At 35.9% G+C, this 140,585-nt stretch overlaps 13 protein-coding genes and 1 pseudogene across 21 annotated transcripts; 5 read left to right on the plus strand and 9 right to left on the minus strand.

Moving 5' to 3' along the window:
- Positions 1 to 12,686: 12,686 nt before the first annotated feature.
- BZIP53 (basic region/leucine zipper motif 53) lies at positions 12,687 to 14,171 on the plus strand. The gene has a single exon (XM_016350269.3). The coding sequence runs from the start codon at positions 13,422 to 13,424 to the stop codon at positions 13,860 to 13,862; it is 441 nt and encodes a 146-aa protein (XP_016205755.1). The 5' UTR covers positions 12,687 to 13,421; the 3' UTR covers positions 13,863 to 14,171.
- Positions 14,172 to 22,247: 8,076 nt separating this feature from the next.
- Positions 22,248 to 24,077, minus strand: LOC148554582 (uncharacterized). The gene has a single exon (XM_088490385.1). The coding sequence runs from the start codon at positions 24,075 to 24,077 to the stop codon at positions 22,248 to 22,250; it is 1,830 nt and encodes a 609-aa protein (XP_088346511.1).
- Positions 24,078 to 29,075: 4,998 nt separating this feature from the next.
- Positions 29,076 to 30,011, minus strand: LOC107646077 (calvin cycle protein CP12-1, chloroplastic pseudogene; annotated as a pseudogene). The gene has a single exon (XR_015886167.1). The product of XR_015886167.1 is annotated as a calvin cycle protein CP12-1, chloroplastic pseudogene (transcript).
- A 3,933-nt stretch (positions 30,012 to 33,944) lies between these two features.
- On the minus strand, positions 33,945 to 34,967 carry LOC107646076 (uncharacterized). Its single transcript, XM_016350267.3, has one exon. It carries the CDS (start codon positions 34,854 to 34,856, stop codon positions 34,368 to 34,370), a length of 489 nt encoding a protein of 162 aa, XP_016205753.1. The 5' UTR covers positions 34,857 to 34,967; the 3' UTR covers positions 33,945 to 34,367.
- Positions 34,968 to 49,278: 14,311 nt separating this feature from the next.
- LOC107646075 (Prolyl oligopeptidase family protein) lies at positions 49,279 to 55,319 on the plus strand. 3 transcript variants are annotated; one of them, XM_088489490.1, is made up of 11 exons: positions 49,279 to 49,738; positions 50,312 to 51,299; positions 51,919 to 52,047; positions 52,314 to 52,613; positions 52,695 to 53,153; positions 53,298 to 53,363; positions 53,582 to 53,642; positions 53,737 to 53,886; positions 54,089 to 54,226; positions 54,372 to 54,679; positions 54,897 to 55,319. In XM_088489490.1, coding segments are annotated over exons 1-11 (3,030 nt in total). In that variant the 5' UTR covers positions 49,279 to 49,308; the 3' UTR covers positions 54,898 to 55,319. The 3 variants fall into 3 exon arrangements, with proteins under 3 accessions (XP_088345616.1, XP_088345618.1, XP_088345617.1); XM_088489492.1 differs by having other exon boundaries at positions 49,315 to 49,738; positions 54,900 to 55,319; XM_088489491.1 differs by lacking the exon at positions 54,897 to 55,319 and having other exon boundaries at positions 49,315 to 49,738; positions 54,372 to 54,683.
- Positions 55,320 to 56,027: 708 nt separating this feature from the next.
- LOC107648049 (Cytochrome c oxidase subunit Vc family protein) lies at positions 56,028 to 56,810 on the minus strand. Its single transcript, XM_016352073.3, has 2 exons — positions 56,660 to 56,810; positions 56,028 to 56,380 (listed from the first exon to the last, which is right to left on the minus strand). Exons 1-2 carry the CDS (start codon positions 56,808 to 56,810, stop codon positions 56,166 to 56,168), a joined length of 366 nt encoding a protein of 121 aa, XP_016207559.2. The 3' UTR covers positions 56,028 to 56,165.
- A 3,233-nt stretch (positions 56,811 to 60,043) lies between these two features.
- On the plus strand, positions 60,044 to 62,675 carry TBL6 (TRICHOME BIREFRINGENCE-LIKE 6). Its single transcript, XM_016350265.3, has 5 exons — positions 60,044 to 60,924; positions 61,088 to 61,280; positions 61,365 to 61,555; positions 61,875 to 62,033; positions 62,144 to 62,675. Exons 1-5 carry the CDS (start codon positions 60,251 to 60,253, stop codon positions 62,439 to 62,441), a joined length of 1,515 nt encoding a protein of 504 aa, XP_016205751.1. The 5' UTR covers positions 60,044 to 60,250; the 3' UTR covers positions 62,442 to 62,675.
- A 219-nt stretch (positions 62,676 to 62,894) lies between these two features.
- On the minus strand, positions 62,895 to 70,462 carry LOC107646072 (histone-lysine N-methyltransferase EZA1). Of its 6 annotated transcripts, none has more exons than XR_015885897.1 (18): positions 70,253 to 70,462; positions 69,636 to 69,737; positions 69,117 to 69,379; positions 68,623 to 68,784; positions 68,205 to 68,289; positions 67,931 to 68,086; positions 67,783 to 67,830; positions 67,447 to 67,518; positions 66,483 to 67,105; positions 65,966 to 66,104; positions 65,545 to 65,765; positions 65,035 to 65,166; positions 64,272 to 64,359; positions 64,125 to 64,172; positions 63,907 to 64,035; positions 63,656 to 63,733; positions 63,308 to 63,556; positions 62,895 to 63,012 (listed from the first exon to the last, which is right to left on the minus strand). XR_015885897.1 is itself a non-coding variant. In XM_016350262.3 (17 exons), exons 1-17 carry the CDS (start codon positions 70,289 to 70,291, stop codon positions 63,362 to 63,364), a joined length of 2,580 nt encoding a protein of 859 aa, XP_016205748.1. In that variant the 5' UTR covers positions 70,292 to 70,462; the 3' UTR covers positions 62,895 to 63,361. The 6 variants fall into 6 exon arrangements, 4 of the variants coding, with proteins under 4 accessions (XP_016205748.1, XP_088346390.1, XP_016205749.1 ...); XR_001621619.3 differs by having other exon boundaries at positions 67,783 to 67,833; positions 70,253 to 70,427; XM_016350262.3 differs by having other exon boundaries at positions 62,895 to 63,556.
- Positions 70,463 to 85,550: 15,088 nt separating this feature from the next.
- LOC107648048 (DELLA protein RGL1-like) lies at positions 85,551 to 87,528 on the minus strand. Its single transcript, XM_016352072.3, has one exon. The coding sequence runs from the start codon at positions 87,419 to 87,421 to the stop codon at positions 85,676 to 85,678; it is 1,746 nt and encodes a 581-aa protein (XP_016207558.2). The 5' UTR covers positions 87,422 to 87,528; the 3' UTR covers positions 85,551 to 85,675.
- A 6,533-nt stretch (positions 87,529 to 94,061) lies between these two features.
- LOC107648047 (uncharacterized) lies at positions 94,062 to 95,330 on the minus strand. Its single transcript, XM_016352071.3, has one exon. It carries the CDS (start codon positions 95,233 to 95,235, stop codon positions 94,369 to 94,371), a length of 867 nt encoding a protein of 288 aa, XP_016207557.1. The 5' UTR covers positions 95,236 to 95,330; the 3' UTR covers positions 94,062 to 94,368.
- A 3,608-nt stretch (positions 95,331 to 98,938) lies between these two features.
- LOC148554583 (chloroplastic group IIB intron splicing facilitator CRS2-B, chloroplastic-like) lies at positions 98,939 to 100,683 on the plus strand. The gene is made up of 8 exons (XM_088491659.1): positions 98,939 to 99,034; positions 99,132 to 99,216; positions 99,349 to 99,497; positions 99,655 to 99,705; positions 99,795 to 99,868; positions 99,994 to 100,052; positions 100,146 to 100,222; positions 100,573 to 100,683. The coding sequence occupies exons 2-8, from the start codon at positions 99,180 to 99,182 to the stop codon at positions 100,681 to 100,683; spliced, it is 558 nt and encodes a 185-aa protein (XP_088347785.1). The 5' UTR covers positions 98,939 to 99,034; positions 99,132 to 99,179.
- Positions 100,684 to 115,544: 14,861 nt separating this feature from the next.
- Positions 115,545 to 117,508, plus strand: LOC107646071 (uncharacterized). The gene is made up of 3 exons (XM_016350261.3): positions 115,545 to 115,929; positions 116,040 to 116,183; positions 116,691 to 117,508. Exons 1-3 carry the CDS (start codon positions 115,844 to 115,846, stop codon positions 117,295 to 117,297), a joined length of 837 nt encoding a protein of 278 aa, XP_016205747.1. The 5' UTR covers positions 115,545 to 115,843; the 3' UTR covers positions 117,298 to 117,508.
- Positions 117,509 to 122,381: 4,873 nt separating this feature from the next.
- LOC148554584 (uncharacterized) lies at positions 122,382 to 124,168 on the minus strand. The gene is made up of 3 exons (XM_088490386.1): positions 123,984 to 124,168; positions 123,779 to 123,866; positions 122,382 to 123,686 (listed from the first exon to the last, which is right to left on the minus strand). Exons 1-3 carry the CDS (start codon positions 124,166 to 124,168, stop codon positions 122,382 to 122,384), a joined length of 1,578 nt encoding a protein of 525 aa, XP_088346512.1.
- A 4,133-nt stretch (positions 124,169 to 128,301) lies between these two features.
- LOC107646607 (ATP-dependent Clp protease proteolytic subunit 5, chloroplastic-like) lies at positions 128,302 to 129,993 on the minus strand. The gene is made up of 6 exons (XM_016350783.3): positions 129,970 to 129,993; positions 129,780 to 129,872; positions 129,571 to 129,637; positions 129,430 to 129,456; positions 129,120 to 129,253; positions 128,302 to 128,499 (listed from the first exon to the last, which is right to left on the minus strand). Exons 1-6 carry the CDS (start codon positions 129,991 to 129,993, stop codon positions 128,302 to 128,304), a joined length of 543 nt encoding a protein of 180 aa, XP_016206269.1.
- Positions 129,994 to 140,585: the final 10,592 nt, after the last annotated feature.

A 140,585-nucleotide genomic window follows, 5' to 3' on the forward strand; every position in this document is an offset into this window, starting at 1 on the left:
TTTATCATCATCACTACGGTATATATAGGTACAACATTTATTTTTTTAGGACTTAGCTGTTCTGTCTCGTTGATGGTTTTATTATTTTCTTTCTATCATGAACAAAATAAACATCCAAAAACTTACACTAAAATTAACATAAATAATATAAATACATCTAAAATTAGATATTAACAATTTAACATATTCAAATTATATTAATATTATAAATCCCAAATCAATAGAATAGTAAAAAAAATTTCAACACAAACACATTAAAAAAAACCACTAACAAAAAAACTTTTTTTATTTGTTCATTTTTTATTTCAAAAAATAGTATTTTTTGTTTTTTAATGACACGTTAAAATCGTTTCGAACGTGTTTTGAAACACAGTTTCGTTTTGAATGTATTCATAATTTATTTTGTGTGCAATTATACTATTTTAGATGTGTTGTATGTAGATATTTGATATAGTATTTAAAATGTGTTCAAGACACATAAAATAACAAAATAACAAATATAATGATTTCAAAACACATACAAAATTTATCCTTTATTCACAAAAATTTTATACCAAAATATATAAAAACACAAGCATATCTAAAATGAGGTATTGCCACATTCAAATTACATTAATATTACAAATCCTAAATCATGCAGAATAATGTAAAAAAATTATTAACATAAATACATAAAAAAAAAAACCACACATACGTCTAACATTATGCATAAATTAAAAAAATAGAACATTTTGTTAAAAAAAAAAAGGGGATGAAAGACCATGAACTCTAATAATATAGAGAATGTGAAGGAGGTAACAAATTTTAAATTAAATACAGTAGTACAAAAAATTATCAACACAAATACATCTAAATAAATATACAGAGATACATCCAAAATTATACATAGGTTAAAAAAATATAATCTTTTACAATATAAAAGAAAAAAAAAAACGCATTGTTAAGACAGGGAGCCGTGGTGAAAAGACATAGAAGAGGCAAAGAAGAGGAAGAGTGTGTTGCTAAGACACGTTTTTGGCGTTGATGAAGCTGACGGAGGAGCATGATGAAGATGAGGAGTGCGGCGCGAGAGAGAAACGCGGCAACAGAAGAGGAGCACTGCAGTTGTAGGTATATGGATAAACTCAACTCATTAGCTCGTGAAATAACTCGATATATATATATATATATATATAATTTTAATTATTTAAAATTTTATATTTATTTTTTATCTATAATTTTGATGTAGGACATAACTAAAAAATTTATAATTTATTGATAGATAAACAATATATAAAATTGATCTTTTTAAATATTTTTTAAAATATATAAGTTATAATTTATTGATATAGAACTATAGATTATGTTCCTATTATTTGAGTCAGCTCATGAACTTGAGCTAACTCGTGAGCTTTCGATGAGGCGAGTTTAAGTTTAAAAAATATGCTCGATTGTTAATGAGTCGAGCCGTGAGCCAAATTCAAATTTTGTGAACCGAACTTGAGCTTGGTCTAGCTCGACTCAGCTCAGCTCACTTCCAACCCTAGCAGTAGGTCTATGATTTACAGATTGAAAGATTTTTATAGGATAAAACTTGTTTTAGAATATTTAGGGTTTATTTTGGGATGTGTTACTGTTTAGAATATTTAAAATTGATTTGGAGATTTAAAATTAAATTTTTTAATTTTAATTTTACTTAAATTGATTTTTGAATATGTATTTTAAATTAAAAAAAATAAATGTATTTGTTTTATTTTTTTAAATTAATGTAATAAAAGACTGACTAAATAAATAGTTTAAAAAATACTTAGTTAAATTGATGAATAATGTTACATATCTGAGTTTTTTTGTTAATTAAATTGATCTAATATAATAAAAATTAGTTATGACTAACATTATCCTAAATTTTATTATTTAACTTGGTCAAATTTAGTTCATAAAAAAATTTAAATGTATAATATTATTCTTAAAATATTATCATTGAATCTTTAGATTTTTCTATCCCTCTTTTATGTCGTGACCAAAAACACCAGCTCTTGGCTATAGAAGCATAAGAAATTTAAGATTACTGAATTTAAAAATTTTAAATTTAAAAAATAAATAATTTAATACCAAAAATTAATTAAGAGTATTATTATCTATTTAAAATAATTATTTAGTCCTTCTCTTTAAATTTTATTTAAATAATTTTTTAACAATTTTAATGTTATTTAGTTTTTCTTAATAATTAACTCTTCTTAGAGTTAATTTTTTCTTTTCTAAAAATAGTTTATTGAAATTGACTTTTAAGAGATGATCTTTTAAAAGTTATAATATATATTTAATAAATCAATTAAAAATAATTTTCAAACATAAGTAGTAATATTTGTATTTTTTTTAAAGATAAATATTATTTTATTATTATAAAATAATAATATTTCCATAAGGAAGTACAAAAGAAGTTGGGTATTCCCAATTATCACAAAATGTAATTGGAAGACAAATAACTTAAGAAAGAGTAAAGTAAGAATAAAGAGAAATTTAAAATTATTAAGCTTCTCAAAGACACACCTATTCCTCGCTTTCCAAGTGCTCCAACACAGTGCCGCGATGAAGAGGATCTTTTGTCTACCTTCGATTTGAGCCGCTGCCCAAGATAAGGCTCGTTGCCACCAATTGATGAAGGTTTCCTCTTTTTTCTGCCATAAGTCAGGGGTTATTAAGTTTAGACTCCAGATTATTGAAGATAGAGGGCATTGGAACAAGGCATGAGAAATTGATTCATATTTCAGCATGCATCTTGGGCAAGTGGCGGGGGTGGATGCAAACTGGCTATGGATTTGTTGCAAAACCAGAAGCTTTTCATGAAGATTCTTCCATAAAAAAAAAATCTTAATTTTATGAGATGTTCCGTCCGAGTAGTCCAAGCCGACCTTCCTGCAATCCGAGCTTTTGGTAATCACAGGTGAGTGGTGCTGCTATTTATCAAGGCGAGGTATAGGTCGGCTGTCTTTAAAACACCGCGGGTGGAACACCTGCAAAAGAATCTCCGACGCTCAAGTCAGAATAAGTATTTTAAACAAATCGCGGATAAAGTAAAAGAAAAAGAAAGAAGTAGTGATGTTGTGTGTTGTGTTTATGTCGTCCTCTTGAGGTCTTTTTAAAGTGGAGATTCCTCCCGTTAAGAGGTTGGCCTCCGAGATATTCTCGGCCTCTCCTGGAGTGGTTGTTTTCAGGATCTTTTACCTGGTCTTATCCGACGTTTTAGGAATGTAGGTAACGCCGGCTTTACTGCTTTCTGGACCGAGATTAATGGTCTATATCATAGCCCCCAAACTTAGTTTTGGTGGGAAGAAAATAGGCCAAGCTTTTGTAATAACCTCGGCCGTTATAGTGTTATCTGTGTGATGTATTTATCTAGCCCCCAAGGTTGGACTGTTTTCGAGTTTACCCTTGGTTTTGAATAGGGAGTTTATTTTTTTGACATTCCACTTTCGGACGTGGGTCTTGGTTATTGAACCCACTAACATTTAATTGTCTATAAAAAAGCAAAGATCAAATATGTGCAGTGGAGAAATTTATTTTCCAATCTTTCCACTAACATTTTTTCTATTGACATGACTTGACTGCACGTTTCTCAATATTTTTTCACTCGTTGATTTATTTTTCAATGGTAAAGATGCATTATGGTGATTTATTGAAAAAATCAACCATTCCTCATGTCTTAAAAATTGTTGTTGCATAAGAAATGCATTTGTTGATTGTTGAAAATAGAATACATGTGTTTCTTCTTCTGAAAGAAAAAATGAGTAAGAAAGGTTAGTGTATGCTATTCTCCTTTGTTCAGGCATTTTTTTTGTCTTCTCCCGCGCTTTTGCATCTTACTGGTTTTGTTTGAAAAAAATAATGGAGAAACCCCGCATTATGGTTTCGGAAGATGATCCATATGAGTAGGTTGATGCTAGTGTTAAGTTGTTTGTATCTTGTTTTGATGATACCGAGTCTGTGAAAGTACTAGGGTCAGATTTCTGGGTTAGGGAAGGTAGTGGTCTTCGGGTGGAGATTCTGCCATGCAAGGAGGGTGACCGTGTGTGTGAAAGATTATGTGACTGGCCATATTTCTATCTTTATAGCTGTCTTCTGACGAAACTGGGAGTGCGTTTCCCTTTTTCGGAGTTTCAATGCGGTGTATTGTTCTGGCTGAACTGTGCTCCATCGCAGCTGCATCCCAACTCCTGGGGGTTTGTGCGGGCGTTTGAAATTCTAATGGCTGTTTTGCAATAGCCGCCTTCTTTAAGATTGTTCTTCTCCTCGTTGTTTGCGCTTTATAAATCATCCTTTAAAGATTTTAAAAGGATGTTTGTTAAGGTTAGAGCTGCTCCGGATCAGTTTCTGTTCTATGTCAACGAGAATTTAGAGGCGAGGTTCCCTATTTGTTGGTGTGCTAAGCCGAACCAAATTTTAGATGTTGAGGATAGGCTCCCTATGGATGAATTGTTGCTAGAATTTCTAGTTACGGAGATGATAGATAAGGAGCTTCTTTCGGTTGTAGAGTTATTAAAATGAGATTCAGATGAGCAGGCTGTGTTAGATTATTTGGGTAAAGATTTGGATTTTGTGTGTTTGTACTTTATTGGCATAAATCCTTGATTTATCTGATCTAAGTTGCCTCTGTTTACTATTTTTAGGGGAGAAGGTTCCCACTATCACTACGGCTGGTCTGAAATTGTTTTTTAGTCAGAGAAAAAAGGCTGAGAAAGAGAGTTCCACAACAAATATTGACAAGGAAACTACTCACGCTGCAGTTCAGTCTGAGCCAAAGGGGAAAGGAAAAAGAAAGAGGGGTGTGTTTTCAAAGACTGCTGACCTAAGGGATGAGGATGGAGTTCGGTTTGATTTGGTGGAGTCATCCTATGAGTCTCAAAAGGTCCTCCATGGATATTTGGTTGAGGATCATGCAAAATTTCTCTGGAGTAAGTTGTTTCCTTTTATGACCTTGGCCGACCAATGTACTCAATTTTCCGAGGACGTGGAGATGGTTAGTAAGGTCGGCCCTTTGGGAGTTAGCCGATTCTTACAAGTATGTTTGTTTTGAATTTTGTTTCTTTTCAATATTATATGTTTGTTTTCTGAGTATTTGTGGTTTTATAGGTTATTGGAGCTCGTCTTGTGTCTATTGGCCGGACACAAGAGCTTGTTTTTGAGGCTGAGAAGATGAGCTCTATCACTATTGGTGAATTGACTAAAGAGGCTGAGGAGAAGGATAAGAAAATTAAAGAACTTACCTTATCACTTGAATCCAAGAGTTCCGAATTTAAGAGTCGAAAAGAGGCTCTTGACAAAGAGGTGGATGACCTGAAAATTCAGAATGGTCAATTGCTTGCTCGGGTGGGGGAATTGGAGATGGAGGTCTATGAGTCGTTTGCTCAAGGTTTTGATCGAGCCATGTCGCAGTTGAAAGCATTGTTTCCTGAGGTTGATGTTGGAAAATTGGATGCTACGAAGATTGTGATTAATGGGAATCTGGTTGATGATGAGGCTCCTGCTGAAGAAAAAGATGATGGTTCCAGCATTGGGGAAAGAGATGATTGAACTTTGTAACAAATGTTATTTCACTTTTTTGTCTTTTGGAAAAGAATGTATGGAATTTGCTGTCGTTTTTGTTTTGTCGATTTGACTTTGGCTTTGTATGTATTGTTTATCCGAGTATGAAGCTCGGTTATATTTTGTAGGAACTATTGACAGTGTAATGGTTATGACCTGATATTTGCTATGATTCGTTTTTCATAGAAAAATGTATTGTTTATTCATGTAAGAGAAAGAATGTTTACAGGAAGCTTGTAGTTGACATCCGGCCTCATTAAAACCTTCTCTTGAGCAAAAACCCAATGTGGGTGAAAAAACTCATGAGGAGGAAAAAGAGTACCATCACTTGTCGAGCTATATTTTCTAAGAGAAATATTGTTTGAGTGATGAGACGTTCCATGTTCCTGAGATGGGTTCCCTACTGAGTTTTTGCAGTGAGTAAGCCCCCTTTTCGAATGCTCTAGTGACTCTGTAAGGTCCGTCCCATGTGGCTGATAACTTGCCATGTCCAGGTTGTCGCCGAGCTTCTTCTGTCTTTCTTAGTACTAGATTTCCTTCTGTAAATCCTCTGGGGATGACTTTTTTATTGTATCTTCTCTACACCACCTGCTGCAATGCCCTTTGTTTGAGGGATGCCTCTTCTCTAGATTCTTCAATTACATCAAGCTCGGCCTTCCTTCTATTATCGTTGTTGTCGTCATCTCGTAGCTAGACTCTAAGCGTTGGGTTGGATACCTCTACCGGGATCACTGCTTCTATGCCGTATACTAATCGGAAGGGGGTTTCCCCTGTGGAGGAGTGTACTGTAGTGTTGTATGCCCATAGTACTTCTGGGACTAGCTCTGCCCATTCGCCTTTTGCATCGCCCAGTTTTTTCCTCATAGCTTGTAAGAGGACCTGGTTAGCGGCTTCTGCCTGACCATTTGTCTGAGGGTGCTCGACTGAGCTAAAGTGATGTTTGATGTGAAAATTCTGTAAGAATGAAGCAAGCCGAGAATCAGTGAATTGTCTTCCATTATTAGATATGAGTTCACCTGGTATACCATATCTGCAGATTATGTTCTTCCAAAGGAAAGATCGTACCTTATCTGCTGTGATTCGTGCTAATAGTTGTGCCTCTATCCATTTGGAGAAATAATCTATGCAAACTAAAAGAAATTTTACCTGACCTGGTGCCTTTGGGAAAGGTCCTAGGATGTCCATTCCCCATTTGTAAAAAGGCCAACTTACTTCTGAGCTATGTAAGACTTCGGCCGGGCTGTGTATCACCTTTCCATGCTTTTGACAATTGTCACACTTTTGGACCTTGCTTGCGCAATCTCTTTTCATGGTTGGCCAGTAGTACCCAGCCCTGGTCAGCTTTGCTGCAAGTGCTCGGCCACCAATGTGGTTACCGCACACTCCTTCATGAATCTCGTCTATTTCCAGGTCTGGCTCTTCCTTGCTAAGGTATTTGAGGAGTGGTCTGGAGAATCCGCACTTGTATAGCTCGGTTCCCAGCATTGTGTAGAAACTAGCCCGTCTCTTGAAGAGTTTTGGATTAGCTTCGTTTGACGGGAGTATTCCGCTGCTGATGTATGTTATTATCGGAGTCCTCCAGTCTTCGTCCTGCGAAATGCTCAGTATATGTGTTAGGTTTACGCTAGGGTTTTCTAGCATCAGTTGCGTGAGTTTTGGTATATTTTTTTTCTTGTTGTTGCCAATTTGGATAAAATATCGGCTCTACTGTTATTTTCTCTTTGTATGTGAATAATTTCAAATTTTTTGAATTTTGAAATGAGTTCCTTCGCTAAATGCCAATACCTTTCTAATAGAGCATCTTTTACCTGAAATGTTCCTTTTACCTGTTGTACCACCAGAAGGGAGTCACAATGTACCGTGATTCCAAGAGCTTGAAGTCTTAGTGCGAGGGTCATTCCCACAAGAAGAACTTCGTACTCTGTTTGGTTATTACTAGCTTTGAAGCAAAATCGTATAGATTGTTCTACTGTTATGTTCCTTCCATCATCCAATATAATTCTTGCTCCCGTTCCGTCGTTGTTAGTGGCTCCATCCACATGCATAACCCAGTTCTTCGGTTCAGGCTGTTCGCGTGGGTTGGTCCACTCTGAGATGAAGTCAGCTAGGATTTGTGATTTCAGTGCTGGTCTTGGTTGGTACTGAATGTCATATTCTGATAACTCAATAGACCACTTTACTAGTCTTCCTGCTACTTCCGGTCTTGTTAAGATTTGCTAGAGGGGTTGGTCTGTCCGAACTATTATGGTATGACTTTGGAAATAATGTCTGAGCCTTCGAGCAGTGATCACCAAGGCCAGAGCCAATTGTTCCAACTTCGGGTATCTTTTTTCGGCTGGTTGCAAGACTTTGCTGACGAAGTATACTAGCTTTTGTGCTTTTCCTGTTTCAACTACAAGAGCTGAACTTATAGCTTGGTCAGCGACAGATAAATATAAGTATAATGGCTTACCGAACTCTGGTTTCTGTAGTATCTGGGGAGATGTTAACATGGCCTTTAATTCTGTAAAAGATTTTTCGCAATCCTCGGTCCACTCGAATTGTTTACCTTTTGATATTGTTTGAAAGAAATGGTATGACCTATTTCCTATTGTTGGCAAGAACAGAGATAGGGCTGCAATTCTACCAGTTAGTTTTTGAACTTCCTTCACAGTCCTCAGACTGGCCATGTTGAGGATGGCGGTGCATTTTTCAGGATTTGCCTCAATTCCTCTGGATGTTAACATGAAGCCTAAAAATTTTCCTCCTTGTATTCCAAAGGTTCACTTTTCGGGATTGAGTTTCATGTTGTATGCTCAGACTTGGTGGAAGACTTCGGTCAGGTCAGTGCAGTGGGAGTTTCCTGTTGGGGTCTTGACCACCATGTTGTCGACATAGACCTCTATATTTTGTCCAATCTGTTGACTAAAGACTTTGTCCATTAGGCGTTGATATGTTGCACCTGCATTCTTAAGGTCAAAAGGCATTACTCTGTAACAAAAATTGCCAAATTCTATTATGAAGGCTATCTTATGTTGGTCCTCTGGATGCATTAGAATCTGGTTGTACCCAGAATATGCATCCATGAAGCTCAAACATTTGAAGCCTGAAGCGTTGTCCACTAGTTTGTCAATACAAGGTAATGGGTATGCATCTTTAGGGCATGCTTTATTGAGATTAGTGAAGTCGACGCACATGCGCCATTTACCTGTGCTTTTTCTTACCATGACGACGTTTGATAACCATGTTGTGAATCTTACTTCTTTAATGAAGCCTGCTGCTAGTAGCTTTGTTGTCTCCTCAAGGGAAGCTTGTCTCCTTTCTGTTCCGAGGTTGCGCTTTTTTTGTGCTGTGGGTTTGATCGACGGGTCCACAACAAGTTTGTGACAAATGATGCTGGGGTCTATTCTGGGCATGTCTGCCGGGGTCCACACGAAGAGATTGGCTTTGTATTGTAAAAATTTTATTAGCCGAGCTCTTTCGTGCCCTGAAAGTGCCCCACCAATGTATGTGAATTTGTTAGGGTTATCATAAAATGTTATCTTTTCTAGTTCGTCCGTTGGTTGTGGTCTTTCTAGACAGTCTTCTCTGGGGTCCAACTCGTTAAGAAGAGGGAGCTCTTCTGAGTTGTAGACAACTTGCACTGGTGCCGAGGTTACTCTGTGTGCTACTTGTTGTTTTAGGCTAGCGTTATAGCATTGCCGTGCTTCTCTGTGGTCGGCATGTACTGTAGCTATACTGTCTCCCTGCACATGAAACTTAACACACAGATGCAAAGTGGAGACTATTGCTCCAAAAGAATTTAATGCTGGTCTACCTAATATAATATTGTATGGGCTTGTGCAGTTTACTACGACGTACTGTATATCGATTATTTTTTATCGGGGATGTTCCCCCAGCATGGTTTTTAACCACACACTTCCCATTACCGACATCCTTTCTCCTGAGAATCCTATGAGGTCTCCGGAGTAAGGTTGTATAATTTTATCAGAAAAGTTCATTTTCTGGAATGTTGAGTAAAACAAAATATCAGCACTACTACCTGGGTCTAGCAAGACCTTTCTTACCAGCAGGTCTCCGACCTGTACTGAGATAACAATGGGATCGTCGAGGTTTGAGCTTGCTGATGTGCAATCTGAGGATGTAAAAGTAATCTCCCCTCTTGGTGTATATTTCTGGGGCAAGAAGGTCGTCCTTTCGATTGCTAGCATTGCTTGGTAACTCTGCTTCCGGGCCGAGCTTGTAGTACCTCTACTGGCAAAGCCACCCGAGATGTAATTTATGACTCCTCGTGGCTGGCTTGGGTTCGCCCAGTGTCTTTTATCATTTTTCTCCGCCCCTGGACCAGTTGTTCCCGGTACCTTGTTTTCTCCTCTACTCCTTCTTCCATCAATGTATTTGTCTAAGAGTCCTTGCCTTGCCAATCGTTCCAGTAGGTCTTTTGCCGCAACACAGTCGTCTGTCGTGTGGCCGAACTTCTGATGGAAAGCACAATGTTTTGTTTTATCAACGAACTTTTGATCTTGATAATTACCGATGCTGATTGGAGGTTTTATTATCTTTGCATGTAGGATTTCTTTTATAATGTCTTCTATCTTTGTGTTGAATCAGGTATAGTTATCAAACTTGGGGGTAAGCTTGAAAGGCTTTTTCGGTTCTCTGTTGCTTGTTGACCTGAGGGTTTTGTCTTCCTCCCTTTTGGTTTGATGCTTGTCTGTCTTCCGGGCTTCTCGAAGTTCCTCAACCTCCATTTGTCCTGCGGCCTTTTCTCTGAATTCATCCAATGTTTTTGGTTTTGTTACCGCAATTGTTTCTTGGAACTTTCCCGGTTTGAGGCCGCTTTTGAGGGCGTGGAGGTTGACTTCTGGACTCAAATCTGGGATCTCCATGGTCGCCTCAGCAAAGCGCGTCATGTAGTCTTTTAAGCTCTCATGCTGCCCTTGTTTGATGGTGCTTAGATAATCCGATCCGTACACATATATCCTTGATGCGGGGAAGTAATCAATGAAGGATCTCGCCAGCTGTTCAAAAGAGAAAATCGAACCTGTAGACAACTTAGAAAATCAGAGTAATGCAGGACCATCTAAATAAGTAGGGAAAGCTCGGCAAAGTATGGGTTCAGAGGCGCCATTAAAGAACATCATAGATTGAAACTTCCTGATATGAATGCGCAGATCACCGAACCCCTTGTATGGGTCAAGGGTAGTTGGCAGCACGAAGTTTTGTGGCATTTGGAATTTCATGATGTCTTCTGAGAAGGGATTATCTATGATCAGTTTCTCATTTGGGGGTACGAGCTTTTGGGTGTCTGCGTCGTTCTGGTTTGAGCCTTTGGGGTCCCCTTCGTCATGTTTTCCAGCTCGGTTGTTAGACGACAGCTCGGCTATTCTTCAAACCTCCGCCTGGAGCTCGGCTATCTGAGCCAAAAGCTCTGCTTGCGTGGGTTGTTGAATTCCGTTGTCTGCCATCCTTCGAGGTTTGAGTAACCCTGAAAAAAAAGGAGAGCAAAAAGAATTGGGAAGAAAATATAAGGAGTGTTAGTCTTAGTGGGGCTCCCACTTGTTCGGGCCCCACGGTGGGCGCTAAATGTTCCGTCCGAGTAGTCTAAGCCCACCTTCTTGCAATCCGAGCTTTTGGTAATCACAGGTGAGTGGTGCTGCTATTTATCAAGGCGAGGTATAGGTCAGCTGTCTTCAAAACACCGCGGGTAGAACACCTGCAAAAGAATCTCCGACGCTCAAGTCAGAAGAAGTATTTTAAACAAATCGCGGATAAAGTAAAAGAAAAAGAAAGAAGTAGTGATGTTGTGTGTTGTGTTTATGTTGTCCTCTTGAGATCTTTTTAAAGTGGAGATTCCTCCCGTTAAAAGGTTGGCCTCCGAGATATTCTCGGCCTCTCCTGGAGTGGTTGTTTTCAGGATCTTTTACCTGGTCATATCCGACGTTTTAGGAATGTGAGTAACGCCGGCTTTACTGCTTTCTGGACTGAAGTTAATGGTCCATATCATGAGGTAATTTCAATTCCCAAATGCTATGCCATACTCTGTGGTTCTGTATGTTCTGAGGCATCAATAAAGTAGGAGAATGAAAGAACCCATAAGCAAATAATTTTTAAATTTTAAATAAAATCATAATAGACATACAATAAAAGAGTAAATTTGGATACTTATTAACATATAAAATTATATTAAATTTGTTAATTTTGATTAAGTATAAATTAATTTTAATTTTTTTTAGATACTCTTAAAAACATCTCTAATTTTAAAAAATTACAAGTAAAAGCACATTATATTTTTATTTACCAAAAATAAATGAGGTGTTTGTATCTTTTTCAAAAAAATTTACTAAATTAAGTCTTATAATTTAGATATTAAAAAATTTTTTAAAATAGATTTTGTAGTTAATAATCAATTAATATTTTTTTTAAAATTTTTATTCATCTATTTTTTTAACTAATTATTGATAATGACTAAAATATAAGTGAAAATGAATTATTAGACTAAAACATATGACTTTTATATAATAATTCAAAAACATATAACCCGAAATAATTATTTTTGAGGTAAATATTTAATTGTTCTCTTTTATTCTTAAAAAAGTCAACCAAGAAAACTTATGCATGTTAAGTATTAATTCCTATAAGTTTTAACAATTAATCACTATATTACTAAATTGAATTTAATAAATGAATATTTTAAAATATTGATAGTATAAATAGTTTTTATACATATCTGAAAAAATAACTAATTTTTTACCTTTAATGTATATAAATAGTTATGAAAAGAATAAATATAATTAAATAAATGCATAAAACATTTTATTAATTAAAATTACAGTCATAAATAAATTTAAATATGCATTGTATTATCTTTTGTGTTTTTTTTTTTTTTGAAATGATAAACTTATCACCTCGATTTAAAAGGCATAAATAAAATTTAAACAAAAGACTTAAACAGATAAAAAGAAATATCTTTCTGTTATTTAAAATCAAATCAATTTGTTTTGAGATAAATGATAAATCTATTCTAATGCAATCTAATCTAATCTAACTAAATTAGGGAAACAAATCAAATCGGATTCCGGTTTACTAGTTAGTACTAGCAGTACTAAGTATTTAACAAAATTTCCGATCCGTACAATTTGTGTTTTACGCGATCGGGAAGGAAAAAATGTAAAATGGTTGTTGGGTTTATGAGGCGGAACAAAGTTGTCGTTCATAGTGTAAGTGTCATAAGCAACGACGCGGTCGTTTCAAGCCCTCAAAATTAGCATCAGCACACTGAATCCTTCCTTCTCTACCCACCACATCCTTTTCCACTTTTTATTTTCTCTATATAACCTAACCTCAACAACCATTTACACCTTCTTTCCCATATCCCATTCCATACACTAATTTCTCTTCTCCCACTAAAAAAAATCTCTCTTTCTCGCTCTGAACACTCAAACTCTTCAATCTCTCCCGTTCTCTCCTTCAGTCTTCTTTTCCCTCTCAAAAAACCTCCGTCTCCGAGGCTCAGATCTGCTTCAGATCTAGGGTTTCTAGTCTGTTCTCACAAAGATCCAATTCGGGTTTCAATTGAGGGATGATAGCTTAGGGCTTTCGCACAAAACCCCCCCAATGTTCTCCGAAGTTCTTTGATTCACTCTTTCCCCATGCGTCGACTTCGTATGCTACACTCCTTCTCGGTTGTGTTTCTCTACTGGTTCTACGTCTTCTCAGACCTACCTTTCAAATCCCCAATCTCTCCCTAAATCCTAATCGCCCCTAAATCCCTCCTTGCATTTAGATCTGCAAAGTAAAAACCGTATTCCTGTGTGTTTTCTCTTTTACTATTTTGTTGTTGTTTGAAGACTCTGCCGGCGAGTTGCCACGAGGAAATAATGGCTCCGATCCAGCGCGCGTTGAGTTCGGGATCGGAAGGTAGCGGAGATCCACCGATAGTGTTGGACGAAAGGAAGAGGAAGAGGATGCTCTCGAATCGTGAATCTGCACGCCGTTCGAGGATGAGGAAGCAAAAGCAGCTGGAGGACCTCACCGAAGAGGTGACGAAGCTGCAGTCGGCGAATAAGAACCTGGCGGAGGCCATCAAGGCGAAGGAGGAAGCCATGACGGAGACTGAGGCCGCCAACGGCGTCCTTAGGGCTCAGATGACGGAGCTTACCGACCGTCTCCGGTTCCTTAACTCGATCCTTGAGATTGCCGAGGATGTCAGTGGACTTTCCGTCGATATACCTGAGATTCCGGATCCGCTTCTGAAGCCATGGCAGATCCCTCACCCGATTCAACCAATCATGGCTTCCGCAGACATGTTCCTGCATTGATCTGAGGATTCTTCCTTTTGTTACTCTATCTGTAATGTTATGTTCTTTCTGTCGGCATATAGAGTCCCTCTTGGTCTCTGGTGGAAATTTCTAGAATTAGGTCATTGTTGTTGCCAATGTAGTTTAGAGGTCCTTTTTGTTTTCATTGGTACCATTTGTGTCTAAATAATGGAGGGACCTTGTCTTAATTACTATGATTGCATTATTCCAATTGGTGTTCTATTGAGCGTCTTAATGTGTCCAGTGTTAGTGTTTCTGGTTTCATTGTAGCAGGGAACTATATTATGCATTAAGGGAATATTGTGTGCACTGTGCTTATCTCTTTAATATTTGATTCAGTGATTTGTGTGTTGCGAGCCATTGCAATTGTGGGGTTGTAATTTAGCGCATGTGTTGAACTGGTGTGTACATTAGTTGACCAAGCGGTATTAATGAATTTTGTGGAAGCTACTAAATACTAATGTCTAATGCAACTCATGTGGACAAATGTATTTATGTGTCCCACGATTTTCTCATGTTATTTGGCATAAGCGGGGGCTGTATATTTGATGGGTTCCTAGTTGATAGTAACTATATAACAGCCATGATGTTGGTAAGGCTACGTCTAGAATCTAGATGATTGCAGAATAAGTTTATATGCCCAAAACAAAATAGAAGTTATTAACTATCTGGAACCTTAATTATAACTTAATTTTATTTTGGTAGAGACAATAGAAGAAAGAAATTATAACTCAATTTAGGTTGAACTGATATAAGATAGAATTTTGTCGAATTTCTTCTTTCTTCCTTTTTGTTTTTTTTTTTTTTTCTTGGTATAAATTTTGGAGTTATAATAATATAATGGCATAATAATTAGATAATAACAAAACACAGAGTAACAATTCGCCCAAACAATTTAAATTTATTTTATTTAATATTTATTTATTATAGAATATATTAAATAAAATTAATAATAATAAATTTTAATAATTTGTTACTCACATTTTGTTATTACTAAATATTTTCGATATGCATAAGAAATAGAGCCCGCTATGTTGTTACACAAATGAAATGGAATTGGAATATTCATCATTCCCTCGCATATTTCTCCAGGTAACTAGTTTCATTTCATTATTTGAAATGAGTCGTAACTCTTTTGGAGAGAGAGAGAGAAGAATAATGAGTCGTAACTCGTGATCTAATCCCTATCTCAATTTCCTCGTAACAGTTCGAAACGAGATGAAATTAAGATAAGGCAATGGATCGGAGTTATCTACTATATACTAAATAAACACAATGACTGGTCTCCTCCTGGGACCATAGTAAGGTATCTTTTTAATTATTTCCAAATTTCTAATTATTATCTCTAGAATCTTCGTGATAACTTTTATACGGAAAAACAATTAAAAAATCTTCACGATCACTATTGCTTATTGCTTAATACTACGTTCCAAGGTTGTTGCATGATTGTTTAGTACACTAATCCAGAAATGCCGTAGAGGTAACATCTTGCTTATCTGAGGTGTCGTTTTGATAAACCTTTTCGGGGCTCTTTTTTCTTGCTGATGGGATGCACGACCACCCACCTCTGGCGTATTAGTTTCCTATCCAAATGATGATGGTGGAGAAAGACAATAGTCGACAATCTTAAATGATTTGGCTTATTCAACTAATAAATTACTTTACATAATATGTTTTTTGGAGACTCATAATATATGTTTGTCTCAGTTATTATCTGTGTAAATAACTATTGATTATCTGTAGAATTATTATATCGAGATAATTACTTAAAAAATTAAAAAGTAATAGTTAAAAATTATTAAATAATTTGGCGATCAAATAGTCAAAAAAACGACATTAAATCACTTGTTTTAAAAAAAAAATTCAATAAACATTATTAACGATGTTGTTTTTAGGCTTGTTCCTGTGTGGATACTTGAAGGGGAGCTCGGCTTCTAAGAGTCGGCGTCGAGTTGTTATCTTTGGTGCCGATCTTTGAGCCTTGAGAAAGTCCGAGCTTTACGCTTGGAGGAATGTCTAATCGTGCAGAGTGTGAACAAGAAACAAGCGGGGAGTGTACCTGTAAAGGCACTTTGAAGCTTAAGTTAGTATTTAGAATTCAATCCGTCCCTTTAAGATAAAATATCATACCTTTATAGTTGAAGCAAGATAGGTCGGTTACATTTCTGTTGGTCTCCTGAATTGAAGAGGAATGATTAGGTTTTGATGGGTGATAACGTTATATTGGACGTTTTGATACCGAGTTATAACGTGATTTGTCGAGTAATAACGTAACTTGCCAAGTTATGATTGATTATGCCGAGTTATGATGTTGGATTTGTAACGGTCGGATCATAGCCCCCAAGCTTAGCCTGGGAAAGTGTTTTAATGAAGCAGGTTGAGCTTTTAATGAAGCATAAGTCGGCTATTGAGTAGGTGTATAACTTCGGGAGTGGATCCTCTCCAGTGAAGAAAAAATTGGATGGTGTCAATTGTGATCTCTCACCCTTCATTGCTTTCTCTCTTATATTTAATTTTGGTCCCACTTATAAAATTAGTGGTGAGAGATCACACTTCATTTCCTCAAGTGTTAAAAAAACTGGAGAGGATCCATTTCCGTATAACTTCGGGAGATGGGTTAGACTTGGAGCCCCCAGTTCAAGATGCTTTAGTAAAATAAAATAAAAAAGAAAAATAAAAATAAAAGAATATTAAAAGTGACCGTTTTTAATGAGAAGAGAGAGAAGTAATGATGGCATTAAGTGGCTTGTCATTTCCAATACTTCCCTGGACGGTTGATGTGATTTAGTAATGGGTATAGTGGAACTCAAGGGGTTGTGTAACTCTTGGTTAATTGCATTGGAATACCAATATTCATATGTGATATTTGAGATAAAAGTGGTTGTGAAGGTTCCAGAGAAAAGAGAATGAGTAAAAAAGGTATGTGGTAGATTTTTCTCCTTCTAATTTCTGCTGCATTGAGCTGCTGTGTTTGTCGTTCTGTTTCTATTATTTGTTAATGAGGTTTGAGAAAGATAAGAATGAGAAGATGGATTGGTCGTATGATTGGGTGAATGAAGATGTGAGTAGTCGAGTGTCTTTGTTTTGTGACTCTAATGCCATTAAGGAAATAGATTTGAAAAAGGTAGTGAGAGTAGGTTTTGGGTTACGTTTGGAGTTATTACCTTGTTCTGGGGATGATCGTGTTTTCCACAGAGGTGTTTCTTTTGAGTTCTTCTACATGTATAGTTGCGTCTTAGAGGAGTTGAGGGTGAAGCTTCCTTTTTCAGAGTTCCAATGTCAAGTTTTGAACCAGATGAATTGTGTTGCGTCTCGACTTCATCCTAATGGTTGGGCCTTCCTTCAAGATTTTGAAGTGTTGATGGAGTATTTGGAGGAGAAACCTATATTAGAGTTGTTCTTTACGATGTTTCAGGCGAAAAGGGTGTGTAAGGGGGGTTGGGTGAATCTGAATAGCTTGCCGGGTTTTGGTATTTTCAAGCTTTATAAATCTTCGTTTAAGAACTTTAAAGAGATGTACCTCAAAGTTCGGAGTGTTGAGGATGATTTTCCTTTTTATTTAGACGAGGACTTGTGTGAGAGGTTTCCGTTGTGGTGGTGTTTGGAACCTTAGAATATCCTCGGATTCGAAACCATAAGTCTGAGAGTTGAGTGTGTGATTGAGTATCTGGTTGAAGTTGTTGACCGTAAGGATTTGATATCTGTTTTTGAGTTGTTACAATGGGACGATAATAGACAGCCTGTGATGGATTACTTAGGTATCCATTCTGTGTTTTTGCCATTCTGCTCATTTTGATATTCAGTTTTCTTATGAAAAATGTTTCTTGATGTTTTTGGTAGGTGGTAAGTATCCTAGAGTTTCGGCAGCTACGTTGAGAGCTCGAGTTAGGACTAAAAATGTAGACAAAGAGGAATCGAATTCTAAGCCGGAGAAGGTCGCCGCTGCTTGAGGAGAGGTTAATCAACCTCGTCCGAGAAGAAAGAATGTCATTTTGAAAAAGAGGAAAACGGATGTGGTCGATTTGTCCGGGAAATCGGATGATGATGGTGATGATCTTCCCGTTGAGGAAATTCATAAATTTATGGACAACCATAAAAAGCTTCATGTCACTACTGATCAAAGTGATGGCTTATCTGTTTGGAGTAGAGATTTTCCTTTCATGGCTGTAGCCGATGATTTTTGCCAATCATCTACTAATGTTAGCTTGGCCAGTGAGGTCGGAGATGTGGCTATTGGCCAGTATATACAGGTAGAGATTATGTTGTTAATATATGTATTTTGTGAACAGTTTCATGTAATGATCATTTGTGTTTTTTAGGTTATTGGTTTAAGGTTGGCTAGTTTGGGTCGTAGCCAAGAGGTGAAGCATAAGAAGCTGGTTGGTTGCACAGAAGATCTAAGTTCGTTGAAGGAGGAGTTGGAGTCAAAGAAGGCAACGATTTCTCAGTTGGAAGTTAAGTTAGGTGCAAGTGAGAAGGAGTTGAAGTTACTGAAGGAGAACTATGCCAAGGAAGTTGATAATTTGAAGAAGAAGGAAGCTGATTTGACAGGCATGGAGACAAGGATGATTGAGTTAACTGCCCAAATGAAGGCTTTAGAAAAAGGTAGGATACTGATATTTTGTATATAATTGAACAGATTTAGTTTTTCTGATTTGTTCGGCAATTGTCATGTGTGCGACAATTGTTGTTTGATCAATGGTGTCCGAATCGATCGGCGATTGTTTATTTGTCGTTTGATGGAGAATTGTTGTTTGATCGGTAGTTTTCCGATTTGGTCGGCCGTAGTTAATTGATCGATAATTCTTTGTTTGATCGGTAATTGTTGTTCGGGAAACCGTGATAGGTTTGATTGTGAATAGAGTTCGGAATGATAAGAGTATAATTTTGAGAAAATAATGGGATTTAAAAATAAAAGACTGATGTATATTGAAAGACCTTTGATTACAAAGGCGCAGGTAGGCCAGCCTCGTTAAAACCTCTCCAAGCAAAATCCGTTTTTGGGAAAAAATCTTGGCAATAGGAGAAAGAGTACTCGCCTGTCCCTGACTTTTAACTGTAGTATAACTTTAAAGATGATACATTCCAAGTGTTAGGCATAGTATTACCACCTAGGGTTTGTAGATGGTAGGCTCCGTTGCCGATGACTTCTATGATTCGGTAAGGTCCCTCCCAGTTAGCTGCTAATTTGCCATGGCTTGATGGTTTTCTAGCCTGTTCGGTTCTTCTAAGCACAAGGTCATTTACTTGGAAAGACCTTGGGTGAATTCTTTGATTGCATCGCCGAGCTATGTGCTGTTGCATAGCTCGGTGTTTGATTGCTGTTGAAGATCAAACTTCTTCAAGGAGGTCGAGTTCGGATTGCCTAGCTTCGTCTTTTGTAGTATGGTCGGCCACTTGAGCGTGTAGTGAGGCTTGAGAGATCTCCACAGGTATCATTGTGTCAGAGTTGTATACTAATCGGAAAGGTGTTTCCTGTGTGGTTGAGTGGATGGTGGTGTTATATCCCCATATGATCTCTGAGATGAGTTCGGCCCAAAGCCCTTTGGCATTGTCTAGTTTCTTCCTTAAAGCATGGAGGATGACCTTATTCGCAGCCTCTGCTAGCCCATTTGTTTGTGGGTGCTCTACTTATGAGAAATGATGTTTGACCTTTAAATTCTGCAAAAAGGAGATGAACTTTTGATCAACAAACTGGCGGCCATTATCGGTGATAATGTGCCGAGAAATGCCGAATCTACAGATAATATGCTTCCATACAAAGGAAATCATTTGTTGTGAGGTGATCTTTGCTAAGGGTTGTGCTTCTATCCATTTTGAGAAGTAATCAATTGCGACTATTAGAAATTTTACCTGGCCGGTCGCTAAGGGGAAAGGACCGAGGATGTCGAGCCCCCATTGGTTGAACGGCCAACTTACCTCAGAACAGTGTAGGAGTTTGGCGGGCAGGTGTGTGATCGGACTGTGTTTTTGGCAGTTGTCACAACTTTTGACTTTTGTTTTACAATCTTGTTGCAGCGTCGGCTAATAGAAACCAACTTTGAGGATCTTTGTAGATAGGCTTCGGGCTCCGAGGTGTGTACCACAGATTCCTTCATGTACCTCAGCAAGCGCAAGATCGGCTTCTCCTCTCCAAAGACATTTTGGTAAAGGACGAGAGAATCCTCGTTTATATAGGCAATTGTTATAAATCGTAAAGAATGAGGCTTGTTGGCGAAAGTGCCGAAGGTTTTCGACTTCGCCTGGCAAGATCCCTGTCCGAAGATAGTTTACGTATAGTGTTCTCCAATCTGCATCCTGTGTTACACTTAGAACTTCTGTTAATTCTATACTGGGTTTAATTAGGGTTGATCGGTGAAGGGAGGAATTATTTGTTAGTGTGCTTGCGAGTTTAGAGAGGATGTCAGCTCGACTATTGTTCTCTCGAGGTATATGTTCGATGTCACATTTATGAAATTTTGAAAGTAAAGTTTGAACAATTGCAAGGTATTTGGATAATAGAGGGTCTTTTACCTGGTACAACTTGTTTACCTGCTGTACAATGAGCAGAGAATCACAGTATACCTTAAGCTCAGCTATGTTGAGATCGGATGCTAGTCTGAGGCTGGCAATAAGAGCTTCATACTCACTCTGATTGTTGCTCACCTTGAAGGAAAAGTGTAGCGATTTCTCAATAACATTACCATTTCCATCATCGAGTATGATCCCGGCGCCACACTCGTGTAGGTTAGAGGAGCCGTCTACATACAAAGACCAGTCTGGTGAACTTTCAGCGATGTTTGGGACTATAAATTTGGCAATGAAATCAGCCAAGAATTGAGATTTGATAGATGATCGTCCTTGGTATCTGATGTCGAACTCAGAAAGTTCGACCGACCATTTTACTAGTCGGCCAGCAAGCTCTGGTTTCTGAAGGATTTGTCACAGAGGTTGATCTATCCAAACATGGATGACATGACTCTGGAAGTATGGCCGTAGTCTTCTTGCCGATAAGACAAGAGCTAAGACCAGCTTCTCAATGCTCGGATAGCGAAGTTCAGCATTCTGTAGTGTTTTGCTGGTGAAATAGATCAGCAACTGCTGTTTTTGCCTTTCTGCAATAAGAGCGGAGCTTACAGCCCAGTTAGTCACAGATAAATATAAAAATAATGGTTCCCCTTGAAGGGTTTGTAAAATTGATGGTTTTGAAAGTGTATCTTTGATGGTTGTGAATGTTTGTTCACATTCATCGGTCCATTGGAAAGCCTTTTTCTTTCTTAAAGTTTGAAAGAAACATAAAGACTTAGAAGCTAGGCGAGGTAAGCATCTAGAAAGTGTAGCAAGTCTCCCTGTCAACCGTTAGACTTCTTTGATAGTTTGTGGGCTTGTCATGTCCAAAACAGCTCGGCATTTTTCTGGATTCACTTCGATACCTCGACTAGTGAGCATGAAGCTGAGGAATTGGCCACTTTGTACGCCAAAGGCGCAGTTCTCGAGGTTTAGCCGCATGTTGTATTTTCGTATTTGACCGAAGATTTCTGCCAGGTCATCAAGATGGTTGTTGCCGAGCTTCGTTTTGGCGACCATATTGTCAACATAGACCTCAATATTCCTGCCAATCTGTCGGGCGAATACTTTGTCCATTAGGCGTTGATATGTTGCACCTGTATTCTTAAGGCCAAATGGCATGAGTTTATAACAGTAGTTTCCATATTCAGTAATAAAGGCTGTCTTACTTTGATCGAATTGATGCATTTGAATCTAGTTATAGCCAGAGTATGCATCCATGAAGCTAAGTTTTTCATAACCAGATGCATTATCAACTAAACAGTCAATAGATGGTAAGGGATATGAGTCTTTTGGGCATACTTTGTTGAGATCGATGAAATCAACACACATGCGCCATTTACTGTTATGTTTTTTCACCATGACGACATTTGCCAGCCATGTTGTGAATCTGATTTCCTGAATGAAGCCGACATTGATGAGCTTCTTGGTTTCTTCCAGAGAGGCTTGTTTGCAGTCATGGCAGAGGTTTCGCTTTTTCTGTGCTATAGGTCGGATAGAAGGATCTAATGCCAGTTTGTGGGATATGATAGATGGGTCAATTCCTGGCATATCAGCTGGGGTCCAAACAAACAAGTCGGCATTTTATTGTAGGAATGTTCGGTATATGACCTTCTCTTCTGAGCTTAGTGTGGATCCAACATAAGTGAATTTTTTCGAGCTATCTGTGAAATAGATTTTATGCAGGTCTTCGGTCGGGGTTAGTCGTTCTAGGCTTCTTGCCCTGGGATCAAGGTCGGCCAGGACTGGTAGCTCGGCTTGGTTGCTGATACTATTCACGCGGGCTTGCGTACTTTGATTTGGTTTTTTGAAACTGTTGTTGTAGCATTCTCTGGCCTCTCAGGCATCGCTGTGAATGGTTGCAATTGTATTATCCTGTAAAGGGAACTTAACACAGAGATGAATTGTAGAAACAATAGCGCCGAACCTATTTAAAAAAGGTCGGCCAAGTATCAAATTGTAAGGACTAAAACAGTCAACGACAAAGTATTGAATATCTGAAGTTTTTGATAAGGAAACCTCACCAAGTGTGGTTTGAAACCACACAGAGCCCATAACCGGGACCCTCTCTCCTGAGAAACCGACCATGTCTCCAGTGGAAGGTTGGAGGATGTTGTTGCTCAATTTCATCTTCTGAAATGTGGAGTAAAAGAGAACATCGGCACTGCTCCCTGGGTCCAGTAAAACCTTTTTGACTAGGAGATCTTCAAGCTCTAGGGAAATCACGACTGGGTCGTCTAGATTTGTTACATTGCTGTTAAGTTCGGATGTCTGGAATGTTATATGAGGAAAATGTGGAGGTGTCTGCTGTTGATGTTGATCGGCTTCAATGGAAAGCATAGCTCGGTAAGACCGCTTTCTTACCGAGCTTGTGGCCTCTCCACCTGCAAAACCTCCAGAAATATAGTTAATAATACGTCTTGGTTGGTCGGTAGGATTGGTGTTCGGTCGATCTTTATTTCGGCCATGCTGTGTTGCCGAGCTTTGGTCACCAGGGAGAGGTGCGCATCGTTGTTTGTGGCCACCGATGTACTTGTCGAGATGACCTTGCCGAGCTAACCGCTCCAGAAGGTCTTTGGTGATGACACACTCGTCAGTAGTGTGTCCATGCTTTTGATGAAAAGAGCAGTATTTTGATATGTCTGCTCCTTTTAAATTTGGATAGCTGCCGGCTTTTCTTGGTGGCTTGATCAACTTTGAATTCAAGATTTTCTTGATGATGTCGTCATGCTTGGTGTTGAACTGAGTATAAGATTTATATTGGGGAGTTGGTTTGAAGTTTTTCTTCCTATCTCGTGCTTTGTCGTCGTCTCTGTATTGTGGTTTCTCTGTTTTTCGAGCCTGTCGGAGTTCTTCGATGTCAATCTGACTTTTCGCCTTTTCATGGAACTCGGCCATAGTTTTAGGTTTGGCCACGGCAATGGTCTCCTGGAATTTTCCTGTTCGGAGTTCACTTTTTATTGCATGCAGTTCCACCTCGGGGTGGAGATCGGGTATACTCATGGCTATCTTTGTGAAGCGCGTCATGTAGTCTCTGAGGCTTTCATGATGGCCTTGTTTGATTGTGTTCAAGTAATCGGAGTGACGTAGATAAATGGCTGATCCAGCAAAATACTCCTCGAAGGGCTTTGATAGGTCTCGAAAACGAGAAACAGAATCTGCAGGCAAAGAACAAAACCAATCAAGTATAGGACCGTCTAAGTAAGATGGAAAACAACGACATAAAACATTATCAGATGCACCGTTTATTATCATTATGGAGGTGAACTTTTTGATGTATTTCTTCGGGTCACCTAGCCCATCATAGGGGATTAGGGTGGTTGGCAAAGTGAACCTCCTGGGCAACACGAAGTTCATCACCTCGGCCGTGAATGGCCCAGGAGAGTTTTCTAGGTTGTCATCCTCGTCTTCTGGCCGAGCTTCTTCATTGTGCTCAGGTTGCTCTTCTTCGTGCCGAGTAGTTTCGGAGACATGCGTCGGGCCTGACTGATGCTCGGCTTCTTCCGTTCGTTCTTGTCGATCATTGTTATTTTCGATCCGGGTATTATTCAGATTAGTAATCTGATTTACCATTCTTTGGTTCTCTTCGGCCATGCCCTGGTTGGCTTGCCGTAACTCGGTCACCATTTGAAGAAGTTCAGATGGCGTAGGTGGAAGCTGCTCAACCATGGCTCCAGGCGAGAACGTCGAGGCCGGTGATATAAAGAAAGAATTATATTCTCAACCCCACGGTTGGCGCCAATTGTTCCTGTGTGGATACCTGGAGGGGAGCTCGGCTTCTGGGAGTCGGCGTCGAGTTGTTATCTTCGGTGCCGATCTTTGAGCCTTGAGAAAGTATGAGCTTTACGCTTGGGGGAATGTCCAATCGTGCAGAGTGTGAACAAGAAACAAGGGGGGAGTGTACCTGCAAAAGCACTCCGAAGTTTAAGTTAGTATTCAGAATTCAATCCGTCCCTTTAAGATAAAATATCATACCTTTATAGTTGAAGTAAGATAGGTCGGTTACATTTCTATTGGTCTCCTGAATTGAAGAGGAATGATTAGGTTTTGATGGGTGATAATGTTATATTGGACGTTTTGATACCAAGCTATAACGTGATTTGCCGAGTAATAACGTAACTTGCGGAGTTATGATTGATTATGCCGAGTTATGATGTTGGATTTGTAACGGTCGGATCAAGGCTACTTGAGTGCCAAAATAAAACGACGTCATTTTACAGAGTCCAACATAGTATTCGAATGTGCACATCAGCATTCCGTTAATGTTTATGAGTTGAAAATTATCTCAGAGACTAACATGAGTCGTGTTCATAAAATTTAAAGACTAAGTAGAGACAATTAAAATTTTAAAAATTAAATTAAAGCTCGTTTATAAATTTAGAGACCAAACTTAACATTATCTTTATTTAATATAATATGTTTTCATATTTTTATGTAAAAATATTTTCTTGTGGGTAGCTTTTTATATTTTACTTTAGATCTCTTCTAATTAAAAAGCATAGAATTAGACGTTACAAATAGAACTCAACTAAAATTTTTATACAATTAATATTGAAATGAAGCTTAGATAATATATTTAATTATGTTTTGGAACATAACTTAAATATACTATTAGTATAAAACTATTTTATATTATTAATAATATATTATTATATTTATTGGTTTATAATTTTAGGAATAAGTATTATTTTGGTCTTTAAAATTTGGTATCAAAATCAAAATCTTCTTTAACATTTTATTTTTTGTTTTAAAATGGTATCAAACGATACATTTAGTATTAAAATCATCATTTTTAACACAATAATTTTAATTTCAGAGAGAGTCTAACTTCAAAAATCATTGAAGATCCTAATTTAAAATATTTGAACCCTAACTTTAAAAAATTGGGAATATAAATTTTAACTTGTTTGTAATGACAGCAACAATGAAGCTGCATGGTGGTGGTGGTAGTGAATGTAGACGATGGTACTGGCAGTAAATGTGGATGGTGGTGGCACTGCACAGAAAAGTTGTGGTAGTAGGGTGTCACAGAGGTGGCGGCAGGGGACAACATAGACGTAGGCAGGCAGGGGATGCGTGCACTATGAGAAAAACAATGAGTGTTGTTAGAAAAACAAATAAAATTCGATGGTACAATGGTTACTGTCGGATTTTGCGTCGGTATTTATCCAACGGAATAAACCTCACCGTTAACATATTACGGTTCAATTTTTGCGTCCAACAATAATTTCTGTCGGATTTAACGGCCGAATATGGTTACTAAGAAAATGGAATCTATTGAACGTCACCGTCGGATATTTTTCGACGGTAACATTAGCGTCATAGCATACGTATCCGTGCCATCTCACTAGCAGATTAATCCGACAGTAATTCGACAAAAATATTTTTTAATTTTTTTTTTAAAATTGACTGGGCTGTTATCATTGGTATATTCCGACGGTAATTCCGAGAGTAGTCTTTTTTATTTTTTAATAATCTTTTTCCGTCCATCTATAATGTACACTGGTAATTAATAATTAAAACAATGTTTTAAATTTAATGTGAAATATCAAACATACAAATTAAAAATACAGAATTATGGTAATTGAAATATCTGAAACAATATTATTATATTACATTGTTCTCAAAGTTTGGTAAAAAAAAAATACATATAATAGAACTATATTTACATTAACCCTATTCAGATAATCTTCTTTCTCTGGTTCACCATCCTCCTCTTCCGAGATAGTTTCTTGATCATTGAATTCGTCTTCCTCTTTTTCGTCGCTATCGACCCCATCCTCTTCTTGAAGATCGTTGTCTTCCAGTGGCAGTGCGTCGTCATCTATTCCAAGATTAATAATGTCATCATCTATAACAGTCGACTTAAGGATGATCGGCTCGCCGGTATTAACCACCATTTTCGAAGGAGTTGAATCATCAATCTGGTAAGGTTCCTGACCTTCTGTCCTATCATTAGACTCAATGCGGCCTCTTGATTAGTCTTAACCACAATCACCCAACTAGACTTGCATAAAACTGAATAATACAAATAGTATACATGCAGTGCATTTTGAGGTAAAATAAAAGGAGTGTAGTGCCTATGTTTCCTTGTTACATTAACTTCAGTGATATCGTAGTCCTTGTGCTTTTGTGTTCCTTGTCGTGAACTTGGATAGTACCATTCAAATTTAAACACGCACACCTTGTACATAGTGCGACAGAAATACTCTAATTGAAGTATGTTGTGCAACACACCAAGCCAATCAGAATGACCACCGCCTGAATTTTCATGAATCCAATGCAAACTTCAGTATTATCTGTTTTCTTTCCAATCAACCACTGTAAAGAATGAAACCGGTATCTATTAACGTTGATATTGGGTAGCTAATATCCTTATTTATTAGCCCCAACTCAATAGAACTAGTTCTGAATCTGTTGTGTAAATTATATGCACGCTTACGTATTTTTTGAACTAATGTGGAAAATTGTTCAATTGGGTATCAGGATTTGCCTCTTGAAATAACCTACCCAATTTTCTTCTGACGATAAATCACCAAAACGACATGTTTCATTAAACCGTGATATCGACAGAATATAGCGATGGAAATCCGACGGTAACGTTGGCGCCAGTGAGTTATATTTTCGCGCTAATAATTACCATCGGCTTTAGCGACGAAAAATCTCTCCCGACGGTAATTTTTTATGGCAACGAATTCCTTCTTTCCGTTGAAAAATCCAATGATAAATTCGCCGGTACTGATCGACGCTAAATCCGATAGTAATTCTAATGGTATTCAATGTTTTTTTTTGTAGTGGCGGCAGTGATGTTAGAAACACGAGGAGAGTCACCGATGGTATGACAGGAAAGAAGACGAATAGCCAAATTGTGTTGTTTGTGGTGTGACAAAAGAAAAGACGGAGAGACAAACTGCGTGAAGGGAGCTAATTGAAGAGAGAGAGAGAGAGAAAAAACTACAGTGGGATAGTTTTGACCATAGAAGATGGTGACTTTAAAAAAGATGAAAATGGGAGAAGGTAGAAAGAAGGATGACAAAAAAAAGAAAAAAAGAAGAGTAAAAAAGAGAGCGTTTTTTATTTTAATTATTAAACTTTATAAAGGATAAATTTAGAGTTAATTATTTTTTATATGATGGATGAAATTGTGTATTACGTTGGTATGAGTTAAAATGGGTGTATTTCACAAATGTGATGCATAATACAAATCGTTACTTACGATTTGCAAAACAAAAGAAATCGTTATTCACGATTTCATAAATTACACTTTTTTTAAATTAAAAAATTGAAATCGTAACTCACGATTTCCTTTCTTTTTTTGTTTTATTTGAAATCGTAACTCACGATTTCTGTTAACTTTTTTTATTTTTTTGTCTTATTTGAAATCGTTATTCACGATTTCTTTTTATCCCATATCACTGCATTACACCAAAACATCATAATATTAACGAAAAACACCAATAATAACCCAATATAAAAAAAAATTAGCCATAAATTTATCAAAAAGATTACTTTAATACTAAATGTAATGTTTGAGAATTATTTTAAACAAAAAAAGACTAAAAATAATTTTAATTTTGACTCTAATAATCTTAAAGATTAAAACAGTATATATTCTTAATTTTTATATTAAAAAAAGTCAAAACAGCTATATATTGTGCGAAGAGAGTGCTTGAATAGTCAAATTAACTAAAATATTTGAAGTTTATTAGATAATAATCAATTTTAATTAAATATTAAAATTTGATTAATTAATAATATAAGAGAACAGCTAGGGAACTAAAAGCATATCAGCCAAAAATCAGCCAAAATGTGTTTGTGCTCCGTGATTTCAGGAGCGGTTTTCGAACATATTATTCAAAAAGTGATTTTAATTAAACGGTTTTGTTTACTTTTTGGCTTGTCACATTTTGGTTCATATACTTTTCCATAATATAAAATACTTTAATTGGAAATATGCAAATATAAAACTAAAGAGTTTTCTAGTCTAGCAATGGATTAGATGAATGAGCATGTCAGCATCAACTGCAATGCATATCACCAATCAAGTGTACGCTTTTTTTTTCCTGGGAGAAATATAGAATCATAAACCAACCATATACCATATCTAAATGCATGTATGTGATGCCATTTCAAAATAAAGCATGGATTGGATGTCTTACTTTTCAACTTTAATGACAGGCTCTTCAATATTTGCTTGTCATATTTTGATTTTCTTACAGTTCGTGTGTTTTTTTTTTTAATAAATGACATCAATCATATCTTGGACGATATACTCAAATCGAACCCGAAAACCGCATGATATCATTTCTATCTGTGTTCGATTATTCATTTTACAACTAGCGTTTCGTTAATGATAAAAATCCTATCTAACACTATATTGTAATTAAACAAGTTAATCTTTCATATGAACTATAGACTGATAAGTTGAATTATTTACATACAAATAGCGGAAGACTAACACTATTTTTGAATTTTTCTTACTATTTTCGACATAAATATTAAAACGAATCTATATAAATTATTCATACTACATACTATTCATTTAATTTATTTTTATCTTATGTGAAGCAATTATATGGGATATATACTAGAATTTCTTATGTGGTTTAAGTTAAAAAAAAAAAATAGTGAACCCACAAAATATTATGTTTGCAGAGCAACCAAAAATTTCTGATATAATAAGTATATCCGTTTCGTCAATTTGATCACAACATACACCAATTTTTCGATAAATCTATCGTGACGAAACGTTGACTTCTTCAGACGATAATGTTACAAATTAAGTTTTACATACATATAAGAAAACTTAACCAAGTAAATATATTTGTTGGCACATCATTATTGTATCATGCTTCATGAAAGATGCAACAGTTGAACACATTGATAGTCTACTTTCATAGATCCATGAAGAATAACCATCAAACCCTAATATTCAGTTATCATGAGTCTTGCACTCGATGGTCTCCGGGTTGTCCTTACAGAAGTCCTCAAGCGGATCTGAGTCCTTCAGCCTGTCCCTGGCGTGGCTGGCGGCGGCGCTCAGTTCCTCTACCTCATCCCACGCCGCCACGCACTCTCCGCTCGCCGGATCCTCCGAGCACGTCTCCTGCGCGTTCTTTATGCTCTCCGCCACTTTCTCCGATATCTTCTCCGGCGCCGTCCTCACTGGCCGAACACTCGCCAAGCGACCAGATCCGGTCATTCCCGCGGGGAACTTCACGACGTGGCAGTTTCGCGGCGACTCGGACGACGATGCGTTGAAAGCTACAACCCTGGGCGTTGAACGGCTAATAAGACCTGAAATTGTTGCCATGCTATTGCTATCTTTCTCTTCTTCGAGTTTGTTTTCTTCTCGTTTGATGTTCAAGTTCTGTTTGTGTTCGGTGATTTTATGATGATGATGAATCTGAAGGGGATAAGATTGGAGTGGCTTTGGAAATTGGAAGTTATAAGTGACCCTTCTGTGGATTTGCGAACACATATTTCTTATCTGCTTTTGCCCAATCATTATGTGACACTTAGGATTCCGATCTGATATTTTCTTTAGAAAAGAAATTACTTTATCCTTTCTGTTTTTCACCAATGAATATCTATTTATCTGGGATTTTTTTAAATAAATTATTTAAATTTTTATATTTACAGCTATATAAAATTTTCAAATTATTTTTGTTTTTATTATCTATCTTGTGTACAGTGATAACAAATTGATCTAATTCATATAAAGTTATTGAGTAAATGCTCAAAATAGTCCATCAATTTCAAATCGCTATTCAATTTAGTTCTCGATTTTTTAAAATGACCAATTAAAAATTTAAAAAAATGCATCTCCATTAGTCTCTTGCAGAAGTGCCGTCTAAACATTGATGATGTGGCATTTCAACTGTATGCTTATGTGTACCAAATTTGACTTTGATTCAAATTAGTACATGAAATTGCTTAATAATATTAAAATTTGTCCATTTTCAATTATAAAACCCTAATCCCCAAATTATTGTCTTCTCTTCTTCGATCTATCTGCTGTCTTCTTCTCTTCTTCGACCTCTCCACTATCGACCTCTCCACTATCTTCCAGTTCATCTTGTTTTCTCGTCTGCATGAGTGATGATGGGTGGTGGGAGAGAAGTCAAAGTAGTTCAAGTAGGAACAACAAACTCTGTAGGGAGACCTTATTATGCCAGCAAAAGAATGTGCAACAAGGGAGGTAAGAACGCTGTTTTCTGTAATTGCAGACTTCGGATGGTGATGAAGTACTCAACGACAACAGAGAATCCTGATAGACTATTTTATGGTTGTCCAAACTATGAGGTAAGGTTATGGCTTTAAATAAAATGTTAAGATAGTTTCACTTTGAGTTTGGATTCACTTGCGTTTTTTACTTTGCAGTATAGAATCAATTGTAATTTTTTTCTGTTGGGTTGATGGAGGTGAATAACCAGTTTGTGCAACACCCATTTCACAAAACAGTTTGCATGAGTTCAATTGAAAAATGACAAACTTAGAAAGTGATGTTAAGACCTTGAAGATGATGACAATGGTTACTTTCTTAAAAGTGGAAAATATATTTTAGTTTAATGGACGAACCTGCAAGGATACATATAATTTAAATCTGTATCGAACTTAAAATTAATCCAACCACATTAACTTGTAATTAAAATAGTTTTTAGGTAAGTGTACTGATATTGTAGTTCAGGATAAATATGAACTGGAAGATAGCGGAGATGACGAAGAAGAGAAAAAGACAGGAGAGAGATCGAAGAAGAGAAAACAATAATTTGGGGATTAGGGTTTTATAATTGAAAATGGATTAATTTGGATATTATTAAGAAATTTCAGGTACCAATTTGAATCAAATTCAAGTTTGGTACACATCAGCATGCAATTGGAATGCCACATCATCAACGTTTAGACGGCACTTCTACAAGGGACTAACGGAGATGCACTTTTTCGAATTTCAGGGATTTAATTGGTCATTTTAAAAAGTCGAGGACTAAATTAAATAGCGATTTAAAATTCAGGGACTATTTTGGACATTTACTCTAAAGTTATTTATCCCATCTCACCAAGCGAATATTTACATATATAACAAACCAATTAAATCCAATTATAATATTTTGAAGTGAACTAAATTTAAAAATTGATTCCTCCGAGTACTGGGGTGGCCGAGCTTTAGCGATTCCGAGCAGATTGCTGGCGGGAAGGAAGAGCTATACGTCGGCCAGGACTGAACACCGCGGTGGGAATACCTGCAAAAGATACTTCGACGCTTAAGTCAATAATAATCTCTAGTGAGTGTATCAAGTAAATATGAAGATGAGAATAGAACATGATCTTTAGCCGAGGATACTAATTCGGCTTTATAGACGTTGTTTTACCCGTTTGTTGTGGATAAGTCCGAGTTTGTAGGATGGTTATCGTATTCTGTTTTGGTGATCAGATTTGTTGAGCACGTTTCTTTATTTTCAAATAAGTGGGTCCGGTTTTATTTGTTTACGTTCCGAGCTTTTTGGGCGGCCGAGGTATGTGGTGACGTATCAAAAATTAAATCGATATAATACAAATTATAATTGTTTGAATCAAATTAAATTAGATTCAAAAATAAAATCAAATTGATATAAAAGAATTATAAAAAAAATATATCTATTTTACCTTTTTAATTAATTTAAATTATATTATAAATATTTTTTTTATTTAAGTGGCTAACAGTATAAATAAGATATGTAATAAAATATAAAAATATAAATAATTTTAAAATAATAAATAGTTGTAAATATAAAATTTAATTAATTTATTTAAAAAATTCCATTTATCTGTGTTGCTCTATGTAAATTATATATTTCTTTCATTTCACATGTTGACTGCATGAGTTTAAGGTGGCCTGGCTCACCTAAACAAATATGCACGTACGTATGTGTTAGCCCAATTACTATCAAAAGCAACATTCACATTTTTTTTAAATCTCACAAAAATACTATTATTGCCAGTATTAATTTTTTTTTTTTTTATAAAATTGAGTGCCGTTGGAAAAGCATTATCCAGCTGCTAAATGGGTTGCCATGTTTCAGGAAAAAAAAAGAACTGATGGCTGATGTTGCAACGATGCCTATATCCAAAACCATTTATGAATATTGGCAGCAGAAAAGGCTGAAAAGAGCAATGGTTTTGATACGGCATTTTCAGGTATTGTAAAAATTAAATGCTTTTGTGAGTTAATATAAAACAAGAGTGGGGGAAGGGAAGGAAAGGGGAAGAGAGGTTAATAATGCAATTGTATAGTGAGCCATTACTTAGTCAATGCATGTAATGCATTTATGGTGGTGAATAACTATGTCATTGATCTATATTCCTGCATACTTTTTGGGTTTTGAAGTGTGGGTCTGTCTTTGCATCCAGTCAAGTATTTCTAAGTTCGGCATTTTTATAACTGGCCTTGAGATATGGCTGCATGATGTAATATTGCCAATTTTGAAGTGTTCCTGTTTATTTGAAAGATTGTGGATTTAATTTCAAATTAATTGGCTTAAAATTTGGTGGTGATGTGTAATTTACATTTTGTTTGTTCATGATTATCTGTTTTTTCCTGGGCACATGATAGGTGTGATGTGTGTGCTTGGTTATAATTTGGTTGAAAATTTACATCTAAACTTTAATTCTGTTCAACCTCCTCAATGGAAAATATACCAACAACAATTGAGGGAGTGAGAAGTAGCCATGAGCAAGAATAACATCCCTAATTCTAATGGATGCCTGGACATGTTTGCAGCTTTGGAGAAGAAACTTATATTGATTTATCCTTGCTTGGCATTTGTAATGCTTTGAGTAATGTAATAAATAGTACTCAGATAAATGCAGTAGTTTTTTATTCTGGATTTGTCTTAGCATTAACTTACTTGAAACGTAAGTAACATGCAAGTGATTACAGTGGGAAAGAAAAATCAAACAATCATTTTAGTTTGCTCAATTCACTGATTTGATGGAAATGTATTCGGAGCCTAAGGCATCTCGAGCCTTGGTTTCAAAAAAGAAGATATCTCAACTAAACGGAGAAGAAAATAGCAATAGCGTGGAGCTCAAAAATAAATCAGTTCCAGTTGATATTGGGAGCACATGAAATGAAACTCAAAGCACAGGTGAACAAAGCTACTAAATTATAAATTATCTCAACATGATTTATTACTTTCAAACAAATAGCATGTAATTTTGGAATCTTTTGCATGGTTGGTCATTGCATACAAGGAAAATGGTCCTGTCCTCCAGTTTTCTTCCTCCCTACTAAATCAAGCGCTTATAGTCATCAAAACCCCACTACAACAGAATCATCAAGAAACAAATCTTCTCCACCACAACCATTTGAGAAACAGAATATTTTCTATCCTAGGGCACAATAAACTACGCAAAGTAGATATAGATTTAGAAAGCTCCTTCATGAGGATAACAAAAAGAGTGGAATGAAGACAAGTACACTTGGTTATATAAACTTTAGGCAAACACATGGATCATCAAAAAATTTCATACGGTCATACACCTGAATTCAATTGTACTAAACAGAGTCAGAAGATGATGATCCACATCTTCACTTTACATATAGAGATTCTTCACATTCAACTACCACCTACATAAGGAGGAACCACTAGAGCAAAACATGACATGAATCATGTATAACTTGTTCAAAAATTGTAATCAGTTCATCATACTGTTACTTCTAATACAAATTGAATTATTGAACAGAGATAGATCACCGATCAATATCATATCATAGACCTGTGAATCCGAGTAAGAACATATTCATGAAAATTCTAATTTATTGTGAATTCAAAAATGCCTCTTTCTGTGGTCAGCTATACTCTCCATCTCCAATAACTTAAGCCACTAAACTGTAATCAATTCCTTCTTTCCACACTAAAATACAAGCAAAACAATTGCTGAAGTAAAAGTAAAAAAAAATCTCGAATTAGCAAGATCTCACTTTTGATCAGAATCAGAAGAAGCCCTATCTTGCTCCTTGGACTCTTTCTCCATGGCTTCTTTCTTCAATTCCGCGATGGCTTGCTGCTCGGCGGCTTTCTCGGCGCGGAGGATGGGTTCGTAGTAATCGAAATGAGCCTCCATACACTGCTTCAGCGCCGCAGTGATATTGAGGCACTTCTCAACGATGTCCTCTTTGTTCTTCTCCGCTTCCTCAGTGCACTTCTCCCACTCGATGAACGATTCCCTGCAACCGCCACTTTTCATGAACAAGCAGAATCCGCACTCTCCTTCTTCTTCCGCTTCTTCTACTTTCCCTTCCTTTTCTTCATGGTGATCGAGATTTTGCTTTGCTTCGGGTTTGGAAGGGTCCAAGTGAGGCTGATCCAACGGGAGAGTCTCCGGAGCTGGCAGATCCGGAGGGAGGAGCTGCTCAGATTTGGGTTCAGGGTGGTCGGCTAGGATTTGCTTGGCGGCGGCTGACATTGTGGGTGGGCAGAGATTGGTGGGTGCGTTTTGAATGCTCTGCCCAAAACCTCCTAAAACCCTTTCGCCGTAGTTGAATTAAATTTAGGTGTTTAGATCGCCGTGGTTGAATTAAATTTAAGTGTTAATGAATTAGTAAAACGATTGAATCGAATTTGAGTATTTAAAACTTTAAATATTTATTAAATGAATTAAAATTTTATAATAGATAAATTTATTTTTTATTAATATAATATTATATTTAAATATTAAATATATTTATTTATTAAATTATATGAAATAATTAAAAAATATATTTTTAACTAATTTTTTAAGTAACATTTGTTCACTTTTTTTAAAATAAATTATATTAATTTAAAAATATTAAAATTTAAACATTATTAATAATTAAAAAAATAATTTTTTAAGGTTGATTTTAACAATAAAAAAATAAATATAAACTATTAAGAATGAATTTATTGAATGTTCTAATGACATAGCAAGTAAAAAAAAAGTTAGTTATTAACGGTAAATTATAATAACTAATTTATGTTAATAAAATAGAATAAAATTATGTCACTTTTTGCTAGTGTCATGATTGATACAACTTCAGTTAAAATGTTCAAATGTATTGGCAAATGTTTGGTGTCATTAATCTGAATTCAATATATAAAATTTATATGTGTGGATATTTTTTTAGATTTATATAGCAGGTCTTTTAAAAAAAGGTATATATAAGTGAGTTGAAGAAAAAAAAAAAGAAGGAAATTATTAAACTACTCTTCCACCTTAGCCCATAACAATAATAAAGAAGTCTTGTGGTCCATAAATTCAGCCTAATAGAATACATAAATTCAGTTACAATTTTAGTCTTTATCTTATCTTATCTTTATCTTATTTTTATCTTATCTTATCTTTATTTGCTTTTATCTTTCATAAGCCAATACTCTATATATACTTAGTTTTACCTTCATAGTTTACAATCGATAATTCAATCAATCAAAAAATACAAAGTATAATATTCTTCCTTTCTTCTTTTCTTGTTCTTTCACAATTTTATCATGGTATCAGAGCCATCGAGAAAAAATGCGTGAAAAAAATTAAGAAGAAGTAATTAAATTATAAACACATTATATATATTTTAAGTTTTAAGAAAAATCCCAATGGAATAAAATTTTAAATTAGACTTAGGTTAGAATTGATTTTGAGAGAGAATAATAGAATTGAATTTTTTTCAAAAATGGAACAGATTATCAAACCATTGCTTTAACTAATTTAATTATTGTTCAATTGAAATAACTGTTTAATAAAAAAATAACAAATAAACACATTAAAATATAATTATAGTCTAATAAAATTTTAAAATATTATCTAAACTAATAATATTGCATCAACTATAATGTTATAATCTCATTTAAATACAAACTCAAAAGTCAAATAACAAAAAAATAATTAACTAAGATAAAAACAATGATAAAATCAAGATCAAGAATAACAAATTACAACAACAATTTATTAAATTAATAAGTTATCAAAATGTCAAAAATAACTCAACCGCCTAACAGTCACAGGAACAAGTACAACACCACAATACCAATTTATCAAATTAATAAGTTAATAAGATTAAGAACATAATAAAAACAAGTTAATACAATAGCAGAAGAAGGAGAAAACAAATTACCATAAAAAATAACAAATATAAATTAAAACAATATCAAACCAAGAACTGTAACAACAACAAAAGAAAAAGGAAAGAAAAAAAAAATCACGTTAGGCCTTTTTTAAAATCAACAGAGGATGGAGAGACAACTAAATATTATGATATTAAGGGCTATTTGAGTCATTTCACACATGAATATAGATGAAGGAAAAGAATAATGAGTTGAAATTTTTAGATTGTGTGGCAAAAAGTAATGAAAATATAAAAAGTGAAAATGACTATACACGAAAAAAAGACCAATTCTCAATTGAGGAATTATGTGATTGAAAGTTATAAGACAAAAAATAACACATATTGATACTATAACTTATCACTCTTAATTTCTAATATTGGAATGCTTCTTCCCCCTTTCTAGTAATAACATCAAATTCTTTGCTAATTTCGGGTGTGGTTTGAAAGTCTATGGTACTTTTGCTTCTTATCTATTTTTTTCTTTCTATTTTGTTATAAACTTTTTGGCTATACCTATTTCTTTTCTTGTGAGTATTATTTGGATTTATTTACTTTTGTTGTTGATTTTTTTAGTAGTTTAATACTATTTGAAAAAAATGTATAATTATTCTATTACTAGGTGCTACACTGTAACTTTAAAATTTGATGGAAATGGTTGAATAATGACAAAACGATGGCTGAACAGAAGCTGGAAGATGAGGGCTAGAGCATAGTAGAATAGAAGCTAATTAGTGGCAGAAACATGATGAAATGGTGGCGGAAACACAATGAAACAGAGGGCAATGTGAATGGACCAAAAGGCAATGCAAAACAACAATGGAACAGAGGTATTGTTACGATGCTGGAGCAGTTCGAATGGCAGCAGCACAGACGTGATAGCGCGGTGGTTGAACATAATGGAGAACGGCAACAAAATGGAAATTGCAAGTTCTTCTGTGCTATATTTGAAATGTTTCTGATCTTTTAGAGTCGAAAGAGAGAGGCTAAAGAGCTGCAAGAAATTAGAACGTTTTTTGTTCTAATTGGCAAAATGGCATCATATGAAGTATTTTTTTAAAAATTGCCTGGATTTCAGTTCAGTTTGACTGGCCAATTTTCGACTGACTTAATGATTTTGAGGCAGCTTTGGAAGACGATAATTTTTTTTGTTAATTGAGTTGCCGTTGTTATCGATTTTTGGTTCAAACTGATTTTTAGAACCTTCAACCTTGGTCACTTATCTTCTATAGTTCTATTTATTTTTAGGAAAAGTATAGGTAAACAATGAAAATACTAAATAATGTGAACAATGGATATATCGAATGTTCATTTCACTAAGTGTGCGAATGGTTATACTAATATTAAGATTTATGTGGATAATTTGGAGGTATAATGTATTTTTATTTGATTAATAATTGTTCATATTGTTCAAAAAAGTCAATGATTACCTAACATAACCATTATTTTTATTAAAAACAATTTATTTCCCAAGTGTGAAGTTGACTATTCCATTGGCACAGTTGACTTGACTTGGGAGGGCAGAAATTACTAATGTTTCTTAAAAATAAATAGTTGTTTAAAATGGAACTTCTTAATAATATATGTGTCGTAGAGATTTAGTGACGGAACTTAAAACAAAATTTTGGAGGAGGAAAAATTTAACATAAAAATTTAATAATAATATTTATATTAAAATAAAATTTATAAATATAATTATTCTTTAAGTTTGTTACCAGTAAGATAATAAATAAATAATTCTACAGATAAAAAATATAAAATAGTTTATAATGATACTCTTGGAGTCTTTAGTGACTTGAAATCTTCAATAATTAAATAAGAACTAAACTTTTCAGCAATTTATAATATTTATTGAATTTTTTTATCAATTTATATAAATACAATAATATCAATACTTATTGAATATTTTATATTTTTTATCATATAAAAAATTAAATTAAATAAACAATAAAATATTAAATAATATTAAATTAAATAAATAAAACATACCTAATTTTTTATATTGGAACTCAAAGGTAGAGGGAGTGTTGCTTGTTGAATAGAGAGCTGCAAAATACAAATAGAGAAGCTGCTAGCAATATTTTTATAATGATGATTTTTATCTTTTATTTTGTTAGATAATTTTTTTATTTTTATTTTTTTGTTAAATAAATTTTTTTATTTGATTTGATTTTAGTAAAATATGTGAGCCAATTGAATTATTTTTTATTTTCTAAAAAAATATTACTAATTTTTTTATAAAAATTTTTTGAATCATAACCCCATTGTCTTAACTAAGTTCCACCCACATTTATATTGGTATTTATTTACGTAAAGTATGTACTATGGAAGGCATATTTGAGACCGTATAAATGTCAAAATATGGTTACTAATGTAATAACACATAATTAATTTTTTATAAAGATTTTATATTGATATTATAATAAAATTAAATTCATAATATTTAATTATTTTATAAAATTTTAGTTATGAATATTATTATATATCTTAAAACATAACCAACAACTATAACTATTATAAGCTAAGAAACAACAAAATTATAAAATTGGTAATAACGATATAGATTTAGGATTTTATAATAAGGTTTAGGATTTAAATTTTGGGTTTAAAATTTTAAGATTTAGGATTTAGTGTTTATGTAAATTTTTTGAGTTTTTTAATTTTTATATATAGTGTATATGAAATGTAAGTAATAAATCGTGAATAAACAAATAAAAGACTTGTGCTAAAGTTAATATTTACGATGTTTATCTTAATCATATAAATTTTATGGTTTATCAATTAAGATAAAAGATTTATACTAAATTACAAAGATAAATAAATTTTTTTATCATTCATATTTAAAAAATAAAAGGTAACCATTAAAATTAGGGCAAAAAACCATATTGAGCCAGAGCAAGAAACTTGTAACCAAAATGCGCCAAATCCAATTTCGTTTCAGCAATGAGCCAAAGTGTATTTTAATACAATTCGAACCAAGCTGGTTCGAATTGCACTCCTTCATAATTCGAACCAAGATGGTTCGATTTAGTGTTCCACGTTTTTGAATAATTCGAACCAAGATGGTTCGAACTTCTCCCACACATAATTCGAACCAATAAGGTTCGAACTTCTCTCATGCATAATTCGAACCAGGGTGGTTCGAATTATGCTTTGTATTCGAGTCCATGTAATTCGAACCAGGTCGGTTCGAATTACTCCTAATGCACTCCTTCATAATTCGAACCAGGCTGGTTCGAATTATGTGTGATTCGACTATATAAGGAGTTCGAATCACCCTCATTCGAACCATTATCCCTCCCCCCTACCCCACAAAATCTCAGAGAAAACGACCCAGATTCTCTCCGAGAAAGACCTGAACGGACTACTCTGCTGATGGGGGACGATCCGGCACGGTTATATCGGTTGGACGGAGTCGCTCATATAGCCGGGGTCATCAACGACGAGGTTAGTACGGAAATTTTTTTTGATTCAAGCGTTAGTTGTGCCTTAGTGGTTTTGTATCTTGGTTAGACGGTAATTTATGTTAGTGGTTTATGTAGGTGGTTTAGGTGAGGGGATTATGTAGGTGGTTTATGATAGTGGTTTAAGCTAGCGGTATAAGTTAGTGGTTTATGTAAGTGGTTTAGGGTGGTGGTTTAGGGTAGTGGTTTTTGTTAGTGGTTTAAGTCAGTGGTTTTTGGTAGTGGTTTATGTTGGTGGTTTATGTTAGCGGTTTTTGTTAGCGGTTTTCGCAAGCGGTTTTTTTATGTGGTTTATGGTAGTTGTTTAATGCTAGGTGGTTTAAGTAAGCCGGTTTATTGAATTTGTTTCTTGTTAATGGGTCTCGTTAATTGTGGTATATGCTAGCGGTTTAGTTGTGTGGTTTAGGGTTTGTTTTCCAGTTAGTTATCTTTCATGTAATGTTATGCTGTTTAATTTAGAAAAATGGTTAATGTAAACCTGTTTATGGAAACCGTTTTATGTAAACCCGTTTACGTAGACCGGTTTACTGTGAACCGGTTTACTGTAAAACCTGTGTAGTTATATATCTCAGTATGGGGTTCTTTTCATGCGCAGCCCGAGCGATGCATTAGGAGCATGAGGCGGCAGCAGGGCATGCGTCTTGATGACAGATACGTTCCATACTTGCAGATGGCAGGGCTATACCATCTTGCACGGCTGAACGACCGGTGGTTCCGGCTAGACGAGGCGCTCGTCAGTGCATTCGTTGAGAGATGGCGTCCCGAGACGCACACTTTTCATATGTCGTTCGGAGAGTGCACGATCACACTCCAGGACGTGGCATACCAGCTGGGTTTGCCAGTCGATGGCCGTTACGTGAGCGGGTGCCTGTCAGAGTTCCATATATACATCGATGGAGGCCGTCCACCCTGGGTCTGGTTCCAGGAGTTGCTAGGAGTTATACCTCCTCCCAGTCAGGTTCAGAAGTACGCAGTGAACTGCAGCTGGTTTCAGGAGACCTTTGGTGAGTGCCCTGAGGATGCAGATGATGACACTGTTCGCCGATATGTCCGTGCGTACATCATGATGTTGCTAGGCACGCAGTTGTTTGCGGACAAGTCTGGCAACCGGATTCATATTAGATGGCTTCCATATGTAGCGAGGCTGGAGGAGCTGGGTACGTACAGCTGGGGTTCGGCAGCACTGGCCTGGTTGTACCGATGCATGTGCAGAGTGGCAAACAGACATGTTGTGAAGTTAGCGGGCCCGCTCCAGCTACTGCAGTCTTGGATCTTTTGGCGGTTTCCTCAGTTTAGGCCTGCAGGATATGAGACGTTCAGCTGGCCGTTGGCGTCGAGGTACTATACTGGGCCTATTCTTTTTCAATATGACTTAGAGAATTGCGTGTATGTTAATACTCTATTGCATAATGTAAACACAGATATTAGTATATGTAACTCATGTGTATGGTGCAGATGGGCAGGTTACAACCCTTCCGGTAGCGAGAAGGGTCCGAGAGTGCGGTCGTGGAGGCTTAGGATAGACCGGTTACAGTCCAGGGAGGTTAGTCTGCTAATTAATAACTGATGCATTTTAGTTAAATATTTTACACTTGGGTCGTACAGTTGCCCTGATAAGGGTCGGTTTGTTCTGCAGTTTATATGGATGCCGTACAGTAGCCCCGACGTACTTCAGGTGTTGCACCCGGAGGTTTTGGAGCCTCGGCACATGGCGGTGTGGCGCAGTGTGACCGCGCTGATCTACTTTGCTGTCATAGAGTGGCATCAGATAGATCGTGTTCTTCCTCAGTTTGGAGGGGTACAGGCCCCTCCGCGGCCCGCCTTGAACATCGACTTTCTGATGTCCAAGGACGGGAGAGGCGGCGATCGATGGTTCCCCTCTTCCATGCCGAAGTGGCATGCATACTGGGAGGCTCGTCATGACAGTGTGTTGAGGTTCGACGTTGTTGCCGACCCTGGACCGTCTCATCAGTTCCTTCAGTGGTGGAGTCAGTATGGGAAGAGGTTCTTGGCCCCGGACATTGACCTGGGGGATCCGAGATCAGTTCCTATACCAGTTGAGGCCTCACAGCGGGGTCCGGGGCGAGTGCCTGACATGGATGCTCCGGATGACGTGCCTGACAGGCGCAGGGTTGAGAGGAGGATGGGTGTAGGGACACGGAGGAGCCAGCGTCAGTTCAGGTGGCCGGATCATACGGCGAGGAGTGGTACTGACCTTGGGGACGACGATGACGACCAGCCGGGCCACGTTGGAGGAGGCACACACGATGGAGGTACTAGTACACACGATGGCGGTCATGGAGGTGAGTGGTATGGCACAGGGCTCGGTGACGGGGCTGATACTGGTGACGCTGGACCTGGACCGGGCCCGCTTGGAGATTACTTCGTTGGTGTGCCAGCGGATGATCAGGCTGAGCAGGGTGGTACACCTTGGCGCATATCAGGATCACAGTGGGCAGACTTTGTTGGGTCAGACTCGTTTGTTGGGGACTTCGGGAGTCCACGCTTCCTAGATGAGATCACCGCCATCATGCAGGGTGAGGTGACCCCCCGCAGAGCTGGCCAGACCTCAGGGATCCAGGCCCCCTTAGATGTTGATCTGAACGAGCCTCCATCCTCATCCGCTGGTCAGCAGTTTCGTCTTGGAGGTACCCCTACATCCGCCTTCACCGCTGCATCTGAGTCTATCGCAGGATCCTCTGCAGCACCGTTGCGTGTTGCGCCACCAGTACAGCCTGCTCCGCAGGAGGAGGAGGATGAGATAGAGGATGAGGAGCCGCATGTCCGTCGTGGTCAGAGGGCACGGGTAGCACGTCGCTGTGGTACTGGTTCGCATCTGTTTAGATGAGTCACATTTCATGTGTTTTGTTTCCTGTATTTCAGTCATGTATGATAATTAGGTGTAGTTTTCTTGTTATGTAGTGCTGTGTTTATGTATGTTGTTCGTAACTTGTGTTCGGGGACGTTGACTATTTGTATTAAATGAAACATGATAAGGTATAACGATTTCCTTTAGTTATTAAAATGAGAATCAACGAGTCCTGTAGCATAACTTCAAATGAAAGACAACATATTCATTACTACTCACAAATACCAAAGTTCAAAGAATTAATCTCAACAAGTTACATTCGTGCTCAAGCAATGCATATAACAAGACAACTTAAATGTAAATAACACTAACAATAACATCATGGAAACTAATTTCGCCCTGTCTGAGACGATCCTACTACCTGTGGGCATCTACGCCTAGTGTGACCGGGTTGGCGACAAAGGCCACACCGTTTTGGCCTGTTTGGATCTGCCTCATCCATATTCGTCCGTATTCTTGTGGATCTAGGCCTCCCCTCTCTCGCACGCCTTCTGTTTGGGTCCGGAATCACCGTGGGCCCATCGTAGGGTGGCCAGAAGCCCTCCAGGATTGGAGGTGTGAATCCCATCCGATAGACATTGAACACCGAGCTAATCTGATAGACGCTATGAACATAGGAGCTCCAGCTCACACGTGCGTAGGCACAGCATGCAAGTGCGTGCTGACACGGGAAATGAAGAGCCTGAAAGTACCCGCAGTCACATGTCCGGGAGGCAAGCGATACTCGGTAAGTACCCAATGAGAAAGTACCAGTCGGAGTGGTCTCCGCTACGGTGAACTCGGAGTTATCACGGTCATACAACGTCACCGTGAAGCACCTGGCCGTCTTCAAGTTGGCCTCAATACACTTCACCAAATGCTGACTGAACTGCTGTCCGGTGCCCATCTGGGCCTCAGCCTCTCGCCCCTTGCGAACAAAGAGTTCGGCCAGCCTACCATATGTTGCCTTCACCAGGGATGCTACAGGAAGATTTCTTACACCCTTGAGGATTGAGTTTACACACTCGGAGATATTCGTCGTCATGTGACCGAATCTCCTCCCCTCATCGCGATGCTGCGTCCACAAGGAGTAATCAATACGGTTCGCCCACTCACACATCGCCGGGTCTTCAGACCTCAGTATATCAAACCAGTAATCAAACTCAACCTTAGTCTTCGCGTACGCTGCATTCACGAGAAGCCTCCTAGCGTCTTTGCCCTTGAAGGTAAGGGCGAAATTGGCCGCTACGTGTCGTATGCAGAATGCACGGTACGCAGAAGGTGGTAACCAACCTCCGTCCGGGGCCTCAAGCGCAGACTTGATGCCGTTGTGCCTATCCGATATAACCAGCAGACCGGGAAGCGGGGTCACGTGCTGCCGAAGGTGCGAGAGAAAGAATGTCCACGACTCCGCATTCTCACCCTCTACTAGTGCGAATGCGACAGGTAGAATGTTGGAGTTCCCGTCCTGTGCAATCGCAATTAGCAACGTTCCCCCATACTTACCATATAGATGTGTGCCGTCAATGCTGACTAGCGGCTTGCAATGCCGGAATGCCTCGATGCATGGAGGGAAAGTCCAGAAAAGTCTGTGGAAATAAGCTTGAGACTCGTCCACCTGTCCTCCAACTAGAACCGGGCTCGTTCTGAGGACCGCAACAGAACCAGGCATCGTCAGCTGGACACCCAACACCCACCTAGGTATCTCGCTGTATGACTCATCCCAGTCACCGTAGATGAGGCCAACGGCCTTCTGCTTCGCCATCCAAACCCTCCTGTAAGTCGGCCTAAAACCAAAATGCGCTGCCGTGGCGTTCAGGAGCACCTTTATGCTAACCGATGCGTCAGCCCTAACCATTGGCATAATGAACGCCGAAATCACAGAATGATCCAAACTTCTGTGATCACTTGATATGGATGTGGCCAGGCAAGTGTGAGGGCCATTGTACCGTTTGACCTCCCAAATGCCCTTGCGCTTCCGGAGACTGAGCCGAATCAACCATGTGCACCCATTCCCGAACTCCGAACACTTGCCCACATACCGGCGGTGATCGGACTCCACCACCTTGTACTGTACCCCTCGCCGGATGCTGTAAGTCTTCACACTTAACAGGGCCTCATCTTTATCCTGGAATTGCTGACCAACCTGGAACTCTGTGAGACCAGCATTTCCTTCCGCATCTCTAGCTCCGAATCCAACAGGGTGACCTAGCGCACCCTCATGCGTCATGGCGTCCAGGTCCAGAGAAGAAAAATATGGTGGATACTGCTGTGTGCCAGAGCTAGAACCACCGCCAGCCAATGCAGGCGCAGCCGCTTGAACCTCGTCCCCGCTATCATCCTCAATCGTTTCGGGCTCAACATCGTCCTCATCAGGATCACCCAATTCTCCGTCTCCGACGCCAACCGGTGGAACGCCCTGTAAAGCGTTTGCCAGAACATCAAAGGATCCTACCTCGTCGCGGACGCCGTCATTCAAATCAACAGCAAATGACGGAGAGGCGACAAGTTGGGCCGCTGGCTCGTAAACTGGTACGGAGGAAGAGGCCACAGCAGCCATCGAACTGGAGCCAGCTGCCGTGGCTACATTGGCGGTATTCCGGTTTGAACCCCCTGAGCTGGATACCACATCAACCAGCTTTGCCAGCAACTCTGGTGTGCGGACCTCCGGAAACTGCCTCCGACAAAGAAACATGACTTGGAGGTCCTCATCACTACCAATCGTCAGACAATCATACTTCACCGTATCGTGCAGGATCGTGACTGGAATGCGATAGAAAAACTTCTTAATCCGCTTCGCACCTTCCAGGCCAAGTTTCATCAGCACAGCTCTAACCAGGTCATCATAGCTTGTCGTTCGATTCACCACAATATAGAGAGGATTCTTATCTGTGAACTTCACTCCGGACCGAGTTTTCCTCTTGATGGATCCTTTGTGGTGTACCAAAACAGCAAAACTCTCCTCCTCACTAGCCATCTTACGTCCTCTAATGAGAGCAATTCACGTTTACAGCGTTTATATAGAGCTCTGATTCCTACTGATTCGAACTAACCTGGTTCGAACCATCATACATGTAATTCGAACCAAGCCGGTTCGAATTACTACAATCAACCTCTCTTTGGTTCGAACCAACCTGGTTCGAACCAAGAAAGCATGTAATTCGAACCAATTACTACAACCAAGCTCTCTCCCCATAATTCGAACCAACCAGGTTCGAATTACATGCTTTCTTGGTTCGAACCAATCTGGTTCGAATTATTCAAACTTTTCCAGTAGTAGTTCGAACCAAGTTGGTTCGAATTACTAGTCAATACAGTTCGAACCATGGTGGTTCGATTTATATAAAAATGCCTCTTGGCTTATTGCTGAAACAAATTTCTGTTTGGCGTATTTTGGTTAAACTTTTCTGCATGTGGCTTAATATGGTTTTTTGCCCTTAAAATTACTAAATTAATACACAAATCAATTACTTTAGTTTGTTTATATTTTATATTTGAGTTTAGAGTTTAGAATTTAAAATTTAAGGTTCACGATTTTGGACTTAGAATTTAAAATTTTGGAGTTAAGATTTAGATTTAGTTTTTGATATTTAGAATTTATGATTTAGTGATGTGTTGTCTTAACGTCTAGAATTTAAAAGTTAATTTTGATAATTTATGATTTAGAATTCACGATTTAAGATTTTTATATTAGAATTTAGAATTTAGGATTTAGTGTTTATGATTTTTGGTTTACGACTTAGAAATTATTGATTTAATGCAATATTTAAAATAATAAAATTTAGAATTTACGATTTTGAGTTTAGGATTTAAAGTTTTATAAATAAGATTTATGATTTAGAATTTATTGTTTAGGATTTTAGAATTTATGATTTAATATTTGTGGATTTGTGTTTAGATTTTAGAATTTATTATCTAGAATCCTGAATTTAAAGTCTAAGTATAAAAGTTGATTTTATTTTATATCTATTAGAGTATATAATTTAATATACTATAAATTTTAAGAATATTTATTATTACACAATTATATAATCTAAATTTTAATTTTTTTAGTTAAAAAATTATAGATAATTTTTGTTAATTTAAAACTTATATTATTATTATTATTATTTTATTGTTTTATCATGTTAAAGAAGATAAGGTTATAATTGTGGTTACTTATATAAGGACCACATAAAAAAAGGGGCCAAAGTGGTTAGCATTTATATTATTTTTCTCATTTATAGTCAATCTTGGGAATTCACAAGGTGCAATGTTAAGTATTTTTTATTTTGTATTTTTTTATTAATATTTGGTATAATGATATAAATAAATGTTTGTTCGACTATTATAATTTATATCGTTTAAAGTAATATTTTAGCATACTGACTGTAAAGAATATTTTTTATTAATAATATATACGTTATTTCTCACATTTGAATTCTTTTTATATTTTATAATTATCAATACATTGTGACTAGAGTTACAATTAATATAAAATATTCAAAATTCGGCCCTCTTACATTAGTAGCCTTAATATAAAGTCACCGAAAAGGAAAAGTAGCCTTAATATAAACGTCCAAACTTTGGCCCGAATAGAATATTGTGTTGTCATAATGTCATAGATGAGGCAATGATCCAATGCCTCTTTGCATATTGATATTTTTTATTAATTTAGAAGAAAAATTATTCTAATGACATCAACTAAAATGATGTGTAGTGAATGGATTATAGTTCAAATGGTATAATATTTTTATATTCATCTATAAATTTTGGATTTAAATTTTACTCCTAATTTTGGAAAAAAAAAATTAAAATTATGTTTAAACATATACTAATTAAAGAGTATTTATTCATTTTGGTTCTTAAAAAATTTCGGATCAGACATTTTAGTCTCCAACTAAAATTAATTATTTAATTGATTTTTAACAATTAATTCCGTCAGTCACTTAAGTTCTTGGATTCATCAATTCTAACTGAAGACAAAATGGTCCCTGATAACTTTAATAGGAGACAAAATAATCCCTTACAACTCTAATAGGGGACAAAATAATCTCTGACTTATTTGTTCGAAAAAAAACACTGTTCTTCTCTAATTTTCATTATATCCAACATAATCCTAACATTTATACTCTCATTTTTCACCTTCAGACTTGCTGTCTAGATTCATAAAATCTGTTGAAGACAACAAGTACTTGAGAGATATAGTCATTAGTTTACTGAGTATGAATTGGTTGTGAATAGGTTGAGAATTTTTCTTGTTATGAACATTGAAGTTACATAGTGTGCATTGTGTAGCTTGAAGTTACAATGTTATACTGTTAGTGTTATGTGAGATATAATGAAAATTGGGAAAGAACAGTGACGTTTCTGAACAGAGGAGGTCAGGGACTATTTTGTCTTCTATTAGAGTTGTTAGAAATTATTTTGTCCTTGTTAAAGTTTATGAAACAAAGGACCTAAGGTAGCGTTTGTTTTGAGGTACTGAGACAGAGACTGAGAGACTGAGACTTAGTATCGTGTTTGTTAGTTCAGGTACTAAAATTTCTGTCTCTGTCTCTAAAATTTCAGTATTTCAGTACCTCCAAAAAGTAGGGACATAGGGGACTGAAATTTTTAGAGATGGAGACTGAAACTTTAATAATATTTTATACCTAAAATACTTTCATTTCAATTAATTAATTTCAATTTTACCGTTTATGCAAATTAAATTAGAATTTCATTTTTGTTTCAATTCTTATCTCCCATTTTGCACCAAACAGAATACTGAGATTTATTTCAATCCCTGTCTCTTAGTCTCTGTCTCTCAGTCTCAGTCTTTCCGTCTCTGTCTCTCCACCAAATACTACCTAAGTGACTGACAAAGTTAATTGTTAGAGACAATTAATTTTAGTTGGAAACTAAAGTATCGGTTTAAAATTCTTTGAGGAACAAAATGAATAAATACTCCAAATTAAAAAGGACTTGATTTATCAAAATAAAATTATGAAAAAGTTTAGGAAACCAGCAATTTTTTCAAATTTTGTCCAACTAACAATTAATTTTAGTTAGAAACTAAAGTAGCGGTTTAAAATTCTTTGAGGAACAAAATGAATAAATACTCCAAATTAAAAAGGACTTGATTTATCAAAATAAAATTATGGAAAAGTCTAGGGACCATCAACTTTTTCAAATTCTGGCCAGCATGTAACCAGCAAAAAAAAGTGAGCTATTGGATGAAATTTCACACCAATCTCATATCATTAAAATCATTATTGATGGCTATTTGATGGTTACAAATCACAAAAGTTGCAGTCTCTAACACTCCTCTAAAATTATTATAATTTTAATATAAAAGATTAAAATAAGTATTTAACATATTAATATAATATTTGTATCCTCTCAAAATGATTAGTAAGATGAAAAGTATGGAACCAATTTGCAAAGAATACACGACAAAATAGGGTAAGAGTGAGTTCATTTTTTCAAAAAAATATTATGCAAATAATTAGTTTTGATAATTACACGGAAAAAATGTTTATTCTTTTATATTTCACCTGGCAAGTGCCAGTTACGCCGAAGCTAGCTAGTAAGCTACTAAGCACAGTGGAGGAGAGAGAGAGAGAGAGAGAAAATATCAAGGAATTTTTATTCCGTTTATCGGTTTATCGAATCATATTATCGGTCAATGAGATGTTGCGACTTCACAAAGTGTACCATCGTTTATCTCTCCTCCATTTCTCGCCATTATCGCTCCCTTCTTCTCTTCCTTCCTCTCTCTCCCCTCCACTCCCCCGCCTCTCCCTCCGCCACACTCACAGATTCTCTCTCCCTTCCATGGCCACTTCCCGCCTCCGCAATTTAGCGCCTATCACTGCTCTTCCTGCTGAAGACAGTGCCGCTGCTGCCTCTAACGGCACCGTTTCTTCCTCTGCTGCAATCACTACTTTCGCTGATTACGAAGGTTAGCCAGCTTTAAGATTTCTCTATTCTACTCTTTTTGTTACTCCAACTCAGCTCAAACTATATTATTGCGAATCTCAGTTGCTGATTGTTCTTGTTTGTTTGTTTTCCTTTCGTGAATTGATGATTGCGATCTTTTTAATTTCGTGAAGTATTAGTTCGCTTTGATTATCTTTCTGATTTTGTCATTGTTATAAATTCGTTTTCTCTGTAACTGAGATTCCTAATATTATCTTAGCTTTAATGCGCTCCAGTGTGGTGCAATATGAGTGAACGCGTGTAGTTTTGTTAAAATCTTAAACAGCTACTTAAATTGTTGAAATATTTGGCAGCTAGTCAAAGTTTTAGTTTGATCCGATTATGTGGAGTTTTTCTTTGTCAATGCTTACGATTTGAACTATTGAAAGATTGAGCACCAGAACTGAACTACTGAAGAGATTAACTTCATTTTCAGTTATACGATAATTTGTACATCTATTCTTCAGGCTTGGGTTGGAATAGAATATAGTTGACAAATCCATATCCTCATACATGTTTACAGCTGCTGACAGTTGCTGTGATTAATTTATGTTAGATGACTCAAGCTTAGGAGCGGGGTATCGTGTTCCTCCACCTGAGATCAAGGACATTGTCGATGCACCACCAGTTCCTGCATTGTCATTTTCTCCACTTAGAGATAAAATTCTTTTTCTGAAGCGAAGAGCCTTACCTCCACTCTCAGAATTAGCAAGACCAGAGGAGAAGTTGGCTGGTGTACGTATTGATGGAAAAAGTAATTGTAGGAGTCGTATGTCATTTTACACTGGTATAGGGATCCATCGGATTCTTCCTGATGATACACTAGGCCCAGAGACTGAAGTTCATGGTTTACCTGAGGGTGCAAAGATAAATTTTGTTAATTGGTCTCCAGATGGCCGTCATTTATCTTTTAGCATTCGTGTGAATCAAGAGGACGGTGATAGCAGTAAATTTAGAGTATGGATTGCAGATGTGGAAACAGGGATGGCTAGGCCTTTGTTTCAGTCACCTGATATACACTTGAATGCAGTATTTGAAAATTATGTTTGGGTAGATAACTTTTCATTGTTAGTTTGCACTATTCCACTATCTCGTGGGGCTTTGCCAAAAAAACCTTTGGTTCCCGGTGGCCCCAAAATTCAATCTAATGAGGAGAAAAACATTATTCAAGTAAGAACATTCCAGGATTTGCTGAAGGATGAATATGATGAAGATTTGTTTGACTACTATGCCACATCACAGCTTGTTTTAGCTTCTTTGGATGGTGCAACAAAGGAAATTGGTCCCCCCGCTGTTTATACTTCTATGGATCCTTCCCCGGATCACAAGTATGTTTTGATTAGTTCGATTCACAGACCATACTCTTTTACTGTGCCTTGTGGAAGATTTCCAAAGAAGGTAGAGTTATGGAGAGCTGATGGGAAGTTAGTGCGGGAGCTTTGTGACTTGCCCCTTGCAGAGGACATTCCTATTGCAATCAATAGTGTGCGAAGAGGGAAGCGTTCCATTAATTGGAGATCTGACAAACCATCTTCACTTTACTGGTATAGATCATTTACTGATGTGGGGTGTGCACTAGGGACATTATAAATTACGATAAGTAAATTAAGCATACAAAACAAACACAGACAGGCATATGCGCTCACACACTCCCTTATTGATTAGAAATTACACTATAATTGTTCTGCTGTTTTATCTCAATAATTTCAAGTTTCTAAAAACTTACTTCTGACGAGTTCTTAAATTCTTTCATTACTGTTGAGAGATAGAACATAAGCACACACATCCAAAGCCTTCCCTCCCAAAAAGATGGAACTACAATCTATTGTCATCTATATTTGAAAGCCTGTGATCATGGAAGATTTTGTTCAGTCATTTGAAACATAGGTGAATAGTTTTATGCCCCCCTTTTTACTGAAGAATTCATGTTGATGATCAATGTATGATTAAATATGGTTGTTTTGTGACTTGTATAATTATTATTGTTGTTGTTGTTGTTGTTGTTGTTGTTATATGGATAATCTTTTTCTTTTCTTAATTAAAATTGTTCTTTATTTAATATAAGAAATTGAATGTTTGTCCTGCATTTGCAGCTTTTGTATCCCAAATTTTTTGGGTAAAAATGTCATTATCTGTTAAAATTACTCTCATTTGATGTTCTAGGGTAGAAACTCAAGATGGAGGCGATGCAAAGGTGGAAGTTTCTCCTCGTGATATAATTTATACAGAGCCTGCTGAACCATTAGACGGTGAACAACCAGCTATTCTACACAAGCTTGATCTCCGTTATGGGTATGGATTCAAGTTATTGTTATACATCAGTCTTATCTCTCTATATTAATTTTAATGCTATGATCATCTATAGTAATTTTAAGAATATTTTTTTACCATTTCTGTTGAACTCTTTTTTTGTCCCCCGATTGTTGATTTTTCTTTTCTTTTCTTTTTTCTGAATTGGACAATATCAATTTCATGCTACTAATATCTTCTAAACTATCATAAAGTCAACTTAAAGTCTTGGTTGATCATTGGTGTTCCCAATTTTTCCATATCTACAGAGGGATTTCTTGGTGTGATGATTCATTGACTTTGGTATACGAGTCTTGGTATAAAACACGGAGAATAAGAACATGGGTAATATCTCCTGGAGCTGAGGATGTGGCTCCACGAATTCTCTTTGATCGATCATCAGAAGACGTCTACTCTGATCCTGGATCTCCCATGCTGCGGAGAACTCAGGCTGGGACATATGTTATTGCCAGGATAAAGAAGGAAAATGATGAAGGTAGATATATTATACTGAATGGAAGTGGTGCTACACCAGAAGGGAACATTCCATTCCTTGATCTATTTGACATGTAAGTGTCTTGAACTATTTGCCTCCTATAGCTGTCACACATTCTCATTGATGCTAAGGTGGCTTGAACAAAATGTTACAGAAATAGCGGTAAAAAGGAACGGATCTGGGAGAGTGATAAGGAGAGGTACTATGAAACTGTCGTTGCTTTGATGTCTGATCAAGAAGAAGGGGATCTACATTTAGATCTGCTGAAAATTCTGATTTCAAAAGAGTCAAAAACCGAAAACACCCAGTATCACTTTGTCAGATGGCCAGATAAAAAATTAGTTCAGATTACAAGCTTCCCTCATCCATATCCTCAGCTTGAATCATTGCAGAAAGAGATGATCAGGTATCAAAGAAAAGATGGGGTTCAACTCACTGCTACCTTATACCTGCCACCGGGTTACAATCCATCAACAGATGGCCCTTTGCCGTGTCTGTTTTGGTCTTACCCTGGAGAATTTAAGAGCAAAGAAGCTGCTGGGCAGGTTCGTGGTTCTCCAAATGAATTTCCTGGGATAGGTCCAACATCAGCCCTTCTTTGGTTGGCTAGAGGGTACGAGTTTCTTTTACCGAGTCTTTCTTGTGTTTTACCATTTCTGGTTTAGCACCTCTTTCTCAGTTGCTTCGATCTCCATTCAAAAATATATTCTACATGTCAACTAAGCTGAACTGTCCTTTGGTGGGTGAAATGATGCAGATTTGCAATTCTATCAGGACCTACTATTCCTATTATTGGTGAGGGCGATGAGGAGGCAAATGATAGGTAAATAGATAATGATATTGTTGTAGTTGTGGGATCATTACCATATGTTTACTGCTACTCAATTGTTCTTATGCACCCCGAGTGATCTTCTCTTCATTATCATTTATCTTCAAATCAAATATCTGAATAGCTTTGGGTTCTGTTGTGGGTTTCTTCTTTAACTTGCCTCATAAAGCCTTAGATCCTACCTGATTATATGCTAAATTTTTATCAACCAGGTATGTGGAACAATTAGTTGCAAGTGCAGAAGCTGCTGTAGAGGAAGTTATTCGGCGTGGGGTAAGCTTTATTTTTACTGGGTATGGTGCATTAAGTTACCAATCCAATTGAAATACGATTAATTATCAATTATTTTTTGTCTTGTCGCATCTAGGTTGCTCATCCAAAGAAAATAGCTGTTGGTGGACATTCCTACGGAGCATTCATGACTGCCAACCTCCTGGCACATGCACCTCATCTTTTCTGTTGTGGAATTGCTCGTTCTGGTGCTTACAACAGAACACTTACTCCCTTTGGATTTCAGGTTCTGCCTAAAATACCTTGGGCTTTACTTCCAATGGCTACTATTTACCATAAAAACTTTGTTCTTTTTGTTGCACAGTTCCTTTTAATTTTCTTTTATAGCCTTCTCGTAATACCACGTTGTAGTGTTGTACATGTTATCTTATTTATGAGACTCTTTTTGAAGGTGAAGGCTTTACTCCTTATATTCCAATTTGTTGTAGAATGAAGATAGAACTCTTTGGGAGGCCACGAATACTTATGTAGAGATGAGTCCTTTCATGTCAGCTAATAAAATTAAGAAGCCGATCTTGCTTATACATGGGGAAGAGGATAATAATTCTGGAACATTAACCATGCAGGTAAGAGAGATTTGCAACTCATATATTCTCACAAATTGCCATTAGTTAATTGGCTTTTGTAGTACCTTGGAAGAGACAATCCCCTTGGAACCATACTTTACCCAATTATTTACCTGATGCTTCTGTCCTTTCTCCTGCACTGCAGTCAGACAGATTCTTCACCGCTCTGAAGGGTCATGGGGCTCTTTGTCGACTGGTGATTCTGCCTTATGAGAGCCATGGCTATACCGCCAGAGAGAGCATAATGCATGTTCTATGGGAAACAGACAGATGGCTGTACAAATACTGTGTATCAAGCAGTTCTGATGCAGACTCAGATTCAGTTAAAGAGAAAGAAAGTATAGAAACTACAGATGCTGAAAAGAAAGTTGTTGCTACCAGTGGAGGTGGCGGTAAAGAGGAGTCTGATATTGAATATGATGAAGTTCATTCTCTGCCAAGGTCATCCTTGTGGTAACCTCTTCACCCTTCATATTTTAATCCAAACAAAGCACTTTTTACTGGATTTAGTTACTTCTTTATAATGGTACTTTTGCAAACAGAACAGTCTAGTCCTGGCTTGGCAACGAAAGAATTTAAGACAATAACATTTGTTGTTTAAACTTGTGAAATTGAAATTATGAGAAATCTCACATTCAATCTTAAAGATGTTGTGCTTTTAATGATGCAGAAGAATTCTCAGAAGTTTGGCACGCCAAGGATCAAAATAGAAGCATCCAAAAGATGCACGTGGAATATAGAACAGCAACATGCCTGGGGGCTGGGGCTGGAGTGGAGGATACGATGAAATTGACAAGGATCATCATCATTCAAGTGTGGGAAAGTATACCCACCATGTCATGTCCTTAACAACCTTCCACAGTATTTCTGGTCGATGGCACTTGCCAATTCATATCTAGATGGATTCACCGGGATGTCTCATATATTGCTTGTTTTCAGAATGATAATTAGCTGCTTTGCCAATTAATTTTGCATTTGGCAAGGCAATTTGAATGTAAGAGGAATAAGCATTGTACGAAGTACAAACCAAACCATTTAATTGATCCAATGCAGCTGAACCCTTCTTACTGCCTTGGTTTTGGAGTTGTGATTCTTTTCATTGCATCTACCACTGTTCATTTTTCACGGCACATCTACGAGGTTTATGATGATTGCCAATCATGTCAAATTTTGAAAAATTTAACCCAATAATCCATTCTCACAACTGGATATTGAACCGAGGCCTTTTGGGGTTTAGTGCTTGAATTAGCTTAATCATGCACCAACTCGTTTTATTGTTTATAATGGTGGAAAATGAAAGTTGATGCCTTGCTTTCCAACATAATATGTTGTTTTGGCAGAACATAAATTTCATAAACTCTATCGAATGTCGCTGCTACTACAAGTATGCTAAAAGATGACCATTGATGATAACTTAAAACTGTTAAATAATTTAACATAAAAATAAAAAGTATTAACATTTTAATTATCATCTCCACATAAAAATAACGATGACATTTCAACATAGCTACGTGTTTAGAATGGCGAATTTAGATTAAAGTCCTTCGCTTTCTATTCTTGGTAAGTGCTCAGTTTAAGAGAAACACATCGGCTATTTTTATGTAGCTTTTATGAATCCTCGACAAATTCATTCATGATTTAATTCTAGAAAGAATTTATTTTGTCAGGTGAAAGAACACCCGTAAAAACCAGTAACATTAAACTTCAGAATGAAAAGCAATATCAAAACATTTAGCCTGATGCAGACAAATATATCTAAAGAAAAACTTGATGAAAACTCTAAAAAAAAAAAACAATAATATGAATCAAAATTCCAGTGCAAGAACTTATTTCTTTGAGTCTGATAGACAAATTCAGCTCATCTTAATTCCAAGAGCCAATTGAAAATAGTGAAAGGGGAAAAAAAGGAGACCCCAATGGGCACAAAACAAGAACAGTCTCACTCTTCTTGCGCAATAACACTAATCTCACCTTTCTCAAGCAAATCATAAAAGGCCCTAACTTTTCTCTGTTCATTCCAGTGATGCATCTTCCAAACACTGCCAGCAGCAAGTCCCAGCACTGTCGCAATGCAAATCTCCTTCACAACACTCGGTCCTTTCAATGTAGCATGAGCGATTCTAGGGCCAGCCATTTCCTTTAACCTTCTCAAATCTACAAACAGTTATCAATCACTGCCTTTGTAATCACTTCGAATATAAAATTAGCATATCCAGTAACAATACTAACACGATCAATCTCAAATTGAAGGGGATTACAAAAATAAAAATAGCTATTAATTTTATTTTGCAAAAAGAATAAAAAGAATTATCGTAAATGGAAGAAATCAACAGAATGAAATATCACAACAGTCAGTTGGAATTTGGAAACTAGTTTCGATAGTTGTAAATAGAAATCGAAGATCTGTTATCGTAGTGAGATGAGAAGATTTACCCGAGGCAGAGAGAAAGAGGCGAAAGTTCCTTCCCACACGAATTCGTTGTTGTTGTTCTTCGGTTAGAGAATAGAGAGTGAATAACGGGGAAGCATTGTATATATTTTGGGCTCTGGTTTCATTTCCCAAAGGCCCAACTAACACATTCATCTGGGCTAAAATACTGGCCCAAGTTATATGAATTAGCTAAAGCTCAGACCAAACATCAGAAAAAAAAAAAAATAACACGTGTAAAATATAGTGCAGATTTTAATTTAGGAGAATATTATGAGTCAATACTCAATACTTTTAGGGTGTATTTAGAAAAGAGAATGAGATTTAGAGACAAAGATTAAGAGATGTATTTGGAGTAAATAGCCAAATTGTCCCCGAAAGATAGCCCATTCTTTAAATGAGTCCCCGTAAGAAAAAGATAATAAAATTTGTCCCCGAAAAATTTAAAATTGGTAATGTTAGTCCTTCCGTCGGTTGGATGATGACGTGGAGGGCTAATGCCACGTGTCACAATATGATTGGTTGACATGTCAGATCGGTAACACGTGGCATAACACGTGTCAGGTCAGTGACACGTGGCATGCCACGTGGCACTTGACATGTAAAAAAGTTATTTATAATCAAAATAGTCCTTGAAAGTTCATACGTAAGTCATTTTCATCCCTAAAATTTTAAAAATTAATCAAATTAGTCCTTATATAATTTTTTTATTTTTTCTTTTATAATATTAAATTTAAAATATTTTTTGATACTACTAATTTTAATAGAAATGTAATTGACAATCAAAAAATTAGTAATTGTATCTTTTCTTCTTAAAAATTTGTTCAATAAAATTATATCTCTCCTTTAATTCTTGTCAAAATCTCTCTATTCTTTTCTATTATAAAACCTTTTTCTTACATTATTACATTTTGTTGGAATATATATATATATATATATAACCTAAACAAAGTTATATGCTCAAAATCAAAATTTATGTATGTTAATCTAAATGAAAGTAATAACGTAATGAAAAAAAAGATGTATAAATTTTTATTAAATTTGTTTAGGTTAACATATATAAATTTTTATTTTGAGCATATAACTTTATTTAGGGTAACAAATACATACATTTTAATTTCTTAATTAATATATATATTCCAGCAAAATGTAATAATGTAAGAAAAAGGTTTTAGAATAGAAAAGAATAAGAGAGATTTTGACAAGAATTAGAGGAGAGAGATAATTTTATTGAACAAATTTTTAAGAAGAAAAGATACAATTACTAATTTTTTATTGTCAATTACATTTCTATTAAAATTAGTAGTATCAAAAAATATTTTAAATTTAATATTATCAAGAAAAAATAAAAAAATTATATAAGGACTAATTTGATTAATTTTTAAAATTTTAGGGATGAAAATGACTTACGTCTGAACTTTCAAGGACTATTTTGATTATAAATAACTTTTTACATGTCAAGTGCCACGTGGCATGCCACGTGTCACTGACCTGACACGTGGCATGCCACGTGTCACCGATCTGACATGTCAACCAATCATATTGTGACACGTGGCATTAGCCCTCCACGTCATCATATGCCACGTGGCACTTAACGTGACACGTCATCATCCAACTGACGGAAGGACTAACGTTACCAATTTTAAATTTTTCGGGGACAAATTTTATTATCTTTTTCTTACGGAGACTCGTTTGAAGAATGGGCTATCTTTCGGGGACCAATTTGACTATTTACTCGATGTATTTGGTATAAAGTATATATTCTTGAATTATATTTTAATATTATGTTTAATTTAAAATAAATATAGAGATTGAAATAAATAAATTATTTTAATATTTTTATTAATTAAAAATAAAGATATTTTTAAAAATAAATATTATTAAAATTTTAATTTCTTCCTTTAAAAATTTTAATTTGTTGTGTTATTACTTTTTTAAAATATTAAAAAAATTAAAATTTTATATTTAATAATTAAAATTTTAGTTCTAATCTCTAATTATTAAATACAATAATAATCTCAATTTCTTAGTCTCATTATCAATCTCCAAAAAAACTAAAATTATTATTTTTATTTTTAACTACTAAATATAATACTAAGTTTTAGACTATATAAATATAATTCCACTTAAAAAATGTCATGAAAATACTAAATAGTAAAAGAAAGCGCAATGAATAATTTAAATATAATTAAATACTCCTAACTGGCAATAAGCAGCTGACGTATTCGTTGACCTTATTCATCATGCATATGACTCAACAGTTGTACATTGTGATTAAAGACATTTGCGTCTTGTCTGGTGTTTTATGTTTATTAAATTGAAAAGTGTAGACTCTGGAAAACAACAATTTTATTAAATTTTGGTTAGTATGTAATCAATTATTATTAGATGAAATTTTACATTATTAAAAATATTATTAATGATTATTTGATGACTACAAATTACAAAAGTTATTGATCTCTGATATTCTTCTTATTAAATTGCATTTTGTTAATAAACTTATAAAGATTTTAGTTTTAATGTAATTTTTAATAAAAACGAAAAACATTATATGTACAAAAGACGTATGTTTAGAAAGAAAGTAAGAAAAAATAATGATAGAAACATTAAGCATGAAAAGATATAATATCATTAAGCAATAAAAATAATATTTCAACTATATATCATTATATTGTATCAATAATTCAATATCGATATTTAGATTGAAGTTATGGAAAAACAAACCCGTGAAGCATGAAAAAAGATAATCGTTTCTATTGGATGGCCGCAAAATAATGGTAACGTGTGCAAGTCGGTCACTTGGAACTCTTTGTTCTCATCTTACTTTAGGATTATACACATATATAACAATGAAAACCTAATTATTTTTTTTGTTATTCTGTTTATTGATATATTTATAGAATTTAATTTTAATATACTATAAATATAATAAAATTTTATATGAAGATATAATTATATAATATTATATTAATAAAAATAATTTTTTATATTAATTATACAAATAATTATTTAAATTAATAAATATAATTAAATAATTATATAAAATATTTTATATAATACATTAAAATTAATTTATTTATAAATAATTCAGATAATAAAAATAAATAAACAAACAAACAAAGTAAGATCCTAATTATATATAACCTAAATATTCATGAGAGTTAAGAAATAATAAAAATGGATCAAGTTCTTTTAACATGGGTAAATTAGTAAAATAAAAAAATAAAATTTAATCATCTTTAAATTAAAATAATAAATTTATACGTAATAAAAATTACAAATTTAATAATAATTATTATGTTATTTTATTACTTTATGGTTTTTCTCATTTTAGAATTTTTTTTCCAAAGGTGAAAATGTATCCCCCAACCCAAATTTTCATTATACCCAGAATATCTTCAATCTTTTGCTGCCTGTTATCACAGGCCAAAGTCTATCTATATTCTATCCACATTTTTTTTCCCGCATAACAACCTGTCGCTATTATTGGAATATATTTTCTTTAAAGTTCAGCTAAATAAAAAATGGTGCATGGACACATGACACTGCCAAATTCTATTAACTGCTTCCTCTGACTTATTTTCCACCGAAGCCACATGATTTCATCAATGGAGAGGCAGAGAAGCTTTTCCTTCAAACCCACAAGGCTTCTGGTCTTCTCATTCATAATCTTCTCCTCCATCTTCTTCATCTCAACCTTCACCATTTGGCTCACCAACTCCACCCCATCACTTCACCAACCCACTATCCATCTTCACTTCAATACCGTTTCTTCTTCTTCTGCTGATGCGGCTGTAGGTGACACTGTTAATGTGGGTCTTCGATCTTTCCCTGTTCAGTTCTTGGCTGGCTCCACCAAAAATTTCACTGGCGAGAGTGTGAAGTTTCCAACTTTTGGGACCCAGAGCAATAGCCTTTTTGGATCCAAATCTGAAGGTGTAGGCCATCATGTTAGTGCTCAAACTGTTAATTTCACTGCAATGCAAGAACATGAAGCTTCAAGTGGAAGGAAGGTAAGCAATGAACAGGAGAAGGTAGCTGCTGGTTCCACTGGGAGAGTTAAAGTTCCGATTTTTGAGAAGATTGAGCAGAAGAAAGCAAAGGGGTGTGATTTGACAAAAGGGTATTGGGCTTTTGATGAAAGTTATCCTCTTTATAGAAAAGATTCGTGCCCTTTTATAGATGAAGGTTTTGATTGTGAGGGGAATGGAAGATTGGATAGAAACTATTCGAAGTGGAGATGGCAACCCAAAGACTGTGATATTCCAAGGTACGGTCAAATTCAATCTTTAATTCTCTATTGTTTTTCGTTTCTAGCAACTTTAGTTACATTGGGATTAAGCTTAAGAATTTCACTTGATTTTTTTTTTTTTTTTTTTTTTGCTGAGGAAATGGTTAATTTCAATAAGCTACTGTGTTATTTTCTTGCAAAGGTTCAATGCAACAAGAATGCTTGAGTTGATTAGAGGGAAGCGACTAGTTTTCGTGGGTGATTCGATTAATAGGAATCAATGGGAATCAATGTTGTGCATGCTATTGAGTGCTATCAAGGATCCAAAGAGAGTGTATGAAACTCATGGAAGGAAAATTACCAAAGAGAAGGGAAACTATAGTTTCAGGTTTCTGGTAATTCTGCATACCTTACTTTGTTTTTGTTGCTGCATAATGGATTGCCTGGAGTATAAGATATTTGCACTTTCAACTTTGCAGGATTATCAATGCACGGTTGAATACTATGCGAGTCATTTCTTAGTTCATGAAAGCAAGGCAAGGATAGGGCAGAAACGGAGACCGACGTTGCGACTTGACACCATTGATCATGGTTCATCTAGATGGAGAGGAGCTGATATTTTGGTTTTCAACACCGCACATTGGTGGTCACATTACAAAACAAAGGCTGGGTAGTTAGCTCCACCCTTTATCTTTGTGTATGAATTGTTGGTCTTGATATCATAGCCATTCATAGGTTAAAATTTTGTCAAAAAAAGTATAGAACCTGACATGATTACTTGTAGTTGAAATAAAATGTCTAAACTCCAGAACATGGATAATATATATAGCCTAAAGTTGAATCTTGCTGAGAAAGAATGATGTTCTCTATTGTTCTTACAACGTGCCGGTTTTGGAAAAATGAGTGATCATTCATACAATCATACTTCATAGCTGAATTATCTATTCTTTTTATGAAATACATTTGTAATTTTTGTGGTCATATGACAGGATCAACTACTACCAGGAAGGAACTCTAGTACATCCACGGCTAGACGTTTCGACGGCGTTTAGGAAAGCTTTAAAAACATGGGGCTCATGGGTGGACAGGCACATAAATCAAAGGAAAACCAAAGTATTCTTCAGGAGTTCAGCACCATCTCATTTCAGGTATGCTTATTATGATAACTGACAAATCCATTGTGCAAGAACAGTTTCAGTATCCGAAATACTCGGAGCCAGGGCTACTTATTAATCCGAATTCGATATGTGCAACACAGGGGAGGGAATTGGAATTCTGGAGGACACTGCACAGAAGCAACACAACCTCTTAATGAAACCTTAGGTGGCACAGATCCTGAGAAGAATTTAATAACAGAGGAGATGATAAAGCAGATGAAAACTCCAGTGACAATTTTGAACATAACTGGTTTGTCAGAGTACAGAATAGATGGTCACCCATCAATCTATGGAAGAAAAACTCAAACTCGCAGCATACAAGATTGTAGCCATTGGTGCCTTCCAGGGGTACCAGACACATGGAATGAGCTCTTATATTTTCATTTACAAACAAGATGACATGAGATGCATTAGACTTGAGACTGCCAAGTTCCTTTGCATTGCAGCTGTACATAGCTTGTCAAATATTCCAATCTGCTACTTTTTGGTTTATAGGATAAATCAAACCAAATTGTATTCTTTTCTTGATTTTTCTTCCCCCTCAGGAGGCATGCTATGACCAACTGTTGTAGGCCTTCCACAATCCAACTGTAGTTCACTTAATTCTTTGCATTAACAAAGAGAAATTTCTAATGTTGTTGTGCCATCAATTTCTTATTATTTATTTATTTTGAGTAATGAATAATGGTGTTTTTGAGTTCAAAGGTTTTTTAAGGTAACATTTCCAATATTTCTGTAACAATTGAGTTAAAAGTCTAGATATTATTTTTATTCTATTTTGGTATAAAAAGCTTTATCTCGTCATTTCTACATGCCAAAAGAAAAGAATAGAAAAAATATATATAATGCAAATGATTGTAAATTCACATTTTATTTACCAACCGATGGAAATATGGAATGTAGGTAGGGTTTTCCCAAGTAATCAACGGTAGCAGCAAGTACAATGGGAATTAAGTTAACACCCCCGTTCCTAAAAATAAAAAACAAAAAAAACTGCTTTGATCAATGGAAATATTGACTAACCACGAAAATTGGCAAAATAAGATAAAGTGCATAGAAAAGTTTCATATACCTACAACAATTTTATACCAAACTTTACTCTGCTAGGCTGAAATCTAGAAAACTGATAAGCCTAAAAAAATTATTAAATTAAACTTCAATTGCTGATCACTTATCCTTTTTTGGTCAGTATCTTTGATCTTATTCATATTTGAATCTGTGATTCTTTGTTTGGTTTCCTTATGGAAGATGCCCTTGGTATTTACCATAGACTCGTAGGATGCTGCGATTGTTTATGATACATGCTTGACCTTGCTACATCAATGAGATTGGTTTTTCTTTGCCCTGCCTTGATTAGCAGCAGATTCATCTCTCTTAGAAGCCTCACCTTTAGGAACCGCCCATGGTGGCCTGTGTTCTGGTTCATAGCAATAATCATAGAAGAGCTCCTCACCAGCGTTAATGTTTTTGTTGGCAAATATCCCAACTCGATGATCACCAGCAACCAGCATTACCTATACAACGCATACACAATACAAAATATAATAATGATCTGAAGACTGAAACCAAAGGGCAAGTTTAAATCTCCATAAAAGTTGAGTTTCTCGACCTACCTTTGCAACGCAGTTGGGGCTTTCCCAGTGGTTTGCGAATTTCAACTTATCACCCTTGCGACAAGCATCAAGTACCAACTGAAGAAACAGGTGGTGTGAGATCTTAAAATATTACTTTGAAGGTATAGATACATTCTTCCACTGAGATGTGGAGATGAATGATGAAAGCTAACATAAGGATAGTAAAACGAGAAATTATCTGAACACCACCATGGTTTACAAGAAAATGGTGATTGATATGAGAAACATGCCTGATCATTTAAGTTAAAAAGGAAAGATGAGTTTTCACGATCATATATTTTCCCACGCTTATCTGCTTCTTTATGAGAAATCAGTTCGCCCGTGTATTCTCCTAGGTAATCATTTTTGTTAACTGAGTTCTGAAATGCATTATAAATTCGTGAGGAGAAAACAAAATATCACATTCCTTTGAAAAAAAAACAAAGCAAACAAGTACTGGCATGCCAACCTTTATGAAGGCTCCCCATCCTACAAGAGATGACTTTGCCAAAAGAATCTGACAGAGATGCAAATAAGGAAAACAATGAGACATGTGTGTTAAGGTTCTATTTATGATAGAAACATAAAAATCTTATCAAGCAAACAAATTACTGACCCTCTGTCGTTGCCTTAAAAGCATCCTCATATTTCCACAATGACCATCCCCTCGTCGAGGTGGCTCCCCTAGTGAACCACCGCCGCAACTGTACAAAGAAATGTGTTATATTTCAAGGCATTTTAAAAGACACAGCCCAGTTCCACTGGTACATATTCTTTCTTAAATGGGTTGACTTATAGCTTCAAGAGAGATTTAGTAATGCCATTGGGCATACTTTACACTTATTTCAGATGAATCGAAGCCACTTATAACTTACATGTTTAAGCCCTTTGGTCGTTTGTTTTTAATGTGGTATAATATAGAAATACCCATTGGTCATCCTCAATAATCAAACATTGGGAGTGCCTTTTTTATCTGAAGCACAACTACTAAATACTAATAATTGGAAAACATTACTCCAATGCTGAATTTGTGATGCTTTTGCCTCACTATCATAAACAAAATAATATTTCCTGAAACCAGGATACTTGCGTGCATCGCATGGAAAAAATTATTAAAATGTTGCAATTTGACTCTTCAAAGTAGGCATGAACTAGATCAGAAGCAAAAAGAAAAATTTATGATATATGATAGATGTACTGCATTGTGGATGGCAAAAATAATTTTTATGACTTTCTCTGTAGTCTCTATGAGGAAGTATAAATCTGAGAATTGTCAAGCAAAATGATAAAAAAGGAAAAGAAAAGTTAATAAAAGAAAAGAAAACTAGGCAACATTAAATCAAGTTTAGGGGGTAAGAATAGTTGTAATTTGACATTACCTAACCCAGCAGTTTCGACACACATCTGGATCACATTCTCGTCCAGCTGCAAAACATGGGCATTGTCGACTTCTGCACTGACTCTTAGCACAATGGCATCCTCTATATCTATTTTTGCAGATATCTGAACACCTGAGGTGAAAAAATAATTTTATCATGTTTAGAACATAATTTGTAACAAATATTTGGTGCATAATTTAAGTCAAAACTGCATTTTGAAACCTTCTCTGGCATATAAAAGTTTCTTTCCATAGAAAGCTTTTTATTGATAGTACGTATACAGTATACTCTTGTCAAGACAGCACAATGTCTTGCTTATTTTGAGTTCAAAGATATACATAAACATATTTGATAATATACCCAGACCACCATCATTAACCTTGAAACTTTGGGGCTTTGGGCTATGGATCAAGGCCAACAACCAAATTCAAACGAAGCGATACAAGAAATGAGTAATATGGAATATCCTGCATTTATTGCCTTCTTAGTAGAGAATGTGCACAAACATACCCACAATATTTTTCACAGCAAGTTTCATTAGTCTGACAAGGACAATCCTTTCCGCACATTGTCTGACATTCACATGGGGTATACTGCTTGATAGATTGGTTTTTCCCAGAAGCAATTCTTTTCCAAGCAAATGGGATGCCAGCAGACTTAGAAGAATATTTAGATTTCCTTGTTTTGCCCCTTTTCCGCAGCGTCCGTGACCTTGATGACATCTTTTGGTCCTACGTCATAACCCAGGTTCCAAAGCAATTCACTATCATCTAAGTAATGCTAATTAAATTCATCACAACAAAAAATTGCAAAATTGGATTCTAGTGTAGAAGCTGAATCCTTAAATGGACAAAATAGTTCAGTAAGACAAGAAAGAACACAAGAGACAGAAGACAACAGAGTGGTATGAATGAATGGCTGTGATTCTCACCGTGCGATTTGCAGTGATTTTTCCATTTTCGTCCGTGATTGAACTTGGTCCATTACTGGAGGTGTGGGGAAATGACATGTAAGTAGCTACTTCCTTGCAAGTCTTCAAGCCAGAAAGCAAGTTCCGTGCTATAAGGCAGCTGCAGAGAGTGAATTGTACACGAGCACACACTTAAATAATGGTTTCCAACAAAATATCAAAATTATTATATTCAGGTATATTTAAAAGTTGCTTTATTACTCGAACAAACAGGAGACAATAACCACTTAGTGCATTAAAACTTCAAAAGTAACTATCAACTATAATAGCATAAAACATATTTCAATAAAAACAATTACTGCACAAGTAACGAAAATATTTTACTAATTTATAAGTACAAATATCATATTTGGAACATTACAGAAAAGAAATATAGTTCAGTACTGTGAAGGAAAGAAAAGCATTCAATACACTTTGAATGATGCTTAAACCAACAGGTCCATGGTTTATGTGATGAAAAAAGCAGAATGCTCCATACCTGTTTCTTCCAAACATTTCTACTCCCTTGAAATATAATTCTTTCTCTAGAGTTTTCCAATCTGAGAAACTTAGCTTCTCATCAACTTGCCCTTCCATTGAACTGTACAAATTCTTAAATTCAATCTCATTTTTGGTATCTTTTTGCCTATCCACAACATCTTTGTCAGGTTTTACATTACCACTGCTACCAGAAGTATGTTCAGCAGAAACTTCTGATGATGCATGAGTAACTCTCTGTTTTTCTTCATTGCATGCATCCAAATTTAGGTCACTGCTTCCAGTAACTATATCATCTGAGATTTTCTTCATCTTTTTACTAGAGTTCTGAGTCTGAGAATCGTCAGGAGGCAATATGGAATCGCGTAATGCTGAGTCTGACTTATTTTTGACCTTCCGTTTCCCCATAATTTCTGGGACAGGAACATCAGATTTGAGATCTCCACAACAACCAATATCTTCTGTGAGACGTCTTTCTTCCTGTGAGATAGCTTTAGTACTTTGATTACTTGGCCCCTCTCCACTGGAAGGTGCCAATATCTCATCTGATTCTTCTGTTGCAGTTATCTTACCCTGCAAGGACCCAGGAGTCAAGTATTCTGACAACATCTTGACATCCTTTAACTGAAAGAAAGTAAAATGAGATTAGGTGCAACTCTGTAACCATACACATATATAGAATAGTTCATCCAAAGTGAAGTGGAAAGCATGTATTATTAAGTAACTTCGGTCAATGAAATAAACAACCACTTAACACACATATTCAGCCAATTTTCTTCACAGCATACTAACCCCTCCTACAATGAATATGTCCAGAACATAATGCCAACAGGGTGAAAAATAATCTCACGAGAACCATTTTCATAGAATTTGATGTTGTAAGCAAGCAAAAGGTCTACTTTCTTCCCACCCTGCTTCGAAATAATAATAATAACCGAATTCTCAGACAAGGAGAAGTGTAATACCAGAAGATAACATTGGTCACTGCATGGTTTCCGGTCACCTTCAGGTTCAGACCAAACTGGCTGCTTTTCACTCTGTGAAGTAGAGCATCAATCTAATTTAGTTTTGGAGCCAACCATTTACAACATATCCTGTTTGATATCTGTTTTCATTTTAATTGATGTATTTCACTGATTTCCATCATTTTTCTTTACCATGTTCTATTTTCAAGATATCATGAAATAAAAATAAACAAAATTTTGGTTTCTTCAACTAATTCCTTGACAAAACATGAAATGAAAACTAAAAGTATACCAAACACTCCTGAAGTTGAAGAAAACATAAGTACTGTTCCTTACAGGATATATTAAAGGCTGAGAACATCCATGCAGGGGACAGTCAAACAGCTGCTGGAAGAAATCAGAAAGCAGAGGCACTATTTTAATATCATATCGGATGCCACATGATTAACAAATAATGTTAGAAGGATAATGTTTTAGTATGTACTATGCAACGGCGACAGAAAAGGTTATCAAAAGAATCTAAAGCAGCACTCAGGCTTTTCTCCAAACATATGCCAATGTGAGGTTTGTATTCTCCAGAATCTTCATGGTGCTGATTCTGCCTCCCCATACTTTTTGCCTTGAGATCTTTGTACCTATCCTGATACATAAATATGTCTTCTCAAGATACATCTCAGTTCTGCAACTTATGTTTGCAATACCAAATTATGATTAACAAGCATAGCACACAATAATGTCAACAAAATATTTTAGATTACCTGAATTTCCAAACTGGTACCCTGAACAAACTGACTAACAATATTCAATACCTCATCAGTTAGCCCAAGTTCCTCAAATGCCATCCTAAATAAATTCAAGAGTCAAAGACTGTAATTGTAGAGACTAGAGAATGGAAACATGGACACTAAAATAAAATAGAAAATAATGCACTATGAGCAAAGATTTGAATTTGAACATCGTGTGATCACAATAAGTCTTATTTCCTGAACAGCAGCAAGAAAAAACCATAGAGAAACAAAGTATCTATCTTACTCAGAAATTAAATATGTTAAAAATGAGGACCAGTATATCTAATGACAAAATACTGCTGTCAGGATCCATTGGTCTTGGCATTTTGTCTTTGTTCAAATAAATAGAACTTCTACATGCAAGTAAAGCATCTCCATTTTAACTTACCATAAAAGCCGGTCTTCACCTTCAGAAAATTCATGCTTAACTCCCTCATTTTCTGTTAATTCTTCATCACTGTCACTGCATATCAGTGCTTCACCTCCATGTTTCTCATAATAGATGCGTCTTCTACCAATAATTGACTGATCTTCACTCATTTTCTCATTTCTGTGTTATGTGATATTTAGAAGAGAATACAAAAAACATAATGCAGTATGCATATGGATTGCTCAAATACGATTTAAGATGAAATTCTCTATTTATTCAGCCATGATGTAACAATAAAATTACAACCTGTGATTTAGGGGGTCACAAGTTTAAGCAGTGGAAACAATGTCTTCACTTGCAGACATGTATGTCTACCCTCCTTAAACTAGATCACCATTTAAAGAGAATACAATTCCAGAAACATGTATTTTCACTTTGGTATATTTTGGATACTGGGAAGTGGGAACATATGAAGAGGAGTTTAATATTTGGTGCCTAAAATTCAAATGTACCTGGCCAAATGCATCCAAGTTGTATATGTTGGTATTTTTTCAATGGATGGAAGCCTGATACTTGGTGCTGGTATTCCATGAGGATTGTTCTCTCCTAAAAGTTGAAATAAAGAAAGGTACTTAGACTGAGGTTGGTTAATTCTTGAAGAAAGCATTTCACTGGCCCTGTTTTCCTTGGTCTGTGATGAGTCCCAACTTGAGATAACTGACAAGATAGCTGAAATCTGATGTTGTAGATTCTCACCATTCTTCTGTAATTTTTCCTGCAAAAAACATGAGCGATATTAGCTGCAAGCTACCTAGCAAGCTGTTAAAACAAGAGAATTCCATATAACAGTTGAGGGAAACAAAATCAAATAAGAAACCACAAAGCTGGGGTCCGAAATTCCAATTAAATAAAGCCTTTGGTCGCTCAACAATGAACGAACAAAGAAATTACTTGACTGTAACTTGTAAAACACAACATCTCAAAGCTGGTGGACCCTTTCCATGAATCAAGTCATTCAATTAAAAGCTTACTTTGACAGATATAATTCTCTCCTCCTGGATTTGCTTCCTCATCTGATCTATCTTGCTCGCCAAGGTTCCACTAGTATCTTCCATTGGCTCTCCATGCTGATTCTGTAACATTATATAATACAACTAAATAAAGAAATAAACCAATTACACAGAACACCATACATTAACATTCAGAATAAACAAAAAATAGTACAAAATCATCAACCTCTGTGAATAACAACTCTGGCTACGGAAATTGAAAAACAAAAGAAAAGAAAAATGCATATAACGAATGGGAAGTTCAATTCCAACGCGATCCCACAGAGGATTCACGTGCCATTTTCCAGAGAAACGAATGATTGGAAACAAAATAATGAGCTTAAATTGGAGATTAAAGCCCTACAACTACAAGTGAGCTCAATTATGGTTCTATTTGGTACATAGAGGAACACGTTAAACTACAGCGCATCAGAATACAACAAGATACAAAATGTAGCAGTGTTACTATTACGTAGATGAATTCTAAAATAACGTTAACACACGAAATACAGTGCGAAAAAAAGAAGAAGAAAAAGATATGTTAGAAAAGGAGAATCAGCAGCAGCTAAAGGAAAAAGAACATAAAAATGAAATGATACCTGAGGTTTGGAGGCGGAGTCGGTGGCTTTGGTAACCATTGATTCCCTGCGCTGCGCAGCGCAGAGAAGAGGTTGACGGACGAGAAGGGAGGAAGAGAGATGGAGAGTGAGTACATACAGAAACAGAACAGAACACAGTGATCTTTATTTTATTTGATATTTCACATTTATTCATAGAAACAAAATCTAACGAGAATACAGCGTTTGTTGACGTGCTAACTTTAATTTCCGAGATTTTATTCCTATGAGGAATTATTTATGTGGCCCAACTGGCCATTGTGAATACTATATTAGTCAACTTTACAAATTAGTCATTAAATAAATTATTTGTAAAGAATATATTATAGAAAAAAAATATAATAAAAGCTTGAAAAATAATAAGATTAATTTTGATGTACTGATAATATAATTTTTTTAAATAATTATTTACATAATTAATATAAAAAATAATTATTTTTATTAATATAATATTACGTAATTAGATATATATAAAAAATTATTTTAATACATCAAAATTAAATTCAAATAATATATATTTTTTTACATTTATAAAGATCACGTGGTGATAATCGTTTTTTACTTATATTTTTCAAGGTATATTGCGATTGAGTATGATCCTATCAAATACGGATATTTTGTTGAGTTACCGTATTTGTATGTCGGACATATTTTAGACATGACATTTATCGATACTCGTCCGACACGCATGTGTGCTATATTCAACCGTGTTTTAATAAAAAATAAAAAAATCTTTTTTGAACACACTTGGACACACCTAAATACCATCACGTGTCGGTGTATCCAGCCTTATTCTTAACATATATTATTAAAATGAGTTTAGAAATAATATATTATTATTTATTAAAATAAAAAATATTTTAAATACTTTTATATAATTAAAAGAAGACATTAACAGTTAAAAAATTATTTTATATTTTAATACAAATAAAATATTTAAAATTCATTGTAACTTATCTAAAAAATACTTTATGTTCTATATATATATCGTGTCTCCGTGTCTTATCAGATTTTAAAATTTGTATATCTGCATATCCCGTATCGTATTATGTCCCGTATCCAACTCCGTGTCTTATCAGATTTTAAAATTTGTATATCTGCATATCCCGTATCGTATTATGTCCCGTATCCATGTCAGTATCCATACATCCATAGTAGCTAGAATCTCGATTTAACTCTTAAAATCTTCCGATATTACGATTTTAAATGAGTTTATCGATTTTACGAAATTTGTACTAAGTCTGACGATTTTACAATTTAAATCTTGTTAAGATTTTACGTTTTACGTTTTTTATTTATTTTTTCGATTTCACGTAAAATCTCGATTTTCTCTAGATATGACTACAAAGATTTATTTGTTATCAATAATGCTAGGGAACTAAGATAGTTTCAGCAAAAAACCAGCCAAATACCTTTGAGTGAATCTAAAACCTCTACGTGAATGGTGCTTATGCTAGGTATTAGGATGTTTCTTTTCTTTGTATATTGGATGGTTTTGAATCTATTTTCTGATTTATCATGTTTTAGGCATTTAGAGAGGGGAGGAGGGTGAAGAGACGGAAGCTAATTGAATCAATTTCTGTGATTCACGTTGCAATGATACTCAACGTCTTTCTTCCTAATTTAAATGTAATGAAACATTTAATAACCAATATTTTTAATCATAAATAAATAAAATTAATTACTATATTTATAATTAATTAAGTTGTTTTATTTTTGGCTGATCCAGAGTTGGTTCCATATACTTTTTCATTTGTTATATACACAAAATTTGACGTGATGTGATGTAGTAATAGCGTATCTGATCTAATAATTATAATTGAAAAAGTATAGGTAAATAATGAAAATATTAAATAATGTGAACAATGGATATATCGGATGTTCAATTTACTAAGTGTGCAGATAGTTATCCTAGTATTAAGATTTAGGTAAATAATTTGGGGTGTAATATATTTTTATTTTATTAGGCCAATTTTAAAACCCATTGTTAATATTATTCACAAAAATCATTGTCTATCTAACAAAGTCCATTATAATTTTCAAGATTCCATTCTTTTCCTATTATGTATATGTTGCTATTTCACATTAGAGTAAGATTTTATTTGTTATTAATATTATCAACAAAATTTTAAGAGTGCAATATGGCAAGACTTGAGCCAATTAGCTATAACTCAAATGGGATAATTTTTTTATATTCATCTAAAAATTATAAATTTAAATCTTCCTATCTTTGATAAAAAAAAAATATGACAAAACTTGAAAACAAAAAAGGTCATCCCGTATATAAATGAAAAAGAAAAGGTTTTGACAGCCAATATTATTATACATATACTCAAATAAAAGATAATAGATTTGAGTCTTTCTATTTTCGGTAAAAAAAATTACTATATATCTAATATTGTAATTAATATTTAATATAAAAAAGATCTAAAATTTTTTAAAATAAAAAGTATTTAAAATTTAAATAAAAAAATATCTAAAATTTAAATTTAACATAAAATTATTTTAAATAAGATCTATATTAAAATTATTTAATAATTTGTTATAGTATTAATTATAATTTACTAATATTAAATTTTTAAGATTATTCATAGTTTAATTTATTCTTTAAACATATAAAAAAATTTTACTTTATAATGTAGACATGATTTGCTCTCAGATTCAGAAGAAATTTTTAATGGCCTACCGATCAGAAAGAACGTAACCTGAGTCGGTTTGTCCGTATTTTATACCCCTTTTGCATATATTTTTTACACTCTATATCTAAATTTAGATAATGTATTTTATAGTGTCTAATTTTTTAGCTATTTGGTATAAAAATAAAAGATATTTATTTAAATGAAGATGTTAAAAACATCTTTTTATAAAGATTTTGTGTTAAAAGTGTGTTTTATTTATTTAGTCACACTTTAAAAAAAAATACTTTTACAACATATCAAAATCAAATCTTACAATTTATCATCTAATGATAAAAAAAAATATCTTTATATAAAGACAATTATAAAATCTTTATAATAGTATCTACCAAAAATAAAATATGAGATCCATCTTTATCTCTCTTATCTTTTAGACAAATTAGACACTAATGTCTTAAGAATCATAGAATTTTTTCAATTCAGATATAAATATAATATTGCTTCTTCATTATTCCTTCTATTTCTTTGTTAAAGGTAAATAAAGAGAAGAAATGAAACTAGATAAAGTGAGACATGTGATTAGAAGTTAGTTATACCGAGATATCAAATTTGTTAGAAAGATAATTAGTCGTTAGAAAACTCAATCTAAACTATGACTATAAATACAAAAGTAAAGTTTTTCTATAAAGCAGTTTTTAGAATCAATATACTCTCTCTCTCCCTCCCTCCCTCCCAGAGTTTCTAACATTTTCTCGTTCTTTTTGTTAGTCTTTTATTTTTTTAATTTATCTTCAAATACCATAATGACTATCTCTATATTTTTTTTTTCTACAGTTTTTTCTATCCCGATAAGTTAAGGACTAAAATTCTATTTGAGGTTTATTGGCTAATAAATTGTAGTATACACAAAACAAATTTCAAATTTTCAATACTTATTTAAATAGATTAGTGAGATATAACCACTGTTAGGTACCAGACAAATGACACAGCAAAATATAGAGATGAGAAATTAGAAATTTGTATAAAATATGGAAACAATTGAATAACTTTCTTTGAGAATTACAACTTCTCTCTATCACAAGGAGACTACAAAACACTCTCTCTTGACAAAAGGAGAATACACTTCTCTCTCTATATATAGAAGAAAACTACTCAAAGAAATATTATGTTATTCTCTTTGGATGACTTGATTGAAATGAATTAAAGAAAAGCTCAATTTATAGGTGAGTCTCTTCAATATGAACCATCCGTCAATTAGAGGTATATAATTTTTCTCTTTTTCAACCATTAAAATTCTAAGGTTATAAACTAAGATTGTTTATTACCTCTCATTTTATTTAGTTATTATTTATTTATATATTTTCTAAAATTAGCTTTACTAATTTTACAATCTCCCACTTAAAGCTAATTTTTTATAAATTTTCAAAATTTATGTTGCTCATGTATTCCTTAGGCCGTATGAGGATCTACACCATTCAAACTTTTCTGTGTTGATTGGTTTTGTCATGGCATCTGCTAGGTTATCTTTAGTGTGAATCTTCTGCATATCAACACTTCCTTCTTCTACTACTTCCCGAACAAAGTGATATTGTACTCCAATGTGTTTTGTTCTTGAATGAAAGGCAGGATTTCTTGCAATGTGCAAGGCACTCTGACTATCACAATACACAGAAATCTTCTGTTGTTTGTGCCCGAGTTCTTCTATCAACCTTTGGATCCAAATAGCTTCCTTGCATGCTTGTGTAGCTGCCATATATTCAGCTTCTGTAGTAGATAAAGCTACAACAGTCTGTAATTTAGATAGCCAGCTCACAGCTCCTCCTGCAAGTGTAAACACATAGCCTGTAGTAGATTTTCGTTTATCAAGATCACCTGCAAAGTCTGAGTCGACATATCCATTGACAATGAATTCTGATCCTCCAAAACATAATGCAACATTTGAGGTTCCTTTGATGTATCTCAAGATCCTCTTAACAACATTCCAATGCTCTTTACCCGGATCTGCCATAAATCGACTTACCACCGCAACTGCTTGAGCAATATCTGGCCTTGTACAGATCATGGCATACATAAGGCTTCCCACCGCTGATGCATACGGTACTCGAGACATTTCCATCCTCTCTGCTTCACTACTAGGGCACATACTTGAGGATAATTTAAAATTAATAGGAAGTGGGGTTGAAATTGGCTTGCATTCTTGCATGTTGAAGCGTTGCAAGATCTTCTTCAAATAATTCTTTTGCGATAGCCAAATCTTCCTATCCTTTTTGTCTCGGTGAATTTGCATCCCTAAAATCTTGTTTGCTGGTCCCAAGTCTTTCATATCAAACTCCCTAGCCAACTGTGCCTTCAATTCTTGGATTTGATCTTTGTTGGGACCTACCACCAACATGTCATCCACATACAACAGCAGAATGATGAAATCATTATCACCAGACCTCTTGTAATAAGTACAATGATCTGAACTAAGTCTGTTGTATCCAAGGCTAATAATGAAAGAATCAAATCTCTTGTACCAACACCTTGGCGCCTGCTTTAGACCGTACAGAGATTTAGTTAACCTGCAAACCAAGTTTTCTTTTCCTTGTTCTTCAAAACCTTCTGGTTGGAGCATATATATCTCTTCTTCAAGTTCTCCATGAAGAAAAGCAGTCTTTACATCTAATTGCTCTAGATGTAAATCAAATGCAGCACACATAGCCAAAACTACTCTAATAGTAGTTAGTCTCACCACCGGAGAAAATATTTCATTGAAGTCAATACCTTCTTTCTGAGCATATCCCTTGACAACCAATCTTGCACGATATCGTTCCACCTGATCATTACTATCTCGTTTGATCTTGTAAACCCATTTGTTACCAATGGCTTTTCGACCTGCTGGAAGTTCAACAAGTTTCCAGGTATGGTTTCTATGTAATGCCTCAATTTCTTCTTGCATTGCTGTCATCCACATAGAAGCGTCTGGAATGCGCATAGCCTCCATAAAAGTTGTTGGCTCTCCATCTTCTGTCAAAAGACAATATGCATCATGGTTTGTTAAAACATAATTTGAGTGCCATGATGGGGTTCTTCTTTATCGAGTGGATCGACGAACTTTTATGTCATTGGCCTCTGCTTCTTGTTCTTCGTGTTGTGGTTCTACTTCAGAAAGATCATCTTCTCTGCATTTTTTATCTATTTGAACAGTGGTTATCTCTTTAACAGTGCTGTCATTTTCTTGTTCCTTTTGCAATTCATCTTCTGCAAATATTACATCTCTACTGACAACTACCTTGCGAGCAGTGGGATCCCACAGGCGATACCCCTTAACACCGTCAGCATAACCCAAGAATATACATTTTCTAGACTTTGGGTCTAGCTTTGTTCTTTCTTGGAAATTGTACATCAAGTACACAGGACAACCAAATATATGTAAAGAAGAATAATTAGGTGGCTTACCTTGCCACATCTCCATTGGTGTCTTTAATCCAATTGCAGTTGATGGTGACCGATTTATCACATAACAGGCGGTTTTAACAGCTTCTGCCCAAAAAGACTTGGCTAAACCTGCAGTTTGCAACATAGCTCGTGCTCTTTCTAGGAGAGTCCTATTCATTCGCTCTGCTACACCATTTTGCTGAGGCGTATATGCAACTGTGAATTGTCGTTGAATACCTGCTTGCTTGCAAATTGTTAGGAAATCACCATCGACATATTCTCCTCCATTATCTGTCCTTAAACACTTGATCTTCTTTCCAGATTCAAGTTCTAACTTTGCTTTGAACTCTTTGAACATCGCAAACACGTCTGACTTCTTCTTGATCGGGTACACCCATAGCCTCCTAGAGTAATCATCAATAAATGATACAAGATATTTTGCTCCTCCTAGGGACATCTCTGGCGATTCCCACACATCAGAATGAATCAACTCCAATATGTGCTTGCTCCGAGCAGTTGATCTACCAAACGTCAATCTATGTTGTTTGCTTGTAACGCAGTGCTTACAAAACGGTAAGTTTACCGATTTGAGCCCGGGAATGAGATTACGATCTACAAGAATCTTCAAGCCTCGTTCTGACATGTGGCCCAGTTTTCAATGCCATATCATCATCATTTCTTCTTGGCTTGATGAAGCAACTGATGCCTCTGCCTCTTGCAAAGTATCTCCCACAAGCATGTATAGATTTGCTGCAATCTTTTCTGCTTTTATTACCACAAGAGCTCTTTTAACAACTTTCAAGATCCCACCTTCAATATGGGTCTTACAACCAAGTTCATCCAATTGCCCAATCGACAACAAATTCTTCTTCAAGCCTTTCACGTGTCTTACCCCTTGAAGTGAATGAATAGAACCATCAAACATTTTTATTTTGACAGTACCCATTCCAACAATTTCTAAGGCATGATCGTTTCCCATAAACACAGATCCTTCCAAGACAGGTTCATATGTACAAAACCAATCACGATGAGGAGTCATGTGCCATGTTGCTCCTGAATCAACAATCCAAACATCAGTGAGCTGTTTACTGCCTTTAGAACCAATTGTTGCTTCGCCATACAGGATTTCTCCATCATCAGAGGTACTTGCAACACATCCTTGAGAACTTGATCCTTCTGGAACCTTCTCTATACTCTTTTTATTCCAAAAATCTTTCTTGAAGTGCCCTCTTTTACCACAATTGTAGCATTTGACCTGCTTCTTACTTTGTGACTTTGGTCTACTTTGGCTCCCACTGAAATCACGCTCCATTGATCTCCCTCTTGTCATCAACAAAGCCTCTGCTTGTTTTGAGCTTTCTAATCTATCTTTCTTATTCTTGCGCCTAGATTCTTCTTCAAGAACCGCAGCAGCCATGTCATAAAAAAAAAGATAATCAGTCAAAACATTATTAGTTAAGTTAATGATAAGCTGATCATATGAATCTGGTAGATTTTGAAGTAAGAGCTCTGCACGTTCATTTTCCGCTATGGTATACTCCAACGATGAGAGTTGGGAAAATAGCGTATTTAGATTGTTGATGTGATCCGTTGCCGATGTGGACTCACTCATTCGAAGAGTATAAAGTCTTCTCTTCAAGAATATCTTGTTGTGTAGTGACTTGACTTCATATAATTTGGTGAGAGCATCCCAAATTTCCTTTGCTATCTTTTTCTCTGCTACACTTGATAAAACTGAATCAGCTAGTGCCAAGTGTAAGTTTGCAACAGCATTGTTGTCCATCTCCTTCCATTTTTCATCTGTAATTCCAGTGGGTCTACCTTCAATTGCTGTCACGCAATTGTCTTTTCTCATAATGGCTTTTATCTTCAATTTTCATATAGAAAAATTACTCCCACTGAATTTCAGAATTTCATACTTTGCTGCCATTTTTTTTTAGACGGTAACTCGCAGCGGAAAAAAATATATTAATCAGCAACCTTTGGCTCTGATACCACTGTTAGGTACCAGACAAATGACACAGCAAAATATAGAGATGAAAAATTAGAAATTTGTATAAAATATGGAAACAATTGAATAACTTTCTTTGAGAATTACAACTTCTCTCTATCACAAGGAGACTACAAAACACTCTCTCTTGACAAAAGGAGAATACACTTCTCTCTATATATATAGAAAAAACTACTCAAAGAAATATTATGTTATTCTCTTTGGATGACTTGATTGAAATGAATTAAAGAAAAGCTCAATTTATAGGTGAGTCTCTTCAATATGAACCATCCGTCAATTAGAGGTATATAATTTTTCTCTTTTTCAACCATTAAAATTCTAAAATTATAAACTAAGATTGTTTATTACCTCTCATTTTATTTAGTTATTATTTATTTATATATTTTCTAAAATTAGCTTTACTAATTTTACAACCACTCTATATTTATTTGGTCTTTTCCACCATATCTATATTTCACTTGTTGAAATCAAATATAAAGAAAGTAAATCTCACCTAAATCAACTTATATTTCAAAAATTTAAACAATTTTTTTTTTTGTAAATATCGAAGAATTTCTTTTTTTAGCATATTAAATTACTCACTTATTTACGATCAAAATAACATCATACCCAATGGTAATAATTAGGTATATTTTTAGTGAGAGAATTTTTGTATTTACACTGATAAGTGATAACTAAGTATAAACAATTACCTAAACAATACCTAATTATTACTTTATTAGCGGTGAAGGGAAAAAAGGAAAATATTAAATTATTAATGATAGGAGTAAAGGATTTTTTATTTGAATAAACTAAATAAATATTTTTTTTATTGAAATAAATAATTATAAAAATTATTACGAAAATACATTTTTTAGTATAAGTTCTTACATATCTTGTTTACACTGTAAACGAGATAAGACTGGTGCGCATGACACGTGTATATCTCATTTACATACAAGCTTATCTCGTTTACATTATAAACGAGATAAGGCTGGAGAACGCCTATATATAGATATCGTTTACAGCGAGGTTCTAGGCCCCATTTCGAACCTTTTCATCACTTTCTCGTCTCTTCTATTCCTTTCTGATCATATCATCGAGTTAGATGAAGATGGTAAATGCGTGATCGGGACATCAACAAGCTGAACACGACATGACACTACGTCGGGGACAGCCGACTTTACGATTAGTTTTATTATCTTGACGTTTATATAATCCCATATATGCATAGCCATGGTTAGGTTACTTCCCAAGAACTAGAATATAATTTGTATCATTAAGAACATGTCACTAATAGTAACTAATAATTCTAAGAATGTGGTTATGATTTATTGGTAATTAAGTTGTTAACTACATGATTATTAATTTAAAGTTTAAATGTTGGAGTAGATATTTTCTAACCGTTAGGGTTAGTTTATTGGTCACACATTTTTTAATTTTTTAATTTAGTTATTAAGTATCCAAGTTTGATAATTAGATTATTAAGTTAAAGTTTGATAATTAGATTATTAATTATTTTATTGAATGTTTTAGTTTCACATAACGTATTGAGAACATGTGTATTAGTTAAATAAGTACATATTAACGGAAAATATCGTGTCGACATAAATTAAGTTAGTACATACGTGTAAAATTTTGTTAAGCAAATGTACAGAATAGTTAAGCCAATTTGATATGTTGATGGACCTATACAAATTTTTTATAAGCAATAATTGTAAAATATTTTGTTTTTGTCAGAGACCTCGTTTACTTATATCCCACCCTTCCGATCTCTCTTCTCCCCATGCCACCAAGGTTGCTCACTATCAAACTCTTCAACTCGGACAATGAACTAATGCGCCGAGTGCGCAATAGCAATGAATTCTCACACTCAAATATCACCTTATTGTCGCTGTTTTTCATACGACAATTGAGGTATACACAGACAACCACATATCTGCTACTACTGGACATTTTTGCCTACTTTTTGAAAAAAAAAAATTGAGGAGAAGAAGATATGGAATGTATGTGGAGAATGCCAAATGTTTCACATCCTTTTATAGTAGTTAAAAATTTGTCTTAATGTATCTCGTTTATACTGTAAACGCATTAATTTAACACGTATCTCGTTTACAGTATAAACGAGATAAGCTTGCACGTATTTCGTTTACATTGTAAACGAGATATATACGTGTCACGCGTACTAGTCTTATCTCGTTTATAGTGTAAATGAGATACGTGTAAGCTTATCTTGTTTACACTGTAAACGAAATAAGACTAAAAGATGTAAGTAATAATTTTTATAATTATTTATTTTAGTAAATAAAATATTTATTTAAATAAAAACCCTAGGAGTAAGTAGTGTGAGGTGTCATAAGGTTCTTTGAGTCTATTTAGTTTGAGATTAGTTAAGCTAGTAGTTAATAGTTACTAAACTCATCTACTATAAATACAAGTATAATAATAATTCTGTAACTGTTGAATCATAATCATAACTAATCAAACTCTTTTCTTTACCCTTCTCTCTCACTCTCTGTTCTTCTCATTTACTCTCTTACTCAAGACCTGATACCTTTCATGGTATCAGAGCTCTTCAGCTATGGCTTCCGAAGTTAATTCACAACCAAATGATTATATTGGAGCGCAAGCACATTCACAGTCGGCGATTCATGATTTCACAGCACCAATAGCGTTGAAGTTCGGTGCGCTCAATTTTCTGTCATGGAAGGATCAGATCAAGGATACGATCGAAGATTATGAGCTATTGGATAATCTCACTGGAAAAAAAAAGGATTCAAGAAAAATTTGTGTTCGAACAAGATCGAGTGACATGCACAGTGTCAGTGAGCTACAAGAAGTGGAAGAAGCAAAACACGCAAATTAAAGCTTGGTTGTTAGCATTGACGAGAAAGCATTTTACAATGAGGATGGTAGGATGCGAGTTTGTACATCAAATTTGGTTAAGATTGAACACGTTCTTTGTCGCATAGGTTAGGGCAAAAATTATGCAACTCAAGAACAAATTAGGAACTATAAAGAAAACTAGCTCAATTAATGATTACCTCTTAGAAATAAAAAAGATAGTAGATGCGTGATCTCTGTTGGAGATGATATATCCGAAATTGATCATGTCATGGCAATCTTGAATGGTTTGCCAGAAGAGTTTAGTGCCTTGATTACTTCTGTGGTGTCTAGAGTAGAACCTGTTTCAGTTGAAAAACTTGAAGCATTGTTACTGTCACTTGAATGTTTGTTGGCGTGATTTAAGAAGCTGGATTTGTTCATTCAGGTAAATGTTGCACACTCTAAAAATCACGGGAAAAGGAAACACCATAAATTCTCTAATAAATCCAATTTTGGAGGAGAAGAAAGATTTGGTTTTCGAGGTAGAGGTAGCAGATCTGGTGGATTTAGAAGAGGCGGAAGATTTTTAGGAACAAGAATTTTTTGTCAACTGTGCAACAAACCTGGGCATACTGCAGTACAGTGCCAGTTAGGTATGATGAAGGATCAGATTCAAGGGGCTTTGAGTCCAGAAACTATGATAATCGGAACTATGATGCAAGAAGCTTTGCCAATTCACCAAATCAGAGGTCAGGACCACCAAGGAAAAATCTAGCAATGAACAATCAGATTGCAACACATTCAACAATAGCTGACCCAAGCTGGTACCCTGACTCGGGAGCAACCCATCACATGACTCCAAACCCATACAATTTGATGCAAATGAGAGTTTATGATGGACCTGATCAGGTCATTATTGGAGATGGTGCAGGTTAAAAATAACTCACGTTGGAAACTCATTATTTAAATCTAATTTGAGCTTAAAATTGTTTAAACTTGTCAATTTATTGCATGTCCCTAATATCACTAAGAATTTAATCAGTATCAATAAGTTTGCTAGAGACCATAATGTGTTCTTTGAACTGCATGATTATTTTTGTTGTGTCAAATCTCATGGGACTAAGGAGGTGCTACTCCTTAGATCTGTGGAAAATGGATTCTACAAGTTCCATAATTTTAGCTTAGCATCACTTGCACTGAAGGCACTGTTAGTCACGAATTCCTCTCACAGTTCCTTTAGACTTTGGTACAATAGGCTTGGTCATCCGTCCTCTTCTGTTTTAACCAAAATAATGCAACTTAGCATGTAAAATTTTCAATTTCCAAGTCTATTTGTAATGCTTGTTACATTGGCAAGTTCCAAAATTTACCTTTTCTAGATTCTACCACGGTGTATACTTGCTCTCTCGAATTAGTGTATTTAAATATTTGGGGGCCCTCAACTCTCCCATTTCTGGAATAAATGGTGCTAGATACTATGTTCACTTTTTTTATGCTTATTCTAGATTCACTTGACTTTACTTAATCTCATCTAGATCACAGTTCAAATCAATTTTTAAAAATTTTCAAAACATGGTTGAATTGCAATTGAATTCCAAGATTAGTATGTTTCAAAGTGATAATGCTAAGGAGTATGTTAGTCTCTCTCAAAACTTGCAGGAACAAGGCATTGTACACTGTTTTGTGTGTCCTCATGTCCATCAACAAAATAGTGCTTCAGAGCAGAAGTACCAACATATTATAGAGATGGGACTGACACTAATGACGAATATTAGTGTACCTTTGAAATATTAGGGACAAGCCTTTCTCACAATTGCTCAGTTGATCAACATTTTACCTACTCCGGTTCTAAGCAACAATCACCGATGGAGAAATTGTTGAAAAAGAAACCAAATTATCAGAATTTAAAAGTTTTTGGGTGCTTTTGTTTTTCACACCTGAGGACCTATAATCAACATTTTTCAGTTTGAATTATCAATATAATCTTTCTTAGCTATGGTATATAACACAAGGGATTTAGATGATTGCTGCCCTCTGGTAAGATTATTACACTAGACATTATGTCTTTGATAGGGAAACTTTCCCATTCCAAAATGCCACTTCAACCAATCCATCGCCAATTCCTCCTCTACACATTCACCAAGACCTCCCTTTTTCTCCACCTCTTGCTCCTAACCCACATTCTGTCCCAACCGATTAATCCTCTTTCCAGCTGTTCCCAGTACCTGATCGCTCTCCTCTACAGCCCAGAACCATCTCCCACATCTCATCCATTGACCGTAACACTCATACCATGACCACCCAGTCCAAAGTATGGATTTTTAAACCCAAATTGTTCAATGCATCACTTGACCAAAAATTATTAAGCAAGCATTAGCTATTCCTCATTGGAAGCAAGTTATGGATGAGAAATATCCTGCACTAATGAGAAATAATACTTGGAGTTTGGTCCAACTACCACCCAATAAGCATGCAATTGGAAGCAAGTGGGTCTTTTGAGCAAAGTACAATGCCGATTGCTCACTTCAAAAGTATAAGGCCGCCTTGTGGCTCAAGGTTTTCACCAACAATCTGGCTGTGATTTTAAAGAAACATTCAGTCCCGTTATTAAATCGACAGCAATCAGAATGGTTCTCTCTATTGCAATCTCGAATGGTTGGCAAATTCGCCAATTGGATGTAAATAATGTCTTTTTCAATGATGATCTCGAAATGGAGGTCTATATGGTTCAGTCGAAAAGGTGGGAGACTGGGAACATTTCCATTGTTTGTAAACTCAGCAAATCGCTCTATGGGTTCAAGCAAGCCCCAAGAGCTTGGTATCTCAAGTTGCCTAGCGCTTTTCATTCCATTGGATTTCAAGCTATGAAATTTGATGTGTCTATCTTTACCAGATTTGATGGCTGTGAAAGCACGTTTTCTCTTATATATGTCGACGATATAATCATGATCAACAGCTCCTCTACTCTAATTGACAACTTCATCAAGCGATTGCACTCCGAATTTGCTCTTAAAGACATGGGACCTTTACTACTTCCTTGGTATTCAGGTTACCTCTAATAACTCAGGTGGCATTTAGCTCAATCAAGCTAAATATCTCCAACAAGTACTAAAAAAGGCCAAGATGAGTGATTGTAAAGGCTATGCTACGCCTATAGCTTCTGACACTAAATTGTCCCGCAGGGATAACTCTCCCTTTTCTGACCCGAGTCTCTATCGAATAGTTGTTGGTAGTCTTCAATACATCATTGTGACTCGACTCGAGATAGCCTATGTGGTGAATCAAGTATGCCAGTTCATGTAGCAACCTCTTGATTCACATAGGGAGGTGATCAAGCGGGTTTTGAGATACCTAAGTGTGACTGCATCCTATGGTTTACACATATCTCCATTGCAGGATACTAGAGTGATTGGTTATACTAACAGCAACTGGGAAAGTGATCCAGATGACCGTATGTCTACAAACAGCTACTGTGTGTTCTATGGGGCTAATTTAGTGGCGTGGTCCTCTAAGAAACAACATGTTGTATCTCGGTCTAGAACTGAGGCAGAGTATCGGGAGATTACTACACTAATTCCTGAAACAACATGGCTCAAGAATATCTTGAATGAGCTACGAACACCTCTTCAAAGTCTTCCTCTTCTCTACTGTGACAATCTTGGAGCCGTTCAGCTTGCTGCCAACCCAATTTTTCATTCAAAATCCAAGCATTTTGCTATGAATTTGAGTTTTGTTCGAGATCATGTAGTCAAAGGGGGCATCATCAGCAAACACGTTCCAAAAAAGTGTTCAAATGGCAGACATCTTTACAAAGATCGTGTCCTCCAAATTGTTCAATAATTTTCGTAGCAAATTCAGGATTACTGATTGTTAGATCCGAAGTTTGAGGAGGTGATAGGAGTAAGTAGTGCTGAGATGTTATAAGGTCCTTTGAGATTGTTAAGCAGTTAGAGATTAGTTAAGCTAATAGTTAGTAGTTACTAAACTCATTTACTATAAATATAAGTGTAATAACAACTCTATAACTCTTGAATCACAATCATAACTAATTAAACTCTTCTTTCTATTCTTCTCTCTCACATCTGTTCTTCTCATTCATTCTCTTATTCAGGATCTGATACCTTTTAATTAAAAAAAATTAGTTTAGTTCCTCACATATAAAAGACTTGAATCAACAAAAATGCTTATAATTAGTATGAGATATGAAACTTTAAGATCAAAATTCAAGAGGGACAAATTGGGACCAGCATGCCATAGAAGTAAAGAAGTCCACACAATACAAAAATTGAACAAAGCATGGACGTGAATTTGAAGGAACATGCACATTACTAGTGCATTGAGTGTTGTTTAATTGCTCAACTAGATGATTATTGATATAAAGGTGATACAGGACCGATATGTAATTTATACGTGAAAAAAAAGTTAATATCTGTAATCAAAATTAAATTTCGATAGAAACTCACCACAATTATATGAATATTTTCATCAAAGACAAGCACGTGTTAGTTTTTATTGTAAGTTTTCCAATTATTTTGATCATACAAACTTCCAAGCTGAGAGTGAATGCATTGGAGTTCCCTTCCATGAAACAGTTAGACTCTTACCATTTTTGTCGACGCTGCAGAACTTACCAAAAGTAAACTCCTTAGCAACCAAGTTAGCTTGGTAAAGCGACGATTCACTGAACCCTGTTTCCACCATTTTATACCTCGCGAAGAACCTTCTCCAAACATCTAACTTCACATTCCTAACTGTCCTTTCTTTGCCTTCAGCAGCAACAATGTTTCTTATCCCCGCTGCACACACTGCTTCCACCGCCATTCTGCACTCGCTATCTTCTTTCAGGCACGTTTCAAGACAATCCATGAATGCTGAAAAGTAGAACAACGCATCGATGAATCGGTTCACAAAAGAAGGCGAGTTATGATTTGAGTCTATCTCCAGCACTATCATAACTGAGGGTTTTATATTCCTTATAACCAGCATCAAATTTTCCAAGCAATTAGGCCTTGAAACCAGAGTCCTAAGAAAATACGCAGAGTACACAGCAACGCCTTCATCGTCGTCGACGTCGAAATCATCCAACTTGATTTCTGCCAAATCTGCCACGATAATCGCCTTATATGAAAACGGCAAGTTCAGTGACTCAGCAAAACTCGTTAACCTTTGTCCTGTACCTTCTATTTTGTTCTTCTCTGCGCAAGTTCCAATGGCGGTTACCTTAAAAGACTCCACACAACACTCTTTCCGCTCCGCCAGCGCTTGCATCAGAGCCGTACACTGCACTCCGCTTCTGATTTGAAGATCTATCAGGTGTATCTTGGTCTCGAAAGCAAGATTTTCCACCATAGCTTGTACACCAGGGAATTGCATTACTTGATTGAAAGGCAGATTCTGATGGCACTTAAGAGATTCATTGACACTCATCTTTAGAATCATTTCAGTTTCTTCGTTCTTATTCTGATTCTGATTCTGACTATCATGGTATGATGACATTACAACTTCCATTACCCTTCCAGTTTCTTTGTTGATCCTTTCGCGAAGCGCTTCGGCGAAATGAAAGATAACTCTCTGAGCAGCGTTTGCGATGACATCTGAATTCCATTGACAATGGAGGAGTAAGCGGCTGGCACGTTCGAATTGGCGGCACCCTACTCTCTCTGCAGCTGCAAGAAGAAACTGAGCAAGCTCCACATCTCTGTTCTCTTCTTCCGACAAGTTTCCAAGATCCAATCCATAAGGGTGCATGGGGATGCAGAAATCATCGTTCCAGTGTGCAGAGTAATGCACATACCTTGCCCCTGCAACTCTCATGATTTCTTCAGTTGACAATCTTTGATTCTCCGAACAAGCACTATTCTCGATGTTGTCGCTGCTGAAGTTGTCGCTTATGTTTTCCCCGGTTAGCTTCTTGAACTTGCTTCCATAGTTTCTCAAGAGCTCCAATGATGCTATTGTCAAAGACGATGGTGCCTGATGAATATTTTTGAGTCCTATTGTTTCTTGAAACTCTTGTGAAATTGGTTGGAGACTATCATAATCAGGGTCAAAATTGATGACATCTTGTAGGATCATGTCACCAACTTTGATATCTTCATCATCATGATCATGCTTGTGTTGCTGATGTTTGAACAGATTATCTCCTCTATCTAATTCCATTAATGCTGAGAAACCTTGCTTCTCTTGTAACACAAACTTCTCTTCATGGATATTAACAGAATCATAACCGCCTTGGAATCCACTGAAATTGAATGGTGTGGAGGAAAGAGGCTCAATCCCCATGTCACGTCGCAAACGAATACGAAAAGAAGAGAGAGCTGAGCAATTTACACTCAGGACAATGTTCTTAGGTAGATAAACATCGAGGAGAGTGTTACTATTATGTTTGCTCTATCATGATCCAAAGTAGAAAAAACTAATATTTAATGGGATAATGCTAGATAACCAATAATTTTTTGAATAACATCAACAACTACTAATCAAATTAAAATACACTATATCTCTAAATTACCTACTTAAATTTTAATATTAGAACAACTATTGGCACACCTAATAAAATAAACATATGATATATTTATTGTTCATTTTATTTAGTATTTTCAGTAATTGGGGACTGCGGGATGGGATAGAGTGGGTTTGGCACTTCCGATGGAGGAGGGAATTACGCTAATGGAAAACAGATACATTAGACCAGATGCTTCAAGTATTGCAGTCCGTTAAATTGATAGCGGAAGTGCAAGATAGAGTGGTGTGGAAATTTGGCAAGGAAGGCGTTTATTCTACTAACTCATTTGTGCCTGAGGTACAGATTCACAAAGGACATTTGGAAAGGCCTAGTTTCGCCTCGAGTGGAGTTGTTCACTTGGTTTGTATTGGTAGGCCAAATAAATACAAAGGATCGGCTTAATAGGCTGGGAATGTTACAACAAAATGATACTTTGTGCGTGTTGTGTAACAATGAAGTAGAAAATATTCAACACTTATTTGTTACTTGTGAGTACTCTTGGCAGGTGTGGTGTGCTTGAATTTCAGAGTTTTGACAAACGTGGACTGTACCTGGTACCTTGAAGGAACACTTTGACAGGTGGAGGTCCATGCCGTTGAGAAAAGAGCTGCACAAGTGTTGGCTACTTGGCTTCTACTCAACTATATAGAATATTTAATTACGACGAAATGATATCATTTTTCAGAAAAAGACAACAAAAATTATAAATTGTGTGACTCAAATTTTTTCATGTGCAAAAGAAAAGTATTATAAATAACTCATGTTGTTGATGACTATATCAAAAATGATATAAAAATTACTTTATTTTACTCTTATTTATTTACTCCACTTGAATGTTGAACTTCCTATTCAAAAAAAAAAAATTAAGCGAAGCTCATAAATAATGAGCATGCTAACACAAAGTTACCATCGAAAAATCCAAGAGAGAAATGATGTTTACATATTTTATGTTTTTTATCAATCACTTTTAGAATTTAATTTTATGTATTTTTAGTGTGAAAAAGTTTTGTCCAAACAACCAGTCGTATGTATAAGTAAAAAAAATGGAAAAATTATACATAAAAACAAATATACCATTTCTCAAATATATAAAATTATAAATATTGCAAATCACTATGGGGAACATGCATGTAAGGCATGACGCAACTTTGAAGGTGATGTTGTCGATGTTTCCATACATTGCAGTCCGAAGCCAGCAATTTTTTAAAGAAACCAATCATTTATTAATTAAAGAATGATCTCACCAAAAGATAAAAAATATGTTGTCTGCTCCTATACATTTTAAAAACCTACACAAATGCAGAGAAAGAAAAATCAATATGTGTCGATCCTTTTTTTTTCCTTTTTTTTTTCACTACAATGTGTACAAGTTGAATATGGATATGAATGTTTTTCAAAAGATATAGATAATTTATTGACAAAAATAAAACATAATTTTTTATTTATAAAAATTAAAAGAGTAATAACACCTACTCATTAATAAATGATGGTAGCAAATTAATATACCAATAATAGCAGAAAAATGTAACAAAAAATAAATGATGGTAGCAAATTAATATACCAATAATAGCAGAAAAATGTAACAAAAAAATTAGAATAGAAATAATAACATAATAAAATTTTTAACGTAAAAAATCCTTTCAATGTAAAAAGTAAATATTACGAGTCATCAGATGATTAAAATAAAATATCAGAGAGTCATAAATTATTGTACAAAATGTGCATATATCAAGCAAAACAACTCAAGCATTAAAATTTAGAAAACAACAACTAAGATAAAAATACTACAAAACACAATTGTTATTGCGTGACTAATATCTCTAACTACAGATCTCGCATTGAAGATATGGACGGTGAAAATGAAGAATTAGATGTCTGAAACACACTGTCCAAATTTGAGTTCGTTCAAATGATTGATGAATCTGCTGCAGTGGCTAATTTACAACGACAATTTTGTGTATGTACGAAAATGGCTCTCTCTTCTCTTTTCAAGTATTTTTCTATTCTATCTTAAATAAGACCCTCTCTCGATCAACTCTAACTCAACTTCAACCACTTTACTCTCAACAAAGAGCAACCATAGACTTGGATACTATAATATTTGGGTCCTTTTTCCACTTAGGAAAAGATCCCAAAATCCAATAAATCTCCCCCTCAAGATTATGTGGAGGTAATTACCAATCTGGCAATTAAACAACAAGTTTCAAACTTCCACCTTGGTAATTGCCTTGGTCATCATATTAGAACTATACTCATTAGTGTGAACTTTTTCAAGTTCCACCAACTCAATATCTAAAACATCATGTATCCAGTGATACCTCACATCAATATGTTTGGATTGAGAATGAAAAGTTTTTTTTTTTTTCTAGATGTATAGCACTTTGACTATTACAAAACAATACATATCTCTCTTTGTCCAAAATTAAAAGTGGTTACAAAGCCTTCATTATCAAGTCTTTTAATTGAAACCAAATTTAAGCAAATATATAGAACATGTTTAACATCTTTGAGTTGCAACTTCATTCCAATATTAGTCTCAAAACAAACATCTCCTATATCAATCACCATAACCAAACAATCATTACCATTCTTAAGCACTTCAAAATTGTCTGAAGTATAAGAAGTGAAGAATTTTTTTTTTAATAAATATGTATTAAAGCACCATCATTAATTGCCCAGTTAAACTCATCATCATAAATAAGATTGATCTTATACTCATAATCAACAATATCAACAATAAGAAGATCATTTGAAATAGAAAATATATGATCATTACCATCAACATCCTTCTTTTTTTGCTTACCTTTGTTCTCTTTTTTTCAAAGAAAGAAATATTTTTGGACATGACCCATTTTATGACAGTAATGACACTCAATATTTCTATATATTGACTTCGATTTACTCCTGCTTTTACCTCTACCTTTTTTACATCTGCTGTGATTTTTCTTCGCGTTTTCAGTGAGTAGCATTTCAAAGTGTGATGAAAAAATTCTGCGTCTTCTTTCTCATCTCTTCATTTAAAATGACACATTTAACAAGTTGTATGGTCACTTTACTATTCAGAGCAGAATTAATAAGAGATATATGAAATATTTTTCAAGAATTCGATAGAGTATTTAGCAACCACAATTTATGAACATCATCTTTAAACTTGATTCTCATGCTTAACAACTAATCAAAAATCCCTTAAAATTTATTTAAGTAATCTAATACTAGCAATTCGTCCTTCTATCTCAAATTCATCAACATACAATAAGTATAATTTATTATTGCCGGACTTGAAAGCATACAAGAATTCAATTTGATTCCACAAAATCCTAACATGAATTTCATTAGCAATTTAATTATAAACATTATCATCCATCCATTGCCTAATAAAATCACACACTTGTTGATATTCAAATTTCAAACTCCCATTCTTCGTATGTTTTAGACTCTTGTTTATGTGTAATAAATATAGGTAAATGTAGATTTTTGATAAACAATAAATATTTTATTCTGTCCTTCCATAGATGATAATTAGTGTCATTCAAATTTATCATCCTATCTAGTAGAATTATTTTTCTTTATCTTTCAACTAAGTTATAACGAAATGTCTAAAACTGAGTTCTGATGCCAAATGATAGGAATAAAACACACAATTTTTTTCTTGTAAGAATTAGAGAAGCAATAATATCTACTCATAAATAAATGGCAGTAGCAAATTAACACACCAATAGCAGTAAAAAATGCACAGAAAAATCAAAAATAAAAAAAAAAAACATACCAAAATTTTTAACGTGAAAAATCTCCTTAATGTGAGAAGTAAAAATCACGAGTTACCATGAACAAGAAAATAACTTCATTATGATCAAATACAGTATAAGAGAATCACAAATTATTGCACAAAATATGCATAGAATAAGCCAAATAACCAAAGCATTAAACCTTACAGAATAAGAGCCAAGAAGATAAAAATACCGTAAAATAGGGTTGCTGTTGCGTAATTAATATCTCCAACTACAAACTCGATATTAAAAATCAGAAGGTGAAAATGAAAAACTAGGAGTCTAAAACACATTGTCCGAATTTAAACTTGATCTAACAGTTAACAAATTTGCGATGATTAATTTACAGAAACAATTTTGTATATGTGCAAAAAAAGCTTTTTCTCTTCTCTTTTCTAGTGTTTTTTATATTCTCTTTTAAAAAAAACTTTTCTCAATCAATCTTAACTCAACTTCTCATTTCACTCTTAAAAAAAAACAACCATAAACTTGAATATTAATATCTGGAGTGGAGTTAGAATAATTCTTAGAAAAGAGTCAACATAAAAATATAATTTTAAAAAAAAAATTAAAAAGGACTAATATAAAAATTAATGACTTTTATATATTAAAATTTTTAATTTGAGGGCCATTGCCCCCCTCAGCTAACACTTACCTTCGTCCCTAATTAATATTTAAGCATTTTTCCTATACATAAAAGGAGTCTAAAACTTTTTATTTTCTATATACTAGTTTTATAATTTATATTCTTATCATCATAAAATGAAATAAAGTGACACTTTTACTTAAGTGAATTACTATACTTTATCCTATAATAATGTGATGATCAATTTTAACGATTACACGACAAAGCATTTTTAATTGATCGTGGTCTGCTATAAATTTGTCTTTATTGTAAAAATGGTCAAGATCCAAACAATGCATAATACCTACACCGGGAGGATTTGTATACATGAGAAAAAAAAAAGTTAGTATTTTAAATTCAATTCAAGAGAACGATGGAGGGATAAATTAAGGATGAGCGTTTGACCGACGACTGCATCCAATGAAACAGGGAAGCAACCAAAATGTCCAAATCAATTAGATTTTATCTACATTTTTTCTTTTTTTTAAACATATTTTTATCAGTATATCAGCAAATAAATTATGGGAATATTCTATGATTGATGGTATTATTATGAAAATTTAGGTACTCATGAGAATTTTCGGTTTATTTTAATTATGTTTAGGATATTGTATTGTTACTCATTTTTATTATTTAAAATTAAATTTAAAAGTTTAAAAAGCTTATGTTTTTTAAACAAACTCTTTTTTTCTCTAGTATTATTGATGTATCACAATATGAATAAAGTGGAACAAAAACGCTTATTTATTCTTAAAACACCTAAAACATTCTCGCATTATTAATATTGAAATATTGAAACAAGATTAGACACCGAAAAAATATTCAAACAAGATTTTGCCCTGCTGTGCTGTCTTAGGAAACTATACACCTGTGCGTAAAAAAGATTGATTACATTTTAAATATAAAAAATATTATTTATACACTAAAATCAATCACTAAAAACAGTCATCATATATTTGTATATAAATATAAGTATAATTTAACTTATTTTAAATATATATTTTATATTTTTATATGTATTCTATACTAATTATTGATTTTAATATACATTTAGTATAATTATTAAATATTTATACTAATATAAATTGAGTTTTTTAAACAACTTCTAATTATAGACATTACAACATCGTAAATTTATCCAAATTATACACTTACACATAAAACTTAAGAGTTTCCATCTATTATTCGGCCTTCGCCAAGTTTCAAATATGGATGCAGCATATTATGAGATGAGCCATCATAATTTGTCATTTCAACTAAAATCTTAGCCACATTATACTAATAAAATATTAGTTATTTTTATTTTGGACGATCATTAGAGTATTAGGCTTTTTGTTGTTGGTATAATTCATTAGAGTATTAGTTAATTGCTACCTATTGCCAACAAGACTTTGTGTGTGTATTTTTATTTTTATTTTTTTGTACAGTTGAATGAATCATTTGTTTACAGTTGTGAATTGCCGTATGGCAGTGGTTTTAGCCTTTTAGGCCAACAGAACCAGATTGCGGTGGACTAAGCTGCAGCTGGGCTAACGTTAATTTCAATCACTTCTTCCAATAATGGGCTATGAACTATTCCCCATTCTCAATACAAGCCCATAGGTATCTAATTCACTAGAATAGGGGGTGGAGAAGTCCACAAAAAAAAAAAAAAAAAACACGAGATGGAGTTATGAAGGAACCAAATCATCTCAATTTTTTATTATTATTTAATATTTTAATTTCTTCCACGTATTTTTTAAGTTTAACTTAAAAAAATATAGTGAAAGAATATACTTAATAACATTATTTTTTTTATACCAAAAATAGGAAAATTTGAATCCGCGAATTCTTAGGTAAATATAAAGAGACTATATTATTTGAGTTATAATTCATTAGCTATTTAATAACATTACTTGAAAAAAAGAAATTAAGATCTATTATTAGGTAAATGAATGGACTTAATGTATGAAAAAAATTTTTACTCAAGATTTTTGTGTGTCAGATCCTAATTAAAGAATCTATTGCAATCCTTGGAAAGAAATATCACTTCAAAATATTTACTATTAATAATTTCGTCCAAGACTTAGTATTTTGAAAATCTGATCATTGAGTTGCATATGTCAAAGATGCAACCATCATAATCCTTTATACTATACAAAGTGGTGTTGTTAATATACAAATATCCAATACAAATCTGTTATAACTCAGCAAAAAGGTATAACAATATTTTTTTTTTGTTTTTAATTTATTTTGGGTGCCCATAAGAATATTACTTTCATGTCCCTAATACAACAAATTTGGGTATGAAAAGAAAAAAGAAAAAATAGAGAATATTGCTTAAGTTTTACTTTTACACCTTGGCGTCATTGTCCTCACTAGTTTCCACCATGGAAATCCTTGTTGTTCTTCTTCTAGAGAGGGAAATCATGAAGATCCACATAAGAGCCTTGAGAATCTTAATGATCCCAATTATGACAGTGACATAATACAAACACCATCCAACAAAATCACCCATTCCCACATCCATAAACTGTTCCTTCTTTACCTCACCCATCACCACCAATGTCTCTACATCCTCCCTCATCTTCCACCACCACAAGCTTCCTAGGCTCGCCGCCATCACCACCCTCTCAACCAATCTCTCCTTTCTTGCTTCCACCCCGAACACCGTGTCATCCACCACCGGCCTCACCACCATCTTGGACCAAACATGTGTTGTCTCGTGCAGCCCCAAGAGGAACACCACCCTGCTCAAGAGGCTCCTCTTAACGCCGGGACCCGAGTCGCCGTCATCGTCGTAAAAACCAGCTTGAATGCTTCCTTCAATGCCTAACCCAACACAAACTTGGAACGCGCAAAGAAGAATCCACGCAGTGTAGAGACGAGGCTTAAAAGAAGAAGAAGAAGAAGAATATGTGAAAAGGGTGATGTTACCACCGGTGAAGCCATAGATCAAGGATGCAACAGTGAGAATGGAGACAAGAATGCAGAGAAGAGAAGGACCAATACGAAGTGCAAGGGAGAGAAGATAAGGTGGTGAATAATGGTGGTAATAGAAAGTGAGGGTTTGAAGGTAGTATTGAAGAGTAGAGAGCCTTGATAGAAGGAGGAAGGAGAGGGGTAAAAGGAGTGTGAGAAGTGTGAGGGTGATGAGGTAGAACACTTCCCTTGCAGCTGAAGCTAATGATGAAGAATTCATCAATGGATCTTCTTTCATCTTTGTGGCTAATGAAGGTTTGAGATCACAACATAAAATTGAAGCACATACATAGAGATAATAGAGGTATAGGAACTTAACAACTTCCAAGTGGTTGCCACGTCCATCCTTCATTTGCTTCACAATTTTATATTGCTTATCACATTAGAAAATTATTCAAAATTATTTTATTTAATTTAATATTATCTAATTATTTTAAACTGGTATTATTCAATTGAGTTGCATCAACTTCAATATTCTTCCTTTAATCATTTGCGCGTATTGGTTTGGTACAGAGCCTGGAAATGGAATTGGTGCTAACTTGGAATTTGGATTGAAGTGGTGCTGCCATATATGGTTGGCTGAAAATGCAAATTTAATTTGACGGGTAATTAGGTTAAGCCATTTGGACTTTTGAGATTTCAGATTTGGAGGACGCCGATACGTGGTTCCCCACCAAGCTAAGGTTCACTTCAATTTTATAATGTTATGTATATCTTTGACTAACACTCTCTACTACCACTAGGTGCCTATTATATTATTTTAGCAAGGTTTTTATTATTTGTTTTTCTTAAGGCAAATTAAACGATCTCTTTTGCTTGCATTCTTTCACTTTAGAATAACACTTTGTTTGCACATCAGTAGATAAATAAGCATTTTCGAAGTTAGCACACACTCAATTTTAGTAATTAATTGAGAATAGCTTATAGGAGTGGGAATAGAAAGAAAATTCCAGTAACGTAACGTTACATGGATGGCATACCATACAACTGATACTGATGACTGACTCAACTCACTCAAGTGTTAAGTCTTAACTACCGAGTACCGAGGATTATTTTAGAAGAAGGGTGGGTAGTAAACAGTAACTAATAACTATAGAAAGTAGAAACAAATTTGGAAAGTTTTCATTGTGGTGGATTATTTCTTTTCTCTTCCTGCTTTTTTTAAAAAAAAAAATCATATGGATTGCCAATATTTATCAGAGCCCAGCCTAGGATGTTTTTGGTCATGAGCCCAGCCTGCAATTAGATTGACCGTAGACATGGTTTTTTATGTTTTCAAGATGATAGTAGGTTGGCCCAAATTAATACTTTTTCAGTTTTTCTTTTGGTATCTTCAACAATTTTCATTGTCTAACTAATTTGGGTTGGTCAAGTAGTTAACTCACTCATCCGCTTAAGTAAGTGTTGGAGGTTCGAATCCCGCTTTGTGCCCATTGACCAGCGACAGACCCTCAAATGAAGCTCAGATCCGCGACGGATTAGTCCTTAACCTGTTGGGTTGGAGAAATACCGTAGGAAACAAAAAAAAAGAAACAATCTTCATTGTCTAACAAAAAAGAAAAATCAAATAAATAAACCTATGCCTATTTTTTTGGAAATTAATTAAAAAAAATGTTACTTGTCCTTTAAATTTTTAACTTTAAATCAATTTTTTTATTTAAATAATATTATTTAATTAATTTCAATATCTATTTTTATAAGAGGTTACTTGTTTTTTTATAAGAAATTGGAATTATCTATGGTTGGGAAAGTTGAAGAAGGTGCTACAATATCTTTCTTAGAAGATGTCTATTATGTGGTGAGGATGAGAGCTCTACAATAGAAGGTTTAGTTTTCGTTGTACCCCTTATTTTTTAATAATTAAAAATATGCCCAAGAGATTAAGTATAAGTATGCTGCGCTGAATAGTATTAGCGTGTAGAGTGGAGATATTGGGCTTTGGTTAAAAAGATAGATTGGGCCGGTAATTTCTTTGTAGCGTCGGTTTCCATGAAATGAAGTGAGTGAGAAAAAAATGTTAACCCTACTGGAGCTTTAGTTTAGGTTTGTAGGATTGGGCCCAATTGGGTGGAGTTTGATTGGTTTTTTATCGGAAAAAAAAAAAAGAGTTTGATTAGTTTATAGTGTTGGGATGCATGTTTGAAGGTTAAGAAATATTAGGAAGTAAAGTAAATGAATTCATTTAAGGATCAATCCACAGACAAAAAAAATAAAAAATAAGAATCAATATGTGTGTATGCACTACAAGAAAAAAGGTCTATGGCCACGCTTTTTTCTTGCCACGCTTTAAAAGCGTGGCCAAAAATGGTCAATGGCTACGTTTTTATGAGGGGTGGCGATTGATTAGAGATTTGGCCACGTTTTTTTTTCTACGCTTAAAAAGCGTGGCGAAAAGGGTCTATGGCCACGCTTTGATGAAGGTGGCAATTAATTCGAGATTTGGCCACGTTTTTTTTTTTGCCACGCTTAAAAAACGTAGCCATAGATTGAAACAGCCACGCTTTTAAAATGTGACAACAGGATTTTGTTATAGTGACGTTTTAAAAGCGTGGCCGTTTCCTAGAACTCTTTTGGCACGCTTCAAAAGCGTGGCCAAAAGGTCCTCTCAAAAACAAAACGCAGCGTTCCTTTATGATTCTAAACGCTGCGTTCTTCTCCTTCATTCTTCGAAATTAAAAACCCCTCTCTCTTCAAAGAACCCTTTTCACTTCGATGAACCCTAAAAGCTTACAAGAACCCCAGCCGTCCGCGAAGAACCCCAGCCCCTCACCCCAGCCCTTCAAAGAACCCCAGCGCTTGCAATGCCTCCGTCGTCACTCTCTCTTCCGGAACTCCCATCATCGGTGCTCCTTCGGCGGTGACTCTCGTTCGTGGTGACTCTCTCGGCGCTCACCGTCCGTAGCAAGCCCTCCGTTGATGGCCAAAAGAAACCCTTCCGCGGAGCGTTGGTCACATCGTCGACGTCCTCGTCAACTCAGATTCCCTTCGCCACCGTGAGGTCTCTTCCTCTCCTCCATTTTTCTTTTTAGGAATTTTCTGGGCCTTGAAAATTTCATCGTCAATTGCTATTTGCTCCAGCTACAACCATAAGCTAATTTTTTTTCTTTCCTTGTTATTTTGTTAGATTGTTGAAACTTGAGGGACAGAGTTTTACCCTCTTCGTATTTATTTTTTTTTAAAAGAGAAAATATATTTATCAATTTCTTCTCCATTTACTCTCCGACGGAATACATTGTTGTTCTTACTTCTTTATGTTTCTGTCATAATCAACTTGAGTTAAACGCTATTTGTGTGTTTTTATTTGTGAGATGATTGTATTCGTAATTTACTTTTAGTTTTTGTACACTATATTTGCTTAAATGATTTATCATTGCTCTTATTTTATTTATTTATTTATTTTTAACTCTTTCCTTAATCAGATTCTGGAAAGTTCATAACATGGGGTTCAACAGATGACTTAGGCCAAAGCTATGTTACATCTGGGAAGCACGGGGTAATGCATAACCATGACACTGTTCTCATGAAGTCTTTGTTGCTTCTTTGTTAGTCAACTAACATTTTCTAGTTTTTCTGCAAAAGGAAACTCCAGAGCCTTTCCCTCTTCTGCCTGAAGTGTCTATTGTAAAAGCAGCTGCTGGATGGGCACATTGTGTTTCTGTAACAGGTAACTTTGATCTCCTTGTTTTGTTGGGACTGAAATAGAATGAATAAAGGAACATTGAATGTGTAGTATTATGTCTTTGGAGTGGAGTAAAACGGGGGCTAAATTTACACATGATTATTTTCAACTGTGAACTATGCAGCTGTTATTTTCTACTTTTTGAAATTAAAGCTTTAATTTATATTTATATATAAATGCTTCTAATTTGTTTGATCAAGTTGTACTTAGTGAGATAATAACCAATTGAGCCATCAAGCGATGCTTCAATCACTGAACAACTTATATATAAAGTGGAGCTACTAAAGTGGAGTATACTCCTTGGCTTGTCGTAGGCTTGGGTAACCTTGGAAGTAAATACCATGGAACTAGGCACAATGTAATTGGTTATTCACCAAAAGTTTTTAAAAGTTCTTAAAAGAACAATAATCTTCTCTTGATGTGGTATGAATATTTTTTTCCCTACTATCTGTTAGGTGGGATTTGAAGTAATCAATAGCATTTCTAAAGCACAAGGGATTCGGATGAACACAATACAGTCTATGGCATTGATTGGAATAGGTAAAAAATTACCCAGGAATGATTTTATTCTTATTAATATTTTCTCCCTCTTTTCCTCCTCCAAGTTTATTGGCTTCATTTATCTTGGTAACTTTAGCATTGAGTTGTCTTTTCTTCTGTGATCTTATACAGGTTCTATAGGAGATGTACCAATTTTGCTAGCAAAGGCTCAAACATACATGAACTTTAGTGGCGAATCAGTTAGTTTCATTTCATCACATAAATTGCTAGATTTTATACGATATACACATGTACACTTGGTGAAATTGGTAACGAATCAAGTAAACCATCTATCTGATTTACTACTTTTTTTTGTATATGTTGATATTACATTTTTGTGTCTCACATTCATACAAATGACTTATGGATTGTTACTGTTAGCCCCCCTCTCTCTCTCATTTATTTCCCTAATTTTTCTTGCTTGTAATATTCCTAAAGGCTGGGCCTCTTGCTACATATTATCAAGTATCCCTGCGTCATATTCTACTAGTATGTTTTTCTAACCTTACTTCTAGTTGAAAGTAGTCAGCGATGACAATGTACAAGTTCCTTAAAAGTTAGTGGGAATTTTTATGTAGGTTTATGATGAAATGAGCCTTCCAAATGGTGTTTTAAGGCTTCAACCTAAAGGCGGACATGGTTACCACAATGGGTAATTCTTGTTGAATTTTTTTGTTACATGGTTTATAAATTTGGGATATCGTATAATATTTTTGTGTTTATGTCCTGTTGTAATGGAACATAAATTCCTATATAATTGGTGTTAGATTGTTGCAGGTTGAAAAATGTAATGGGCTATTTGGATGGTTCCCGTGAGTTTCCTTGGCTTTCCATAGGTTAGTTCCTTTCCACTTATCTCCTATCACTTGATGACTTGATATGGTGTCTAGTTTATTCATTAGTAGTATGTTTAATATTTCTGTTTATAGGAATCGGAAATCCTCCTGGAAATATGGATGTGAAAGCTTTTCTTCTGCAGAAGTTCAGTTTAGTGGAGCGAAAACAGGTTATACTTCCTGGCTTTCAACCTAGCATCACTTGGTTTAGTTCTTTTATTGTTGCATTACAAGTTTCTGCTTATATTTGTAAATACTTTGCGCTTTCACTCATGTTATGATAGTTAATATATTCTACAAGTTTGAGAACAGTTTAGAACTTATTTTGCTTATTGAACTTAATAGTAGTTAATAGACTATTGATGGATCCTAACAAATTTGGACAGATCTAACCTACAAAACGCAGTTCGAAGAGTAAAATCCTCGAATTTGTGTGATTATTTTATTACTTGTCGTAAATTATGTTCCTTTTTATTCCTTCCTTGATTGAATTTTGATGGAAATATATATTTTTTGACAGATTGATACTTCATTGGAGCAAGGAGTTGAAGCAGTGAGGACCCTGGTGTTAAATGGGTTTAATAACCATGTGTATAGATTCAACTTAGGGCAAAAATACAAGTACCATTAGGTTTAATTTTCATAAATTGTAGAGATGAACAAATATATATAAATGCTTCTAATTTTTTTGTTACTGAAAAAACCTGGAAAGTTTTGTATTGAGTATTAATGTATAAAATAATTATGGCAAAAATTATATATGTTGTTTTAATTTGTCTAATAATAAAAATTGCATACTATATTTATAGGTTTGGTAATAAAAAAGGATTGAAAATTTATATTGTGCAATAATGAAGGTAAAGTCAAATTTTTTTTTTTTAAATTTGACAAGGCTATCGCCACGCTTTTAAAGCGTGGCCGTATATCTCGCTATCGCCACGCTTTTAAAGCGTGGCCGTATCTCTCGCTATCGCCACGCTTTTAAAGCGTGGCCGTATATCTCGCTATCGCCACGCTTTTAAAGCGTGGCCGTATCTATCACATACGGCCACATTTTTAAGCGTGACAATCTGCAAAAGCGTGGCAAAAATTAAAGCGTGGCGATAGGTCACGAAAAGCGTGGCGATAGAGCAACCGCCACCCTTTCATAGGTCACCCTTTCAAAAGCGTGGCGATAGCTCAAAAAGCGTAGCGAAAAGCTATCGCCACGCTTTTTTCAGCTTTTCGCCACGCTTTAAAAGCGTGGCAATAGAGCTGTTTTCTTGTAGTGATGGTATGAATATTATAGATGTTTATATTTTTGAGGACTACTCAGGTTAAATTTTTGTTTTCTAATTGAAATTTTTTATGTTATGCAAAATTTGGAAGTCTAAATTTTACCAAATCACTCAAACTTAAATGTTAATTATAGTTTCATTTTTTTAAATCAATAACTTAATTATTTACTAACTCCCATAATGTGAACTTCATTGGATTTAATTGTTAGTCATTTTGTAAACAATAAAATTATAATTTGTCATTTATGTGTTTATATTGATTTGTATAATATTATATTTTTATCTATGTATTTGTAAGTTTAATGTTATTTATTTAAGTTAATTACGCATATAATGAAATATCCGAAGTTTTATTTATACAAAGTTACATGATACGTATAGAAAATAATAATGATAAAATACCCATAGACTGGAGTTTTAAACTCCAAACTAATTACCGTATAGTATTTTGTACGCTTGTAGTGCTGTTAATAAATAATAAGTAATAATAATTCTATACATGTATAAGTAGGTTTATATGTTAACTAAGTTCCTTTAGTGGCATGTAATAATTTAGTAAGATGTTGACCTTCCTACAATAAAATAGGTGATAACCTTTTTAATTTGTATAGCGTCTATTAATTTTGTTTTCTTTTTAATAATAATAATGATTTTCCATCATGCATAATTATATTAAAATCAGGTACCAAGTTATGATTCATTCTTAGATTTAACAAAATATATTTTTAGTAAATTATGTATCATGAAAAATATTTTATAAAAAATATTTTTGCACTAATATTTTTAGTATATATATAAAAGTGTGGTCGGGTTAAAGAATAAAAAATTTAACTAACAAAATAAAAAATATTTAAGAATAATAGAAAATAAAATATGATCTTATTTTATACCTTTTAATTATTAATGAAAAAATTGGATGATATTAAATATAATAAGTATTTAATTATAAATATTATGTATATAAAATTATAAATATTAAATTTAAAACACGTTTTTAATAAAGTAGTTAGTTAATAAATTTTGAATATAATAATCTAATTATTCATCAGATAATATAAAATAAAAGGCAAGTTATCTAAATAGAACAATTGAAACCCATGTTTACCAGGTTACAATTCTGTAAACACAGCATATGTGATGAGCGGATATTTTATACGTTTTTTGACATCATTTTCATATAGTTTTTAGTGTGTTTTATTTAGTTTTTATTAAGTTTTTTTAGGGTTTAGTGTTAAATTCATATTTTTGGATTCTACAACTAGTTTTTGTGTTTCAGGTATTTTCTAGCTGAAATTGAGGAGTTGGAGCAGAAGTCTGATTTAGAGACAGAGAAAGCACTGCAAATGCTGTCGATATTTGACCTTCCTGCATTCGGAAGAGCTTTTCTGGAGTTACTGAAATCCAAATATAGCGCTCTCAATGGCTATGGAAAGCTGACTTCCAGAGCTTTCCAGCAATATATGATAGTCTATACCTTGCTTCGGATTAGAAGGTCCAAAACTGGCATCCAAAACCAGCTTCCTGCCCCCTTCCAGGCGTCCAGCGCCCAAAGAGCAGAGCCCAGCATCCAAAGGCCCTATGAGGATCCCCTAGCCAGCGTTTCACACCGTAGGAGCCTCATAGCACGTGGATCTCACTAAAGCTCAGTCCAAGTACTCACCAAGTGGGCCCCGGAAGTGGAGTTTAACACTAGATAGACTGTTTTACCCTTACTAGTCATTTGTTTAGTGTTTAAGAGATTTTAATTATGTATTTCAGGGTCCTTCTAACCTTTTATACATTATTCAGATTTATCATTGTATTTTACTTTCAGTATGAGTTTCTAAACCTCCTAGGTTGAGGGGAGGAGCCCTCTTGAGTCCTATGAATTGATAAAAGTACTACTATTTCTTCTTCGATCCGTGTTTGATCTATCTCTAAGATGTATATCCCGATCTTCATCGTGGTGAATAGGATGATCTAACCAATTAGCTTTGTTAATCACATTAAGACGAACGTGCCTGACAAACACCCGCGTCTACTTGGGTTCGTGTGAATACTCGAAAGGAATGGGGGATTGCATACGAACGCACCAATATGCGTATGGAACATTGTAGTAGATTATTTATACGTGAAGATTATCTATATTTCTATAACAATTATACTTGAAGATTATCTTTATTAGCTGTTTATTTTAAGTTATAATTCAGGAAGTTTTAATGCTATTTTAGTGGATTTGGCTTTTAATTATTGTAATTTTTTTTGTTTTAGATTTTTTCATTTACAAACAAAATCTTTTAGGTCTAGATTTCACTGTTTTTATTTTAGTTTCAAATCAAATTAGGATTAGATATAAAAGGGAAAAGATGCAGCCCTTCGGGTTCTCTTCACTCTTACACACTTCATTCGACATTTTACACTTTTTAGAGCCTTAGTCTTCTGTCTGAGTCATGAGCTTACGTTCTTCATACCAGAGAATTTGAGTAATATATTGGTTTCAATTTCAAGAATTTGCTTATGTTCTTCATACCAGAGATTTGAATATATTCAAAGATAACCGTTTTTCTAGTTGCGTTCTTGTTAAACCCTAGAAAAGTAACTCATGTGGACAAAGGTTTGAGCCTAAGACAGTTTTTTGGTGGCCTTCCTGTTGTTCAATGTGGATCTAAACCCATTTCGTGACAGAGCTAGGGTTGATACTGGGCCGATGGTTGATGTTGCAATTGCGATGGCTGGTATTAATGATATGGTACTAGAATCCAGACAGGGTGGAGCTCTGGATAGTGGGAAAGATGTGTTTCAGGATGAGGATGATGTGGATCCCTCCATGATTGCTGATGATAACGATAACGAGGATACGAAGAGTACTTCAACTGGGGGTAGAAGAGCAGCTAGTCCAGGAACTCCGCAGTAACACCCCCCGGCACTTTTTAGCTATGGACTTGTATGCCATGAGACAGCAGGGGAAACCTCCCGTGCCTGTCGAGTTTGGGCCTGGAGACACACATAATATAGAAGGACTATAGCAGTTCTAAGTTGGTCAGCAACTTTAGGATAAAGAGGAGGCTGTCTTAAGCGTGAATCTATCATTTCATAATTCAGACTTTAAAATAAATTAAATTATTTTATAATATAGGCCAATCTTCTACTGCCTACGTAATCGAAATTATCCTTACACGTAATTTTATATCTTGTCATTGAGTTATACTTGTGATTTACCATTTTCTTTAAGTAAGCTGCCTTAGTATAGAATTATGTTTACATTTTAACGTTGCAATTTAAAATAATTTTAATATAATTTTTTAATGTTTCAAACATTGTGTGCATCATAATTAATTTAAATGAATAAAAAATATTTATACAGTGATGATCCTGCTCAACGGTAATAGGCACCATGGGGCTAGAGCCAGTGTGGACTTCGCTTCGAGCATCACACCCGATTTCAGTGGTGGCAGTGTCACTGTGTGCTCCGAAACAATGCTTTTTTCGCGGGTCGGAGTTACTCCAGCGGTGGCTGTTGGTAAGTCGGATCCACCACCGTCCCCGGGTCGGAGAAAGCTTTCCATGCAAGCCTCAACTAAAGCCATCCCCCCGCCGCATGTCCTCCGCCAGGCTTCCCACTTGATCGGCATCCTTCATGTGGGTCTGTAATCATGGAAGACAAATACAATTTTAATGCATTGGAAAAAATAAACCTCACTGCATAGTTAGTCCAATAGAGACCGAAGACGAATTTTATGAATGTGAATTCAATTTGCACTTACATCCAGCACTTTCAACAGGTTTTGGCTCAACTTCTTCATCGTGCCATTCACCTGGAGAAGGGCAGCAGTGATACATGCAGCCTGACCGCCAGAAGAAATTGGTTGTAAGTCTATGATCAAGGTCTAACATAATTTTAAGCGACAAAAAAGAAAGCAAATTCTCGTACCTCTCCCCCCTTCGAATCTTTGGAGTCATGATCCATATAATCGGTTGCATGTTCGGACACTCCCTTTGGCTTATCCGCGTCGTTAACCTTGCCTCAATCATGCTCACCGTCATTTCTCCCACCCGGAGCCACAATGTTGCCTCCTTGTTAGTCCATATCGTCCACCACCTCTGTTTCCATCTCTGTAGTAGCAGACACCACAAACTTTAACCCTTCGTCCACAGAGATTAATTTGTAAAACAATATAGGGCAAAAAATTTGTTGAGATAGCAAGAGTCGACTCTACTTCCTTTTAACGTTGGGGCAGGTGATCCTCCCACCCATCGCTTAATGTAGTAGGGCAATGGTCTGCACTCATAGCTCCACCCAGACTTCATCATAAGCTGTCAAAATCAAATCTCGTTATTAGCAGGCATGGGTGAGAGTAGCTTCCCCTCTTCATCGGTGCCTTTCTCATAAGGAATATTTTGGAGTTCATAGTCTTGACAAAATTAGAAAATGCTAATTCACAATAAAGATTTCCCACACAATACAACATTTTTTTACCTATTTAAACTTCTAAGAGAATATTCTCTTGGCCTATTGAGCTGTGTTACCTAAATGTATGACAATATAAATATTAGTTAATATTAATTTTTTATAATTTTTTGTATAAATTATAATTTAAATAATCAATATAAATAATTGATATATTTAATTAATAAAAATCATTAATTAAATATTATTATAATTACTTATAATAATTAATTATTATAATTTTTAATAATCTGATATTTATTAAATAAGTGGTTAACATAATTTTTTATAAATTAATTATTTAATCATTTGCCATGTGTGAAATTACATATATTAAACGTATATGTAACGTAATATAGAAATTTAATAATTTGTAACATAGCAAAAAGTTGTTGGTTGCTGATTCATATGCCTTTTACAGGGATCCTCATCCTTGGTTAGTAAAGGGATTCTCTCCACTATTCACCCAAGTGGCTTTTGGATTTCAGGTGTCAAAATAAAATCTCCGTTTATTTTTATTGGAATTGCATCTATTTACTACCAATGGAGCAGCTCTTACCCTAGTTAAACCAGGGTCATCCTTGAGCAGTTGAATAAGTCACTATTCAGTGTCACAACACCCTTTGCTTCCACTATTTTTCAGGTGAAATGAATACTGATGCAGCCATCACTCATTCAAGTACAACTTATATGCTTCCATGAGTTCCTTCCGGCGCAATGGATGCTTTGTAGAACCTTATCTTCGTGGATACTCCGGAGCACTACCAAAATTAAACTGCCAATTACCTACAAATTCAAATTACAAGCATTATTTGTGAAAATTTCGATTAGATTTTTTTGGTGTAAAACTTTCTATGCAACGCATATTAGTTAACCCAACGTTGTCTTTCCGGAGTAAAACATGGCATCAACATCAACTACATTTAAGTTACAATTTAAGGCGGCAAAAACAAAACCATCATGATTTCAAATTTTCGACTACTCCATCTAACTAATTTATTCAAAACGGGAATTCTTATCCGAATTTGGTTAAAATTACAATGGAGGATGCTCGGTTGATTTGGGCACACAAAGATTTTATAAACAAGAATTCGTTGGTTGCATCGGTATTATTCAAAATAATCAAGAATGAATCATTGAACCAAATAGGTTACGAAGGTTAAGGAGATCCAATTCATTCATGCTTAACAATACATATTTTCATTAATAATACAACAACGCAATGACACACACAACATGCAGCCAGATGATGTGAAAGACATAACCGAAAATCGGACACAGCTACATTTTACAGACCAACAAAATAAGAACTCACACATAGCATGGCCATGTGCAATGCTTTCACTAGTCAAATACATATGAGTCACCGAACATAGCATACACCAGAATCAACCGACTTTCAGGGAAAATTGTTACTTGCTGCGAGTCTTCGTCCTGAACAAATTTGACATATGATCCATTGCCTCTGTTAACTGCATTAAAAGCTCCTTGTTTTCCACCTCTAGATGAGACACACACCCCTCTAGCTTGGTGACTGCATGTTGAAGTCGCGCAATGGCACTTGCTGCGCCAATACAACACCACAATAAACGATCGGTTACTCAAAAATAAACCCAATTTCTTTATTCACAGTCTAAAGTAGAAAAATTCCAATCGTATCGTAAAAAAGACATACCATCTGAACCCCGGGGGTTGTATTCACTTTCATTGGGGAAAGTCGGCTGTTTCTCCAGCGACACCTGATGCGAGGATGAGTTAAAACAAAGATGCGGTCCACCACTTTTCGTGTCTGCTGTGAAGTATACGATATGATGAAGATTGGGGTCGCTTGCACTGGCCAAACCAGAGGCAGCACCAACAGGAACCCCCTCCGCTAATGGTAAAAGCTGAAGACCTTGGCCGTTGTTTGAAACACCCACACACTGTCCGTGCATTTAATCAACCCATGCTCTCCAACCCGCTTCAAATCTCCGATACCGGCAGTGCAGATTCCTCGGATAGCCGCTCACCTGTTGCTCTGCCGCCTCCCAGGTATTGTATATCCCGGGTGTCCGTCCCCTAAATATAACGTAACACTCACCCTCTACACGAAGAGACATGTGGCTTTTTGAAACCTTCCTCCACTTAGTGTATGAAATACTTTCAGATTTAAGAAACGAATCCAAGTGACGACGACTGGAGTTTTAGTAGATGAAATGTCTTGCCTCACTCACTCACTGTGTACACCCTCACCGTCCATTTCATTATTGAAAATCCACGCGTCAGCATCCCAAGAACTCATAACTGAAACTTTATTTAATGGTTGGTACATGTGCAGGTAATAATAAATAGTTTAGAGAACAAAGGGTCAATAGAAAAATAAAAAAGATGAACTCACGGGAGACGGTTACATTTAAAAGTTTCATTATAATTTAGAAATGATATTTCACATTTAATAAATGAAAGCTTTCGACCCCTTTTGTACTAAACAAGTTAAACGTTTAATTACAAATGTGAAATCATTATACATGCTTCTATATATCATTTTGATTATAAATATAAATATAAAATCACTATATTTTTATATAATTATGTTGTAAACTTAATTATGATTATGGGGCACAAATATGTAGTACTTATTTATATTATTTTCATTATATTTACATACACCATTTTTTTATTGAATAAAAATTAATCGTTAATATAAAAGAAAAATTTTGTAGGCATTTTAATAAATATATAATATTCTATTATCTAAAATAAACTGCTTTTAATATATAATACTGTAAATAATAACATAATCTTTTATTTTTAGATAAATAACATAACATATTTAAATTTCAAAAATATAAATATTTTTTATTCATTTAAATTAATTATGATGCACACAATGTTTGAAACATGAAAAAATTATATTAAAATTATTTTAAATTACATCGTTAAAATGTAAACATAATTTTATACTAAGGCAGCTTACTTAAAGAAAATGGCAAATCACAAGTATAACTCAATGACAAGATATAAAATTACGTGTAAGGATAATTTCGATTATATAGGCAGTAGAAGATTGGCCTATATTATAAAATAATTTAATTTATTTTAAAGTCTGAATTATGAAATGATAGATTTACGCTTAACACAGCCTCCTCTTTATCCTGAAGTTGCTGACCAACTTAGAACTGCTATAGTCCTTCTATATTATGTGTGTCTCCAGGCCCAAACTCGACAGGCACGGGAGGTTTCCCCTGCTGTCTCATGGCATACAAGTCCATAGCTGAAAAGTGCTGGGGGGTATTACTGCGGAGTTCCTGGACTAGCTGCTCTTCTACCCCCAGTTGAAGTACTCTTCGTATCCTCGTTATCGTTATCATCAGAAATCATGGAGGGATCCACATCATCCTCATCCTCATCCTAAAACACATCTTTCCCACCATCCGGAGCTCCACCCTGTCCGGATTCTAGTACCATATCATCAATACCAGCCATCGCAATTGCAACATCAACCATCGGCCCAGTGTCAACCCTAGCTCTGTCACGAGATGGGTTTAGATCCACATTGAACAACGGGAAGGCCACCAAAAAACTGTCTTAGGCTCAAACCTTTGTCCACGTGAGTTACTTTTCTAGGGTTTAACAAGAACGCAACTAGAAAAACGGTTATCTTTGAATATATTCGAATCTCTGGTATGAAGAACATAAGCAAATTCTTGAAATTGAAACCAATACATTACTCAAATTCTCTGGTATGAAGAACGTAAGCTCATGACTCAGACAGAAGACTAAGGCTCTAAAAAGTGTAAAATGTCGAATGAAGTGTGTAAGAGTGAAGAGAACCCGAAGGGCTGCATCTTTTCCCTTTTATATTTAATCCTAATTTGATTTGAAACTAAAATAAAAACAGTGAAATCTAGACCTAAAAGATTTTGTTTGTAAATGAAAAAATCTAAAACAAAAAAAATTACAATAATTAAAAGCCAAATCCACTAAAATAGCATTAAAACTTCCTGAATTATAACTTAAAATAAACAGCTAATAAAGATAATCTTCAAGTATAATTGTTACAGAAGTATAGATAATCTTCACGTATACATAATCTGCTACAATGTTCCATACGCATATTGGTGCATGCGTACGCAATCCCCCACGCTTTCCGTACAGCAGCATTACCAGCAAGTGCACTGGGTCGTCTAAGTATTACGTGAGCGAGTCAGGGTCGATCCCACCATAATTGTGGCTTGAAGCAAGTTATTGTTGTCTTGCTGGTCTTACTCAGGCGGAATCAGAAGGCTGTTGGATTAAGCATATAGAGTTGGATGAAGTATCATGAAACTATGAAAGGAATACTGAATTGTAACAAAGTTAAAGCAATAATAGGAATAGAGTTGAGACTCAGAGTTACTTTGCCTTTCTGAACTAACTCCAGTACTACTGTCTTCTTTACTTGTAATTGATCTTTTTCTATGGCAGGCTGTATGTGATCAAAGTCATTGCCCGTGGTTATTGATTTCCTCTGCTACATGTTGTATGCCATTGGCCGTGGTCATCCAATCTGACGAAGGGCGAAGCGCTTAGCAAGTCATTTTCCTGGCGATCCTACTCAAAACGCCACAGACAAGGTCGAATCTTCCGGATCAGAGAACGCTGCTTCTTTGGATTCTAGCCTATACCACGGAGACCCTAATTTGCACAGAAATTGGCTGAACTGGTGTCTCGAGAAGTGCCAAACGAAGTCGTGGATTAACCGTCTGATAGATGTATAAACATAGCTGTTGGCTTGTGCTTTTCCTTTCGAGTATTCATACGAACCCAAGTAGACGCGGGTGTTTGTCAGGCACGTTCGTCTTAATGTGATTAACAGAGCTAATTGGTTAGATCATCCTATTCACCACGATGAAGATCGGGATATACATCTTAGAGATAGATCAAACACGGATCGAAGAAGAAATAATAGTACTTTTATCAATTCATAGGACTCAGGAGGGCTCCTCCCCTCAACCTAGGAGGTTTAGAAACTCATACTGAAAGTAAAATACAATGATAAATCTGAATAATGTGTAAAAGGTTAGAAGGACCATGAAATACATAATTAAAATCCCTTAAACACTAAACAAATGACTAGTAAGTGTAAAATAGTCTATCTAATGTTAAACTCTACTTCCAGGGCCCACTTGGTAAGTGTTTAGACTGAGTTTTAGTGAGATCCACGTGCTATGAGGCTCCTACGGCGTGAAACGCTGGCTAGGGGATCCTCATGGGGCCTTTGGATGCTGGGCTCTGCTCTTTGGGCGCTGGACGTCTGGAAGGGGGCAGGAAGCTGGTTTTGGATGCCAGTTTTGGGCCTTCTAATCCGAAGCAAGGTATATACTATCATATATTGCTGGAAAGCTCTGGAAGTCAACTTTCCATAGCCGTTGAGAGCGCTATATTTGAATTTCAGTAACCCCCAGAAAAGCTCTTCCGAATGCAGGCAGGTCAGATATGGACAACATCTGCAGTGCTTTCTCTGTCTTTAAATCAGACTTCTGTTCCAACTCCTCAATTTCAGCTAGAAAATACCTGAAACACAAAAACTAATAGTAGAATCCAAAAATATAAATTTAACACTAAATCCTAAAAAAACTTAATAAAAACTAAATAAAACACACTAAAAACTATATGAAAATAATGTCAAAAAACGTATAAAATATCCGCTCATCACATATGCTATGTTTACAGAATTGTAACCTGGTAAACATGAGTTCCAATTATTCTATTTAGGTAACTTGCCTTTTATTTTATATTATCTGACGAATAATTAGATTATTATATTCAAAATTTATTAACTAACTACTTTATTAAAAACGTGCTTTAAATTTAATATTTATAATTTTATATACATAATATTTATAATTAAATACTTATTATATTTAATATCATCCAATTATTTCATTAATAATAAAAAGGTATAAAATCAGATCATATTTTATTTTCTATTATTCTTAAATATTTTTTATTTTGTTAGTTAAATTTTTTATTCTTTAACCCGACTACACTTTTTTATATATATTTTTTACAAAATATTTAATGCAAAAATATTTTTTACAAAATATTTTTCATGATACATAATTTACTAAAAATATATTTTGTTAAATTTAAGAATGAATCATAACTTGCTACCTGATTTTAATATAATTATGTATGATAGAAAATCATTATTATTATTAAAAAGAGAATAAAATTAATAGACACTATACAAATTAAAAAGATTATCACCTATTTCATTGTAGGAAGGTAAACATCTTACTGAATTATTACATGCCACTAAAGAAACTTAGTTAACATATAAACCTACTTATATATGCATAGAATTATTATTACTTATTGTTTATTAACAGCACTACAAGCGTACAAAATACTACACGGTAATTAGTTTGGAGTTCAAAACTCCAGTCTATGAGTTTATCATTATTATTTTCTATACGTATCATGTAACTTTGTATAAATAAAACTTCGGACATTTCATTATGTGCGTAACTAACTTAAATAAATAACATTAAACTTATAAATATATAGATAAAAATATAATATTATACTAATAAATATAAACACATAAATGACAAATTATAATTTTAATATTTACAAAATGACTAACAATTAAACCCAATGAAGTTCACATTATGGGAGCTAGTAAATAATTAAGTTTTTTATTTAAAAAAAATGAAACTATAATTAACATTTAAGTTTGAGTGATTTGGTGAAATTTAGACTTCCAAATTTTGCATAACATAAAAAATTTTAATTAAAAAAATAAAAATTTAACCTCAGTAGTTCTAAAAAATATAAACATCTACAATATTCATACCATACGCACATATTGATTCTTATTTTTTATTTTTTTTTTTGTCCGTGAATTGATCCTTAAATGAATTCAGTTACTTTACTTTCCAATATTTCTTAACCTTCAAACATGCATCCCAATACTATAAACTAATCAAACTCTTGTTTTCTTTTTTTTTTTCCGATGAAAAACCAATCAAACTCTACCCAACTGGGCCCAATCCTACAAACCTAAACTAAAGCTCCAGTAGGGTTAATCTTTTTTCTCACTCACTTTATTTAATGGAAACTGACGCTACAAAGAAATTACCGACCCAATCTATCTTTTTAACCAAAGTCCAATATCTCCACTCTACACACTAATACCATCCAGCTTAGTATATTTATACTTAGGCTTGGTTTGGTAAAGCTTTTGAAAGAGGTGTTTGTGCTTTTTAAAAGCTCAAGCTCTTCATTTTTTGTTTGGTAAATAAAAAAGATCATGTGCTTGTGCTTGCAGTTTTAAAAAGATTGGGGTACTTTTGAAAGCACCTAAGATAGAGCTTTTTAAAGTTGGCTTGTACTTTTCAAAATTTAAAAGTCTAATATAACCTCATATGTTAACTAATTTTTAAATTTAATGCTTGTATTTATGTCTATTATAGTATTTTTAAATTTTAAAAGCTATTTTACCAAATGCAATTGTTGTTGTTTGTGATTATTAAAAGCAATTTTTAATTTGATTTACCAAACATAAATGCTACGATTTTTAAAAAGCCATCTTTTATAAGTTAGCTTTTATAAGTTACTTTTGAAAAGTAAAAACTTTACCAAATTAAGCCTTAATCTCTTGGACATATTTTTAATTATTAAAAAAATAAGAGGTACAACGAAAATTAGACCTTCTATTATATAATTCTCATCCTCACCACATAATAAACATCTTCTAAGAAAGATCTTATAGCACCTTCTTCAACTTTTCCCACCATAGCTAATTCCTTTCTCTAAAGATAAGTATACTGAGTTTTTGATTCGGTAGACACCTATGTATGAGTCTAATCGTTGATAATCTTAGAAACTAAAAAAAAAAAAAAATTACCATATCCCAAAAATAAGATTTGACTTTTTGAGACTCAAGAGTCCAATAATTTAGAACCTTCTTCCAACGCCTTTATCTACCATTTGGCTCTTTGTTTTTTTTTTCGGTAAAGACCAGTTTGGCTCTTTGTTGTTGAATGAAGATGGTGATAGCATTAATGAACAATGCCTATACTTTATAGCTTCAATTATATACATTGCCCCAAAGGGTTATAACTTCGTCCACTATTCTCCTGTTCAAAATCTGGCACACACATTATCCAATCGAGCTCTGGAATTCATGTCACGTGACTCAATAATCTATCTAGGGTTACAAAATAAGTGACAGCCTTTTTATAAAAATGTCAGCAAGCTCCGATCCGTTTTTGTGGACAGGGAGTAACATCCATGTCTCGACACAGTCATAACTGAAGAATAATCATTTCACATAAAACAAATACTAACAAGTAAAAATAAGGCTAGATCCTTGGGATGATTGTGATCTATTTTATTTTATGTTAAATATAATTTATATTTTTTTAAATGGTGTCCACCAAATAAAAATTGGCCAACTTGCTGTGATGACATAGTCCCCTCCACCAAATCCGGTAGTAACCCAATTGCTAAGCAATATGGAAAAATTAAGTAATATATTTTTGAGAGCAATGCTAATGCCGCTTTTTAATTTAGAAAAGTATAGGTAGACAGTAAAAATATTAAATAATTTGAACAATGAATATATTGGATGTTTAATTTTTTAGATGTGCGGATGGTTATTCTAATATTAAGATTTAGATGAATAATTTAGAGTGTAGTGTGTTTTACTTGAATTGGGTCAATTTTAATATCCGTTGTTCATATTGTTCAAGAAAATAATTGGTTATCTAGCATAACCCTTTTAATTTTGATATTGGATTTATAGTAGTATTTTTTAATAATATATAAAATTTGGTGTGCATTTTTTTTCTAAGAAGATTACAAATCTGACCCTCCAATTTGTGAATATTAACTTTTTAAAAAATTTTAAAATACAAAATCGACCATCTGATTTGTCAACTTACACAAATCTGACCCTCTAATTTGTGAATGGTAATTTTTAAAAATTTTTAAAACACAAATCAAACCCTCGTATTTGTTATTATCTCCCTACTAAATTAAAATACACCACTTCTCCATAATTGAGAATAATATAATAATAATTTTCATATAAAAAATTAGCCTGTTAATACTACTTGATCAATAAATATTATTATTTTTAGTTAATACGTGATAAAAAATAATTTGTACCTATATTTATAAAAATTTTACATATAAATAATATATAATTTGCATCTATTTTTATAAGAATTTGCACATATAAATCAATACAATTTGCACTTATATTTTTCAAAATTTACACACGTGAATTAATAATTTTTTTGTTAAAAACAATTTAGTATTTGTACTAATTAAATAATAACAAAAAATATTAAAAATTACTGAATTTTTTAAAATTTCTCTATCTTTTATTATCAAATAAGTTTAATTAAAAAATTAATTTTTTAATCAATATCAATTATTTTTTTAATGATTTTTATTTTAAATTTTAAATTTTAATCTTAAGCAAAATATTCTAAAATATAAAAATAAAACATATTTTTAAAATAAAAAATGAACTAATATTAACTAAATAAAAATTAATTTTTTATACTTATTCTATGTTAAATGAATTAAATATCTGATAGATAATTTTCCCACCATTATTCATGGATGGCGTTGTGCATTGGAAGTTGCCAATGTATCTTTCCTCACAAATTGGATTTTCATTGAGGCGGCTAACTTTGGTTTTCACATGGGACATGCAGCCACGTGGCATTGAGGGACTCGTAGAGCCACTACTTAAAATATCTGTTTTATTTAATGAGGTTAATGTATATCATATCATATAATCATAATAATAATGTATTATAAGTAAGGTGGGGTTGATGAGAGCTGGTGGTAGTGATATATGTGCGTAGTTGATCATATGGCTTTATATTAAATGAATGAAAAGATAGATAGAAAGCAACTTGGGGGGTTTTGCCATTATCTATTCATAACTATTCACTGTCCTTATTCCTACTCCAATTTCTCTCTCTAATCAGTAAGATCCACTTTGCTTAAAACTGAATCTCAAAAACTACTACATACTCTCAACCTTATTAGCTATAGCAGCCACTGATTGTTGCAACAAGAGGCATAATATTATACCTTCTACTATGGACGCCAATGTATCCACTAAACTTGAATCAGAAGAAACTTCTGAGGAGCTCAAATCATCAGAAACTCAGGCATCCAAGAAAAGGTGGACATAATATGCAGTTCTGATGTTTGATTTTGGCTATGTAATTTAAACATAAAGTTTATTTTGTTCAACTTTTGGTTTTCATGTTGATGTATGTGCATGTGTGGCAGGAAAATGGTTGAGAAAACTGTTGTGAGGGTGAGGATAGGAGAGGGAAACAATATCAGCAGACTGAAGAATGAAGGGCTACCTTCAGATTTTTGGTCTTGGAGGAAATATGGACAAAAGCCAATCAAAGGGTCTCCATATCCAAGGTTAATTCACCTTCTTTGTTTAATTTCTATACTAGATCATCATCATCATGTAATAATGTTCTTATGATCTATATGTATCCTTAATTAGTCCCATATATATGTATATTCTGTCCTTCTTAATTCCAAACCCCTATAGAAATTATAACCCAAAGAAGCAAAGCAATCAATATCTTTTCTTTATTTGGGTTTCCAAAGCAATTAATTTAGTTCCTTACTATTGTTAGTAGCATTCATTATGGTTAGATTTGATGGAGTAAATAGTAAATACAGAGAAACTAAGCCTATTTAGTACTTATTGGTAACACAAAATATGGAGACAGTTTATTTCAAGATAGACTTTGTTTAAACTTGTGTCACTTAGTGTCTCAGGACAGTTTCAAAACATAATCTTAATGTGTCGTTAGTGTGTAAAAGGAATTTCAATTTCAATTTCAACCCATGATTTTGGTCACCTAGCTATGCCTTGAAGATCTCACAAAATCTAATCTTGGTATGATAACTGTGCAGGGGTTATTACAGATGCAGCACGTCAAAGGGTTGTTCAGCGAAGAAGCAAGTAGAGAGATGCAGAACAGATGCTTCAATGCTCATCATCACATACACCTCTACACATAATCACCCTTCTCCTGATGCAATAATCTCCACCCAGAATTTATCACAAAAACCAAAAGAACAAGAAGCTGGAGAAACCACAGAAGAAGAACTATCAAAGGTGGAAGAACAAGAACAAGAACATGAACATGAGCATGAACAGGTTGAAGAAGAACACAGCACGGATCATGAGAAGCCAAGTACTACTACTGTGTCTATGGCCACGGCTGATGAGAAGAGTTTCCATTACTTGCAGTCTCCAATAAGCAGCCATGAAGATATTGTTGTTGTAGACCAAGAAGATCCATTCAAGCTAAGCAGTGAGAAAAGCCATGAAAGAATAGATCTTTTGTTAGAAGAGGAAGAGCCACTATGCTATGCACAGATCAAGAACTTGACAACGAAAAAATCAGATGAACTTGATTTCTTCGATGAGCTTGAGGAGTTGCCCATGTCTTCACCTTTCTTGCACTTCACGAGGAGCATTTTATCCGATGAAAGGATTCCCGTTTTTCCTTCTTGATTCACGTGTGTGCCTTTTTTTTTTTTATTTGGATAATTGCCACCACCTAGAAGAATGTATCTATCTATAGTAGTATTATTGTTCAGATATGTTATTTATCTCCTGATATATCCATTTGGGTTAGATTTTCAATTTCTTTTTCTTAACTTTTGAAGCATGGACTTAGTCGTTTTTAATTTAATCTATCATCAGCTATTACAGTTTTTATAAAGTTATCTTTAAATAATCATTTATTTCATGTAATATAGTTTCTGATTTTAAAAATCATCATTATTGGTTAAATTTGATCATTTTTATTTTAAAAGGTGCACACATGGAATTGGGGTTGGAGTTGGAAGACATGAGGGAGAGGATCGAGGAATGGGGGGGCCAATGGCATTGGATGTTACTTTTGGTTTTTATTGAAAGATAAATGATAAATGGCACGAGGTTCGCGAGGTAGTGCTCTTCTTTTTTTGTCTTTGCATAGCACTCAGCACTAAGCAAGGACCAAGTGATCCCTTTTTCTTGGGTGCCCAAAATGATGGAGGAGTTAGTGTTGATTTGCTTTCCTTTGCCACTTTTCTTCCTATCATTATTCTCTTCACTCCCTTCTTTTTGTCCAACACCAGACACTTATTTTATTTTTGGATTTTATCAGTATCAAAAATGAACACCCGCTTCGCTTATTTCTATTTACCTTTTTATTTTATTTTTTTGTTAAAGTTAGGAGTGAGATTGAAATTCTGAATCTTAGGTGAGGATGGAAAAATTATGCTATTTGAATTATAGCTTGTTGATTATTTATCTTTTTTTTTTAATTTTAGATTTGAACAATAATATCAAATAGAATTTATTTAATTAACTTGTATTCTACAAACATTTTTAAGAGTATAATAATAAATATTTTTAATAAAACATTTTTTATGATGTCCTTTAAAAATATGTATTGTTTTGCAATATAATTGCCACTCCTTGGCACTACTCAACGGTTATTTATGAATATTTTGAAGACTAAGCCAATGTTACTTATGGTTTAAGAAACCAAATTACCATTGTTTTATCTTTAATAGTGTTTGATTAGAAAAGTAAAATTAGAAAGATTAGAGTAAAGTATCATTTTTATCCCCAACGTTTGGGGTAAGTTTTAAAGTTTTTCTAACGTTTAAATCGTTCTATTTAAGTTTCTAACGTTTTAAAATTGACTCAATGTTGTCCTGCCGTTAGAAATCCGTTAACAGACTTAATGGTGAGACAAAATTAAGACGGTTTTGAAACGTTAGAGACTTAAATAAGACGATTTAAACGTTAGAAAAACTTTAAGGCTTACCTCAAACGTTGAGAAAAAAATGATACATAGAAATAAATTTTAATTTTATCATTCAATAATATCAATTTTTTATGGTACATATTTATTCAATTATTTTTTAATCACATCTAAGTAAATTACACTTAATCACATTACTTTTATTCTAAATAAATTTATTTTTTTATAATTTTACTCTTAAAAATTTTTACTCATCATGAAATATTTGTAAAATGATCAATACATAAACTTGCGAAAAAGAAAAAAAATGATACATATACAATAAAGTATAAATTGTACATTTTGTCCCTAATGCATCAAAACTCTTTAATGTTTAATTTAGTTAAACTTTATTTTTAATTTTATTATTCAATAATATCAAATTTTTACGGTAGATAATTATTCAATCATTTTTTTAATTTTATTCTGGGCAAAAAACTAGAATAAACCAAGGGAAGTTGCAAATTACCTAAATGAGCCAAAGTGAAATTCGTTTTTGCAATGAGCCAAACCCTATATTTATATAATTCGAACCAGTGTGGTTCGAACTCTATTCATGAGTAATTCGAACCAGGGTGGTTCGAATTACTAAGAGAGAAATTCATTCAAGTAAATCGAACCAGGGTGGTTCGAATTACTTGGGAGGAAAACGTAGCACATAATTCGAACCAAGCTGGTTCGAATTATATGGGGAGATGCTGCATCAAGTAATTCGAACCAGGCTGGTTCGAATTACACAAACTGAATTCGAACCAGTTCGGTTCGATTTAGTGGTAGACAGTGCAGTATATATATGGTTCTAAACGTGAGTTGCTCTCATAGAGGGTGTAATATGGCTAGTGAGGAGAGTTTTGTGGTTTTGGTTCACCATAGAGGATCCATTAAGAGGAAAACTCGCTCCGGTGTGAAGTTCACAGATAAGGATCCTCTCTGTATTGTCGTGAAACCAACGACGAGCTATGATGATCTTGTTAGATCTGTGCTGATGAAACTTGGTCTGGAAGGTGCGAAGCGAGTGAAGAAGTTTTTCTATCGCATTCCAATCACTGTCTTGCAGGATACGGTGAAGTATGATTGCTTCACGATTGGTAGTGATGAGGACCTGCAAGTCATGTTTCTATGTCGGAGGCAGTTTCCCGAGGTGAGAACACCAGAGTTGTTGGCAAAGTTGGTTGATGTGGTATCCAGCTCAGGGGGTTCGAACCGGAATGCCACCACTGAAGCAGCGGCAGCCGGTTCGAGTTCCAGGCCTGCCATTGCTTCTTCGTCCGTCCCTGTGTACGAGCCAGCGGTCGAACCAGTCGCCTCCCCGTCTTTTGCTGTTGATCTGAATGATGGAGTAGGCGACGTGGTAGGATCAGTTGATATTCTGCCGAACACTTTACAGGGAGTTCCACCGGTTGGCGTCGGAGACGGAGTGTTGGGTGATGTAGAGGAGGACGACGTCGAGCCGGATATGATTGAGGATGACAGCGGCGACGAGGTTGGAGCGACTGAGCCTGCATTGGTAGTCGGTGGTTCTAGTTCTGGCACACAGCAGTATCCACCACATTTTTCCTCTTTGGACCTAGATGCCATGAGGAAAGAGGGTGTTTCAGGGCACTCTGTTGGATTCGGAGCTAGAGATGCTGAAGGGACTGCTGGTTTGACAGAGTTCCAGGTTGGTCAGCAATTTCAGGATAAAGACGAGGCCCTGTTAAGTGTGAAGACTTACAGCATCCGGCGAGGGGTACAGTACAAGGTTGTGGAGTCTGATCATCGCCGTTATGTGGGCAAGTGTTCTGAGTTTGGGAATGGGTGCACATGGTTGATTCGACTGAGTCTGCGGAAGCGCAAGGGCATTTAGGAGGTCAAGCGGTACAATGGACCTCACACTTGTCTTGCGACCTCCATCTCGAGTGACCACAGGAGCTTGGATTATCATGTGATTTCCGCGTTCGTTATGCCAATGGTTAGGGCTGATGCATCCGTCAGCATCAAGGTGCTCCTAAATGCCACGGCAGCACACTTCGGGTTTAGGCCGACTTACAGGAGGGTCTGGATGGCGAAGCAGAAGGCAATTGCCCTCGTATACGGTGACTGGGATGAGTCATACAACGAGCTCCCCAGGTGGGTTTTGGGAGTCCAGTTGACGATGCCTGGTACTGTTGCAATCCTACGGACGAGTCCCATTCGAGTTAGTGGACAAGTAGACGAGTCTCAAGCTTTTTTCCACAGACTTTTCTGGACGTTTCCACCGCTCATCCAGGCATTTCACCATTACAAGCCCTTATTTAGCATTGATGGGACCCATCTGTATGGGAAGTACGGGGGTACTTTGCTCATCGCGATTGCACAGGACGGGAACTCCAACATTCTACCCGTTGCATTCGCACTAGTAGAAGGTGAGAATGCAGAGTCTTGGTCATTCTTTCTCTCCCACCTTAGACAGCACGTGATACCGCAGCCCGGTCTTCTGGTTATATCGGACAGGCATAACGGCATAAAGGCTGCGCTTGAGGCTCCGGACGGAGGTTGGTTACCTCCATCTGCATACCGTGCATTCTGCATTCGACACGTAGCGGCTAATTTTGCCCTTACCTTCAAGGGCAAGGATGCACGTAGGCTTCTAGTGAATGCCGCATATGCCAAGACCGAGGTTGAGTTTGATTACTGGTTTGATATTCTTCGGTCTGAAGACCCGGCGATGTGTGAGTGGGCGAACCGGATTGATTATTCCTTATGGACTCAGCATCGTGACGAGGGACGGAGATTCGGTCACATGACGACGAATATCTCGGAGTGTGTGAACTCAATCCTAAAGGGTGTCAGAAGCCTCCCTGTATGCTCTTTGGTGAAGGCAACATATGGAAGGCTTGCGAAACTCTTTGTTCGCAAGGGTAGAGAGGCTGAGGCCCAGATGGGAACCGGACAGCAATTCAGTCAGTACTTGGTGAAGTGTATAGAGGCCAACTTGAAGAATTCGCGGTGCTTCACAGTGACTTTGTATGACCGGGATAACTCCGAGTTCACCGTAGCCGAGACCACTCCGACGGGCTCTTTCTCATTGGGTACCTACAGAGTATCGCTTGCGTCCCGGACCTGTGACTGCGGGTACTTCCAGGCACTTCATTTCCCGTGCCAGCACGCACTTGCATGCTGCGCCTACTCACGGGTTACCTGGTCCTCTTATGTTCACAGCGTGTATCAGATTAGTTCAGTGTTCCGTGTGTACCAGATGGGATTCACACCGCCGATACCGGAGGGATTCTGGCCACCTTACGACGGGCCAACCGTGATCCCGGACCCTGCCAAGAGGCGTGCGAGAGAGGGTCGTCCGAGATCCACTAGGATACGGACGAATATGGACGAGGCAGATCCGAATCGGCCAAAGAGGTGTGGCCTTTGTCGCCAACCCGAACACACCCGCAGGAGTTGCCCACAGCTTGGAGGACCGTCTCACACGGGGGGCCAGTAGTAGCGATCTTGTTATTGTTAGTGTTTATTGATTTTATTTTTCCTGTTACTTGTTATGTAAGATGACTTATGTAATCTGTTTATCTTTTTACCTTCTAGTAATGAAAAAGTTGCATCTGCATTTGAATATAGTTAGAAATCCCATGACTGCAAAAGTTGATAACTAAAGTGTTATATGATTCAATGATAATACATAGTCACTAATCCACTAGGTAAATACCAGATTTTTAAGTACAATAAGATGAGGAAACAACAAGGAAAAATAGCTCTAAAGTAACAACAGTAATCCACATCGGTTTGGTACATGAGTGAACCCTAACGTCCAAAATACATGAAATGTAAATCATCTAAACAAGTGGGAGCCTGTCCCACAACGACGGGAAACCCGTGGCCTCTGACCTCTGCGGATAAACGGCTCCTCATCCTCTATCTCATCTGCGTCCTCATGCGGGGCAGGCTGTGCGGGTGGCGTAAAATGGACAGGTGCGGCAGACGGCCCGGCGACAGACTGTGATGCAGCGGTGTAAGCGGAATGTGGGATACCTCCCAAACTAAACTGGTCACCAACAGGTGTCGTAGCAGGCTCGTTCAGATCAACATCTAAGGGTGCCTGCGTGCCAGGGGTCTGAGGACGCCTCCTGCCCGGCTCGTCCTCCTGCATGATAGCCGAAATCTCCGCTAGAAACCGTGGACTGCCGAAGTCCGCATCAAGCGTATCTGCCCCAAGGAAGTCCTGCCACTGTGATCCGGGAATAACCCATGGAGTACCGTCCTGCTGAGGCTGGTCGTCGGTGGGTACTCCAACAAAGTAATGTCCAAAAGGACCGGACCCAAGTCCAGCGTCACTAGGCTCAGCCCCGTCACCCATCCCTGAGCCATACCACTCACCTCCGTGCACCCCATCCTGGGTACTACCACCAGCAACTGAAGCCGCCCCTGCACCATCCCCGCCCTCGGGCCCATGCTGATCATCGTCATCGTCCTCAGGGTCAGGTGCAGCGGCATGAACCGCAGCACGCCCTCTACCTCTGCCAGGATGATGTCGTCGTCGACCCCTAGCGGGGCCGGCCTTGTCGCCAGCCTCCATAGCACGCTCAAGCCACCCCCAGTCACGCTGGCTACAACGTGTGCCCACGCGAGCTCTCCTATCAATCCGCCTCCTGTCCGGCACGTCGTCAGGCCGATCCATCTCAGGTACTCGCCCAGCTCCCCGCTGTGAGGCCTCAACAGGAATAGCAACGGCTCTCGGATCGCCCAACTGCGGATCCGGAGACAAAAACCTCTTCCCGTGCTGACTCCACCAATCCAAGAACTGATGCGACGGACCAGGGTCAGCAACAACATCGAATCTCAGCACGCTCTCCGTACGGTCGTCCCAATATTGATGCCACTTCTGCAAATGGGACGGGAACCATCGATCGCCGCCTCTGCCGTCCTTCGACATCAGAAAGTCAATGTTCAGGGCGGCCTGTGGACGGGGCTGCACCCCTCCAAACTGCGGAAGAACCCTGTCTACCTGATGCCACTCTATGACGGCAAAGTAGATAAGCGATGTAACAGACCGCCACAGCACCATATGCCGAGGCTCCAAAACCTCGGGATGCACGACCTGAAGTACGTCGGGGCTACTGTACGGCATCCAGATAAACTGCACCCAGAACGATACAATGTCAGGGCAACTCGTGATCCCAACTCGTAAATCGTGGTTAAATAAAAAAACTTATTAAGTAACATACTGACCTCTCTATCCTGCAACCGGTCTATCCAGAGCCTCCACGTCTGAACTCTAGGACCCTTCTCGCTACTGGAAGGGATGTAACCTGACCACCTGCAACATGCACATGTGTTACCGCTACTTATATGTGTGCTTAGGGTATCCAATACATTATGAATGAACACGCGGTTATGTGTAGTAAATTGAAATAGACAAAGATTAGTAAAGTACCTCGAGGCCAATGGCCAGCTGAACGTCTCAAATCCTGCAGGCCTAAACCGAGGAAATCGCCAGAAAATCCATGACTGAAGTAGCTGAAGTGGGCCCGCTAGCTTGATAATATTTCTGTTCGCCACACGGCACATGCACCGGTACAACCATGCCAGTGCTGCAGAACCCCAGCTGTAGGTCCCCATCTCCTCCAGCCTAGCTACAAACGGAAGCCATCTAATGTTAACGCGGTTGCCCGACTTGTCCGCAAAAAGCTGCGTGCCCAACAACATCATGATGTATGCACGGGCATAACGACGCACAGTATCCTCATCAGCTCCCTCCGGGCACTCACCAAACGTCTCCTGAAACCAGCTGCAGTTGACCGCGTACTTCTGAACCTGGCTAGGAGGAGGTACCACTCCAAGCAACTCCTCGAACCAAACCCAGGCTGGACGGCCACCATCGATGTATACATGGAACTCTAATAGGCAGCCGCTGACGTAACGCCCGTCCACTGGCAAACCCAGCTGGTATGCCACGTCCTGCAGTGTGATCGTGCACTCTCCGAACGGCATATGAAACGTGTGCGTCTCCGGACGCCATCGCTCAACAAATGCACTGACAAGGGCCTCGTCCAACCGGAACCATCTATCGTTCAGCCTTGCAAGATGGTAAAGACCAGCCATCTGCAGGTACGAAATGTATCTGTCATCCAGGACCATGCCCTGCTACCGCCGCATGCTCCTGATGCATCGCTGAGGCTGTGGAAGAAATGAACCGCATTATTAGAACCAGCTTAATTACCGGTGACAAACATAATCAACACGATAATCCCTAAACCAAAAAATCTTACTATGTATAAAAGATCTAACATTATAAAACCACAACTAAACCGCTTACATAAACCACTAACATAAACCACTAACGTAAACCGTTAACGTAAACCGCTTACATAAACCACATACATAAACCACTAAGATAAACCACTAACATAAACCACTAAGATAAACCACTAAGATAAACCACCAACATAAACCACTAACAAAAACCACTAACATAAACCATTAACAGAAATCACTAACATAAACCGCTAAAATAAACCACCAACTAAACCAACATCTAACCCGCATGCCAAACCACTAACTCACATGTACCGGTAAAACAAAGTTATTTCCGTACTAACCTCTTCGTTGATGACCCCAGCTATATGGGCGACTCCGTCCAAGCGATATAACCGTGCCGGATCGTCCCCCATGAGCAGAGTATTCCGTTCAGGTCTTTCTCGGAGAGAATCTGGGTCGTTTTCTCTGAGATTTGGTGGGGCAGGGGAAGGTGAGAATGGTTCGAATGAGGCTGATTCGAACTCCTTATATAGCCCAATCACTAGTAATTCGAACCAGGGTGGTTCGAATTACTAACAACCTAGCTTAAGCGTAATTCGAACTAGGGTGGTTCGAATTACATGATGACCTCATTTACCCATAATTCGAACTGGAGTGGTTCGAATTACTTGCATTCCTAGTTCGAACCAGGCTGGTTCGATTTACTTTCAATTTTTTCTTTGAAATTCGAACTGCTCTAGTTCGATTTATTTGAAGATGAAGTTCGAACTAGCCTGGTTCGAATTACATAAAAATATGATCTGGCTCATTGCTGTATCGATTTTCATTTTGGCTCATATAGGTAAATTTGGATTGATGTTGGCTTATTATAGTATTTTGCCCTTTTATTCTTAATCAAAATATTTTTTCTAAGTGAATTTATTTTTTATTAAGAGCAAAATTTAAAAATAAATTAAGTAATTATTTATTGTAAAAAAATTGAAATTATTTTTTCTTTCCCACAAGTTTATGTATTAGTCATTCTACAAACATTTCATAATGAGTAAAAATCTTTAAGAGTAAAATTATAAAAAAATAAATTTATTTAGAATGAAAGTAATGTGATTAAGTATAATTTACTTAGATGTGATTAAAAAATAATTGAATAACTATGTACTGTAAAAAATTGATATTATTGAAGGATAAAATTAAAATTTATTTCTATGTATCATTTTTGTCCTCAACGTTTTCGTTCTATTTAAGTCCCTAACATTTTAAAATCGTCTTAATTTTGTCTCACCGTCAATTCTGTTAACGGATCCTAACCGCAGAACAATATTGAGCCAATTTTAAAACGTTAGAGACTTAAATAAGACGATTTAAACGTTATGAACAATTTTATGACTTACCCCAAACGTTAGAAACAAAAATAATATTTTACTTTTTTCATGCTATAAAAAGTTATAAGTAATGTATAATTATATATTAATTATTAAAAACATTTATATAAATTTTTTCATCTCATATTCGTTCCTTAACCAAACACACCCTAAAACAATTAATTACAAATTGTAATTTGTAACAATTATCTCGATTTTGCTTGATTGTATTTTTGCCTACCCCATAGGAAATAGTTTCAGGACTGATCACTTGTTGCACCCTGAATGTAATAAGATAATATATACTCTCTTGTTTAGAGGTGAGGTTAGGTAGCTCAGGTGACAATTAGGATTTTTTTATTTAAATTAAATAATAATAAAATTTATAAAAATACATCAAATATAGGATAATCATTTAAATACATAACTTACTATATTTTGAGTACTAAGAGCAAAATTTAAATACGGATGTAATACTGAAATTTTGGACTATAAATTTAACGTATTTTGAGTGTACGTTTTACGCAGGAAAAGAGATACTGAATATCTAACGTATCTTAGGTGCACCCAAAATATATTTTATGTAAAGAAACGTTTAAAAATTTATCCGAGTTTCAGTATCCAAGATATAGTCAAATCTAGAAAGGGAATCATAGGATTTGAGATATAGTCAGAAACAAATTAACGCCATAGTATTCGAGATAGGTGTATTATGGTCTAGTTTTTTTGTATCCTATATATCTTTAAAAAAAATTCTATATATATTCTCCCACCCTCAACCATTAGTACTCACAATTCATTCTTTTTTCTATTCTCTCTTTATCCTTTAACTTTGTTTGCATAGATAATAATAAGTTCTTTTTTGTTGTAATTTATCCCAATGAGATAGTAAAAACCAATGATAAATGAATGATTTTTTAGTCTAATTCAACTGTGATGATGTTAAGTACTTACCGTGTTGATATCCTGCATGCCATAAAGACTATCATACTGAACAATATAGGAGAATATATTTCAAGAAGATTGAACGAGTTGCATATAGATTTTTATCAGCGCTTTCAAGCGGTGGATTTATTAAGTTATTCTGGCTTGAAAGTGATTAGCATGTGAAGGTAATATTTGACATACATCCAAAACCAATGTCACAACATGTCATGGAGTAGTATGTTATGGTTCGTGACGTGATTGGTGGTGGTGGAGGATCGCCCTCTTCTCAAGTTCTCAAGTAGTCAAACTAGATGCAAGACCGATCCATATTGTCAAAGAGCCATTTGTACTTCAGGAACTCAAACTGAAGGTGTTACAAAGTTACTAGATTTTCCTTGCAACCAATATATATAGGCCTATGACTATATCTCGAGTGCTGTGACCCCCTTTCCATTTTTGATCATATCTCGAGTACTGAAACCTGGATCAACTTTTGAATCTATCTCGAGTGCTCAGTACCCATTTTTCCACATAAAACATATTCCAAATGCACTTAAAATACGTCAAATTTTTGTTCGTCACAAGTCATAATCCAAGATCTCAGTACCCGAAATATAGTATGCTGTATATTTAAATAATTATTCTATATTTTATATATTTTGGTAAATTTTATAATTATTTAATTTAAATAAAAAAATCCTGACAATTATTCTCACGTTTTATTATTATATTCTGTAACGTTTATAAGTTATAACGTTAATATACGAACATGCACAAAATATGGCATCACCAAGTAAAATTCTGTTTTTTACTTTTATTAAATGAATGAATCCGAATCCATTAGAAACATAAAAATACAAATCAAGATTTTCTTTTTCCCCCGGTAAGAACTACAACGCCGTTACTATGTCCGAAAAACACCTCTTCAGAAAGGCCATTTCATGGTTTCTCTAAGAATAATACAACAATAAGCTGAAAATAAAAGATATAAGAAAGATTGCCCTGTTATCTCCAGAGTGAAGATAAGAGCTTCAAGGGTAAAGGCACATCCTATGATCAATTTTTACCTGAACTTTTTGGCACGTAATTACATGAATACCAACATGGATAGCATAATTAAATTGGACTCAGCAGCCAAGAAGATTGTTCTTAGCTAACAAGTACGCTTTGATGGTTTTACCTTGAAGTGAAAAATCTCAACTCCGCAGTTCAAACCGCAACTTCTAACGGCTGGAGAGCTTTGAGAGGATTCATTATGACACCATCTATCAGTCCATATTCTTTGGCCTCTTTTGCGCTCATGAAAAAATCGCGGTCTGTGTCCTGGTTAATCTTTTCCAAACTTTGTCCAGTGTGGTAAGAAAGATACCCATTCAGGTTAGCCTTGTGATGCAGCATTTCATTTGCCTGAGGATCATGACTGATGATTAATTTTCTGTCAAGAATTGTACGAAAAAAAAAAGCGGCTTAAATAGGTTTTTGGTCTGTATAACTTTTCTTTGGCCAAAAAAATTTTTAAAGTCTCTATTTTAGTCTACATTAGTTTGCTCCGTAAAGAGGTGACGTGAAACATCTTGCCATATCAGCATTTCAACTTGCCATGTCAACATTTAATGGAGCAAATTAACGGCAGAGACTAAAATATAAACATTTTAAATTTTGCTGGACCAAAACCAAAGAACGGGTATTCTAGAGACCAAAAACTTATTTAAGCCAAAATATTCTGATATTTGAAAATACACCATTTCTAGTTGCAGACTGAATTAAACTTTTAATTTCCGAAAAGGATTTTCCCTGTATGTCAAAAACCAATTCTATCCATTTGCTATTTAAAGTTTTAAACAAAATGTACTATAATCTTTGAAATTTCAAGACCAACAATGATAAATTTGAGTTGTACCAAATGGCAAAACACTTACCCAGCTTTACTATGCAGTTAGCTTTACAATAATAGAAGTATACAAACTTTAGACCTAAGCAAGAGGTCTATACAGTAGAAATAAAAAGGAAGAAAATGGGGTCTATACCTGAATATCTATGTCAGTTTGCCCTCCCTGAGCTCCACCAAGAGGTTGGTGAATCATTATTCTTGAATTAGGCAAGCTATATCTCTTTCCTTTAGTAATGAGGAATAGATGAAATGTTAGAAAGCCAAATTTTTCTCATATAGAGAAAACAAAAAATAAAATCATGGAACAATTGTAAGTTTAGAGAATCATTATAGATGAATAAATATAGATGGCTGATAATATTTAATCCAACAGCAAAAGCATTAGACATTATCTAGCAGAATTTAAGATAAAAGTATTGAGTGGAAGTAAACTATGCTGATCTAACCCGAAGAAGAATCAGACATTACCATGCCTAACAGTTAAAATAAAAACAAACCCATCATTTTTCCAAATAATAATTTATACAACTTTTTAAGTCTACAAATAGATTGTAATATATATAACACAAGGCATGTTTGCATAAAACAGTGACAAGTTATTGCATTACCTGCTGTAACTGATCCTCCTGGAGAGTTTACATACATGACAATATCCTGTTCAACATATAACATAATATTAGTTGATACAGTGCTTGCACTAGAAAGAGAAAGTTGATTTTAACACACTAGAAACTTGTAAAGATTAAAGACAGGTTCAAGGTAATAATCATATTGAAACGAAGAAAAGGATAAAAACCTTCTGAGGATCAACAGCATCAAGGTAAAGAAGCTGCGCAACTATGGTGTTTGCCATGTCATCATCAACTGCTCCGCCGCAACGTATTATTCTCTATTTACCAAATCATATTGTCAGCGTTATAATAGTTGAAAGACTGATTTACAAAAATTCAGCTTAACATTACCACCATAAGGAAAAACAAATATACCTTATGGACCAAACACCCTAGCATGAACTACTGCTACTCTAAACTTCCAATGTAACACGTTAAATATTTACATGGAGGGTTAAGTGATCTATGTAGGTATGAAATCACCTTTGTCTATAATGATGAACCTTAAATTCCTGAATAAGAAATTTGGCTCTGCTCCAGACATTGCTGGTAGAGAGAGAATGGAAAAGGATTAGTTGTCGACCGAGAACAATGCTTTTATGTGCGAGAAAAACTACGAAGTGCGCAACAGACAAAGACATGTTCAACCTCATATAAAATTGAGTTTTTATTCACACTTTTCGCTTAAATAATAAATCGCAGCACCTCCCCATCTATTCAAGTTGTCAATACATCTAAGCTATTGATGCTGATTAACGAGACTAACATCTAGTTGAAGGAACTAACTACTCGTGACTTGGAAAAAATGTTGTTGTGACCAAGATGAGGTGGATGCCGATGATGAAATGCAAATGGTTTGGCATGAAAGTTTCTTATGCTAACTAAAATCAGCCTTTTAATTTTTAATAATATTTTAAGATGGAGAAGAAGTGAAGAATCAACGGTGATCGAGTTTTAGTTTGTATTGTTTAGTTTTGTTATAAGAACACGAAGGAAGGCACTAAAATCTCAACTATGAAGGCAGAGGTGTGTTGTCTCAAACTCATTAGCATCGCATGACATCATAAAAATCAATAGCTCGGAGAGATAGGAGTTTCTCAAAGATGAAGAGATATGGAATGGTGTGAAGAAGAAGAAAGGTCTAGTCGAACTGAAAAAGCAAAAATGATTTGTGGGTTAAATAAAACAGTATCATAAATATCACAGTTAGATTAAACACTGGAGGGTGTCAATTTTTATTGGCACTGGAGAGGATCCGTTCCCTGCTATTGGTTATTGTAATTCGGGTTGTTTTGGATGTAGCTGTGAACTTAATTTCATTACTTAGTGTTACAACCAAAAGATGTCAGAATTGTAATGGTGCTATTTATTATGACCATTGCTGAACCTGTATTTGTTGTTTCATATAAACGAAAGATTAGTTTATTGTTGTCTACTAATTCCATTGTTGAACCTGCTGAATGTAATATATTTTGCATTGGTAACATAACATTAGAAACATGGGAAAGTATGAGGAGCTAATGAAATATTTATAGATATAATGTGTACAATGGAAGTTTAGGAAGTATTAGAGATATAATTATTAGTGTTACCTTTTCTCATCAGTTGAAACTTTTGAGATGAGTGGTATCATGACATGGTATTAGAGCGCTAGATCCGAAAGGTCAAGAGTTAACCCCAAAATCAGTTTAAACTTTTGGGAAGATGTTTATTATCGCTAGTACTCGGATGGTTATTCTAGATAGTATGAGGATGTTCATTTTGTAACTCAATAGCCCATTATACACATTGTACAAATAATCCATTATCTCCCTAATGAGATCCTAGAAACATAGTATTCATAGGATTCATGTAAGCATTTAACGTGCTATATAGTCGTCTTCGTTAACGTCCAGAGTCAAGTCCAACTTGTCAAACGGAGAAAAAATATTGGGAGTCATTTTGTCAAAAACAAATATTAAAATCTATTTTATCAAAAACAGAATTTTCGGGGTCCAAAATGATAATTTTCTCTTATTAAAATCCAGCAAATAGATGATAAAAAAATTCAGCAAATAAAAATAAATTTAAAAGTTTATATAATTATTATCATATACATAATATAAATTAAATCCGACTTCGGTCTTGTTCTACCAAAATCCATTCTAATTGAGTAGGAATGGGATAAACACTTATGAATATGAATTAATTTTGATATTTAAACTTATAATTTAAAATTTTAAGTTATGAATTTATAATTTAAAATTCTGAATTTAAGATAAATAAAATAATTTTTAAAAAATTAATCAATATTGACTAACAAAATTGATTATCTAATATAATTTTTTAAAAAATTTTAATTTGAGTAAAAAATAATACCTATCAATCCGCTAGTAAAAAAATAATGAGTTCAGGGTTCAGCTTCTCTCATAATTAATAGGGAAAACGTTAATTTGAAATTTTGAATAATTAAAAGGCTAAGAGCATAGCAATTGGGTATTACCGTATTACAAATAAGGATTTAGTTAAGAGGAGTGTTGGGGTGAGGTTTTGTGATTTGTAGTCATCAATTAATTATTATTAGTATTTTTAATGGTGTAAAATTACATCTAATGATATAAAATTACTCAATTTTTTTTAATTGATTAAATGATAACCAAATTTTTATAAAAGTATTAGTACTTAAACTCTCATTAGTTAAAATATATTTTTTAAACATATATTAAAGTTGCTAGTAAAAAAATTAAATTTCTTTTAAATAAAGAGTGAATGAATGAAACAGTCGGAAAACAAGTGTTCCGTTATTAACTGCAATTAACCTTTTTATAAGATAGGTTCCTGTTACGGTGGGTAACCAGAGATTAGTGGGCCGGATGGCGTTGGTTGGCCCAAATGTGTGAGGGAGGTGACTATCGAGTGAACCTGAAACTCGGTGTTCCTCCGTCCGACTTGTACGTGTGAAAGAATGGGGGGTGGTACCTGCAAGGACACTCCGATGCCTAAGTTAGCAAGAGTGTGAGCAAGTTTAGAATGTATTGGACTTAGTGATACCTGAGGGAAGTCAGGGTATTTATAGTGGTGAACCAATAACCACCGCTGAAGTAGTGCCGCCTTTTTAGGCGGATAACCGTTCCCATATCTTGGGGAGGTTAAGATATGGCTCTATGAAGTGGTTAGAGAGTTTCTAGGGGCAGTTACTCATTCGAATGAGTGTTATCTGCCAGCTAACCCTCGTATCCGACTTCTTTGGAGCAGGTCGTGTTTAGTACCGACTTTTGGGACGAAGGCTGGTACTGGAGGAGGGCCAACCCTTTGGGTTGGGCTTCTTTGCTTAGATCTTGGGCCCTATTTATTGGGCCAGGGTATGAACAGTGCCCCTACTCGAGCCCAATTTCTTTTTAAGAGTTGGGTTCGAGTATTCAACTCGGGGTTTTGGCCGATTTGCAGGAGGACCGACGTGATGGTTTAGGAACCGACGTGATTTTTCTTGACCTTTCGGTTCTGACAGTTACGTCTAATCAAGCGTCGTGTCCGTTAGGGGTGTGCGTAGAGATTTAATGGCCTTGGTAACGGTGCATCTTCATTAATGACTGCCCCCATTTTACCATTATGCCCCTAACGTTCTTATAAATACTTTTCCTCTCTTTCGTTGTTTCGTTTCTGCGATCTTTCAAATTTCCCTTGCACTCGTTCGTGCTGCTTTCTTGTGTTTCGAAGGCTTTTACTTCCTCCAGTCTTGGTTTCAGACTTAAAGGTTAGCTTTTTTTTTTTTTTTCCTTTCTGTGACATGCTTTCTATTTGCGTGCCTTTATTTTGTAGGTAGGTTGGTTTGTAGGCTTTAGTTCCGTACCCCTTCCCTTAGAGACCGTGTGTTGATTTTCCTTTTCTTTTGTAGGTTTCTTGTCACCCTTTTTAAGAAAAAGAAAATGGCTTCCGTAGATGCTCTTTTCCAGTGGGTTGATGTTACGGTCCTAGGGGAGGAGCCCTCGGTTGATACTGAATTTATTACCCACCTTCGTACTCACTATAGAATTTGCACTTCTGAAGAAGATGAGCCGAAGTACGAGTTGGTAGTCCCGGGTCCAGAAGACCGGGTTTGCTTCGGGAGGGCCGACGAGACGGCCCCTCATTTCTTTTTTATGTATGAGAGTATGGTCACTCGTTTGGGCGTTTTTCTCCCTTTTTCAGAGTTTGAAATGTCTGTGTTGCGTCATTGCCGGGTTGCCCCCACCCAGCTTCACCCCAACTCTTGGGGTTTTTTGAAAATTTACCAATTCATCAGCCAGGCCTTAGAGTTTCCGACTTCTCTGAGGATTTTCTTTTACCTCTTCCACATGACCAAGCCCTTTAGTGGGCTAAATAATAAGCAACAGTGGGTGTCCTTCCGAGCCATACAAGGTCGGAGACTTTTTACCCTTTTTGACGAGTCCTTTCACGACTTCAAGAACTACTTTTTCAAAGTGCAAGCTGTAGAGGGTCACCACCCCTTTTTCCTGGACGATCATTCTTCTCCTCGATTTCCTTTATATTGGCTGGAGGCCTCCCCTTGCGAGAAATATGGTCTGGATGACTTAAATGAGGTAGAAGCAGCCATTGTGGGGTTCCTCCGAGAAGTGTGGGGGAGGGCCCCATATTTGGATACTAAAAAATTTCTCCAGGGGTCGCCGACCTTTGTCCAGTCACAATTAGGTAGCTTTTTGCGTTTCTTGCTTATTTCCGACTTGCGATTTCTTTTACCGACTTGTTTGATTTTTAGCTACCAATTTGTTTTTTGCAGAGATGGCAAAGAAAAACGCTCAAGAGTCTTACCAGAGGGTTCAGGAGGCCAAGGCAAAGTCTCGAGCCAGATCTGGTGGTGTTAGGGCAGTTGTCTCTCCTCTTCCTCCTCGGAATGTTGGGACTCCCTCTCAACCTATTGTAATTTCTTCCTCTGCTCCCTCTCTGCCACCCCCTCCCGTCCGACCTACTCCCGAACCAGAGCCAAAGAAGCGCAAGATCCTAGAGTCTGGCGTTTCTGGTGAGGCAGACGCTCTTGCGTTCGTCCGGAAGAACATTTATCCTCATGCTCGCATGAGTATGGATGATGTTTCTGTTCGGCACTACCTCACCACTGTGGTTGAGGAGAGTCTTAAGACGGCGGGGGTTTGTGGCAAACTCTTAGATATATTTGAGAAGACTCCTATCAGCTCTTTAGGGACGACCTCGAGGGTCGAGGAGCTGGAAGGTAGGCTTCGTATATATCAGGATCATGAGAGGGAGTTGGAGGGGGAGGTTACCAGGCTGAAGGAGGAGAGAGACAGCCTCCGGGAGAAGGGGAAGAAGTTGCAGGCCCAATGTAACATGGAGATGGATTTGAGGAAAGCAGCGCAAGCCAGCTACAACAGTTTATTTGCTGATCTTGTGTCTGTAAAAAATGACTTGCTAAATGCTCGGAAGGCCTATACCGAGTTGGAGGACTCTATTGCGGATGGTGCTGACGAGGCTTGGAGGATTTTTAAGGAACAGGTCGGAGTTATTGCTCCTGACTTGGACCTTTCTCCTTTGGACCCTGATAAGATTGTTATTGGTGGGGCCATCGTGGATTCTCCTGTCCCCGTGGTGGAGTCTGAGTCTGATTTAAAGACTCGGGGGCAGAGGATCATAGAGTCCCCTCCTCGCTCTAAGGACGCTCCGAGTTCTTCTACCATTCCTCCGACTTCCTCTTCAACTCCTGTTCCTGGCGTACCCCCTGACTCTGCTGGTGGTGATCCTCTCAAAAAGTGATTTTGGCTATTGGGGCCCGGCCTGTGGGCCCCTCTTTTTTAAACTCTTTATTTATTTTTGGTAGTGTTTGAACAATTTTTTGGCCTTTTAAGGCCGTAAACAAAACACTTTATAATACCCTTTTTAATAAGGGTTTTGTAGGTTAAAAAGTAAGTACCCTTTTTGGATAAGGGTTTTGAATTACCTTATGCGCGCATGCTTTTTCTGTTCGTGGTTCTTTCGACTCTTTGATCTTTTCTAGAAAAAACCTTTCTTTGGGGCTTGTCTGCTTTTCTGAATTTCCTTGATTCTCAAGGCAGCCTTTTTCTTAGTTTTTCCTTATCTCTTTTTGTTATTCCTAGTACTCAATTTTGTTTTATTGAGTTTTTCGTGACTTAGGCTACTTTTGCGATTCATTTTAATTTTACTCGGTTTCGCATTCCGCCTTGTGAGTCAGACTGCTCCCGAGTTTATCATGATCGACTTCTATAGCCTCTTTACGCCGACTTGTACCTCGTCGTTTTATCCTGACGACCATCTAGGTCGGTTCATGGGATTTTCACGTTTTGTCGAGCTTAAATCGGCGCGTTTCGTAGAAAGAAAATAAAAAGGGAATTTGAAAGAGATATTTAAAATGAAAGAGATCTTTATTAATTGAGGAGGTACCTTATTGCTACTAAGGGCTTTTGATAATTTATTTCCCTTAGCCCCTACTGTGATGCCTCGTTAAAAACCCTTCTTCAGAAAAACCCTTTGATTCTGGGAAAAAATCATGAAGCTGGGAAAAGAGTACATCAGGGAGTAGAGTTCGCTTTTAACTGTAGTACCTTTTCATATTACAAGCATGCCATGACCTTGGTAACTCGGTGCCGCCTAAGTCGGTCACCTTATAATAGCCTTTTCCTAAGACCTCCTTGACTTTGTATGGTCCTTTCCAATTAGCAGCGAGCTTTCCCTCCCCAGATTTGTTGACTCCAATGTCATTTCTGATTAAGACTAAGTCATTTGGGGTGAAACTCCTTCGAATGACTTTTTTGTTGTACCTTGTAGTCATCCTTTGTTTTAATGCTGCTTCTCTTATCTGAGCTTCTTCTCGGACTTCAGGGAGCAAGTCGAGCTCTTCTTTGTGTCCCTGTATGTTCCTGATCTCGTCGTGGAAAATCACTCTTGGGCTTTGCTCATTGACCTCTATTGGGATCATGGCTTCTACGCCATAGACTAGTCGGAAGGGTGTTTCTCCGGTGGTGGATTGGGGGGTTGTTCTGTAAGCCCATAGTACTTGTTGGAGCTCTTCAGCCCAAGCCCCTTTCGCATCTTGTAACCTTTTCTTCAGCCCTGCCAGTATGACTTTGTTGGCTGCCTCGGCTTGCCCATTGGCTTGTGGGTGTTCGACTGAAGTGAACTGGTGTTTGATGTTCATACTGGCTACTAGGCTTCTAAAGGTGGAGTCGGTGAACTGGGTCCCGTTGTCTGTGGTGATGGAATAAGGTATCCCATACCTTGTGATTATATTTTTGTAGAGGAACCTCCGACTTTTTTGTGCAGTGATGGTGGCCAGTGGTTCTGCTTCTATCCACTTTGTGAAATAATCTATTCCCACTATTAGGTATTTAACTTGTCCTGGCGCTTGGGGAAAAGGACCTAACAAGTCCATTCCCCATTTTGCAAAGGGCCATGGAGAAGTGATACTAATGAGCTCTTCTGGGGGAGCCACGTGGAAATTTGCATGCATCTGACATGGCTGGCACTTTTTCACAAATTCTGTGGCATCTTTCTGTAAGGTTGGCCAGTAGAATCCAGCTCGGATCACTTTCCTGGCCAATGACCTGGCTCCGAGGTGGTTCCCGCAGATTCCACTATGTACCTCCTCCAACACCTCGGTGGCTTTTGAGGTCGGTACACACTTTAACAATGGTGTTGATATCCCCCTTCTATAGAGAACATTTTTCACCAAGGTATAGTGTTGTGCTTCCCTTCGGATTTTCTGGGCTTCTTTTTCCTCCTTAGGGAGGATGTCGAATTTTAGGTGTTCGACTAAGGGGTTCATCCATCCGAGGTTTAATCCGACCACTTCAAAGACTTCTAGTGTGTCTTCCGTTTTTACCACTGAAGGTTCCTGGAGAGTCTCTTGAATCAAGCTTCTGTTATTTCCTCCTGGCTTGGTGCTTGCTAACTTGGATAGGGCGTCTGCTCTGCTGTTTAGATCCCGAGTTATGTGTTTCACCTCGGTTTCTGCAAAGCGCCCCAGGAACTCCGAGGCTTTCTCCAAGTACCTTTTCATAGTTGGGTCTTTTGCCTGATATTCCCCACTTATTTGGGAGGTCACCACTTGGGAGTCGCTGTATACCATCACCTTCGTAGCACCGACTTCTTCTGCCAGCTTCAATCCTGCGATCAAGGCTTCGTATTCTGCCTGATTATTTGAAGCTGGGAATTAAAACTTGAGGGAAACCTCTATCTGGGTTCCCCTTTCGTCTACCAGTATTATGCCTGCGCCGCTTCCTGTTTTATTGGAGGATCCATCCACGTAGAGTTCCCAGGTAGTTGGTTTGTCCTCTTGATCCCCTGCATATTCTGCAATGAAGTCGGCGAGGCACTGGGCTTTAATCGCCGTCCGAGTTTCGTACTTCAAGTCGAACTCGGAGAGCTCTATTGCCCATTGGACCATTCTTCCTGCAATATCCGTCTTTTGGAGGATTTGCTTCATGGGTTGGTTCGTGCGGACTCTTATTGTGTGAGCCTGAAAGTAAGGCCGCAGCCTTCGAGAGGCTATTACTAAGGAGTAGGCAAACTTTTCTAATTTGTGATACCTTAGCTCAGGGCCCTGTAGAACTTTACTGATGAAATAGATTGGGTGTTGATTGACCTCGTCTTCTCTTATCAAGGCTGCTGAGACAGCCTTGTCTGCCACGGATAGGTATAGAACGAGGTCTTTTCCGGCTATAGGTCGGGTCAAGATAGGAGGTTGGCTCAAAAACTTTTTGAACTCCTGGAACGCCTCCTCGCATTCGGGAGTCCACTCAAACTGGTGCCCCTTTTTCAGTAGGGAGAACAGTGGAAGGGATCTTAATGCTGATCCTGCCAAAAATCTGGAGAGAGCTGCTAGTCGGCCATTCAGCTGTTGGACTTCTCTCAAACAAGTCGGGCTTTTCATCTCTAGGATAGCTCTACACTTGTCGGGATTGGCTTCGATCCCTCTTTGTGTTAGCATGAATCCTAGAAATTTTCCTGCCTCCACTGCGAAGGCGCACTTTGCAGGATTTAGTCTCATCCCGTGCAACCTTATGGTATCAAAGACTTGTGAGAGGTCGGATAGGAGGTCGACCTTCTCCTTGGTCTTTACTAACATATCGTCGACATATGCTTCCATTAAGCTCCCTAAGTGGGGGGCAAACACCTTATTCATCAGCCTCTGATATGTGGCCCCTGCATTTTTCAATCCAAATGGCATGACCACGTAGCAATAGTTGGCTCTGGGCGTGATGAATGATGTTTTTTCCTGGTCTGGTTCATACATCGGGATTTGGTTATACCCTGAGTAGGCGTTCATGAATGACAGGTATTGATACCCCGAGCTAGAGTCCACTAGGGCGTCAATGCTTGGTAGTGGATAAGGGTCCTTGGGACATGCCTTATTTAAGTCGGTGTAGTCGACGCACATTCTCCATTTACCATTTTGTTTTTTGACTAGCACTACATTGGCTAGCCATGTTGGGTATTTGACTTCTCTGATGAAGCCGGCTTCTAGGAGTGCCTGCACTTGCTCTTCTACTACTAGGGCTCGCTCTGGGCCGAGCTTGCGTCTTCTTTGTTGCACAGGTCGGGACCCTGAGTAGACCGAGAGCTTGTGAGACATGAGCTCGGGATCTATCCCAGGCATGTCGGAGGCCTTCCAGGCGAAGAGATCTGAGTTATCTCTTAGGAGCTTAATCAACCCTTGTCTCAGGGTTTCCCCTAGGTTGGCTCCTATGTGAGTGTTTTTTCCTTCCTCTTCGCCGACCTGAATCTCCTCAGTTTTTCCCCCGAGCTGTGGTCGCAGTTCTTCTTTAACCCTTGCTCCCCCGAGTTCTATTGTGTGAACTTCTTTGCCTTTTCCTCTCAGGTTTAGGCTTTCATTGTAGCACTTTCTTGCCAACTTCTGATCTCCCCTCACCGTTGCTATCCCCGACGAGGTCGGGAACTTCATGCAGAGGTGGGGTGTCGATACCACCGCTCCGAGTCGGTTAAGGGTAGCCCTGCCGATTAAAGCATTATAGGCCGATCCCACGTCGATGACTATGAAGTCTATACTCAGAGTCTTTGATTTTTCCCCCTTTCCAAAGGTGGTGTGGAGGGGCAAAAATCCTAGTGGCTTTATCGGCGTGTCCCCTAATCCGTACAAGGTGTCGGGGTAAGCTCTTAACTCTTTCTCATCTAAACCTAGTTTGTCGAAAGCGGGCTTGAAGAGGATGTCTGCTGAGCTTCCTTGGTCTACTAGTGTTCTGTGTAGATGAGCATTTGCCAGGATCATGGTGATTACCACTGGGTCGTCGTGCCCAGGGATTATTCCTCGCCCATCTTCCTTTGTGAATGAAATGGTTGGGAGGTCGGAGGACCCCTCTTCAACCTGGTAAACTCTCTTGAGATGTCTTTTACGAGAGGATTTTGTGAGCCCCCCTCCCGCAAACCCTCCTGAGATCATATGGATATGTCTCTCCGGAGTTTGTGGTGGTGGGTCTCTTCTATCCGTATCTTCTCGCTTTCTTTTTACATGGCCGTCCGACCTTTCTATGAGATATCTGTCAAGCCGACCTTCTCTGGCCAGCTTTTCTATCACATTTTTAAGGTCGTAACAGTCGTTTGTAGAGTGCCCATATATCTTATGGTACTCACAGTAATCCCCGCGGCTCCCCCCTTTTTTATTTTTGATGGGTCTGGGGGGAGGTAGCCTTTCAGTATTGCAAATTTCTCTGTATACGTCCACTACGGGAACTTTCAATGGAGTATAAGAGTGATATTTCCTTGGCCTATCGAGGCCGAGCTCTTCCTTCTTCTTCGCTTCCCTCTCCCTTTCTTTCGTTGGGGGAGGGTGTCCGAGTCGCAAACTCGGGTCTCTTAGCCTAGCGTTTTCTTCCATATTGATGTATTTTTCAGCTCTTTCCTGTACATCATTTAAAGAGGCGGGGTGTCTTTTTGATATGGACTGTGAGAAGGGACCTTCTCTAAGACCATTGACTAGCCCCATGATGACTGCTTCGGTGGGCAGGTCTTGAATCTCCAAACATGCTTTG

Source organism: Arachis ipaensis, chromosome B6 (assembly GCF_059453495.1).
Source record: "Arachis ipaensis isolate K30076 ecotype BB chromosome B6, ASM5945349v1, whole genome shotgun sequence".
Lineage (NCBI taxonomy): Eukaryota > Viridiplantae > Streptophyta > Magnoliopsida > Fabales > Fabaceae > Arachis > Arachis ipaensis.

Excerpts from the sequence above, each read along its gene's own strand:
- LOC148554583 (XM_088491659.1), top strand. The coding sequence starts at position 99,180 with ATGAACACAATACAGTCTATGGCATTGATTGGAATAG. Across the intron at positions 99,217-99,348 it reads TATGGCATTGATTGGAATAG|GTTCTATAGGAGATGTACCA; the intron begins GTAAAAAATTAC and ends GATCTTATACAG. Across the intron at positions 99,706-99,794 it reads CCCTGCGTCATATTCTACTA|GTTTATGATGAAATGAGCCT; the intron begins GTATGTTTTTCT and ends ATTTTTATGTAG.
- LOC107648047 (XM_016352071.3), bottom strand. The coding sequence starts at position 95,235 with ATGAAAGAAGATCCATTGATGAATTCTTCATCATTAGCTTCAGCTGCA.
- LOC107646607 (XM_016350783.3), bottom strand. The coding sequence starts at position 129,993 with ATGCTAGGGTGTTTGGTCCATAAG. Across the intron at positions 129,638-129,779 it reads ATGCTGTTGATCCTCAGAAG|GATATTGTCATGTATGTAAA; the intron begins GTTTTTATCCTT and ends TATGTTGAACAG. Across the intron at positions 128,500-129,119 it reads AAACTGACATAGATATTCAG|GCAAATGAAATGCTGCATCA; the intron begins GTATAGACCCCA and ends CATGATCCTCAG.
- LOC148554584 (XM_088490386.1), bottom strand. The coding sequence starts at position 124,168 with ATGGGGACCTACAGCTGGGGTTCTGCAGCACTGGCATGGTTGTACCGG. Across the intron at positions 123,867-123,983 it reads AGCTGGCCATTGGCCTCGAG|GTGGTCAGGTTACATCCCTT; the intron begins GTACTTTACTAA and ends TGCATGTTGCAG. Across the intron at positions 123,687-123,778 it reads ACCGGTTGCAGGATAGAGAG|TTTATCTGGATGCCGTACAG; the intron begins GTCAGTATGTTA and ends TTCTGGGTGCAG.
- LOC107648049 (XM_016352073.3), bottom strand. The coding sequence starts at position 56,810 with ATGAATGTGTTAGTTGGGCCTTTGGGAAATGAAACCAGAGCCCAAAAT. Across the intron at positions 56,381-56,659 it reads CCTCTTTCTCTCTGCCTCGG|ATTTGAGAAGGTTAAAGGAA; the intron begins GTAAATCTTCTC and ends AACTGTTTGTAG.
- TBL6 (XM_016350265.3), top strand. The coding sequence starts at position 60,251 with ATGATTTCATCAATGGAGAGGCAGAGAAGCTTTTCCTTCAAACCCACA. Across the intron at positions 60,925-61,087 it reads AAAGACTGTGATATTCCAAG|GTTCAATGCAACAAGAATGC; the intron begins GTACGGTCAAAT and ends TTTCTTGCAAAG. Across the intron at positions 61,281-61,364 it reads ACTATAGTTTCAGGTTTCTG|GATTATCAATGCACGGTTGA; the intron begins GTAATTCTGCAT and ends TCAACTTTGCAG.
- LOC107646071 (XM_016350261.3), top strand. The coding sequence starts at position 115,844 with ATGGACGCCAATGTATCCACTAAACTTGAATCAGAAGAAACTTCTGAG. Across the intron at positions 115,930-116,039 it reads ACTCAGGCATCCAAGAAAAG|GAAAATGGTTGAGAAAACTG; the intron begins GTGGACATAATA and ends CATGTGTGGCAG. Across the intron at positions 116,184-116,690 it reads AAAGGGTCTCCATATCCAAG|GGGTTATTACAGATGCAGCA; the intron begins GTTAATTCACCT and ends ATAACTGTGCAG.
- LOC107646072 (XM_021103903.2), bottom strand. The coding sequence starts at position 70,291 with ATGGTTACCAAAGCCACCGACTCCGCCTCCAAACCTCAG. Across the intron at positions 63,734-63,906 it reads TTTTTAACTTAAATGATCAG|TTGGTACTTGATGCTTGTCG; the intron begins GCATGTTTCTCA and ends CTGTTTCTTCAG. Across the intron at positions 63,557-63,655 it reads GCCCCAACTGCGTTGCAAAG|GTAATGCTGGTTGCTGGTGA; the intron begins GTAGGTCGAGAA and ends TGCGTTGTATAG.
- LOC107646076 (XM_016350267.3), bottom strand. The coding sequence starts at position 34,856 with ATGTCAGCCGCCGCCAAGCAAATCCTAGCCGACCACCCTGAACCCAAA.
- LOC148554582 (XM_088490385.1), bottom strand. The coding sequence starts at position 24,077 with ATGGTTGAGCAGCTTCCACCTACGCCATCTGAACTTCTTCAAATGGTG.
- BZIP53 (XM_016350269.3), top strand. The coding sequence starts at position 13,422 with ATGGCTCCGATCCAGCGCGCGTTGAGTTCGGGATCGGAAGGTAGCGGA.
- LOC107648048 (XM_016352072.3), bottom strand. The coding sequence starts at position 87,421 with ATGGGGATTGAGCCTCTTTCCTCCACACCATTCAATTTCAGTGGATTC.
- LOC107646075 (XM_088489490.1), top strand. The coding sequence starts at position 49,309 with ATGTTTATTCTTTTATATTTCACCTGGCAAGTGCCAGTTACGCCGAAG. Across the intron at positions 49,739-50,311 it reads TACTTTCGCTGATTACGAAG|ATGACTCAAGCTTAGGAGCG; the intron begins GTTAGCCAGCTT and ends AATTTATGTTAG. Across the intron at positions 54,227-54,371 it reads CTGGAACATTAACCATGCAG|TCAGACAGATTCTTCACCGC; the intron begins GTAAGAGAGATT and ends CCTGCACTGCAG.